The 121,896-nt window shown below is 44.4% G+C and overlaps 3 protein-coding genes across 5 annotated transcripts; 1 reads left to right on the plus strand and 2 right to left on the minus strand.

Moving 5' to 3' along the window:
* Window positions 1-7,131: 7,131 nt before the first annotated feature.
* NKX2-4 (NK2 homeobox 4) lies at window positions 7,132-8,283 on the plus strand. Of its 2 annotated transcripts, XM_076335604.1 has the most exons (3): window positions 7,132-7,510; window positions 7,619-8,073; window positions 8,143-8,283. In XM_076335604.1, exons 1-3 carry the CDS (start codon window positions 7,132-7,134, stop codon window positions 8,281-8,283), a joined length of 975 nt encoding a protein of 324 aa, XP_076191719.1. The 2 variants fall into 2 exon arrangements, with proteins under 2 accessions (XP_076191719.1, XP_076191718.1); XM_076335603.1 differs by having other exon boundaries at window positions 7,619-8,283.
* A 3,167-nt stretch (window positions 8,284-11,450) lies between these two features.
* XRN2 (5'-3' exoribonuclease 2) lies at window positions 11,451-63,260 on the minus strand. The gene is made up of 30 exons (XM_076335256.1): window positions 63,140-63,260; window positions 56,202-56,329; window positions 56,010-56,121; window positions 54,665-54,776; window positions 53,486-53,544; window positions 53,317-53,406; window positions 52,121-52,193; window positions 51,965-52,015; window positions 51,461-51,618; window positions 50,952-51,026; window positions 50,716-50,849; window positions 50,565-50,622; window positions 50,367-50,474; window positions 49,530-49,574; window positions 48,186-48,317; window positions 46,300-46,418; window positions 42,809-42,944; window positions 39,096-39,203; window positions 38,927-39,016; window positions 38,330-38,402; window positions 35,405-35,488; window positions 34,483-34,580; window positions 34,319-34,398; window positions 32,411-32,467; window positions 30,247-30,315; window positions 30,014-30,148; window positions 28,509-28,636; window positions 22,854-22,914; window positions 17,139-17,280; window positions 11,451-12,330 (listed from the first exon to the last, which is right to left on the minus strand). The coding sequence occupies exons 1-30, from the start codon at window positions 63,212-63,214 to the stop codon at window positions 12,268-12,270; spliced, it is 2,853 nt and encodes a 950-aa protein (XP_076191371.1). The 5' UTR covers window positions 63,215-63,260; the 3' UTR covers window positions 11,451-12,267.
* A 5,372-nt stretch (window positions 63,261-68,632) lies between these two features.
* Window positions 68,633-121,556, minus strand: KIZ (kizuna centrosomal protein). Of its 2 annotated transcripts, XM_076335257.1 has the most exons (14): window positions 121,433-121,556; window positions 115,769-115,831; window positions 114,116-114,272; window positions 108,623-108,715; window positions 103,183-103,558; window positions 100,314-100,563; window positions 95,773-95,907; window positions 94,442-94,606; window positions 92,959-93,109; window positions 89,252-89,411; window positions 88,183-88,248; window positions 78,699-78,798; window positions 70,684-70,727; window positions 68,633-68,873 (listed from the first exon to the last, which is right to left on the minus strand). In XM_076335257.1, the coding sequence occupies exons 1-14, from the start codon at window positions 121,519-121,521 to the stop codon at window positions 68,770-68,772; spliced, it is 1,953 nt and encodes a 650-aa protein (XP_076191372.1). In that variant the 5' UTR covers window positions 121,522-121,556; the 3' UTR covers window positions 68,633-68,769. The 2 variants fall into 2 exon arrangements, with proteins under 2 accessions (XP_076191372.1, XP_076191374.1); XM_076335259.1 differs by lacking the exons at window positions 68,633-68,873; window positions 70,684-70,727; window positions 78,699-78,798 and adding an exon at window positions 84,759-84,908.
* Window positions 121,557-121,896: the final 340 nt, after the last annotated feature.

Consider the following 121,896-nt stretch of genomic DNA (forward strand, 5'->3'; position numbering starts at 1 on the left):
TCACCCCAATGCCACAGAAGTATAACAGAGCCCCCAGCATCCTGTGCACGCATCCAACCAAGCTGCCAAGGAGCACGGAGACGTTTGATAATCCCTCGGCCAGCACTAAGCGCAGCCCAGGCCAGGAACAACACGTGGACAGACAAACAGGCGTGTCTCGTGTGAAAGGGCTCCTCTTCCAAAGCCAGAAGCAGTTATGAGCAACGTGCATCAGGGGGAAATTTTAAACAGCGACAGAAAATAAGCTGAGCAGTAACTCAGGAGCCCAGATTTTACTGGCGTTCTCTCGCAGAGAAATCATCGAGCCCCATACAGTGCAGTGATGAGGAAAGCCAGCCTCGTTATTCAACCCTACTAATTAAAAAGGAAGGGAAAACAATATGGAATAAAAGAACACTATATCAACAAAGAGAGAAGGGGAAGTTGGCCAGGAGGCTGCCGCACACACGGCACAAAGGAGCCAACAGCAGCACAAGCCCGCTGCTAGCCAGAAGCGGTGCAGGGTTCAGTGAACCTTGCAGAAAAGGCTGGCATGCCAAATAAATATTTACGTTCTGTTATTTGAGGAAAAGCTGGACGAGATGCCACTGTCACACAGCATTGGAATATTTTCTACTGCATCAATAATTAGGAAAACGTTAAAAGCAGCTCTTGGATATTTCACTTAACCGGGAGGACAAGCGTTCCCCGCACCTGAGAGCCCCGCAGGGGACAGCTCTGTTCACAGCACCACGCACCACCACGTTTCTCTTGCCAGAAACTTTTCCCAGCCAGATCTGAGGACACAAGACATTTACCTGGGTTCTCTGTCGCTAGAAACATCCCCTTCCACAGGCAGGAGGACAACTGGCCGGTACTCCCATGGCCGCAGAAGCTGCCACTCAAGCCCTGCACCAGGCAAAGCAGAAGGGGGGGGCAGAGCCCACGGCAGCTCTTGGGGAGCACCTTGTCTGCCCATGGGCCTTAATAAACTTGCGTGTCTCCACGCGGGAGTCAATCAAGGCTTCTAATAACAGCCCGCATCTGTGCGAGCCGCAAGCAGCTGCCTGCCGTGACTCACCCCTGCGGGCTGCCAGCTCAACGGCGCTTCACGGCAGGGCATGAACAACGGGCAAGAAATGCAAGAATCGGGAGCTGGCAGCAGAGTCAGTGCCCGTTAATGCGCAAAGCGCATCGGGATGAACAACCTTGTCATTATTTCACTGAGAGGAAAAAATGCTTAGCGGAGGTAACTGCTGATATCATCTAACCCAGGCCCGAGGGATTCACTGAGTACAGAATCAGTGCCGGATGAAATCAATGTAATCCTTGTTAACAAGGATCAGCAACTGATCTCAGGTGATAGCTGCAACTACTGCCAACCCACAGGGTGTTTCTAGAGGGGTCTTGTGCTGCTCAGCATCTTTTTCAGTGGTTCGGAAGAAAATCTGAAAGGACCACTAGTATTTTCAGCCACCCTCCAAATTAACAGCATGGTAAATGGCTACAGGAAGAGTTTACTTCCAAAAGGGGATCGTAGCCGTGCAACACCCAGCTGTGGTTGCACACCGTGGGTTTAACGCAGCCAAATGCAGCGTCCGTGTGCCTGGGCGCCAAGGGCAGAGGAGGGATGAACCCTTGCGGGCTCTCTCGAGGGCTCAGCCAGCACCCACCCAGATGAATGGATAGGCACTGCCCCAAGCCGTCAGAGGGGACGGGACAGGCACAGACAGCCAGATAAACATGCCCTCGCTCTGCAAGGCCGTGCCTCCCGGGAGCAGCAGGTGATGGGATGGATAGTCCAGGGCTCGGGAGGCAATTTCAGCCCAACGCGCAGCATCTGTGAGGCACTGCAGACACCCTGCCCGCTGCAGGTGCTGGGAAAAGGGAGAGAAAGGTTCCTCAGGAAAAAAGACCCAAGGAAAACAATCCATCTAGCAGGCAGGACTTTCAGGGAAGGATTTGAGAAGTCCGATATGTTTAGTGGTGGTGTTGCCCGAAAAGTGACGTAAGGAAAACCTACAGTCACAAGGAAAAATATTGTAAACGGTAACTGTCTGATGGTAACCATCATGCTGTGAAGAAAGGCAGCATGAAGGGAACCCTACGGGTGGATAGATGTCAGGTGCAGTGAGAATAACACGCCCTCCTTCCCCCCCCCCCCAATTCTGCCATTGACTTTAGTATAAGCAAAACCCCCAAATCTGCGACGTCTCCTGCAGTGGCCGTGCCCCCTGCGGTGGCACCACCAGGCATTCCTGCCGGCAAGCACCGCTCCCCCTGAGCAAACACCCCGGCCATTAATTCCTGCCCACAATCACTTTTTAAGTGCTTGATTTCCTCTGGAAAGGGAGATGCACACCCACCCAGGCACAGGCAGCGAGTCCAACATCTGCATCAGGAGCAGAGATCTCTTTATGCGGCATAAATATCTTTCTTTCCCTGTGAACAGGCCATTTAGTGACACTTAAAACTACTAAATCTGGGGTTTATGTGGAAATGATTTTAGAGTGCACTGGAAACCCCAGGTTCCTTTTTCAATCTAACAACGTCTTTAGAAAGCAATTCTTTAAGCCTCCATTTCCAAGACCCTTTTAATCTCTGCAAATTATTGGTAAGAGCTGAATCAAGGCAAACTGCCATCAACTGTGATCACAACACTGTAACCGGGCAATGAGCGACTATCGCTGATTATTTAGAAGAAACTATTGCTTTTAGGCAAGCTGCCACAGAAATAAATTAGCATTTATACTGGATTATTGAAAAACGCCAAAAAAAAAAATCAGCCTCTATCTATATGTCAATTGTGTCTTGCCAAGGTCAATATCTTTACTGTAATAGGCACGGTCTCAAATAGCAAGAACAACTTACGTGTGGAAATGAGCACCGTACGGCCAAAATATGTCATTACTATCAGAAAGACAAACTGAGCTCTGAAATGACATCTGCACTCCCACAGCTTTAAATAAAGGTGACCTTCTGTGGAAGGTGTGTAATCAAGAAGCTAGGAAAATAATTCAAAAAAATTAAAACCTAATAGTTTGGCTTCTCGGTAGGTTCTTTCCTATCACTGTCAGCCTTATTGCATTTGTTGCGTCTTTTTTGAAAAATCTTCTTTTGAAACTACTTTGCTTGAAATCTGCAGCTTGATCTTCCCAGGCTATGGAAGGACACGGTCCGTTTTTTGCATGGCGCTTCCAGGTAATGACTGATTAAGCTAGAAAAATACACATTCGGTAAATGAGGATCATTTTAAGGGTTTTTTTTTTTGTGAAATGTTTGCCATATCAATAGGATTTTTCTTTACCACCAGTCCAGCACATTCTAACGAAATGGAACACCTTCTCCCCGTCAGAAAATCCACTCACTGAAGTTGAACTGGAACAAAGGAGTGCGTTGGGTTTCTGCTGGAGTAAAACAGCAAAGGGAAAAATCACCTCGATACTTCATTTCAACGGGGACCGAATATTTGATACGGACCCTGCCAAAAGGCTCCGTTTCGGGAAAGTGACAATGCTCGGTTTAAGAAATTACGGAAGCCTTTGTTACAATGTTATGCTTTTTATTAAAAAAAAATCACGCTACTGATGTGGGAAAAATTCTGGGGTGTTTTCAGTGTAAAACAAACATGAGGAATTTTGTTGGCTGCGTTTCTTTCAGCTCCCGCCGGGCTGTGCTTCCCCTTTGGCTTTGTAAGGGGATGCAGGGAGGAGCGGCCTCTGCCCCCAGGGAACCGGGGCGAGGGGTGTCCCCGGGGTCTCTGGAGGAGCCAGCGGGCAGGAGACTGAGTCAGTCCCTGCTGCGCCCCCAGGGACCCGCCACAGACCTCGAGAGCCCGTCCCAGCCCCGTCACTGGTGAAACACCCCCGCATCGCCCCTCGTCCCAGCCACTCTAACAGGAGTTTGGCCGTGGCTGTTGTGTTCAGGGCCGTTTTTCTACCAGCTCACCCTTCCTGGGCCGCCCTGCTGCTGGGCAGACCCGTTGGATTTCGCTCCTTGCGCACAAGGTCCCCAGTTAAATGTCTCGGTGCGTAAGCGGAGGCCACAGGTGCTTGAGCCGTGCCCATTGCTCGAGTCCTTACGGACCACCTCGTTTGTGCCGGACCCTGAAGACCCAGGTCACACCTGCCAGGCTCACGTGCACGGGGCCAGTCTGCTCACCCCTTCACCTTATTTCTCTCTGGTTTGTTACCAAAGCAGCACCGAGGCCTCAGTGAGATCCCAAACCTCCTCCCTGCCCCAGCGGCTTGCACGGAGTCGTCCCCGGGGGGCACCAGGAGCAGCCTGTCCCCTCCCCGGAGAGGGGCAGGGACAGGAGCTCTCCGCCTCTCCCGGCCATTCTCCATCCATCCACTTCCCGGGGGTCTCACCTGCACGGAGCTGGGGCTGCTGCGGGGTCCGTGGTTTGCCAAGCTGCAGGTTAACCCCAGGGCTGTTTCCCCGCAGGGCTGACCGGGGTCGCCCTCCCTCCTCCCGCCTGGCTGGGGGGGCCGGGGGAGGCTCAGGCCCTGATCCCCATCCATCGGGGTGATGCCAGCTGCCCCGACAACAAAAGGGCACCTCTAAGTCCGGGGAGGACGGAGTTTCCAGCAGCTCCAAAAGGGACAGAAAACTCTCTTCAGGGAAAAAAACAAATAAAATAAAATAAAAGTATAACTGTCAACCTTTTGAGGAAGACTCTGGCGAAGTAAGAGCTGAGCTCAGACAATGCTCAGCAGCGCAGAGCACAGCACAGCCGTACCCTCGGCACCTGGAAATGCCTGGGTTGGTGGGCACAGGCAGCGGGGGCTCTGCTGCGGGGCCCCGTCCCTCAGGGAGAGCGGGCAGAGCTGTCGTCCCCCCCCCGGGGGTGTTGCGATGGGCAGGCAGGTCTCACTGGTGTGTCACCTCCAGCCGCAGGGGCAGAGCGCTGCGAGAGGGGTGGCAGCAGGCCCTCTGCGCTGCTCCCAACGGCGGGCAGCGATGCAGGGAGGTTTTAAACGGGTTTTTTTTGCAGCAGGGAGGGGGAAAACAGGCGCAGGAAAAAATAATGCAGGCACCAGGAATCCTGCCTGAACTGTGGGAAAATTGCAACTGAATAAAGTGTCGCAGGTAAAATTGGTGGGGAGTGGGAGTTTCGGACAGACAAGCAGCCAGAGCAGTAGCGCATGCAGAGGTCTGGACGTGTTTAACTGCTGCCCTGCACTGGGGGTCTTCAGAGTTTAAGGGGGTTTGTGCGCCACAAACTTTAAGCAGCGGAACTGTCCTCTCTCTGATATTTTATCTTTTATTTTTCTTTGATAATCACCCCAGTGCTGGAGGTGCTTTGCCCAGCAGTTCTCACCAAAGGGGTCGGGGAAAGGATGGGGTTTGGAGAGGGGATGGGAGGGGAAGGGAAGGGTCCGGCCCCGAGGTGCGGGACATCCCTGGCTCCCCAAAATGAGGCTCAGACCCTCCCGGAGCGGGGCACGGGGAGGGCGGCCAGTGCCTCCCAGGCCGGCCCCGGGGCAAACACCGGGAGCGGACGGACGCACGCCCGGGGGGTGCAGTGCGGGTGCTGCTCACCGCAGGCGCCAAGTTTTATCTGTTTGCATGGAAAGCGCAGCTCTGCTGGTCCCCACTCGCGAGGGCTGCGGGCGGACGGGTGCACCAGCCTGTGCGGGTGGGCTGGCACCCCGCCCCGGGGCAGGCGGCGCCGGGGAGAGCACCCAGCGGGTGCGAGCAGGTCGAGAGCAGCGTGCGGCCGTTTAAGAGGGCGCATTTACCAGCGAGGCAAAGCCGCGGGCTCCTGCGGCGTTTGTGCGGGATCTGCTCGCTGCTGCGGAGCTCGCCGCCCGCCCGGGTGCGCACACGTACAGCGGTGCGTAGGCGGAGCGCGGGTATCCGCGCAGAGATGCGCGGAGCTCTGGCCGCCGCCCGCGGGTCGGCACCGCCCGGCCGCCCCGTCGCGTCGCGTCGCCCCGGGGCAGAGAGAGCGGAGACCGCCTGCAGCACCCCACGGCCCGCCGGAGCCGGCAAGCGCCCGGCCCGCCCCCGCCCCGCACGGTCCCGCGGCGCGGAGCCCCGTTGCCCCGGCCCGGCCCGGGGGGCAGCAGGGAAGTTCGTCCGCGGGATGGGGCCGGGGGGTCGGGCCGCGCCCCGTACTCTCGGCCTGCAAAGGGCCGCCAAAGCGCCCCCTCGGCTCCCTCCTGCCCGCCGGGAGCGGCAGGGGACGGGCAGGAGGCGGCCCCGGCCGCTGCCCCCCGACGGGCGCCGGGTCCCGCCGCAGGAGTCTCCGCGGCCGGGGCGGCGGGAGCGCGTCCCGCGTCCACCCCGCCCCCCAGCCGGGGGCACGGGCAGCCCCGAGGGGGCATTTCGTTGTCGCAAAACCAACGAACAAACGAACAACGACCGGGAAAAAAAAACAAACCAAACCAAACCGCAAACGAAGCATCACCCCTGAGAGGGCACCCGGCGCTGCGCGGGTCCCCGCCCGAGCCCGCACCCCGGCGGGAGCGGCTCCGGGGAGCGGCGGCCCCGGGGCTCCGTCCCGCCGCCCCGAGGGGCCGGGGCCAGCCCGCTGCCTTGCCCCGGCTCGGGGCCGCCCGCCCCCGGGGAACCGGGCCGGGAGAGGGGCCTCCCCGGCTCCCGCCGTCGGGTCCGCGCCGTCGGGTTTGGGACCGCGCCGCAGCCGTCCCGCTGCCCCGGGGACGGTTTATTTTGGGAGGGGTACACACGCACACGCGCCCACGCACACACACACGCGCAGAGAGGTGCGGTCCGCGCCCCCCGCCCGTGCCGAGCAGCGCACCGCGGGGGGGGGGAGGGGGGGGGGGCGGGCAGGTACTTACGGGCGAGGGCCGCGGAGCTCGGCCCGGGCCGGGGCCGCTCCGGCGCTGCCCCGGGGCGGCCGGGCTTAAGAGCCGTCCGGCGGGCGCAGGACAATGGCCGGGAGGAGGGGGCCGGGGAGGGCGGCGGGAGGCGGGGAGGGGACGGGGCCGCCCGCCGCCGCTCTCCCCCGCCGGGCGCGCTCGCTCCGCCCCCCCGCGTCTGGCGTAAACCCGGCGCCGGGCTAAAAGAAACGGCGAGCTACCGGCGCCCGGGGCTGGTGGCCGCCGCGCCGCGCCTCGCCCGCGCACGGCTCGCCGGTGCCGGCGGCAGCGCCCGGCCCGTCCCGGCCCGTCCCGCCGCGCCATGTCGCTGAGCCCCAAGCACACGACGCCCTTCTCGGTCACCGACATCCTCAGCCCGATGGAGGAGAGCTACAAGAAGTTCGGCGGCATGGACGGGGCGGGCGGGCTGGGCGCGCCCCTCGGGCCCTACCGCCAGCCGCCGGTGCCCGCCGCCGCCGCCGCCGCCGTTCCGCAGCACGTCGTGGCGGGGCCCACCGGGGCGGCCGCCTACCACATGCCCCACGGCGTCTCCCAGTTCCCGCACGGCGCCGTCGGGGGCTACTGCAACGGCGGGCTGGGCAACATGGGCGAGCTGCCCGCCTACCCCGAGGGGATGCGGAGCGGCGCGGCGGCGGGCGGCGGCTGGTACGGGGCCGGCGGCGACCCCCGCTACTCCAGCAGTAAGTGCGGGCGCGGGGCGGCGGGCGCGGGGCGGCGGGCGGGCGGGCGGGGGGAGCCGCTGCCCCCGACGGGGCGGCCGCCGGCGCTGAGCCGCCTGTCCCGCTCAGTCTCCAGGTTCATGGGCCCGTCGGCGGGGATGAACGTGGCCGGGATGGGCGGCCTGAGCGGCATCGCCGAGGGCGCCAAGGCGATCGTGCCGCTCCACGCGGCCCCGCGGAGGAAGAGGAGGGTGCTCTTCTCCCAGGCGCAGGTCTACGAGCTGGAGCGGCGCTTCAAGCAGCAGAAGTACCTGTCGGCGCCCGAGCGGGAGCACCTGGCCAGCCTGATCCACCTCACCCCCACCCAGGTGAAGATCTGGTTCCAGAACCACCGCTACAAGATGAAGCGCCAGGCCAAGGACAAGGCGGCCGCCCAGCAGCTGCACCCCGACGGCGGCGGCGGCCTCTGCCAGCAGCACTCGCCGCGCCGCGTCGCCGTGCCCGTGCTGGTGAAGGACGGCAAGCCCTGCCCGCCGCCGGGCAGCGGCGCCCCGGCCCCCGGGCAGCCCGCCCCCCCGACCCCCGCCGCCTCCGCCGGGGCGCTGCCCGCCGCCGCCCCCGCCGCCCACCCGCACCCCGGCTCGCTGGGGCAGGCGGCCGACCTGGAGGAGCTCTCGCCCAGCCCGCCGGCGCTGCACGGCCAGGTGCCCCCCCTGGCCCCCATGGACTCGGCCGGCGTCGACTACAACGGCGGCATGGTCAGCCCCAACCTGCTCTACGGCAGGACGTGGTAATCCGTGTGTGTCCCCCCCCGCCCCGCCCCGCCTCGCCCCGGCGTCGCCCCCGCCCTCCGGGACCGGACCCTCCCGGCCCCGACGGCCGCCCCGGCCCGGCGAGGCGCCTGCGGGGAGCCCCGACGGCCGCCCGTGGGCCCCCGCCTCGTCCGCGCCCCCCCGGCCCTCCGGCCTCGCGCCGGTTTTTTTTAGACTTTCCGGGGTTTTGGAAACTTGGACCCGAAGGCAGAGCCGCGGCGGGACGGGCGGCCGAGTGCGCGCACACGCGTGGGCGCAGGGCTGCGGGCGTGTGTCTGCGCCGCCACTTGCGTGTGTCCGTGTGTGCGTGTGCGCGTGTGTGTGTGTGTCCGCGCGTGTGTGTGTGTGTGTGCACGCGTGTTCGCGGCTCCGCGTCCCGTCCGCCTTCGTGCCGGTGTGCGCGGCCGCCGGGGGCCCGCCCGGGAGAGCCGCCCCGACGGGGCGCCCGGCCGGCGGGGGGGCGGTCGGGGGGGGGCGCGGGGCTCCGCTCCCGGCCCGGCCCCGCTCTCCTGCGGCCGCGCACCGGCAGCCAAACCCGACCGCACCCGGGAGCCCGCGCCGGTGCGCGTATACCTTACAGACCCATTGAACGCGAACAATAAATCTTCTGAAGTGCAACTTATCTCAGCAGAATTAATTTTATAAGGGTGCCCCTGAAGTGCAATTTCATTATTATTTGATTGAAGGTAAATTGAATTGTAACTCAAGGTCGAGGAGGCGGCGAGCGGCGGGCAGCCGCTGCCTTTTGGAGGACGGGGAGCGCCGGGGAGCGGCTGGAGCGCGGAGACAAAACAAATCCAAGCCTGGCAGCGGCGGAGGGTGTGTTGGCAGAAGAGCTCTGAAGCGCCGGTGCTCACATTTCAGGGGGGAAAACGTTTTTATCGTTATTATTAATTATTGCTTAGTAAGCGAATGTACGGGCGTGGACACGGTGCGCGGTCCGTGCAACCGCCGCGAAGACGGCGCCGCGAACCCCGGCGCTTCGCTAAGCTTCCGACGAGCTGCAGAGATCACGGAGACACCCCCCCACCTCACCCCCACCCCCCGGCAATTCCCGGGACCCCGCCCGGGGCCGGACACCGCTTCCCCGCCGGGAGAGGGGGAATCGGGCCCCGCAGCGGCCGGGGCCGCCGGGCTGGAGGAGGAACGACGGAGAGCGGTGGGACGGATCGGGGCCGCGGGGTTTGTCCCCTCGCCTCTTCCCCGAGGAAAGCCAGCACACCGGGAAACGCTTCTCGGAAGTTTCCGGCAATTTTTCTTTATTTTTAATTTAATTTTTTTTTTTTTTTTTTTTTTTTTAACAATAAAAGGAAACGTTCTCAAGAGTTGGCTGCTTCGTTCTCGGTGTACGTACAGATGCGGTTTGACCGCCCCCGGACAACCCCAAAATCCTCGTTTTTCAGCCTCCTTCTCAATCGCCAAGGGGATTTCGTTCCACGCACCCCCGCCTCTGCCCCGTCTCCGCCGTCCTCGGGGGGTCCGCTGAACCCCCAGCCCCTCCGGGGACTCCCCGGCCTCAGGGACCGCCGGGGCTCCGCGGCGCTCCCGGCTGCGCCGTGAAGGAGCGATTCTGGGGCGGAAAAAAACCGATTTCGGCTGCTGTGAGCCCGGGGACTGGCTCCCGGACCCCGTCCCAAGGGCCGGGAGGGGAAGGGGGGGATCCCCGCCGTTCCCCACCCGGCGGCCGCCGCAGGGGGTCTGCTCCCTCGGTGGACGGGGCGATGCGCAGGGACCCCCGCGGTTCTCCCCCCTTCCACGGCCGGGCTCGCACAGAGCGTTTCTCTCCGCCGGCTCCCGCGGGATGCGGCTCCCAGGGCCCGGGACGGCCCTTGGGAAGGGGATGGGTCTGAGCCCGGTGGGGTGAGTGAGCCCCCCGCTCCAACCCTGCTAAAGCAAAGGGGAAGGCATCAAGCTCAGCTCCGGCTTGGAAAACGCGCGTACGTAGAGCAGCTCTAGGACTGCCACGGGGATCCTGTCCCCAAGGGCTGGCCCCGCACAACCCAGCGGCTCCGGGTGCTGGAGAGCGCTGGGATGCAGCAGGGCCACGCGCCTGGGCAGGGGGATGCACAGGCAGCCGAAGCAAACAGCCAGCGGAGGGGTGACGCTCTATGGTCAGGCCCTGCGTCCCATCCCTGCGCGATGGTGCAGAGGAACCGAAGCCCCCGGTCAAGCGCGTTGCTCCAAGCACCGCTCCGAGGGTCCGGGTGGGCTCCGCATCTCCCAGGGCCGAGGACAGGCTCTGCTCGGGAACGCCAGCCAGCTTGGAGACTCGCAGCCGTCAGCCAAGGGGGTGAAGAGCTGGGCAAGGGGAAACCTGCAGGGACAAGCCCTTCCCAAAGCGGCCCCCCAGAATGTTTATCCAGCCCCATTTTTGTACCCCCCACCCCCAAACACAGGGAGCGAGGGACAAAAGCCCACTCGCACCCCAGGTTCCTCCTCGGGAGCAGGGGGCACCTTCGGCGGCGCAAGGATGAGCTACCCAGCTCGTTCCTCCAGCCTCGCACTCAACCACCGCATTTGCATGAAAATTCACGTTCGCTGCCGGTTTTGTTCTGCTCGGAACGCAAAATTACTTTTTTAAGACCCAAATATTTTCCGGGGAGAGGGAGAAGGCCATTGGCGAGGGCTGATGGCGTTTCCCAGCTCCGGGCAGGATGGCAACTCTTTGCATTACAATGAAGGATTCTGCTCCACCCTCAATCACTTGAAAATAATGAATCCAGTTTCACGATTTCTTCCTCCCAAGGTTACATTGGTCTGGTCTTTTTCCTCGCCGCTGGTGATTAACATCTGGGCCCTCGAAGGAAGGGCCTGAAAAACTACTCACGGGAGCGCCGTGCCTTGCAACCGTGCGTAGGGGCGACAGCAAAGCTTTGAAGTTTAGTGATGTATATGATACATGTGTTTAATGGAAGCGTCCGAGCGTGGCACAAGGGGAAGATGTTATGTTAGCATTAACGCTGCTCGCTTAACTGGATGCTCTCGTCATTTTTTTTTTCTTTTTGATTAAACAAAGATTTTAAACGCTACTGTAGAGGCTGCGTGGAATTATTTGCCAATGAATTAATATAAATGTGTGCGCACAGGTATAGATAGAAGATACAAACACGTTCTGGAGGGGGTTGGAAAGAAGCCACTTGATACTGCTCAGAATTTCAAAAGCCACTTTATAAAGCAAATAAAAATATTTACTGATTTGGTACACTCACATGGAAAATCCCTAGAAAGAGTGCTAAAAATGAATGGAAACTCTGTACTTTGCAGCTATTTTAAATTATATATCAAAACAGACAAATACACCTTCCGTGCTTGTTTATGTTACAATAACAAAGTCAAAAACAGGCACAAGTTGTAAAAGTTGAAATGTTTTACTTCAAAGTCCAAAAAAATCTCCTCTCTTTGTGAGAAATTCAAGGAAGCATCTGACAAGGAATACCGACAGACGTGTCTTTAAACACCGTGCTCCGCAGGCTGCCTGCTGTGTCTTCCCCGAGAGTTAATAAAATCCGATTTCTATGCATTCTTTAAAACTCCGTGTCCGTTTTCAGGCTCTTATGTGTGAAGTAAATGACGTTTGGAGTTCAGATTGACAGGCACAGCTAAGCACAGCTTGTATATGTAGTAAAGACAAAACAGCACTCCTACCTCATCAAATGTCTCACAGGCAAATTAGCAAGTCTAGTTTACTCGTGTTTTAGCAATACGCTATTTCCAAGCGACATAGCCCCCCACAAAAAAAAAAAAAAATCAGTTTGGTAAGAAATGTGCACATTTAAAACAAGTATCATAGTTTAAAAACTACAGGGGAGTTTCTTAAGGATTCCATTTCCCCCCCCCCAATTAATTAATAAGAACAAGAACAAAAACCCCAGACATTTTCTATACTTAAAAAAAAAACCAAACAAAACCAAAAACAAACCAACAAAAAAAACCCCCAACACACACACAAAAAAAACCAGTCAAGAGCTAATTCCAGCTGTATCTTCCTGAGGGAGGTGGTAGCGGGTAGGGCCTCCCGGGGCCATATGCCTACAAACAAACAGAAGCAAGCATTTATTTTTTGGATTAACATCACAGTAAACAAGTCAGCCGAGCTTCAGGCGCCACACAAAAATGAAACAATACATCCTTTGCACAGAAAGGTACCACAGGCAGAGCTGAACGTCCCTCAACAGCGTTTACAGATGCTCTCCTGGAAACACAAGCTTTAACTTCCACCAACGGAGAGCGGTTCTGTACAGCACCGGCCTCCGCTTCCAGCTGTACCGAGGGAGGAGCAACGCTTCTACATCAGAAACACATTCGCCAAAAGACAGCGCTGAGGACAAGTTATTTCCGAGCTGTAACACCTCTGCGTGTTCTTTGCTTTCAGCAGTGCTGGAAGCAAAGAGGTACAAAAACGTTAAAGCCACACACACACACACACACGTTCACACACACCTGGAGGGCAGATTTGAAATGCAGATTTTTAATTCCTACAGAAACGTGGGCTTTGCAGTATGTTTCCTTTGCCTGCTTTACACAGAGTAATGATGTAAATGTCATTTTTGTGGACTAAAGTATCAATTTGAGACGTGCGATGCCTGTATGCTGTTAGCAGGATTAGTCAGGCTTACTTTTTTAGAGGAAAAAAAAATAAATTTCCCTCAACTACCAGCTTTCTGCTGTAGCTGTAAGCAATCTTATGCTAAAGCAAGGCAGACATTTTTACAGATAAGTATTTTAAGGAAAAAAAATAAATTGTATTTGTTACAGAAGCAGCATTTTCCAGCACTCATTCGCTTTAAATAATAGGTGAAAGATGCCCAAATCCCACCTTGGAAATCATTCCAAATCAGATACGTTTTTGTATTTAAATTTAGATGAGGCATTCTGTACATCAACCATCCAGTGAAAAAGTCTGTCGGAAAAATTTCATAAAAAGTCCCCTTGAAACATGTAAAATTATTTCAAAACCTGACGTACTGCAGAGACCAGAAAGTTAATTAAATGTGATGCGCTAACGACAGCTATAGGGCTTGCTTTGTTTGTTTCGAACTTGGAGGGTTTTTTTGGTGGGTAGGGGAAGAGGGGCTTCCTTTTATTTCTTTGAGAGAGAAATCCATCTTTACCCTGTCCTACGGGGGCTCAGAGCGCGCCACGGAAACTGAAGAGGCAGCGAGCAAACCTGTGACAGGGGAGGTTGGCTTCAGCCTGCTCGTGTCAGGCGATCAAAAACGACTTTCTGAACAGAAACCGACTTGTTACACCCTGTTTTTAAAGGGGTCTGAAAGAGACGTGCAGACTACACTGTTTCCACTATCAGGAAGGTTTTATGTTTGTTTTCGGGTTTGACTGTAATCAATTAAAAAAGGAAACAAGTTGACTATATCCCTTAAAAAAAATCCTTCCAGTGACATAAATAGCAGCAGTCCCTGTACAGAACTACAGTTGAGAGGCCTTGTAAGAGCTGCACAAGACATTTATCCGGACATCCAGTTGTGTATTACTACAGACTAAAATAAAAATGTCAGACACCTGCACAACACGATCAGGTTTATTCTTTAGTTTTCTGGAACAGCTGGAAGACATCAAACAAATACCCACTACCGCAGAGCAACCCATATCCATGGCAGTTGCATTAATTTTGTAAGCACTTTGTAGCAGCGCGTTTATTAACCTCTTCAGACCATGTTCTGTATGCTGTAAAAAAAGAATGCAGAGGTGAAAGGGACCAAAGATAATTATTTATGCTGCTATGTGTCACCACTTCCACTTGAATCCCTTTTCAAGGCTTTAAAGCTTTGAAATTTACAGGCAGCAATGCTAGATTCAATTATTGGTATTGCACCCTAAACCCTTTAAGGTAGCTTCTAATTTTACTCCAGTGCTGTCAGCCCCGAGGAAATAATGACAGCTGAAAGTTCATTTAAAAATGACCAAAAAAAAAAAAAAAAAAAGAAAAAGAAGAAAAGAGGCAACAAAAATTTAAAAGGAGATAAGACACAGTTGGAAAGCAACACAACTGCAAAGGAAATTTTTTAAGGAAGCAAGTTTACTTGAGCTGAAAGATTTGTCCTTAATAACGATCACGTATGTGAATACAAATAAACCTGTCGTCACCACCCAGTTTTAACTTCGTTTCATGATCCAGCAGACAGGCGAAATACGTTTTGGGCAAGACTGCAATATCACCAAACAGCAGTACGCCTCCTATTTAATCATTCAGGTGGCAAACAGCTGGAGAGCTGGGAGGGCAGAGGTTTTCTGTCACCGCCAGGCTGTAGATGTCCACGATGCTCTGAGACCCCAGAGTTATGAGACACCTTTCCGACTGTGAACTAACAGGGGACGCCCTCCCTGAGCCCACGCTGCAACCATTTCTGGAAGACAGTTCCTGTTCACCTTTGTGATTCCAGCTGTAGCTGTTACGCATGAAGATTTAAGGTCGCGAATGAACTAGTTTAAGCACTGATTCCTTTTGCAAATATATCCACCTACGTTACCCAGGATAAAGGGTAGAGCAGAGTATGGTGTAGCAGACAGACTTTTTTCAAGTATCGATTTTCCAGCCCTAGTTAAATACCACCCAAACTCCACCAGCATCAAAATCCTCCACTGATTTTTCTACGTTATTACAGCGGCCCCTGTTATGGATTAGTGCAATTATGCATTTATTCCTTTGTCTCCAGTGTTTTGGGTAAACCTGTGTAACACAAAATGAAAGATTTTTGAAAACTGATCCTATCGATACACCTCATCCAAATTTGAAACATACTTAAAAAAAACAACCAACCATTGGGGACTAGTTGGGCAGCACAGCCAGGATTCAAGCCCCACTGTTTCCCCATTAAGCCTAATGCGATCATAACCCAGGCTGTCTAATTTTGCTTATAGCCAAAACCAGCCCTGGAAGGATTTGTACTGGTAATGCCTCCCCACTATACTTGGAGCAAGAGTACACGGTGGCATACTTGCCTCTCTTTTTCCCCCGTTTCTTGCTGCAACACCAATACGACAACTGAACGAGCTAAAGACAATTCTTACTCCAGTCTTAAAAGCCTCCTCTGCACCAAAAATGCTTCAGGGTAGGAGTCGGGGGGGGGGGGGAGAAGGGAGTCTCACTGCTGCTAACAAGGGTTCAGTCGAACAAGAGTTTAAGAGCTGGGAGGGCTGGGGCAGGCTGCTTGCTGGCTATAGATCTTTTCAGCAGCACCATGTAATCCTGCTGTCGGCAGACAATGCTGAGAACAGTATTAGCAGCTCACAGGCTGTTTCTGCTGGGCTTCGGTCCTGACAAGCTGAACCAGACAGAGAAGCACACGGCACTCTGCAAAAAGCTTCCCCAGCAAAGGCCAAAGGCTCTTCTCTTAGAAACTTGGTTTGACAGTACATGTTTTTATTGTATTAGCTGCCTCAAAACCCCCACACCATAACGACGACATGGTGCAAAAGCGGTCGTGATAGATAGCGCTACCCGAGTCTCCCAACCAGAACAGAAAAGAAAAACATAAAGCAGATAAAGAATCAGAGAAGTGGTAAAAATGCTGTAAGACGGCTTTCACATAGGCTCTATGACATTACAATTTAAATAGGTTGTACTTGCAGTCCCTGCTGTATAAGCAAAAAAGACTGGGATATTATCCAATACACACACTGCAGGACAGAGTTTATACCTACGTGAAAATGGCTATATGCTGCCAATAACATGGAGAAACAGTCCCAGAAATCAAACACCAAATTTGACTGTGTTTGTGCTGTACCGTGTAACACAAATGCTTGCGTACTAGGGAGATGGGCAGGCTGGGAAGAAGAAAAGAAAAACTAAGAGCGTACACTAAAAAGTGACTTGTCTTGAGCACGCTTGTGAGAGGTAGCTGAACCAGGTCCCAACAGAAGGCAAATTTCAAACAGTTTGTGCCTTAGTTTCCATGTAAAGGATTGGGAAATAGTGCTGTTACCAAGCAGCTGAGTGCTCTTCCTCCTCTTTCCCCATTACTGGTCAGTAACCTTCCCACAGCTGAGTAATAGTTCTGACTTACCAAAACAGCAACGGAACTTAAAGTTTAATAGAGATATCTGAAATTTGTTTTAAACTAGTATATAGCATTGTAAATACTCAAATTTCTAGTACAAGAGTATATGCAGATTATGTTTTTACTGGGAACACACACACAAAAAAAATCACATAAGCAAAAATCACCTGCTGTTTTCAAGAAGCATTTTCATTCCGTGGCATTTTCATAAACTGATGACAAAGTCACCTATAATTTTGGATGAGGTTCTCCTATCACATTCACTTGTTTTTATTTAACCACACAAAGCTATTTTCACGTGTACTTTCAGACATGTTTATTTCTCTGGCTACTAGAATCTAACATTTGCATTTAAGTAGTTTTTCAGCTAAGAGAAAGCCAATAAACATTCAAGGGGAAAAAGTAATGAAGTCTTAAGAATCTACATTTTAAACATACTGGGGAGAAACCCTTCTATCTCCAAAACGTGTAGCTGATAGATTTCCTTACAGAAGAGGAAGACACTGTTTGAAATACTTGCCTTCAGATTATGTTTTCTCAGGCTGCAAGAAGCGTGTGACTGGGTAGCATGTTTGATCTACTTTTAATGAAAAGCGGCGGCGGCACAGTCATGGCGTGGGCCCTGTGCCAGGGGTGCGCACGGAGGGGCTGGACAAGGCTGGGAAGCTTACCTGTCAGTGCTTTCACTGGTGACACGGTTACCGGGCTAAAACCGGCTCAGGAATGCCTACCTATGCTGCATTCACTCTCCACAGCCACACACGAAGGAAGCCTCACTCAGGAGGAGAACAAAACGCGCAAAATGGGGCAGCGTTTTCATACCTGCCTTCCCCTGTCCATCCGATCTTCAGGTCTCTGTGGGTAACTCATTGGTCCGCCCAGCCCCTGGTACTGACTTGGCTGGTACTGATTTTGGGATTGCAGCATGCGGTTCCAGGCAAGAAGAGGAGCAGCCCCAGCAGTTCTGTGTAAAGAAGAAACGCACTGCAGCATGAACTTCGCTCCTAGAGAGAGTTTCACACCACTAAATCCAAGTTTCTATAGTCTCGTATGATAAGTGATTCGATTTGTCGCAGAGTTAAACACTGTCACATCCAGCTATGCCTGCAGCGGTACTGCAGATGGCCAAGTCATTAGAGAGAAACTGGGGAGGGGGCAACATCTTCCAAGATTCTCCTACCAAAAGGCCACATTTGCTTACTGCTTCCTTCATCACAGCTTGAAAGCTACAGAACTTTCTGTAGTATTTTTATATATATGCACACACCCCCTGAACTTTCTGGTACTACCACAAGCAGCAAATTCAATTTTACAAATCAGAGATTTTTCAAATTCCTTGGAAGGATTCTGTCCACCTTTTATTTTAGGGGCAAATTTGCCAATTCATCCGCACTGATCTTGAACGTAGATTAAAACCCAGATATCACCAAGTTAGCTAAACGTAACACACCATCCAAAGAGTAAACATGTGCGATACAGGAGAATGAGGCTTTCTTTTCTAAATGTCCAGACTCTTTCTGGGAGTCCATTCTTTCTAGTTAATTGCAGGTTGCAAATGAATTCTTACTGCGAGTATTCTGAATCTAGGGTAGGGGCCTTGGCTGCTTTTTCCCATCCATTATTCTGCTCAATATGTCAGAAGGTCTGATCGGGAAGAAACCTTTTCAAGTTCTATTGATGCCGTTTTCAATTGACCATGGTGACCTAGCAACATAAGCACTAATTGGCATGGACTGACTGACATTTGGTGTACAGTTTATATGGGAACGCAAATTCAACATCCATTATAACCTAGTTTGCCATCCTAGATTACTAACAGCAAGAAATGTTTTAATTGCCTTCAAGTACCTATTCTAACATTACAATTATAAAGCAACAGGTATAATACATCAAATCACTGTTTGATTAAAAATATTTAGAAAAATGATATAGCCATGATATAGTCTTTAAAGCTGAGCACGTGTAAGGGTACAATTCCTTACAGAATTCATAGCAGTTAAGTTTTGCAGTACAATATATCGTTGTAAAGGAAAAACAATGGATAGTCGAGACAGTTAATCTTTTCTGACCCCCGTTTAAGAGCGAGTCAGTCGGCCAGCCTGCCGAGAGACAGGAATAGCAGCGAGCATGAGCACTGCGTTTCACATTTACCTGCTGCACTGCTGAACTGAGTCACTTTGTATGTCTTCAGAGAGCCTCTGCCTAGATTTGCTGGATTAAATTGGCGGGACTTCAGCCTTGGAGGAGTAACCCTACCCAGAGGCCGATATATTCTTTCAAACACACGTGGAGTTCAGGGAGGAGGTATGACTTTCGTGACCAAGGGAGGATTCACAGCCAGCTGTACGGTGTTGGGCAAACTGAGCTTTGAGCAACTGAGGAAGCGATGCTGGGAGAGGAAGGACTTTTAAACACACGTTCCACCAGCAGGAACAGAGGCAAAGTTGCAATCAAGACAGGTAAACATAAGATTAAGATGAATGAAAACCGTCGTTTTGGACCTGAAGGCTTTCTGGTTTTGGATGCAAATTGCTTTTGGTTTCACACTAAAGCCTGCAAGACAGCTGCTCTACCTGGTCAGATTAAGACCTGCCTGAATTTTAGAAAGGCCAAAGAAAATCCTACCATCTCTACAAATGAAATAACTTGATTCCTGTTTATAAAAGTATGAGTCTTACCTGATAAATATGCAACTGGTAAATACAATGTGCAATACATGTACTAAAAATGAACATGCACAAAAGCTAAGTGGTGATACTGAACTGTGTGGTTTTATTTTTAAGCTTCAGAGGTATGTCTAGAAATGCACAATGTTATCCAAATCATTCATTAGGAGGAGCAGTACTGTATTTCATGTCAATAGCACATTACAGTTTCAGGGACTAAACACTCAAAATCAATATTCTAAGTATGATATTCCTTTTGATTAAGTATTTTAAGTACTAACTTCCCCCCCCTATTCCTGGAAAACAGCAGACTCTCCAGGAAGAATACACTGATCAGCCTTAAGGAAACCTACAGGGAATTACCTATATAGCCCCAGCTCTAGGGCTTCCATCAACAGTCACTCTGTCTCTACAATTCTGCTAATGTGCTGGTGATAAATACCCTCAGCGACTGATGACCACAGGCCAACACTTGCTACGTGCCTGGACCGGGAAAGTTTGAGACAAATTTCATTTGATATTAATATGCATTTGGCACAGAGTTTAAACTTTTTATTTTAATAAAGTGCTGCTTAGTGAAAAGGTGGGATATTTAACAAACAAAACACACTAATATCACTACTATGTTGGGGCATTTTTACTTTCAGGCCATCTGAAAGAGTGAAATTAGTGATTTTCAGTTAGAACCACTACATATTCTAGAGGATAAACCTAGCAGGAAAAGAAAAAAAAAAGCTGCAATGCATTTTCTGATCTTAAAGCCAGAAAAGCAGCTTACACCTTTTTGTTGCTCTTGATTCACAGAACTATGTACTATTTTTAAAAACCAAAATTTTAGATTTTCATCTGGTAAACAGAAATCAAAAAATTATAGTCCTCACAGCACTTGACTTCATGTTCGTCTAGTGGAAGTATTAACTGGTGATTCAAATTACCTAGGGTGGAGATTTGTACAGAGCAAAGCTGTGCCTCGCGGGTAACAAAAAAGAATTGTGCCACTTGGAATATCACATGAGTTCACATTGGCAGAGTTACTCAAATGTACTATCCAGAGTTATGTCAACTTATGATTAAACTAAAGCATATACATACAGGATAGCTAAAATACAACTTCAGGAAACTTTATAAAGTAAAACATTTCTGTGTTCCAACCTCAGCCTCTTTGGAAATCTCTTCTGTGAGCAGGTTAAGCAAAAGGATTTGCTTAACTGGATTACAAATTTACATCAGCCAGGAAACCAGGTAGCAAATATATATAACACCTCTGAAACATATCAGATCACCAGCACTGAAGGCAAGAGCATGAAATCTCCAGTAACACAGCCCAGTCGGACCAGGGCCCGAACAGGACATGCTGAAAGGTGTCCTGTTCAACGGCAACTCACCGATTTTATTTTACTTGCTGCACACTGAATTGCATCGCTAAATTTAAAAGAAATAGATCTTATGCAGGAGACAAGATCATCTGGGTTATGAAGAAGCAGCTTTACGCTATTGGGCTTTTTCCACCCAGGCCTGTGAACCAAGCTAGTTTCGCCCCCGCTGCAATACTCTATCCCTGAAATAGCACAAAAGGCTCAAAGCTTTCCTGGCAGGGACAGGGCTCCTTGCTTATCCCTTGCTTGATGTCGCAAATCAAGGATATCGTAGCCTCCTGCCAACCCACTTCATTTGAAAAGGCTGGAGCCGGGGCTGGCCTCTCCCTCAATTACTTTCTCCCTGGGAGCAGAGGTGACAGAGAACAGAAATTCCTCGCTGCTCTCCCCGGCGGCACCTTGTTGCTCCTGGAGCACCTGAAGCCGCAGCAGCAAGCGGGGACAGCCTTGGGGGTAGCGGTATGGGAAACTGGCAGCTCCCAGGGAATTAACTGGGAAACTGAAAACCTCTTGGGGGAGGCGGTGGTGGTGTTCAGTTCAACAGGTTCAGCCATTTTTTCTTGCACTAAGCCTATCTATGCTTCTGTTTAAACTTTTGCTTAGGTCTCCGTGCTTATCTCTGTATGGCAACTAGCTCAACATCAGCCCTAAGCATCGGTTCGATTTGTTTCCCAAATCAAACGGCTTCCAAGAACGTGGCAAAGCTACTTATCCTCAGCACTGAAACTGGCAAATTAGTGATTTTCATAAGCCATCAGAGGTATAACAAAGCACCATCGGGGAGGGAAAGCATTGTAAATATACTGTTGTCACTCGAAAGCTAGAACAGCATTCTCCAAGCTTCTCTAAAGCCTATTTTCTAGGTGAAGATGATACATCTTCAACTTAAAGTCACCTCAGGTGACACCAGTTTCCTCAAGTTTGGGAACTGAATAGCGAGGTCAATAACGCAACACTAGAAGCACGCTGGACAGGTTAGCAGATCGAATCACAGACACCATCTATCTGCAAAAATGCTTTGAAGCACTTGGGCAGTGTGCGGTCACTTCTAAAAATATTAGCACAAACCAAGCACAGTAACCTTATGATAGGATTCTGATTAGAGACAGTTGATTATCACAATTTGTAATAAAAATGTGTATTTAAAGTGAGAAACAAACAACTTCTGGCTGAAAGAAGTTATTTATACGTGAATTGAGAAACTAGTCCACTTTGCAAAAATAAACAGCCTGGTAAAATGATAAAAGTATAGCATTGTAAAAACAATGACAAGTTACAGACCTGTAGCAATATTTCACAAAATGGTACTATGTAAATTGGATTTAATTAAGGTTTGGGAATAGCTTTGTCCCAGGGACAAAGTAATATTAAAGTTTGTAACGCAAGATTCATTTATAATGCAATATTCCACATTGATGTGGCACAGGACAAGGGAGCTGGACTTATTTCAATAGGGATCAAAATGGTTGCCATGGAAAGCGTGATTGCGGAGAGCTCAATAAATTCTCCCAAAGCTGATATTTTCAATGGTTAACATTTGCAAATAAAACCATGAAAAAAGAAAGAGTTGTGCCTCAGAGCAGAAACTTCAAAGATCTCGCATACGCTCTCATTCCTCCATAAATATAAATAAATATCATTATTCATAGCTTTCACAGGTATGCTGGAGTTTATAAAGTCCATCTGACTTAAGGACATACAACCTATCAATGAAGGAACGCATGTAAAACATCCCTTATTATCAAACCATGTCACATTCCTTCTATTCGATGGCACTTATTGGGCTGCAGATTCCATAATCCTTCCCTGAGTCCCTTCTGCATTTAATTCAGTTCAGTCTTAAGTAGTTAAAGAAACTGTTTTCAGTGGCAACTAATAACTACTGACCTACAGTGACACTGCCCTACAATAGGCTTGTCAGGCCTGAAAAACTTGTACCAAAGAAGCTGATTAGGACTTCAAGAGGTTTGTAGCAAGAATCAATGGCTAGTCTGTACTAATGCTGCGGTTGCGGCACAGAAATGATAAAAGTGGAACACCATTAGTTATGCCTCATTAAGCTCCACAGCCCTCCTAAAAAGAAATTTGTTTAGCCTGTCCAAAATCTAATGCAGTTTTAAGCTCTCTGTGTTCAATTTCATAGTATCTCAAAAGCTTCAATAAGATAAAGGCCAAAGAACCAAGAACGGTACCAAAGCACCAACAGTAAAGTTAATTTTGAAGTCTGAGTTTTAATGGAAAGTGGTTTTGCCTTTTTTTAAAAATACAAAGTACTCAAAGCCTTTTAAAGGATGAACACCACATCGTGCGCTCACAAAATATAAATAAATCATGGACATTAATTAACTTAAAAAAACCCTGCTGTACAGCATGATTTCAACAAATTTAAACAACAAAGTCCAAAACAAAGAGGGAAAAAAAAGTTGGGAAGCCTGGCAGAACCAAGTACACCCTCCCGGCCACATTTTACAAAACTTCAATCCCTCCTGCCTTACCTTTGTGGCGTCTGTTGAAACAAGGGTGTAGGACCTCGCCAAGACTCCTGGGGTCTAAGATCTAGAGGGTAAAACAAAACGTTAAAATAAAAAAAGAGCAAGTATACTTAAAGAACTGTGCTCTTCCACATGCCTGAGAACTACTTGTTTTAAGAAGTCAAACAGAAAAGCTCAAACTGGATGTACTACCAAATACATTTCACCAAGTCGCTGGTTACTATTGCTGATTTTGATAGAGCCCTTATGTCCATCGGTGGCAAGCTTAGTATTAACTAATAAAAGGCAACTTTTTTTTTTTTATTAGGTCCAATAAGCTTCAAGTTATAAGAAGAATAAATTTTAATCGCTAGAACTAGCATTGGTTAGTGCTTGGACACCTCACAGGTATCTTCTCTTGAATTTTTAAAAATGCAAAACCATGTCTGTTACCATAACGACTGAAGACTTCATTTAATGTTTACATTTCTTACAAGTACATTCATCACTACACTATATGAAAAAATAGATACATACACACACACACACCGCTGTGTCATCATCATAACACACCATGTCTGTGAGCAACAAGTATTGAATACTCAAAATATGTGTAAGTATCCCTCTGATTAGGCTAAGTTATTCTATAAAGCAAACTAAAAGAACGGCCAAGAGCACGTAATAAAGTGAACAGTTCCACTTTATTCACGTTTAAATATATATATAGTTATATTTAGGATATATTTAAAGATTGTAAAAATATATTTAGAAGTTAACCTAGACAATATAATAATCTATAATATAATAAAAAAAAATCTCTTAATGATCTCTCCGATAATGTAATGAGACTGAATTAAACCTTTTCGGGTAAAAACCTGGCCAGAGACCTAGCACTGCAGTTATAAGAAACTGCAGTGAAAAAGACCACCCACTTCTCAATTGTTTCTTCTACCCAAACTAACTCTTTACAAAGACGTAGCAGTAACAACATTGCTTTAACAGGCCATGCAATTAAACAGTTGTTGTTCTTCTAAATAAACTGGTCAGTAAACAGGATAAAAGAAGCAGCTAATCAATAGCTCCCCAGTCAGTCCACAACACTCGAATTGTGCATCAATCAAAAGCTTCAGTTTCAGTGACACCTTTGATTATTTTCAATGGTGTTTAAGTGTGACCTAATTTCAACAGCTGGTTCCAGAAGTTGTCTAATGGATGTACTGCGATGGGACAGTAACGCCCTGTTAAACTGCCAATATTCAAGTACACTAAAGCTTTGCAATAATTTGAAAGAAAAGGGGGGAAAAAAAAAAACCTAGAGGGGAAAGAAAAAAAAAAAAATCTGTGCCTCTCTCCTAACTCTGGCTGGATTGTCTGCAGGCTGTAATGGTCTGACCCGGACAGAAACCTTTCACGGCAGCACTCGAGCGCGCAGGGGAGGGTGCGGGCAGCCCCATTGAAGATAACACCGTTTCATCAGGGGAGATAAATTCTGATCCCCAGCAGCTCCGCTGTTCCCGCCTGGGCCTCCTCTGGGCAGAGCTAATCCAGCCCACCCAGCCCAGCAATGGCCTGAGCTGCAGAGGGGTACACGCTGTATTTTATTTATTTAGACCTGCAGGTGTCCTAGGCCTGGCTCAGTTCTCCTTTTGCTTGCTGGGAGACACAAACTTCCAGAAAAAAAACCTATATTCCAGGAAGAATAACGGCCATGTTTCCCCCACCCTTCTCCTCTGTGCAGGCTGAGCTAGGCAAGACCCCCAAGTGTCCGGACAATTATACAGACTAACACAGTCTCTCCCTCCCTGGTCAGAACGTCACATTTTAATTGAAGTTTATTAACACGTTTTCCATTCCACTGCCAGGGTCAAATGGTGCCCTAGTGAGAAACCCAGGGAGATGATGCTGGTCTCGCCCTGGTACAGTGTTTCCCATTCATACAGACCCCTGCTTAAGGGCTAGTTAAAAACATGTGTCCTATTTAATCACTCTCTCTCCATCTGAAAAAGAAAGGACCCAGCTCTCCTGCTGTAACCACACCTTTTTGCAGCTGTAGGGAACAGTTTAAGAAAGAGTTTAATAAAATCATCGTAAAAATGTTTAAAGCCACCTTATTACTATTCATTTGAATGGCTCCGACAGAGAACAATCTTTGAGGGAAAAAGCTTGAAGCAGTGAATTGCACTTCAAAAAGGTACGAAATCGGAGAAGAAATGACAATTAATATTTTCTTCAGTCTTCAAAACTTAGGCATTTCCTAGAGCTATAAGGCCAAATAAACTGCCTTCTCTAGCAGCTCCTCAAGTAACAATTTATCTAATCAGTGTGGCAATCAAAGACGAGATTTTGTGTTTACTGATTGCGCTAATCAAAATCACTTTTCAAATGCAGCTAATTGACAAGTTTACTGACTGAAATGAAAGTCATAAATCAGATACCCTGTGCTGCAGAAACCAAATATGCCATTCAGAGAGTACTGCCATACTGCACTTGACTCCCCAAGTTATCAGCACAGACAATTATTCATCAACTGAAAATTGGCACATCAAAGTCAAATCAGAGAACAACACTAAGGAACACCCACAGCAGGTTCTTGAGGAAGAGATGGCACTTTGGTCGACCGCATTGCCCTTCTGGAGTCTAATTTTACTTCATCGTACATATAAAAACATAATACATAAACCGAAAAGTTGCTCTGCATCAATCTCACAAAACGTGGGAATTTTAACCACATCAGCTCTAGTTTTTCAGGAACGTGTGTGTTCCGGATGCTTCCCAATCCAATTATGCCACAACATACAGCTGTTCTCTCACAATTATACAGCTGACGAACGTGACTTTGACACAAGTGATAACCCGCCCCCATTAAGAAAACTCAGCATATGCCTTCCCATTCCTTCTAATTTGATTTTCTAGTCCAAGATATCTGTGCTTTGACAGAGACATTTGTGCTTGAACTGAAGGGGGTAACTGCAAAAGGCAAGAAGATAGCTGTGCTGCCAGATCCAGGAACACCTTTTGGTACTCCTCGACAGAACGCTGTCTGGGTGAAATTGGCCCAGGTGCTCAATTCTGACCACAAACTTCCATTGGAGCAAACGCACTGTCCATGCAGACTGTTCCTGTTCAATAAGGTGACCACCACCAACTGCAGTGGGGTTCAGAGAGTTGCTGACACACTCCCATCTTGACAGGTTTGCTTCACACTCAAGCTGCACAATCCATAATCCAGGATGTGTTACAGTGTCCGGATGTGGTCCCATTTGCAAAAGCATCCTTCAGCATGAATGTCACAAAGACTGATTTCAGCAGAAATTTGGGGCTACGACACTTGGAGGTATTCTTCTAACAAGGGTTTAAGCAAGGGTTTAACCCTTTTACCAGGGTCTCTGCCTGGTAAAAGAGGAGTTAAGACACAGACGGCCACTTGGCATTGATTAAGTCAACCGCCACTGTAGTTAGTTGTAAAGACTTCACATTGCAGTCAGTTTAAATCACAAGTTAATTAGAGTTTAAGACTAATCTCCTAGGACAGCTTGGTATCGTTAGTAGAAGAGGAGGAGAAACACAACAAAATTAACTGACAAAGAATACATTCGCAGCATGTTGCACTGCGGTGTCCCATGAAAACAGAGAGTGCCAGGAACCAGCTTCTCGACTCTGGGATGAAGAGCCCTGGAGAGCAACAGCAGGCACACAACCCCTGCTTTGTGAAAAAGCCTTTGTACGACGACTGCCAGCAGCGCACGAAGCAGCACGCCACAACGGCGGCTGGAGGGACCAGGACCAGCAGGTTGACCTGGCACCTCTTTCTGTTGGACGAACAGGAAAGCACAAGATCAACCTTTGCCTAATGGAAAAACCAACATTAAGGAAAGTGGCACAACAAGAGAAAGAAAAAGAAAAAAAAAAAGAGCACCTTGCTTTCAGATTTGCCAGGCACACCTGCAGAACAGCAACTGGGGATGCCCGAGGCAATTTGAGGGTGAGGAAGGAGCAGGCAATGAGGGGAGGAAGGGATGTGTGAAAGAAAGCCACCAGACAGTTTTTCTGAGGCCAACAGATGGACTGGGATTTCATATCGATCAGTGGATTCAAGCCTCCTCAATTTGAAAGAATGATGGCATTGGGGCATATTTGCATGTGGAGTGCTTCCTATACAACACAAGGTGCTCAGATGCCATGAGCACGAGAGCTTTCTAAGTACCTAATTGGCAAGATCAGCTCCATGTACGTAAGGCAGAGAAAACTGCTTTGAAATAATTTCCCACAAAGTGCCAAGACTCGAGCTTCAGAAGACTTGAACAGCGGTATAGGGACTGATGAGCTCACGAATACTTTCTCTCTCCCCAAAACCATGCAGACTCTCTTTTTGGAGATTAATACAAAAATGTGATGCCTGTCTGGTAGTTCTGCCTTCCCATTCCCCACACTCTTCTTTTTAGATCATATTTCCTGTTTGTTAAAAAAAAAACCCAAACAAAACAACCAAACACTTGTTTTCCTCTAATCAAAGTTAATAGCTCCAGGCTCTCATATTCAATCCGTCTCTCCACTTAAACCAATCTGATTCCTCACACAAGAAAGCTTCTGCACCCACTACTCAACTACACTTTTGGGGTCGGACATTAAGTTTAATTCAGAATGGCCATCGATATTATTTATTCGCTGTTTCATATGCGGCAAAAATGCAAGTAAAGTATAAAAAGGCTGACAGCTTCACTATGCAGTAATCTGGTCTTCTATATGCGACAAAATGTTGGAGTTCAAACTTTATCTGTGTCAGCTGTTTAAACTTCAAACACTTGCATAATTCAATATTGCAAGAATCCAGCTGAACAGTGAGAACTTCTTACTTTAAAGCACCTTATTAGGCAGTTTAGCCATGTTTCCCCCGTCTCAATCCCACCATTACAGAAATGCAGCTCGTGATCACAGGCGAAGAGACAGGACTCTTAACTAGCATCCTTTTTGGGAGCCCTTCGCACAAGCACTTCCTTCCCAGGATGAAGAACTCCACTTCAGGTCACACAGGATTTATCTCACCCCTTCCAGTGACCCACTTGTTCACCAAGCCAACAGCAGCGGCATCCCTGACCTACTGACCATCTCCTACCACCTCTTTGCCAGAAGTTGCAACACCTACCGCAGGCAGGAGAAGCCAATACAGGACTGTGAATTAGCAATTTTGGTTCAGTCTGGCATCTCAGCACGAACCACAGGCTCTTCTGTCAGTCCTACAATCTCTCCTGATCTGCCACCATGCCTTGTGCATTAATTATTTTCTGTGGCCGGCATCCTCCTCTTGTTGTTCTCTTCAGACACAAAGCACCAAGCTTCTACTAAGTCTGCTGATGCTGGTGATGTTGAGATTCAGCCACACACTGAATATGTTCCAGATAACAGACACTAGGAACCCTTAGTAGACAAAGTGCTATTTTTCCTATTGCATTTGAATACTGGATGCAGTATTCAAGATGGGATCCCACTTACAGGCACATAATTACATTTTAGTACATTTCACTGCAGCAATTCCATAAAGGAAGAGCAATAGAGAAGAGAGACACAAGGTTAATGAAGACGGATGCCTGAATCCACTTTTTATTTTTAATAGTGCAACAGACCAAAATGAAACCGTAATATTTTTCAAACTCTGAAATGTAGAAAGCAGAACCCACTTACTTGACAACAATTTAGGAATCTGCTGCTGCCCAGTCAGAAGCGGCCTGGTGTACGGGCTCCCGTAAGTTCCAAGGGGTACTGCATTGGCATACATTCCTGGCATCCCTCTTTCCCTTGGCATCGTATGGCTGTTATGTGTAAGAAATGGAAAGGAAAAAGAATAGGATGTTTTTATGAATGCCACGTTACAGCACAGCTGCTACCCAGCCCATCAAACACCCCAGCTCTCCCCAGTGCGTCAGTGGAGGTGTGCACAAGCACAACGCGGTGACTCGCTTACAGATCAGGGTCCCAGGCACACCACGCACAAAGCACACGCTTTGTGAGCTGGTCCCAGCAAAAATTCGGAAGTTTCTATAGCAAGCCACAATAAGCAGAAAAACATGTATTTCCTGCAAACTGTGTAAGAGTTCAGTAAAACTGAACTGCTGTCACATTTCCTGATGAGACAGATGTGGGATCTGCAAATATCGATGTGTCAATGTTTGCCAGGCCTTTGCTGTTTTTCCTGTGCAGAACTACATTCGCATTAAGACTTTGATGCTTGTGGTGTCTGCCACCCTGGACAGCAATTTAATGAGACATCATGTGTGATCAATAATGCAGCTATACTTTTTTTTTTTTTTAATAACCATGACATGGAAGAACAGAAGATAGTTCACAAGCATAGCACTGGAATTATGCTTTCCAACATACGAATGGAGGGAAGGGTGTTACTTTTTCTTCTTCCAGCTCCTCCAGAGCCATAAGATGAAGAAGAAAGTATTTTCTCTTCCTAAAGAGACACTCGTGTTCAGTTGCTCACAGAGTTTACTTTTATTTGCTAGTAATACAATCTCCTTTAAAACATTCTCTTTTCTGGCTCTGATAAACATATGTCTCCTTGCCCTCCCCAGTAAGGAAAAACATTTCATTTTATCTGTAATACATAACCCCAGCTCATTCTCTCACCCTGTGCTCAGAAGCATTCTCGTATGCAGCACCTGAGAAAGTTACTTGGACTTTTGGAGAACTAATAAAAACTGACTGTGGCAATGCCTTGAAAAGTGACAATGAAACAGATTGTATGGTGTAACACGTGCTTCATACAAGGGTTTTTAAAACTTCTTCATTTTTAAAAGCATAAAAGACATTCTGGTCTGCATAAAAGACATTCTGGTCTTCATAATAGTCTTAATTATCACTTGTGTGCAATATTCTTACTGTACCTTCTGTAATTCAAGCAAGTAACCACCCAACAAGTTGAAAAAAAAAACAGTGGGAAAGCTAGTTAGAAATATTTAGTAGAATCTCCCCCCAATCAAGAAGAATGCAAGGCATTACTGCAAAATTATCATCATCAATACTGAATTTAAATATCACATGCCAAAGTTTCCATCATGGAACACCAGCACCTAATCTCCTGACAGTCCACCCCCACCCCCTTTTTTTTTTTTAATTAAAAAAGCAATAAACAAGTATAGCCATCTCAGCAAGGTAGTCAGTAACAATGCCACCAGTCTTACCCTAAAGTTCTAAACGCTGACTGGTCCAAATGGACTGGTTTTCTGTCTCGGTTAAAATTAAGCTGCGGTCTCCAAGGCCTGCCATCGTTGTTGGTTTTTTCCCAGTCTCCTGGCTTCAGAACTGGAGCAGGTTTCCTTAATATTAAAAATAGTTCCATAAACACTTATCAGAGCAAATACTCAGAACAATGAAAGAACATGTAATTATTTGAAAACTGACAACTGATACTTACTTTGCACCAGGTAGCACTATAGCCTTGAAAACAAAGTCCTCATCAAATTGTGGATCTTTGAAAGAGATACTAGGAGAAAGTATTTGAGGATTAGGTTTACTTGATAATTAAGACAAGCAAGATTAAAAAGTAATTGCTGCTTTATTAACAGTGATGTACACAACAGAAAAGATAAGATTCAAGAACCCACGACTTAAACTGCAAAGTGCATTTCTTGCACATGGATATACTGACTATATTGGACTTGGATGTCTCAATTATTTCCACAGGGTGACCTTTTTCCTCCCCTGTATCAATAGCCAGTCCAAAAGAAAGTTTAATGTCTAGAAAGCAGTTAGTCCTATGTACGGTAATGAAAGTATCTTCTGCAGACCCTTGAGTACAAATCCTCTAGTCGAAGCACTGATTGTACTTCATCAAGTTCAAAGGCTGCCACAGCATAGACAGGAAGGATACCAGCTTGCTATGCAGTCTAGTCAAAAGTGTACAAAACTTAGAAGTGGGGTTTCCTCGGCCAGGGAGTTTTTATGCTGAAAGGCGGCTTTGCAGTTGCATGCAGTTCCCGTGGAGGGATACACACCTATTTTCAGCGACATCTCGCAGACCCTGCATTTTGAGCTGTCTAGTATTAGACAAACTAAATAGCAATAGAGCAAGAAGTGCCTGAAAGCATAATTTCTGCTGGTACAATGCATTATATAGCAGTTTGGGTTTGCTCTAGGAAAATTCATCCACACTCCTAGCAATTCCAATCTCCTGGTGTAAGTATCCAGGTGTCAGGTAGGTCCCACCGGGGATATGTTTGAAGTACACAGTACCAACCTGCTTCCTGTCCTCTCACTACCTACCATTTGATATAGAAGAATGCTTGGGATGCCAAGAAAGATAAAAGCAAACAGCTAAGCAGAATAATCTCACTCTTCCAGCTGAAATACATCTGTTTTTCAGCACAGAGAATGAATGAGACTCGAAGGAAAGAGAATAACGGTCCCCTGGAAAATTCAGCCAAAGCCACAAGAACTGAAGAGCAGAATCATGACTGCTCATACTATCTCAAAAGACAGGAAGAAAAATCCTTGCAATAGAGAAATGGACAGAAGCGTAAAACAATTCAAACCTCCTGACAGTGGCAGATGGAAAGCCAAAAACTACCTTTAACTCATCACTCAAAGTAACCAAATCCCCATTTCAGAACATCCTTTCTACAATATCCTGACAAGCCACAACTTAGCATTTCTTACTGCCTATAGATAGTTGTTCTAGTTGAACCAAGTTATGCCTCCTTGGATGAAAAAATTATGCAGACAGATCACAAGTGATTTTCAGTGTCTCAAGTATCTTATGTGGCTCAAGAAGTGAAAGGTTATAGGCTCAAGCATTACATACCTATTATACTGTGCCAAATTAAGTGAGAATGACATACAACACACCAGATCTACCGAAATTTGCTGTAAAGTGCAAGAGTAATTAAAATCTTCCGTGGCCACAAGATTTACTCTTGGAAACCCTGCATTGTTTTTTATTCATTATGAAGTTTCTTTTTATTCTCCCAAACATCACATTCAGGCAAAGTTAGTATTACTCCTTTATTTCTTAAAGACATGAAGCTTATATTCTCAGGCATCCTCTGGGAATTGCTAGTAATAAAATTGGATAAAAATCCAAGAGGCAAAAATCAAAAGCTGGAGGGCTTTCAATCAATACCCAATTCTGTCTTGGAGGCTGCTCTCATGAACGTTTGGTTTTCTTTAATTTAAAAGGCTTGATACAGACTATCAAGTTCTGTAGGTGTTGCTCTTTTCTTGCCAAAGACCCAGAAGTCCCAACAGAGAGCAAGCAGAAAAGCAATGGCAGGAAAGATGAGGTATTTCTGAAGGGATGAAACACACTGGGTTTGGTGCACTGAGAAACGACCATTTCGGACATCTCTGCAAGGCACGCCACTACACACTCTGCTTAACCACCCTAACCCAAGCCCGCTGTGTTACAACATAGTATCTTGGATTCAATTCTCACAGAAAACCAGAAACGTTTAAAGTAAAAGCTTCAATTTTATTAAGAGATGGATTCTGTTGCAAATTCAACAACACAAAACACCAGAATAAACTGAGTCTTGATTGCTGTATTTTGTATGCCATTGCATTAAACCCCAGAGTTTACTTACCTGACTGCAGAATTTTGTGCAAGATCACGCAGCACTGGAACAGGAGACTCCACCGTCCTGGTAAAGAGAAAAACCTCTGTCAAAACGTCACGTAACATATCTCTCAACATTTGCTCCACTTTCTCTGTTGATACCACTCCCGTTCCTCTGTCAACTAAGCCTGCGACACATAAAAGTGATTTCAAAATTAACTTGCCTTCCCCCTAAATCAAATACTTCTATAAGCAATGGAATTACTGAATCCTTATTTCTGAATGTCATTACTTTTGCAGCTGATCTGTGTGGATTCTCTAGTGTCTAACAGTGGGTTCACACGCTTCCCACTACCCAGCGGCCTGTTTACAAACCTTAGTACTATTCTGCACCTCGGGAGCCCCCCCGTACTGCTAGGGTTTGACTATAACAAGCCAACAGGTTCTAAGAGGGCAGGAGAAGACCAGAGAGACAGACACACATGCAGACACCATGAAGACGCAAACCTGCTTCACTAGGAAGAAAAAGAAAAAGGCTTTGAAGTAAAAAATAAATAAATAAATAAAATTTAGCAGCTGTTTTACACAGCACTTAAAGAGTCTCCTTTCTAACTGAGATTTAATAGGCTGACATGCAGTTGCATCTTAACCCTTTCCTTCTTTCCTCCAGAAAACTTTACCCCTCCAATTCAAGCAGACAAACACCACGCTTGAGAAAATTACTCTTATCAATCAGAAACCAGATTCCTCCGTTCACCCTACTGCGCACAACTGTCACAGACCCATGTGACACACAGAGGTCACAAACTGTACACATGCTGGCTGAATTTGATCCAAATCTTTTTAGCAAAGTAAGACTTATTTTGAAGTGGCAATATAAATGCCTGCTCATCTTCACAGAATTCCTAGCAAACTACTTCTCTAGGTTAAAAAAAAAAAATATCCATTTCTCACGTCCTATCTAGGGAAGACAATGCCAGAAGAGTTTTCTTTTTCCTGCATTGCTATTCCCTCCAAGAACAGCTCTGAGTTGCTCATATTCTTCACAAGCCATGACAAGAATAGAGAAATGTATATTAGCGAGTGTGACCTAGGATACATTATCTGTCCAACAAAATCGGAGTCCTTGTGCATTTAATGCAAATGAGTTACTGAACACCTGCTTATGCCTCTAAGCAAAGTTAGATAAATGAATGCATATCCTACAATGCGAAGATTACACTGATAATTTCTCAAACTAAATGCATTATCTAGAAAACAAAAGATATTAGCATTTTTTGTACATGTAGCTGGTAACAGTCCTGAATTTAGTGCTATAGCCTAAATGGAAAATAGCAAAAATATATCTCTATCTGGATTTTTCTTTAATGCAATTAAGATTAGCATATAGAAAGCAAAGTTGTTTTGTTTTTTTTTAAACAGCATGCACTATTGGAAGTTACATCAGACTGCATTAAATTAACATTCATACAAAAGCAAAGAGGCCAAAACAACATGATCTTACTGAATAAGGCCAGTGATCACAACTACTTTTATTATATAGGCCCTGTTTACCTATTAAAGTTCAAACATTACTAAATACATAAAAATCAGTCTTCCATAGATGAAACGACAAACAAATAAAAAGATTCATCAGCAATTAAACACACAGAGCATTTTAAAGATTTCTCATGCTGCTTTAAAAGCCTAATTCTGGAAAAAAAAAGATCGTAGAATGAAAGTTTTACTTGCTTGGTTTTTTACATATACTGATGATAATACACACCTACTATGAAACCTAGCGGAAAGCATGTTTAGCCCCAGAACTAAATGCATTGCCTTGTCAGGAGTTTTAGGTTTCTCATTGTGGGCACAAAGAGATTTTTATTTAAATGCAGACATAACTGAAGGAAACGTCCTTTAGCATCAAACAACCCACACCAAAAGCCATACTCACTGATCTGGAAGAACAGCATTTTCATTCAATGTAAGCTTTCCCTGGATTCCATGGCACAGCTCTGGGGGTATATCCACTGGCTATGGAAAAAATAATTTTTCAGCTGAAGCACTTTATTGGACCTGAACCATTTACACAATCCCTTAAGAACAAGTACAACCTACCTCTGTATTTTTGGTCTTGTACTGTTCCACAATAAAGTCACAGAGAGGATGGTGTTTTCCAACAAAGAGAACATCACCACCAAGGCTATTTCTTCTGCCTAGAAAAGACGAAGGGAACAGGATGAGTTCAGAGCAAAGAGGGAAGGAAGGAATACAGCAGACCAACACACCACCCTGTCCACGTCTCCACAGAAGGAACGCTTCATTGTGATTTAGCAGGAAGCTTTGAACATTTCTTGAGAGTGTTGGAAAGACAGTGTCTCTGCCCAGAACAGGATGCCTCTGGTCACGAGGGTAGTGGCAGACAGCAAAACAACGGGAATCTTGTGCTCAATGGGAGGAATCTCGAATTTAGAACAGAGTAATGCTGAAGACACAGATAGGCTGAAAAAACCCTATACCTCCCCCACAGCTTTACCTACAAGAACCAGCTATTATTTTTGTACAATGGAGAAAGTAACACGTACATTTGCCTATATAAGCTGAACATGAAGTTTCACATATCGTAACTGGGCACAGCCAGCCTACTGGTCAGAGAACAGCCAATACACCTATCAAGTTTTACCATCAACTCTAACCTTGGAAACAGAGTTTAGTCTTTTGATTGCAACATATTCATCTAACAAGTACTTTGACAGTGTATACTGGTAGAAGCTTTTCATACGATTAAGCTGCCATCTAATTTTCAGGTTAAGTCTTATGCAGGTCTACTTCAGTAAAATAAAAGTAAGTGAAAGCTACAAAAACAAACCCATTGAGGATCATTCTAATTACCAGCACCATCCATGGAGAAGAGGCTACAGCCTGCCGTAATTCAATCCAAGAAAACATCTATTATACCTTGCTCATTTAGGGTGAAACACAGTATACAACAAGTCATAGCGAATACATCACAATCGCAACAAAATATCACAATTCTTACTTTCTTCAGGAGTGAGGTCAGGGTAGACTTCTTCCAGGGCAGCTCTAAGGCGTCGCTCATCAACGAACGGCAATAACGCAACACCTAGTAAAACCAAAACATTATTTTTTCACTCTTGTTGGAAAAAAAAAAAACCAAAACCAAACAAAAACCCCAGACACCAGGATGGAAAGCTCCAAAGCTCCAATAGATTCTTTACCCGAGAAGCAACTGTTGCATCAGTCACAGAAAAGAAAACCCTACATTTTCAGAGGCTGTGACCCTGCAGGCTGTTTAGAGAGAAATAGTTCAGCAGCAGTGCAGGTTGAAAAGGTAAGCTCATCTCCATGCACCCCTCCATCCTCCTCCTCCCCAGTCCTGGGTAGGCACTGGGAAGCAGTAACCGCTACCCACACCTGCCTCATTTAGGGACAACATGAGCTCAGCAAGACAGTCATTATTTGTCTCATTTGCTCCCCTGACAGAGCTCAATGCTACTTCATTCAAATTAATTTATGAAGAGACAACAATGGAAGAAATCACCCCAAGTTCAGCGATGAGGTGATACAGATATTATCCATCAGGGACTATTCATACCAGCTATTAATTTTAGTCCGAGATAACACGGAGGCTCCTCTCAGGATCAAAATCCCTCACTAAGTAGCATGTCTCACAGCCCACTCTTAATCATATTGAGTGATATGAAGCTGGAGAATAGCCTTCCCTGGTATGCTCCAGTATATGTTTTCTTCTATTATAAAATCTGAAAAAGCACTAAGAAATTTACCATGAAAATTCGAAGATTTACTTCTGTCACCCTTATTATCAGTTGGAATCTGGAGTTATTATTTTAGTTTTTATTTTATTTCCTTTACCATGAACACTAGAGCTTTTTCTGACAAAGATGACAGCAAAGGCTTTCTACTAAACCGATATTCATAGTTTCCTATTTGTGCCTGTACCAGGTCTACTGGCAGGCAGATCTCAGACACATTTGTCATCACTCTAAGGTACAACGTTCACAGAGACTTTGGACTTCCACAGACTTAGATTCCTGATCTAAAACTTGATCTGCCTGAAACACTTTTGCTTCAGAAGTTAGATCTTTACATGGCTTTATTAAAACAAATACTATTGTCCTGGAGCTGAAGGAAAGGGGACAACCTAAAAATTTACCTTAAGTGTAATTACACCAGAAGCTCATACTTTCTCCTAACAAAACCAGTTTGGAACAAGCCACAAATAAAATGTTAAATATGTCAGAAGTTTAACTGAATCAGACTATTATTTAGCCTACTGTAAAATAATGAGGAGCAGAGCTGTACAGCCTGCTGTTGCCAACCTCACCAAACAAGAAATCTGCACTGTCCCTGCTTATGAAGCATGAGGATAATCTTCACGCAGACTGACTACTGCTTTATCAAGGACAGCACCAGACCCCAGCCATGTTCAAATTTCAGCTGGAACATAACTACTTGTGAAGGGAAACAGCGATAAGCCTACCCTGGAAAACAAACAATTTCTTTTCACCTTCACAACACACTGGAATGGTGGAATGACAACAAAACAGGAAATGTTCATAACCCAGGAGACTGCAAAAAGGATCAATGCTGAGCTTTCAGAAACATAATCACATCTCTAAAAGGAAAACTCTTCAAACATTTCATTAAGAGGATAAGGTATACTAGATGCTTTTTAACAGAGATAGTCTGTACTTCCAGCTTGGAAAAATATTTCTTGTTTCACAACTGCATTTTAAGCATGAGAATTCCAGATGTTATTCCAAAACAAAGAGCTTATAATGCAATTAAGCATTAAACGAATCAAAAGTAACGTTACAGGCTATTGAAAGCATGCGGGAGCTACTTAAAACATTACCGCTTTAGACTGTAGATTTTATAACTGGACAAAAGGACTAAGGGAAGTTGCCAGAATTACACTAGGGGTAAGAAAGGGCTTCAAGTTACAGAGGGAAAACCTGCTACGCAACACGTCTCATAATACCTAGGAATATTCTCTTTGAAATTGGAACACTGTCCCGAGTAACGTACTCGTGTGTCTAACTGGCTATTTCAAAACATGGGTGCGCTGACGTGGGGGAAGAATCACAGAATCGTTGATGCCCACAGGAATCTCTGGAGATCATCTAGTATCCCCCTCTGCTCCAGCACGGTCATGGGCTGCTCAGGTCGCCCCGAGCAGGTTGCCCAGGACCATGTCCAGCTGGGTTTGGAGTATCTCCAAGGACAGAGACTCCACAACCTCTCTGGGCAACGTGTTCCAGTGCCTGACCACCCTCACAGTAAAAATGTGCTTTCTTATGCTCAGATGGAATTTCATGTGTTTCATTTTGTGCCCAAATAATTATTTATACCTATAATTGAGATGTTACACTCTTGGCTGAATACCAGATACAAAATTTGGCAGACCTTTAAAATTAATATTCTCTAGAGAAAGAAGAAGCTGCATTAAATACTGTATCTGTTTGTTCATTCTTTGTATGCATCCAAATATTTCTATATTCCCCAAAGCATTTTTCACAAGGTACTAATGAGCCACTGATTGAACAGAACAAGATCCATTAATTAAATGCAAAGGAGACAAAAGACAATTACACAGCAAGGTTGATAAAAATAGAAAAATGATTAATCTAGTTCAGGACAAATTAACAAATCTAGAATGACTGCTGAAATTACTACTAATCATTGCCAATCCTAAATCAGTTACTGAACCATAATTTGTTCTTCATACAAATTTCTTTTCAAAAATATACCTGCTGCAAAATACTTCTCCCCCACACCAAGTAACACAAGTTACCTGTGTGACTTGGTGCGTCATTATCTCACTAAGATAATTTTCCATTTTCTTCCTATTTTTACATAGATTATTAAGACTAAGGTCAGTATACTATAGCTCAAAAAAAAAAAAAACCAGTTGAAATTTCACCTTGCCAAGCGTATTTCTTCCCATTTAAATCAATAGCGAAATCTTCAGGGTAGAAGTCAATTATGCTTGATTCCTGTAATTGAGAAAATTTTTAAAAAATCATTAAAGCCAATTACGAAGTTGATTCAGAATGCCATGTAGTACTGTACTTCGCGGAGGGCGAGCAAACACAAAGCTAAGGAGGATGCAAAGAACTTTGACTAATAGAAACATCTTTTATTAAATGCCATTTAAACACGAAGTGTGGTAGGGCACTTCCACTTTACTAGAGTATCAAAACAAGAAATTAAGCAGGATAGAATAATTCCAGATAACTGGGTTAAGGTATCAGCTCCCCAATTAAGTTTTACAACGTTTCTGTAAGAAAGTAAACAATCTTACTAAAGTGTAAAAGAGTCAGGAAATTATTTTTCTCATTAGAATATCTGAATTCAAAGAATCACTTTTAAGGATCTTCGAAGAATCTCTGCAATCTACCAAAAATGTTCCCTCCTGGTGCCCACTATTTTTCTGCCTGAAGTAAGCAGCAGCAAGTCGTGCTCACACAATTGCAAGATGACATAACCTTACAGAGAGGAATGAAACAAGGATTCTTACCGGATCTGTCATGAGCTTCCTCCACGTCGGTGGCAGAAAATTTCCACTTGCAGCTGGAAATACTCCCATAAGTTGTTCAAGAGGCTTAAACTGTTGAAATTAAACAAGCAGATGTAGGACACTTCTAATGAGCTGTTAAATCATAAATAAATAGATGAAGATGCCCTACCGGTTTTGAGCCTTTCTCAAAATCTGAAGGCATGTCTGCAATACCCTCAAAGTCAGAAGCAAACGGAGCATAGTGAAAAGGGTAATACCAGTTCCAGGATGCACAGCCCTAGGATAAAGAAACAAGAGAAACAAGATCAGACAAATCAGAAAAGTAAAAGAAAAAAAAATAAAAATCATGTAGCCCGGTCACTAAAGATGACAAAATTTAGCCCAGCATCAACCGGGAGAAAGAGGAGTCCCCATGATTAGAAAAGAAAGAGCTCTTGCCTCTAAAGGTACTCTGGACTTCAGGGTGGGACTTAACTTTTCATAGCCAGACTAGAGCGAGTGAGTTCACTGGACAGTGAATGGAGACCTCGGGCATTTCCTCAGCAGCACAGAACAGCAGATAGACTTCTATGCCAAAGTACTCTTGCTATGTGCTAGGTTTGAGTCACTAAGGGAGACAGCCAAAGAGACAGGACCTAGCACCATAACGACACAAAAGACCTTACAGCAGAATCTTAACCTTAGCTTCAGGACACTGTAACGTACCTCATGCCTTTTTCCTCCCCCTCGAGAAAAAACACACGAGCATGTGCACAACGTCCAATAAAACCAAGCACAAACATTTCTTGCAAAGAGTAGGAAATCAGTCTATCCATACAGTTAACCAGTCCCTGGGGCTAAGCTGAGGAGCCTGTAACAACTGGACACATTTTCAACTTGTGTAGAGTTGCTACCACATCTCGAACAGGGAAATACACGCACGTGACACAGAGGAGGAATTTCCACGTTCTCCGTAATTGTATAAACGGCAGAATCGTGCCAGTCAGAAAGCCATTACAGAGGTCTCAATAGGAACAGAAGTAGTATTTTTATGGCAGCACACAGTTTGCACTACTGTTTTTCAATGCAAAATCCCACCGCTAACTTGGGCATATGGGGGACAGTGAACTCTGATATGATACACTCTACAAGGTGTGAAAATGTGAACAATGTTTGTTGCAGGTTGAAAAGTATTCTGGTTTTAACTGTTACTTTTCTGTTCAGTATAAGCACTAACACACACTTTGAGTAACGTTTTGCTTTCCCCCCCCCTAATTCTTCTGTCTCGAATATTGGGAAATATAAAATGCATTCACCTGAAAGAGGCAAAATAATCCTCAAAAGGGAGAAAATAAAGTAAACTCAAACACATCAGAACACAATGCACTTTGTAGAGGAAACGTGGCTCTAAAAGGTCTAAGTCAAGTTTTCACCTCCTCAGCTATTTTTCTTTCTTTCTTGAAACAAAAGCGTACTATTTTGACTTCCAAATCTGAGTAAGTAAATGTCAATGAGGCTCCTCCAGCGACATTTTTGGTATAAAATTACAGAGACTATAATTATTAGATGCAATTCTTCAGATGGTTTCAGTGTGTTTCAAAAGCCAGGTAGATTGGTTTCTTTAATTTCTTTTTTTTTTTTTCTCTCCAAACAGATGTTCCCACTAGTGGAACATGCTCTGCGTTACCAGCTTTTTATAAGAGTAGAAAAGCACATAATATATTCTGTCAGAAGTTTTATGGACAATGAGCAGTAGTTATTGGAAGCAATCCTTATTATGGTAAAAAGAAAACAAACAAAAACCCTCAAGCAAACCTATTTTGAAATTCCCCCAGTCCAACAGCTTCGTAATCTAACTTCCACATGGGCAGAAAGCATTGGTGTGGAGCAGCAGTCAAATCACAACACACTGCCCATGTATAGCAGATTACAGTACCTTGCCTACACATAGTTCTGTTATGCAAGTACGAACAGCAGCACGTGCAAGTATTTCACTGCTCCACTATTTTAAGTCTGCAATGTAATTTTTATAAGGCCTAGATAGAGGGAGAGTTGCCTTCTTTTAGAGTAATCTGAATATGAAGCAAAACGGCAAAAACAAAGCCCTGAACATTTGTGTACTTTCATCAAGTTTTCCTTTGGAACATTTCTAAACCAGAAAATATTTTCCGCACAGTCACTTCTCCTTGAGGTCTTACTGGCATTCCTTCTCAATTTTCTTGAGAGCACTATGGTCCTGCCTGAAGTTGTTGTCAACCTCACCGATTTGTTTTCTTTGCAACTGTAATCATCTATCACTTCTGTATGCATCAGTCACTTCAGCCAGAACGTCTACAAACTCAGGACAAGGAGTCACCTACATACACCTCAGTAACTAAATTGGTTTTACAAGCTAAACTGGTGAGTGTTGCATAGGGACTTGCCCATACTGTTTTAAGTTTGGTATATGCCGGTCTTCCGGCTCCTATACGTTTAAAGCCACAAATCTCTCAACATGCAAATGCAACCCCGGTTTGAACAGTTATAAAAGCACACGATGATGTCTGCACAAGGCCACGGCCACCGATCACAAAGCAGTGAACGCACACCCCGTGCACACTTCTTTGAATAAAACAAACTTAATTTTACAATCTTCAAATGAGTATAAATATTTTGGTCACTCGTAAATATTATCTCAGTTTTGCCATATACTCCTTTCCTCTAAGCCCGTCAGTTTCCCTTAAAATCCAGACTGCCTTTTGCAGTGGTTTTGTACTACTGAAGGTCACACTGACAGTTTTCCAGCAAGTAGACATCTACAGCTAATCTGAGGATTCGTTTACACACTTTGGAGACATATGGGCACATATAGAGTTCTAGGAATATATCTTGCCACGGTTAACAGGAACATGGTTTGCTTTCAGCAGACCTTAAACGTCCACAGGATCAGGGGAATTTCCACCTATAAAGGTGTCCAGGTGACATTCGTCCTTTGCAAAAGGAGCTACTCAAGGATGTGGAGAGCTCAGCTCTCCTGCAGATCAACTGCAACAGACGTGCAAACCTTAAGCTCTATGATTTTCATCCACCATAATATGCAAGTTTGAGCCCAGACTCAACCAGTTAATACAGTAGAAGGGAAGGGAACACACTCCCTTTTTGTTCCAAGCTGGGGGGGGGGGAAAGAGTACACGTTAAAATAAACTAACTTTAAGACTGCATAGTTTTTTGCAGGCATGCGAGGTATTTGCCCTGCCTGTGCCAAGTTGGACAGGTGTGAGCCACCTATGAAAAATGTGCGGTTTTATCAACATGGCACTGCGTTCAAGCTACAAAGCCCTGCTGAGACAGATAAACTTCATCGGCTCAAGCACATTCTGTTCCCAGGTCACACACAAAATATAGCTTACTTTGTCTTCAGGGCACGAAGCTAGTTATTAACCATCGGTGCAACAAACCCCAATATGTCTAACTAATCTCTTGCCAATCTGACATCTCAATTATCAAAAGATTTAAATCAGATACAGATTACTTCAATCACAATACACTTCATAGAACATCATTACAATCTATGGAGGAGACTGACAACTCTGTTCCTTTCAAATTCTTACTAGCATTTCACAGGCTTTGTCCTTTGTTCACTCATTTAGTCATCTGCAGTTTCACTATGCATGGCTATGTATTGCAAAGGAAAAATATGCATCAGTCCTTAATAAACTAACAAGCGCCGTTACTGTATGTGAGAAACAAAAACTGCATTCAAATCCTGAGTGTCAAATAGAACGGGCACCCACTTATTTTATATCGTTAAAAAAAAAGCACTGCTTTTCAAAAATGAGCAATGGATAATTATTATTTCCTGAAAAGAAATAGGGTGCAGACACAAAAGAAAACTGAAGTTTCAGAGAAGAAATTTATAAGTACCTGATAATAATATCTGAGAACCCAGCAAAGCCCTTCCACATAGGACTGTACAACTTTACGACGGAATTTCTCATCAGATGCGTCAACATCAAATTTGTTTTTATAGTAGCGCTGTTTCCAACCAGTTTCCCATAACCTGCATAACAAACACAAACAGATGTCAATACACGTTAATATATGCACACTTACATATCTGAATTAAAATATAAGCCAAAGTCACTTGCTACTTCAGTTCCCATTTTTATACAATTTAAATGAAAGTATAAAAAACGATACTCAACAGCAAGAGAATAAAATTTGATGGTTGGCATCATAGAAAATCCAGATGAAATTCTGAAGCTACCATCCTGACAAACAAGTCTTCAAAGCACTTGTTCGAAGCAGGGTAGATTTTCAAACATGCGCTTGCTGCTGTCAGGACTTTTCAAAACAGTATTGTTCCTAGTTGGCAATTTCATCTTTCCTATCAGGAATCTACTACCAAAACTGCCATTTGAACTTTGTTCTTTAACTCTTCCAACCATTAGAAAGAGAACAAACTCTCCCCCTTCCTTACTTTGTTTAATCTACCCTAGGCCAAAAAATCTTTATCTTACTGGAATACCTTCTCACATCAAGTTCATCCCTCTATTCTTAATACCCCTCCCAAGCAGAAAAGTTATATAGTTTCTCTGCTACTCAAAATAAAAAGTAAGCAAATAAATAATAAGCAGCAGCAGCTTGATTTCTATATTCTATTGCTGTTCAGACAAGCTATGATTACCAGCAGAATTATCTGCAACTCAGGAATCCCATGCTTGCTGACTCACATCAGATGAGTTCCCTTTTACACAGGGATTTTCAGTCTTTCATGACAGAGATGGATACTGGAGTCAAAAGAGCAATCTCAGACACCGTTTATCCTTACTTCACACAGCTCCCCCTTATGTCTGTCTATGGATGGGTCAGGGGAAAACCACCACTTGCTCATCTTTGACAGACAAGCATCTGAATCCCTCAGTTCTGATGTATAAGGTTAGGAAAAAAGTGGATAGCGTGCTACTTTGTGCCACGTTTCAAGCAAGAATATTCTGTGAAGATTCACAGTAAACACAGACCATAGGCTCCTCCGAAAACGGAGGAGGCAGGGGGAATGCAGCTGTGACGGGCACGGGCAGCCACAGGAGTCACTGCCTACGGACTCCACAGCTTTTCTTCCTTGGACATTTTATCCCCTCACCACTACATCTGCTGGTTCCCCGTCATTCAATAGGTGATGTGTCAGTTTTGAGAGAACAGTTGTGCCACAAGCAAGGAGCTGTTAATATGCACATAAAACTTCAAGTTGTTAGTCCTAACAGACATGATGTAATCTTAGGGGAAATTCCAGTTCAATTTAGAGACTGCCATCTAAAAAAGTAGTTTAAGTAATAGAAAGATTAAGCTCTACCTAACATTTGGTTATGTTATCATGCTTCAGAACTGGCTTCCCTTTTTGGGGTGTTTTGGTTTGTTTTGTGGTTTGGGGGTAATTTTTTTTTAAATTTAAACCTATTATTCACCATAGTGCACGCATTTTGCACACACATCTCAAAGTTGACATGAATTTTGGTATTCAAGCGAACTAGAGTAAAGCAAATTATAAATCTGATTTAGAAACTGGTTAAATCAGATAAATCATTATTAAGGATTTTTTTTTTTTTAATAGAATTTTATTCTCAACAATTCAAAACTTGGCATTGTCACATCTGAAAATCATCACGCAAGATCCCTTTCCACAAAGGCTGTGACCACTTTAAATTACATACGGAATCTGAAGCACACAAGTAATCTGCGAGGTCAATTCAAACTTACACTCGTCAGAATCTCATAGAGCGATAAATATAGTGTATGAAGCCTTTAAGACACAGCAAAGATCAATTTATGCCTTTTTACAGGATGCATATCCTTTTGGTTTTGCAAAAAGAATCTTCCCTTGCTTCTGTTTCAAGTTGGTTGCCCAGTACAGGGATACTTTTTAAAATCTGACCTGAGCTAGTTCAAGGATGATTCAAACTGATGAGGAGGTGGAGAAACCAAGAGATGTTTTTAAGACTTTTTAAGAAAGCCAGGTGAGCAAGGATAGAGCTACGTGTGCCAAAGTCTTGAAGGACAGTCAAGAACATCTGCAGTCTATGAGCATCTGACCCTAGGAGCTCCCTGGCAGCTAGACACTTGCATAAATTTCAAAAACCTTTTCTGTAAGATAACAAAAACCAATCTGCTAGCTGACTAGAACTATTTGTCCTAGGTTTAAAGTCATTCTAAATACAAAATATATTTTTGCAAACAACTTTGTTGCATCTAGTACATTTATGCATTTGTTTTTACTTACGAGAAGCATAAAATTATTTTCCGCTCAGAAAAGGATCTGAATAAATATTCAGAGCTACAAAAGAGCTTAAATAACTGCAGACGAACGTAGCATATCCTTTTGCTTGACAATACCAACCCTGTCAAAACTATTGCTACTCATAAATCACCATGGTTCATTCACACTAGTTGCTATAAAACTGTTAAAGCTTCTTTTAGAACCTCTGCTAAAATGCAAAATGGAAAGCTACATTAAAATTTATCCTGATTTTAGATAAGAATTCTACCTGCTTGATTAAGAAAAAAAATAAAAATCAATCCATTCAGATCTGCACATACAGGAAAGAAATTAAGAATGAGAGCTAGAATATCTGATATTGGACGACCTGATGGGCTAGATGTCACAAATGTCACAACAACGGTGCTGGACACAAGTGATCAGTATTTCACAACGAAGTAACCCTTATTGTTTTCCCATGCCCACCTACCTCGCCTGACTCTACAGAAAACAAAAACCTACCGGTTGCATTTATCGGGGCAGAACCTTATACAAAAAATTATAAGGGCCTTCACCCTCAACTTAAAGGGCGATAGCTTGATTTAAACCTTTGATAAATGCAGACTCACTGGTAATTCACTGTCGGTTAATTCTTATAAAATTCCTAATTAATCATCTAGTGATCAGCCGTCCTAAGACATTTAAAGAACTCATCATAGACAAAACAGGGCCTGCTACAAATCAAAGACAGAGGAAAACATATTGTGATAGTCAAGATAAAGAATGCCGCACACGTGAATGTAACTGAATGTTATGGGTTAAATAGCTCAAAAATTCAACTGCAGAACAGCGGCATTCAGCTCACATAATCAAAGCTGAACAGTGAATGTCTAGCCAATCTAGTGCTTGGTCTCAAAGGGAGTAGTGGCTTGGAGGATGAAAACCTGCACGCATACTAATCTAGATACTTAGATTTAACAGCTATAGCTTACACATCTCACTGGAATTTACTGAATATTCTAAGCCTCCACATTAATTACCGGTGGATAAAAAGATCATAGAAAAGCATCTGAAGGCACTGCTGCTCTAAGCTAAATGGCATTAATTAGACTGCATCTATTTCAGCAATTTGCTAACAAAGTGCTACAAAAAATGGCTTCACCTGATATTATCCTCTGGCTCAGGTTCACTGTCACTGTCTTCAGCTTTTCGCTTAATTCCTCCTGCCAGGGATGGGCTGCCATCAGAAGTGAGGCTGGTATTTGGAGATGATGAAGTTGTCTAGGGTCAGAATTATTACAGATAAATAGAGAGGGGAAAAGGATTTATTAGGCATTTTAAGTTCAAGTTAAAATTAACAGCTTTGTGATAAAGAAAATCACATGCATTATTTTTAGTTCCCAAAAAACTCACGGCAAAAGCTATACAATCCTTAAACTATTAAGTCAAGTAGCAAAAGAAAAGAAGAACACATCTTTGTATTAAAAGGCAGGCATTGATACATACAGGCAAAACGTTTATTGTATTTAAGAAAGAGAAAGATGCAATAAACAAGACAGTATAGATTGATAAAACAGGCAATTTTGGAATACAACTGCTGTCTCTAGTCCTACAGCTTATGTTACAACTTCATTTTACAGCAACAGTGAAAAAATGCATAAGCAGACTACCGTAAAAATGCTGCTTGTAATTCAGAACTGGCAGAAATACTAAGTTTCTTCACAACTGATCTTTTAAACTCCTTTCAAATTTATCTATTTTAATATTACAGAATCTAAAAGAAACTTCTCCCATTCCATAAAAGAACTGATTTGTTTAACCCATGTGCAAAAATTTCAAGATTAAAAACTTAAAAAAACCCCCAACATATTGTATTTACTCAGACTTAAAAGACAAAAAACGTCTTTATGATGAAAAGAACCTTTACTTAAAAATTTGTTCACTGTTTGGATGAAGATTTATGCCCAGGAAGAAAGTATTTGTCATAATACTTAAAGTTAACAATCAAGACTTGTAAGAGAGCACTTAACTTATTTCCAGTTTTCTGTCACTTTCTAATACCTTTCCAAAAATTTCATCTAAGTTTCTCCTCTTCCCAGTGAAAGGCAATGCTTTGGAAAGCAGTTTGACGAACACATAGATATGCAAATCACAAGTTTCCAAAATACAGATATCTAAATCTGTGTGTGCGCGTATATATTTGTCTCTGTGTGTGTGTGTATATCTATCTATATATCTGTGTATTTTTTTTTTGTGAGAACTGACTGAAATATAAGAGACATAAGGCTTGGGGGAAAAGCAGTGTGTGTGGGAATGGTGTCTTATTTTGCAGACACACTCATTAATGGCAGCTTGCATTATTTTTTATATATACTGGCCTTTCAGCTTACTGCTTAGAACTAACTCTTTATATATACGGAGATCAGAAAAACAAGTAAACAAAATGCACGCACTTCATGTGTATTTCACATACACCCTCTCAAGCACAGAAGCCTGGACCTAGAAGCACAGTTTCAGCATAATCAAGCTATGCCTCAACAATTCTCAGGTTATTTTAGCAGTTCTCAATGGTACTGCGAGATAGGAAGTCCCCACAGAAAATTAATAACCAAACGGGTCTACAAAGCAGAGAGATGTCACAAATATTCAAAAAGAGTATGAAAAGATGTCCAGCTCAGGGATTCAGTTCATGTCTCTCTCAAACCTACTGAGTAAGTTCCTAAACCTGTACTCACAGGAGGTTCGACTCAACAATGCCAAACAGATTTGAGAAGAGCCACCGTATTTGACTCAGATGCATTCACCTCACACTTGCTCTCCCAGAACTATTTAACAAGTAGTATCATACCAAACATCAAAATAAAGAACACTATTTTATTGAAGTAGTCTCACAAAAATTGGTTATTAAAAGCCACTTCTTTGAAAAATAAATATTTTTTGGTCTGCTTTTCAAGAAAGCTTGACAGGATAGAGAAAAAGGTGTCCAGAGTAAGACAGGATGCGATTATTTCCCCTTCTATGTGTAAATACCTTTGAACATCTACTTACAGAGTTCTGTCTGTCATGCATTCTCATCTCAAAGGCAGCTTGTCTAGGGTTACTGATTGCCTGAGGACTAGATCGATTTCCCAGAGCTTGAGGGGAAAACTGTCCACCGGGAATAAAAGAAGGCTGATCCCTCTAAAAGATAAATATATACACATATACTGAAAAAGCTGTGTAATCTCCACAGCAGTGTGATGACGTGCTCTCACAATTTTCAGATTAACATGTTATATAAACCAAGCATAATTTACTCATTCACTCAGTTCAGCTTAAATTAGTTCTGTTTAACCATCTCAACCAGACATAAGATGACACTTACAAGTGAGACCCTTATATTCCTATAATTTATTAAGCTCCTTCAAAAAAAAACCCAAACAAACCCTGCATTTTGTGCCTATGTTCTTTCTACATGGGCTGAAAGGCAGGTTTTTTGGGAAGTGAGACTTCATCTAACTTACTGGGAAGAACTTACTCTTTGTAAGCAAAGTGAATAACCTCTTCCACTTTAATAGGGATAGTCAAAAAATATGTAATTTGAAAAAAACCCAAAAGACCTAGACAGTACTCAGGGATATCATATGCCTTGAAAGTTTTGGAAGCTACACTTACCTGAATGTCCTAACCAAGAACAAAGCTATCTTGAAATGAACATACAAGAGCCCATTTTTAAAATATCAGAACATTTTGTGAACAGAAGAAAAATCAGCATCCTTCCAACAACAATTTTAAAGAATTCAGCTTACAGGGGTCAGAAAGGGCAAACACGTTCCCACAACAGATAATGCTTCTCTATTACATTTGAGGGATACTCCGCAACACTGACTTGCTTACAGGCAGAATGTGTGATAACTACGGTTTGGGGTAAGCCTTCTTTGCTCTTTTAGAAACATGCCTCCAATCAAGCAAATACACGTATCAGTTTGCATTAAATGGATTTAAACCTAAACTCTTATGCTAAACTCCATTGCCCTCAGTAATACAATTGCCGAGAAGACTTGCGTCAAAGCATGGAAAAGCAATTCCTGTACAGTGACCATGCTGAAACATCACTAAATAATCACGAAAGTGCAGATTTGTGTAGGTCTGAAGGACACAACACACAGCTATCATCCAGCGCATTCAACTCTCTCCCTCCTTCCCCTTTTACGAAGCCTTTAATACACAAAATTCCTTCTTTCAAAGCTCCAGTCTACAAAAAGCCATGAAAAAAACCTCTTTAAAATAGTTTACACATGGGCCAGAAAATGCCATGATTATGACTGCAGCTTCAACCAACACATCTGCTGAAAGCTATAGTATACGTTTTAATTCTTGCTAGTTTTTGCATTGTGAAAGGAATGAATTTACCTTCATTCTTTTTCTTTTTTCTTTTTGCCGTCTTTTAAAGTTATCCTAAATAGAGAATAAAGAGAAATAAAGTCAGTCAAACATACAGATTTCTTGGAAAAATATTTCATTATAATCCTCTACTGACCAGAAGGCCATAAGGTTTTTACATAATGTTCTGAATAAGACATAGGTTAATTCTTGTGTCTGTAAATCCAACAGAAATGGGATAGAAATTTCTACACTACCCTGAAAACCTATGGGGGGAAAAAAAATGTTTTGCCAGCGCTGGCACAGTATTTTTTTGACTGGATAGTGAATACAATTCTCTTCTTTCATTCACAAGGTGTTTTATCCCCTGCACTTAATGAATAAACTGGAATATGTCTGCAAAAAACCGCACAGACAAACTGCAGAGAGAGACTAAAACAACAACAATCTCTGGACACATTTCCAATGGCAGGAGGCACTGCAAGGCAAGAATGCACTTTGAATTCATACTTAGTATGCCACCTCTGCTCATGGCTTGCACTTCCACAGGTCGCAGCAAATTACAAAACAATTCCTTCTTCAGATGTCATAACGGCTATTCAAAAAGCTGCAGGCAGTAACAGAATTCACATAGTTTTCATTTTGCTGTGACTTGGGATAACAATCAGAAAAGCAAGCCTTGCAGTGCAGGAAAAGAAAATCAACTGGAAGCACTCAATTCCTTTTCGAATACAGAGGAATTCACCAGAGATTACAAAAAAAATACAAAGTTCTTTTTTTTTTTCTTATTCTACTAAAGAAGCGTCACAGTCTAACAGTAACGCAAGTGACTAAAACCAAACTCCAAGAATGTAACAAAAAAATTACATCGTCGTCTTTTCTCTTTTTGAAAATACTATCTTCAACTTCTCCAACAGCTAACATGATCATCTGGACTCGCTGTAGGTTGACAAAACCACTTTCTGTGAGGTACCCCTGCAAATTAGAAAATAATATATTTGAAAAACAAGCCTATTTTTGTAGCAAACACCCAGATATTTTCAAAGAAAAAGCAAAAAAATTTACCCCAGTTTTGTGCACCACATTTTTATATATATTAACCAAGCGATCAATTGCTCCCTCCCTAAAAAACAAACAAACAAAAGCATGAGATTCTTACTATTTAAAGCCACAGTAGATATACTTGCAGGAAAAGAAAACATATATTCTCATCTACCTGATCTCCAAAGATGGTAGATGAGGAAGAAAGTCATTTCCCACAAAGAAGCACATAAAGACCCAGTCATCAACACTTCTTTCAAAATCAAAAGTGAAAGGCAAACTGGCCATAGTGAGTTCTCTTTCCAAATACTGCAACACACACACAAAAGAAAAAGGACATTAGAAAACACTGTGTATAGAGTTTAAAAATATTATTTATATAAAGCAGATATAGTAAGTGCTTCAACATACCTCTCGCAAAACACATAATCGGATGAAGATAAATTCTTGTTCAGCGATAGGAAGACTGTCTGCAAACTGATCGTGCTAAAATAAAAGGAAAGAGCTGCATTACATCCAAGCTCACCTGAAAGTTTCTCCAACTCAGTTTTTAAAGGCTTACTTCGGGAGGAGTTAATTGGTATACAAGCACAGTTTCTCAAGTTCTTATGCCAAGCGTGCATTTTGCTGCTTTGCAAGTCTGTTAAGTTACTGATCATTTTCTCTCGCCAGTTAAAAAAAACCAAACAAAACCAAACAACAAAAAACCACAAGTGAGGATATTAGGTTTGGCATAATATTTTTGTGCTACAGAAGTACAATTTTTACTTATCAATATAAGAGGAAAGCTAGGTAATTCCAGTAACATAATTTGCATTATGTTTCAGCCAAAACCAACAGCAAGAACAGTTTGGGGATCTCGTCAAAACATAAATTAGCTTATAGATAAAAAAAAATTCTAGAAATAGCAAAATTCTTACCTTGCCTTGTTTTTCTCTGGGCAAACCTTGGCAATCCTTAACCTCATGACCCATCTGGTTACAAAGACCACATGGCTTGGGTTTATTTGGTTTAAACTCTTCCCTAATTATAGTGAAGTTTGGTTCATGTGTAGCTAACCCAAGCATAATCAGATCAGCTACCAATCAAAAGAGAAGAATAAAATATAATGAAGGATAAACATTATTAAGCTTTTTTAAAAAAAAGTTTAAAAGCAAAGTACATTGTACCCCTACGCAAGCGTGAACACACAGACGTGCTTACCCCCGAAATACCCAGATAGTACAACTAGGTGAAAGCTAGCCCTTCAGCTATGGACAGTGCTAGATCCTTCCCCACATATTACACAGAGCTTTCAAGAACTAACAAATACACTGGATTATTTACACAAATACAAGTGAAAGCCCCAAAACTACAGCCCAACTCAATCACAAAACAGCACAAGAAAGCTTAATAGGACATATTGCTAGCAAAAGAGAACTCACCATCAGCCCCACACAGACAATGATGAGTGTTTGGGTCATGGTTTGGTTGAGCTACACAAAAGAAAATTGCATTTAGTCAACCAAAGTCACGTAAATAAATCATTACTGACCATACCGTAATTTAAAACAAAATGTTCACATTTATTTGAATTTTACCTCTTTGTCTTCTAATGTAATCCATGATTTTATGTTCACCTTCACCAGGAGCACTAGCATCAGACAAAATAACCTGCGACACATTTAAATTACGTAAACAATTTATGCCATCAAAGTAAAAAAAAAAACCAAACAACTTACGTAGTTCATATACTGAATACTGAATTTGACTTATGAATATCTGAAATCCTAATTTGTAGTTTCAACTAAAATATTATAATTCAAAATGAAATTATTTAAGAGTTTGGAACCAACGAATAGACCTTCATTTTTCTCTACTAATTCTAGGATGAAGCTGACACATTCATTCAAATACCACTGAAATTATCCCGTCATTAACTAACGTATTTGAAGTTCCCTGATAAATTATCAGGGCAATCGAAATACGCACTAGAGAACTAACAGACAAAGCAGACATATGCCCGCTTCCCTTTAGATCTTCTAAACTCGTAGATACACTGATACATTATCACATTATACACTTCCTTACACTGATGTCCAGATGAGCATTAGCGTTTATAAAACTCATGTCTGATGGAGGGAATTAAGCAGGGTCGACTGCCCTCTAATTAGACCACTTTAACAGTCAACTTATGGAAAATAAAACCAACAGCTGCATCTGAGAAGACTGACTGTTCTGCCCTCTTGCACAGAGCAAACACAGGGCTGTCAGAAACAAAACTCAGTGGGGGTGGAGTGGTTGAGGAACAGGAGGAGAGAATTTCAAAGTCCAGAAAAGCAAGAAGCTGATATGTATTATTTTCGTTGCCTGTCATCTATTGTCATCCATCATTAGAATAACGGAGAAAATGCAGCCTACCTGAGGTAGCAAACAAGTTAAAAAAGAAGTAGTGAGAAGAATACATATAAAATGTATCTTGACAGTTTTCCCCAAAAGAAGGAAAAGTATTCCTAAAACCCTGTCTCCCGTTGTATCAAATTGTGGCTTCTTTTCATTCTTTTCAATCTTTTCATTGCTCTTAAGTGAAATTAAAACAAATGGTGCTGTTAGATTGTGTTATTAGGATGAAACGTATCTCTGAAGTCCCAGCAGAATGTGCAAGTTGGTCCATTATTAATAACAGCACAGTGTCAGCAGATGAGACGATCTGTTAAATTCATACTCTTCAATCATATCCTAACCCAGCCTAATAGATCACCTTAATTTTCCTCAAGTATGAAACCGTGAAACTTACTGTCAAATTTTTCCACCCTGGGTCACTGTTCAAACGGTCAGCAATGTAATAGCGGAGACATTTAGCAAGATTGTCCATAAACTCAGTTCCCTAAAAAGTGACGGAAGAAAATAAATTAAACCTTCATTCAGACACTGGCAATTGCTGGTTAAAGTGCAAGAATACTTACCGGGGTAATACAGTTGCTGTCAAATCTCTCTTTCACTTCTTCTGGAGGAAGAAGGCCACCTAGAGCAATAAAAACATTTAACAGAGGTAAATCGATATGGAACATTAAAAACATTTTTGCATGATAAAAACCCAGATGGCTCCCTGATAACGATTAACACTTATTGAAAGTTAGTTTGTTTAAAAAAACAAACAACAACAAAACTAAAACAGCTCTTACCATTATATTATCTCCATCTTAAAATAAGGTATTAGTACATTTACAAACATTGTTGTTACTTCAGAAAAATTATTTCACTACCTATTCTGTCAAAAGACTGTGAAAGAAATCTCAAAGAAACTAAGCTTGCTAAATGAGATAAAACATTAGGAAATAATTATTTTCTTACATATTTTCCCCTATGTTTCCACTATCTATTCACTTGGGCTCACAAACAGGGTTACACCAACTTCTCTCATCTCTGAGCTTCATAAAAGGGTCTTCATAGTCTAGAAATGCTACAGGAAGAAACGTTAAAAAAGTCTTTGTCCTCCCTTTTTAATCTCTACCTAGGTTACACTTGGCCCTCTCACTTGGGCTACAGCATTCATTCCTCCTACACAGTCACCTGAATTAATTGCTCCAGCCCAGACAGCATGCTTCAGCTACACACACTCCTTTCACTCGAGTCATGTCACTGTCACTCTTAGAAAGTTGCACTGACACTGTTTCCTCACCGAGTTTAGAGTTTCCACTGTCAAGTAACTACCCTTGCTCGCAGTTCATTATTCCTGTGCAGCAGCGTTTTCATTTGATCCCCGCTTTTAAGCCTCAGCTCTCCTTTCATCAAGTCCTACAGATTTGTACTTCCTTCCATAAGGGTTTTGGTTAGTTTCCCACTACTACATTTATCCCTGCTCTTCTGTTCAATTTTTTTTCTAAAGGAATTAAGAGTACTCAACACAAATCCATTTCAGGCAGGAGACAGAAGAAGAAAAAAGTGACATTTTGTTTTATCTTAGTTCTTAACTTTGGAAAACAGATCCATCCTTCTGCAGGCTTGCTATTCCCTCTTTCTCCTAGTAATGCACAGACAAATACCCACTGAACAAGACATCCCTTTTCTAACCCTTACTGAAGCACTCAAAACAAACAAGGTGACTCTCATTTGAAAAACCTCAGATATGGCCACAGTTCTACCTTTTGCCAGAATTTCTTGTCTTATTTTTTGCTTCTCTTCAGCAGCTTCCATGCCCTCCTTTGATGCTCTGAATCTTCTTGACCGCTGTTGATTCATTTTTGCACGTGGAGCCTAAAAAAGTATCATAACGCTTGGTTCAGTTATTGCATCTGGACAATTGTTTCCTTCCTGGGCAAGTCTTTTGAAATTGGCCAGTCTGTGATTATACAACCATTTAACGAGACATCAGTCTACACTGTAACTGAAACAGGGATTTCTGTTGTCCCTCCCTCGCGTCACCATTAGCTCTCATATGGCAGCACAGGGAACTGAACCCGTTTCTGAATAGGTCTCTTAAGCTTCTCCACGAGGTAAGCCAGCAGCATGCACAGCTGTACCCCCATCTCAGACATGCACAATGCTCAAGGATTCCAAGTTTCCCTCGCACAATGAATGAAACTCACAGCGACACGTATCTGAAACCATTATTTATTGCATACCCTTTCTCCAACAAGAAACTCCTACAATTGTATTCATAACTCTTGAAAATAAAAAGACTACGGCAGACAGTAGTTAGCTATTACAGTTAGCAGGTATGTTGGGGTTTTTAAAAGGCTACATCAACATTTAGTTGGGATTACTTCTATATACACACATACATTAGGAATTCCTGAACTTGTATTCAGGTTAAAAATCTTTTTACTTAATGATACTCACTGTACCTTTGAGAAACTGAAAAGCCTAGAAAAACAACCAAAGCTTAAGAAGCCTACCAGCAGTCTGCCAGGCCATTTTGGCATCTCTCAGTGAGACTATGCAATTTGGATAGAAAAATACTCAGTAAAGCAAAGTTATTAAGAAAAGGTGGTATCTTTCATTAGACCAACTGATGTACTGAGCAGAGATGAGGATCAGGTATGGAGAAAGACAAGCTTTCACCTTCAAATGTGCCTTAAGGCTAGCCTGTGAAATATTCCACAGCACAATTCAGTCACTGCCCATTTTAAGTGCATCTGCTTAAACAGTTTTCTGGTCTTTCCCAGCCTGCAGCATAAATTAGTACTAAAGCCACAGAACGGAGGAACATAAGTAGTTTCAGGATGTTACTGTCTTAGGGAAGTTTCCTGCTTTTCAGAAGCAAAGTTCAGATTGCAGTAGACTACATTAGCCAGCTCATATAAGCCTGTGGACAACAAAACCCATGAATACTTTTAATTACCCTCACCAAAATTAAATTAACAGTATATTTGCCCCGTAGTTTTTCATTTTAGAAAACTATTTCCCAAAGGATCTTATGAGAGTGGATGGCACCTACCCTAATTTTACAAACAGCCATTAGCAGTAACTAAATATATCGATACTTACTACTCCGTCTATAGCCATGTAAAGAAGTCGCCTTGGTCTTACAATGTTGAAGATCCTGTCAATATACTCAAAAATCGCAACCATCATTTCATCTTCATTTTTGGGTGCTGGCCTAAAACATAGAGCATTCAATTTAACATCTGAAATGCTATCAATAAATCCTATTTGTAAAGAGACAAAAAATTGCCTTACTTGTCCTCTGGATGTGTACAAGGGTGAATTATACCATTCATATCCAAATACAGGTTATCAAACTCCACCTCATTAGGGTTAGGTTTGCTTGTATCAATTGGAGCCTTGACGCCATTGCACTCTTTAGCCTGTGAACGCAGTCAAAACAAGTATTTCAGTACTTGATTAGAGAAGTATCACAAATAACCAACAGAGGTATTAATGTACAGACTCATAAAAGTTTATTTTCTTCAAGGGCGGTAGAAAAAAAGATAGCAACAAGCTACCCACATAATTACCTGAAGATGCATGCTTACACTATTAAAATAGTGCCTTTTTTTTTTAAAAAAAAAAGATGTTTATAAACTAGCACAACTAGAAGATATTATGATGAGTTACAGCAGAGTTGGTTCATTTCTGTTGATCAGCATGTATTATAAACAAGAACTTTCCATACCTCGTATTATTCCAGAAAGCAATCCCTTCTACTGCCAGGACCATACTGATGCTCTCAAAATTTAGCAAAGGGACTTCAAAGTTTATAATATGATGCTATAACTTTAACATGATAACCAAGAAGCATCAAAACCTTTCTACTTTAAGCACTTAGTTCCCCAGACTGACACATCCAAACAAACTTGCACCTCTGCCCTTTCTCACAGCGATACGTTATTTAAGTCACACACACAACTGGGGGAGGGAGGCAGTAAAAGTGATTCACCTATGGCTGACGACATATATTGGAGCCCAGCTGATGACATGACAAGCTTCCCAAAGTATATGAGCACATCCTGGTGAGCAAAGGACAACGAGATTTAACTGGAAAGAGGACTTTTCCCAGATTCCTCTACGCAAAGAGAGGAGATCCTTTCAGATCCCGCCAGCCAAATCTCCAGTTTGGGTATATATGTATTAGTTTTCTTGCTGACTATCAAATGCACTGAGATGCTCAAACTCCTGGACTCTTCAGCTCCTGCCTCTGAGTTTGTCTGTGGGTATATCTGAGATGCTAAATAAAATCCAGTCCTTACCTTCCACTTCTGCAAATAAGTAAAACTCTTGACTTTAATGCTTCACTCCCTCTATGTCAGTGCTTTTTCTACTGCCAGCCTGATGCCTAATGACCATGAAACCCAGGCCACAGTGCAGATGGTAAACTCGATGCTAAATTATAGTCAACTTAACCGCCTATAGCCACCTATGTTCCTGTATTTCTTTCGACATTCTCGAACACTTACAACAAGCTATACAAGGTAAACCCAGAAGTACAAAGAAAACAAATCTCAGCTGAACTGGAAGTGATAAATAATGCCACGTTATTTTGCGTATGCTGTCATGTCAATGACAAGTAACTATCTAGGTGAAGAGAACAGTCTCGATAATCAGCCCCAGAGCAGAGATCAGACTTGGTACCATAATACTTACGTAAAAAAAAAACCCCTCATCCCCTTCTCTCAAGCTGTCAAAGCAAGCAGTTTTGAAACACTGGTGAGTGTTTCAAAGAGCGGCTCCTCTACAAAGTGGATTAGCAACCATGTTCGATTTTGTTTCCTCACCATACGCTCTTTTTTAACATATAAACCACTGAATTAAACACCAACAACATCAGCGATGGAAGAGACGTGAGCTGATCAAGAAAAAGTCAAATGTATTTTCAGAGCTATTACAACTGGAAAGGGTTTTAACATATCACAAAGTTGGAATGAAGAGCACTCTTGAATAACTTGGCATAAAGCAAAGGAAAAAAGTGCATGTCATGTTATTACGTAAAGGCTATGATCACAGGATTACGTGAGAGAGGAGGGAAAAATGTGGTACTACTGGTCCTCCAGTTCACGTGAAACTTATCAGTAGCTGATCAACAAGCATCAAGCACTTCCTCTGAGCTTGTATTTGCAGACTTGCTGCTTGCTCCTCTTTTAACGAGTTTCCCCACATCTCTCATACAGAGCTCAATCAATCAGATTTAAAAGGAAAAACTTAGAGATTGTACCATCGACTTTCATACAATTTTCCTGCTTAGAGTACCAGCAGAACTAGCTGAACTTACCCCAGTCTTAAACGGCAAAAATTAAAACCTCTAAAGCAAAATAAGTCTTTATTCAGTATTTGCATTTTTCACAGTTATAGGTGTATGGAATTCTTTCAGGGCAATTTTGTGAAGTCATTTTTAAATAACTGAATGCTAAGTCCCTCTATTTCACTTCTTTAAAACAGGTGAAATTTCTGCTAATTCACATCTTTCCTATACTATTCATCCAAAACAGTCAAATCCTGACAGATGAAATCCTGACCGTTTGCTTCCTTTACTGAACTTTCTAGAACACACACACACACAAAAATCACATGGTTTTAGCAGAAAATAATTGTCAGGTGCAAACACTGGACTGTAGCTTGCAGTTCTAATAAAGTTACTCTGGGCAACCAAGACCGACAATTTTAAAAGAAGAGTATTCATTCTGGTTTACATCAGATAACGGGACGAGAAGCTTGCCTTGTGTTCTACTTGATCTTTCATCAAACCTCTTGCCAGAGCTAACTGTGACTCAGAAGATATCAAAGGCTTACAACTGTGTGATATGGAAAATAAAACTGCCCCCATCACAGATCTTATTTTCAGTCTTGAAGGTAAAGCAAAATAAGCATGATCTCTTTCAGATGGCTTCGAAAGCCATTCAGTTTTCATCTGCATACTGCTATGTCAGCAACTTTACCATTACATCCTCATAAACCTATCAGATTTTTAATGTAACAGCCTTGTAAAAGGTTTAAGTATCTGGGAGTGATATCTCTTGTGATATAACTAAACTGTTCACTTTTAATCTACAGCCTCTTTTGAAACCATTGAAAATAGATCTTCAAATATGATACTTTAGTTGCAGCTTTATTAATCCGTATGAATTTGATTAAGAATATTCTCTCCTGGATTTTATATTATCTTCAAGATCTTCCTCTTATTCTTCCTGCTCAGCTTAAGAAGAAGATTAATCAGATTTAAGAAAAAGAAATAATCTAGCAAGGTAAGAGAACAAGGATCAACTTTTTAATATTTCAAAGAGACAAGCTACCGGGAGATACAAAATTCCTGATTAGAGAGATTTATAAGCAATCCTAAAATACACATAGAGCTGATTACATCGTGAAAGTAGTTTAAATTCATCTACAGTAAGACAAACTACAGCTTCCCACTACTGTCCTAGTCCGCTCCCAAATTTATGACCAGATTTGAATATAAAAAATTGTAATGAATATGATTTATCCATGTGCTGTCCTTACTGTAATTGCAATGTGCTCTTAAGTTGGAACAAAGCAACATGGATGAGGACATCAGGATCTGATACTTCAGTTATTTTATATGTCATAGTTTTCCTTTTCTTTTAATAAAGAATATTTGCTATTACAAGCTCAGTTATTAAAAAAAACAAAAGGACATACAATCACAAACTCAGTAAAACCAACACTATATAAGCCTTTATTTTACCTAAACACTAGAGCAGTTTTGATTAAATAAAGATTAATCTAAATGTTTACAAATGTGATGAAAAAGGTAAGTGTTCTGCTCTTAGAGAAAACTGTTCTTAATTGTTACAGATTGTAGATATATTTGCTGTTTAAATTGTGACTGCTTTTAAATAGACAGATCTTAAAGCATTATCCAGAAACAGCTGGACAAGCTTGTAAGACAAAAATGTAAACCACCCATTTACAGTAAAGACAAGGCTGTAAAAGAATCTGCTTTATATTGTCAAAACTCTATTCGCAGCCTTTTGATCAGAACACTGCTTCAAAACGTCACAACTAAACTTCACCTCGTGGGCTCTTTGCTATTACCGAGCGCCGAGGCTATCTTGCCAGCATGGTCATAAATTGTGACAGATGACCGATGGAGCTGCTGTCTCCACGGTCTAACTTTACTGCTGGAATGGATGTTCATCCACGTAAGTCAACCCTGGACGTAATGAAGGAAAGGGCGATTTGGTGAATGAAAGGCTTGGGCCATACAGCCGGTTGTGACACTGACTACAAGCAAAAGACCAAACTGTTCATCTTTGCGAGCTCCCCGCTTTGGTGAAAAGGGGATAAAGCAAATCAACTGGCGTGAGTTGAAGACAACAGGTAGGATATGTGCACACACCTTCAGATGTTCTCTGAAGATCCACAGCCCCAGCTGGGAGAAGGCGAATGCCATGTCAACAGTCATACGCTCAATAGGTGTAGCCGGTAGAGACACATCATTCTCCAATTCCCCCCAGTACCCTTGCCAACCACTTTTTCCTGGCAGACGTGATCATGACACAGCATCCCTGAAAGCCCTCTAAACTGAGGGTTACCCAGCTCCTCAGAACAGATCACATCAGAGACACAAAAAAACGAGAGTTTGGTAAAGCGACCAGAACAATCACTGCTAGCTGCCAACAGCTTATTCCAGAGTAAGCATTTATATGAGCGACTAATGAGCTATACTTGTAAACCCACAAACCGCCTTTTTCTATAATAGCTCCCCCAGGCAGACAAATCCTCAAATCTTATCTATCCACTGGAGTAAAAAATTCACTTCTTGCAGCTACAAGTGAAATAAACTTCACACATCATGCTGAAAGAGGCTAACTGAAACCACAATTGTAATAAAAACAAAAGAGTAACTCACAGTTTTAGAGCTGTGCAACATTTGATTAATCCAAATCTATGATTCTGTTTCACTGCCTGAATCTGAAACGCAAAAACACCCTGACTGTAACAAGAACTGAATACTAAAACTGATCTGCCTGCCGTTCACATACACTGCAATCTTGCTGAAGGCAGGCAGGGTAATACATGCAGTCAAAAAACCAGTGTCAATACACAATTCGATCACTTTACTCTCTTTTCCCTTATCTTCTCTACCTTGCCCACACGTTTCTATCTCTTCACGGTACAGTGTTTCCCAAACGTGAGGCACGTCTCTCCCAGGGAAGGACAGGAGGTAGCAAAAAGGCAGAAGCCACAGCACATGCTCAGCAGCAGGGACGTGAACTTCCAGAAACAGTATTACGAAGAAGAGCAGAACCCAGCTAGTACAACCTGACAAAAGACGATACAAATTATTTGGAAAAGCATACAGGAAAAACAGTTTGGGAAGCATGAACTCAAGAGTCCGTCTTCTCAGGAAAACTTTGGCTAAGCTAGCCCTGAAGAGAATAACTTGCCGTGTTCGCTGCACTGTAGAGCTACCACAGTGCAGCTATTCAGATCCAATGGAAGTCTGTGCTGTCGCTGAAGGGAGACACCCCCGTCCTCCCCATCACCTTCCACCTCCTACCGTGTCCCTCAGGATGACACAAGCATTCATGCGGCTGCAGCGATGCGCACAAAGGAACCACCCTGTCTGAGAACCTGCCTAGCAAACACATATAAGCAAACATTATTTCAGCTGCGCTACTTCCTAGAAAGGGCTCCCCCGATAACCATACAGACCTCAGTGCTGGTGCACGGGAGAGGACAAATACAAGCCATCAGCTGACAGCACTGACCAGCCAGCTTAAAGCAATCATCAAACCGTATCTACTAGGAGTTGTGGCTTAGTGAAGACCACCTGTGGAGCCCAGCAGCTAGGCTGGGACTAAGTCTTCACCAAACAGCATCTTCTGTTGCTATCAAAAGGCAGATTTTAGAGGATGTCTTTGGAAAAATCAGCTCTCTGTTTGGGCAGGAGGTATTTCTCCTATACTAGAAAATACCAGCAACGAGACATAAAAAGCTGAAGCCGCTCAAGGTTAAAGAGTACAACCACAGACTTGTTTTAAGTCTTGGATGCAAGCATGATATCCTGTGTTGGTGGACGCACACACACACACACACAAAAATCAGAGTGAAGTATGAAGCTGCAGAAAGACTAATATGTGAAAGAAAAGACTGCAAAAATAATTAATAAGATCTGAAAGTGATACAACTGAGAAGTATTCAAATGCTACAAATGAGAGCCCACGGAAGCGTGTGACCATACGTACGCCAAGATACCATTTTAATCTTACACAAAACCGTGCAGCTATCAAGGCCGGTAGAGCTCCTTCTCAAACATCTCATTCCTGCCCTCACTCTTGCACCGGCACCGGCTTTCCTGAGCCCACATCACGAGCAGGATCGTGGAACCGACCCGCTTGCAAACAGGGCGGTCTCACGGAGACAGATTTGTTTCCAGACCCGCATGTTGTTTTTAACCATTCACACTTGCATTTCCTTACTCTTTTCAAGACAGGCAGCTCCACTTTTATTTTCAACGAGTCCTAAAGCTTGCTGCAGCTTGCAGTTTACAAAAAAGCTGTTGAAAAGCAGGGACTATGAAGAACGTACACAGAAACAAAACAAGCAACAGCAAAAAGCATCGCCACCGCTCCCCATTCATCGTAGGTTTTGCCAAACGCTGCCATAAAACCTACTTTTTGCCCGAAGCAACAGAAAGGCGGGGGGCCACCGCGCCGGGAAGGGCTCGCATTTCAAGGGAGAGGCCGAAGACCAGAAAGCTGGGGGGGGGACAGCCGGCTCCCTGCTCCAGACCCCCAGACCCCCAGACCTCCCAAGCCGCTCGCCCGCTCACGCACGCGAGTCAAAACCAAGCGGGCGCGTTGACTCCTCCTCGACACCGGCCGCTTTCACACAGATTAAAAGCACCCGGTCCGGAAGAAAAAAAAAACAAACAAACCCCCAAACCAAAAAACACACCCCCCCCCCCAAAAAAAAAAAAAACAAAAACCGCCCCAACCCCCCCCAGAACAGTCGCCCGAGAGAGCAAAGAGGGGGCTGGAGGCGGCACAGCACGGGCAGGCACTAAGCGCCAGCAGGTAACGCTTCCCAAACCGGCCTGCCCCCCCCCCCCCCCGGCCTCCCGCCCCCGACCCACAGCGCTCCTTTAGCCCCGGGGCGGCCGTCAGAGGGCCCGTCCCGCCCCGGGACGGGAGGCCCGGGGGGGCGGCCCGCCTCACCCTCTCCTCCACGCAGTTGACGATGATGGAGGGGTACTTGCGGCTGAGCCAGCGGAAGAAGGCCGGGACTCCCATGGCGGGCCGGGGGCGCGGGGAGCGGGGGCGGCCGGACCGCGGCTATCGGCAGCGGCGGCGCCGGGCGAGGCGGCGAACAGCGCTTCCGGGGGCAGAGGGCAGCGCGGGGCACCATGGGGGGAGCGCGCGCGCGCGCGCCCGCCCGCGGCGGCGGCGGCGGCGGCGGCGGCGGGGTCACGTGAGGCGCACGCGGCGGGGGCCCGCCATCTTAGAGGCGGGCGCGCCAGAGTGCGCAGGCGCGGGGGGGGGGGGGGGGGGGGGGGGCGGCGAGGGCGGCATGGCGGCGTGAGGGGAGAGGCGGCGGGGCCGCGGCCTGGGCTCGCCCCCGCCCTGCCGCGAGGGGCCCGCGGCGTCCCCTCGCCCCTAAATCGGTAGGGGAGCTCCTGAGGTACAAGGATGGCAGTCTAAGGCAGGCTAGAAGGGGAAAAGCCTGAGGCCAGGCTGACGCCCGAGGCAGCGCCGCACGCCGTCCTTCCTCTCAGACAGGGCTTCCTTGTGAAATCTTCGATTAACAAAAAGCCTGGCTAAAAAAAAGAGTGGCTTGCCGACGTGGGATGGTTTCCCACTTCTGTGGGATGGTTTAGGCAGAAGACGGATGACAAAAGTGGTTCAGGGCATGGCTGCTCTGCCAAAGCTAATGCTGTGGGGCGGCGTTTAGTTCCAGTAGGCCTGCCTCCACAGCAAGGAAATCGGGCTGAAGGGCGAGGCTCTGGAAGAGGCCTTTTCCCCTTCGGAAGGAGGCGGGGGCTGTTGGCAGCGGCTTCCAAGGAGCGTCGGGGGGCTGGCAGGCGGGCGGAGGGGCCGCAGAAGCTGAGGGGACGGTGCCAGAAGCGGCGAGCGTGAAATGGCTTGGTGCGGTTCGTGACAGTCGCAAGAGGCAGCGTAAAGAAGCCCCGTCCCATCGCTTTGCCCGTTGCATAAGCAAATACTATTAAGTTAGCCGTCTGACGGCGTTGAAATGGAATTAAACCTTCAGGTATTAAACAGGATTAACAGGAGGAAGATTTTGTGCTCTGCTGTGTCCTGTCACTATACACCAACTTCATTAGGAGGGCAGTGGCGGGGGCGAGGACATGAAAAAGCAGCCTGGGAATCATTAACAAAAATAACAAAATCTCAGCAGTGCTTATTGAGTCAACACCACTGATTTGGGGAGGGGAGAGGAACCTTGCTACCTTGCTAATTTGCTGTAGAACAAATTAACCCAATATTGTATTTCTCATTATTCTTAGCCTCACTTAGCTGTTGTTAAGCCATTTGCTGTTGTCACTCCTCTTAATAAAATCTGTGACTTGAATAAATTTCCCCAGCAACTTTGTATTGACACCACACCTGTGGTATCAGCTAAAGATTGTCCTTTATCTGTTCCTTACAAAACGTACCCTGATTGAAGTTTCCTATTGTAGTGCTTCTCCTCCTGGAATTTAGTATAGAGTAAGACAGCTTAGTATTAACATTTTGTTTGTATTGATGGGCAATCAGTTGTTTTTCTGATAATGCTAAAGAAAACAGAAGGCAGCGGCACTAGCAAATGCAAATGAAATATGATCATCTTATCTTATAATTACTTGCGTAAACAAGCGCTGGAAAAATTAATACTGCAACAAACATTTCCTTGAAAAGTCAATCTACGTCTTGCTAAAAAAAAAAAAACCCCAACCCAAAACAAAAACCAAGCCCTTACAAATATCCTAAAGCAAAAACGCATGCTGCAGAAGCTTATGAGCTGGCATCCTCAGTGAAGGAGCATAGCGGGTACGGGCGAGGTGAAAGCACAGCCTTTTCAGAACAAGAGAGGCAAGGCAGAGGCCGCTGGGCAGGAGGGCTGCTGCTGTGCCAGGTGTGCACCAGCGAACTGAAAACCACAGAGTCTTCTCTTGTGCAAGAAGCAGTAGCAGAAACCTGCCACTAGAGAAGAACAATCTCGTTGACAAACAGCAGTGACAGTTTCTGCCTAGCGTCCGATTTGGAGTGGGGATGAGCGCCTTCCTCAGTGCGACCTTCTCTCCTGGGAAGCGACTGCCAGCTCCATCGGCTTCCCCGTCAGCGGCCGAAGGCAGCAGCGGTTCTCCGCTCCCCGAGCTTTCCTGAGTGCAGCCACTGCCTGCGTGCCGCGCTTCTCTCTGCAGGGTCTCGGAGTCAGGGCTGCGTGCCCACGCAGACTCCATTTCGGCTCACCAGATAACGGCGCTCAGCCGGCGTTTTTTTGTCAGCCCCTATGTGCTGACTTGTTTTTGTCAGCAGAGGTACAGGGGCATGAGTCGAAGTTTCGCCTCGCAACTGTGTGCATATGACAGCGAAAAAAAGAACGTAGCACCAAGTCGTCGCACGTACACAGCAGGAATACGGAAAGACTTTTCGTTATTTTCCGTAGATGAGTGGCATGCTGGTTGAAATCTGTTAAGGCTGTATTGATTACAGCCCCCTGTCCATCACCATCATCTGTCAACATCTTCCGGCTGCCAGTATGACAGCTGTGAAGGAGCAGAATAAAGTTGACTGGCAGAATGTTTTGCATCTAATGAGTCTGTGCACAATAAGAGTATAATAAATAATGCTCTGGAGGAACTCGGCTATCACTTAAACACCAAAAGAGAGAGATTGCCTTAGCAGAAGCTCCCAAAGCCATCTGTCATCTGTCAAGAGTTGCATGTCTGTGGCTGAGCTGGACTGAGGGAATGGAAAGCACCGAAGAGTGGTGATGGGTGCCTTGTATCATGCAAGGAGACATAAAGCGGGCTGACATCAGGAACCCGGAATCACTCAGGAAGAGCTTAAAACTACAAAGGCACCGCAGATTTGACGCAATGTTACTTAGCAGCGCAGGCTGCTAGAGAGACTTTTTCCAGATGAACCTTGGTCTGACATTCACTGAAAAATCACGTAGCAATAGTCTGTCTCTGGAGTGACGTACTGGTGAGCTTACATTTAGCAGATGGCTAGGAGCATCAGGAATGAGTTACCGCGGCTTAGGGATGATCAGAAAAAAGCAGCAAGGAGCGATGACCCAGGCACCAGCCCTCGGGTGGTGGGTTCAGACATGGGTTCTGATACAGGTCTCGGGGGTGCCATTGAGCCTGCCAGTACACAAAGGAAAATAAGCCTCCAGCACGTTGCTAGAAGACTACTGAGAAGCTCCTAAACCTGCCTGGTGGTCCACTGTTGTGGTTTAACCTCAGCCGGCAACTGAGCACCACCCAGACGCTCGCTCACTCCCCCCCCAGTGGGATGGGGGAGAGAATTGGAAGGGTAAAAGTGAGAAAACTCGTGGGTTGGGATAAAGACAGTTTAATAGGTAAAGCAAAAGCCGCGCACGCAAGCAAAGCAACACAAGGAATTCATTCACTGCTTCCCATCGGCAGGCAGGTGTTCAGCCATCTCCAGGAAAGCAGGGCTCCATCACGCCTAACGGTGACTTGGGAAGACAAACGCCGTCACTCCGAACATCCCCCCCTTCCTCCTCCTTCCCCCAGCTTTACATGCTGAGCATGACATCCCATGGTATGGAATGTCCCTCTGGCCAGTTTGGGTCAGCTGTCCTGGCTGTGCCCCCTCCCAGCTCCTTGTGCACCTCCAGCCTGCTCAGTCGGTAGAGCATGGGGAGCTGAAAAGTCCTTGACTAGTGTAAGCACTGCTCAGCAACAACTAAAACATCGGTGTGTTATCAGCATTGTTCTCACCCTAAATCCAAAACACAGCGCTGTACCAGCTACTAGGAAGGAAATTAACTCTATCCCTGCCGAAACCAGGACATCCACCAAGAGCAGCAGCATGACGGGGTGCTAGCCCTTCTGGTCCTATTGCCATCACATTCCAGAATTTGTTTTCAAGTGTCACAATTTGCAGGACAGTCCTGCAAAAAATGGGGAAGGGCCAGAGGGGTCTTTGCTGTTTTTCTGGCCGAGGCTGTATCAGCTCGCCAGCCTCTGAAGGGAGGGATCACAGGAGCCTTAATCCAAAATAGCCTGCGGTCGAACGGGCACGGAAGCCCCGGCCCAGTGGGGGAGGACATTAAAGCCTTCGGTAAAGTCCAGCTTTAGTCCTTCAGCGGAGCCCAGCTGTCTCAGGTGACATCAGCCCTGGTCATACACTCGCCCAGCTCCGTCCTTCGTGCAGCTGATTTCCCAAGCATTGGAACATTCAACGCTGCACCATTGCCGACGTCAGACTGAAAACCACGAGATGAAGCGAGCCAGCAGACACCTGTACTAAGGGTTTCTTCTTCTTTTCAAGCCTTCTGCGAGCCTTTATTTCATATTCTCAAGCTTGTCTTAGACTACGCACTCTTTTTATTAAATTGAATATTGTTAGCATTTTAAAATTGTTTTTGGTGGACTGGGCCCAAAGATTGGTGCCTGTATTCAAAGATGCAGTACCGAGTTTAATTGGGGTGCTGTTTTTTGCTTTTGAACTTACCGTAATTATGAACAGATTTTTTTTTTAAATATGTCCCCTGGTTTCTCCCTTCGAAAGAAAATCTCATGTTTAATGAACTTAATTTTAGATAAAAGGAATTAAAAGAAGAAAATTAAAAATGCATGAAGCTCCTAGAGTCATCCAATTACTGTGATGTCCATACAGCAATGCCAGCATGGATTTTACAAAGCAAGTAAAAGCAGAAAAATCACTGGGGCTCGCCACATGTAAATGCTGCTCTATTCCAAAATGTGCCAAATTAGAAATGTACGTTTTATGCATTTCTTCTTCTTGATCTGTTGCAGAAGAAGATAAAGATCAAACATGCCAGCCCGCCCCGAGTAGCATATGTACGCATACCCAGAATGCTTGCTTTCTTTTTTCAAAACCACATCTAGCTCTGTAGTCAAAATACTAGAATACATAGAAGCATCAGCAGAGGACGGTCTTTGCGTTCAGTGCGACAAAAGCAGCGGCCGGGCTGGTGGGAGGAAGTGGCACTACTGAGCAGTCTCCAGCAAAACGGAGACGAGGCTGATCTGGCCGTTAAATGCCGCTCTCAATTCCAGATCGCTGCTGAGGGACTCCTCGCCTCTGCCAGCCTCTTCGGTCTCTGCCACGCAGAAGGGTTACCTGTCACGCGGCCGCGGCCTGCACCTTTCCTGCCGGCACCGGGCGGGAGATGCTCGCTGCGAGCAGGGGACTGCGGACAAGCAGCTCCCAGCCCCAGCAACAATGAAACGGGACGCTGTACGGAGGGACCCAGCTCCCTCCCTGAGGAGGGGGTTGTTTTGCAGACAGCCCCCACCCTCTGAGGTGATAATGCTCAGAGACGAGCACTGTGCAAGCGTCTCGGAGCAAGTGGACATCTCGGGACATACCTTCATTTATTCCCCAGAAACAAAGAGACCACAAAAAGGCTCAGTCTCACGGGGCAGGATTGCCGTCAGATACGGAAAACACTTAGTAGCTGAGAGAAAGCACACATACGAGGAGGCCGTGTATAGTACCGAGTAATATTTATTTTTTATTTAAATTTTCTTTGACTATAAAGTGATGAGCTGCGCTTTAGACAGCAGCACTCTCAATATGTACGAGATGATATTGTTCATTTCTTCCCAAAAGCGTTCAGGGGAATCTTAATCATAGAAGTCATCAAATTCGTCTGCTTCTGTGCCCCGAGTCTGTGGGCGCAGAGCAGCCTCAATCTCGGAGCTGCTGTCGTCAGATTCGCCCCAGAAAGCTGAGGATGAGGAGAAAAGAAGAATAAACTATAAAATCTTGTCCATGTTTATGTCATTTATGTCACAGACGTGATCATTTTACAGCTCTCCGGAGGCGGACAGTCACCATGGCTTATGGAGAAGGTCAGAGTTTTAAAGACGGCAAGACCTAGGTGTGCGTTTCCGACACAGCGTGCTGTCAACACGTCGCGGTCTCCGGTAACGGAGCTGCTGTGGCCAAACAGTGGGCTCATTCAGAGGTCCCACTTCATTGTTCCTCAAGGTAGCTTGAGAGAACATTTCCACTCCAAGCAATTTACTTGACCAGCTGCTGCCTGAATTACAGCTTTGTCTATTATGTTCCACTTTTCTCCCTCTACTTGACCCTGTGGTGAAGTCACCATCGGACCATGACATCACAGAGTTGGCATCAAAACGGCAGTGACGTCACAAATGAAAAATCACCACTTTGAGACAGGCTCCGATACAGGCAAGATTGACTTCCAAGAACTGCATGGCTTTAACAAACAGCTCTGGGAATTAGCAAACAATTTCACTGAAATAAACAGGACCACATTTAAATTTGGAGTGCCTGAGAGATTCCTCAGTACGTAAATTCACTTGACCCGCAGAAAAAAAAAAAGTGAAAAGCGTGGCACATGGGGAAGCGCAAGTCAAGCCCACGGTCACTTACAGAGCTGTGCTGTCTGCCTGTTCCTAACCATTTTCAGAGGGCTGCTGTTTGCCCAAAGTCAGCGCAGTAGCCGCGATGCCCCAAATGAGGCGTAAGACTCAGAAACAGGGATTCGGGTGGCAGGAGAGAGGAAGGCTGTCATACCTCACACAGAAATTTCAGCTCATGTTTGACTGAGGCACTGTTAACGTGTTCAGTGCTCTTGATGGCACAAGCTATACAAACATCTTATCTACAAATGCAGCAGCTGCATCTTTCATCCTCTATCCCCGGCCCCCTGGACTGCTGGTCTGCGCTCGGCTGGGAACGTCAGAGCTGTGCCAGCTGCACCCTGCGCTCGCTCCCACGCTGAACACGTGGGAGGAGGCTGAACACACCGAAAGGCTCCACGGAAACGGGCTGGGGACGTGAGAGAGCCTCTCAAATGGCACCAGAGCAGCCATCGTTCATGGCATCCCTAAATGGGCTCAGATGCCACATCTCTAAAACGTTCTGTACCGTTCGGGACTGCATAGCACCTAAAGCTGAGCTCCAGGCGAAGAGCTCCCTGCTCCCAGCGCTGACTTCACTTACGGGAGGCTCCATTAGAGGCGACTTCAGACACCAGTGGTCCTTACGGCGGTTAAAAGAGAAAAATGAAACGCAGGGAAGAATGAAAACATGCAGGGCCCAAACACCAATTTAAAAGAAAGCCTGCTTGCTCATGGAAGAAAAAAAAATTGTTGCAGATGCACACACGCGGGTGCGCAGGCACCTTTGTGCACCTACCTATTGTAACTGTGCAAACACACCCGCTTCTGCAACCCGTATTTCAAAGGGAAGATCAAGAAAACGTCAGGTTTTTCCTTCTCTAGGTCTTCTACCTGCTATTTGCTACCGTTTGATTTAAACCCTGTAGCAAGGATCACTACTCCTTCCACACCGTACGCGCTATGAAACGCGTCCTCTCTGGCCCAGAATTTGTCATCGTCAGCTATTTGCTGGCTCCTGGGTTGAGACAGGGGAATTCCACGCTTTCCCATCTCCTTATGCTCATATTTTATACAGTTCCATAATGTTGTTCTTGGAGGTTTTCTACAATATAAGTGACACTTAGAAAGACATCCATTTTAAGTAGCATAACATTTGTTTCTTACCTTTGGATTTTATAGCAGTTACCATTCCCTTCCTGGTTTCAGTCCTGTAAAAGAGAAAGATTTCAAATAATGAGCACAACGTCACGAAATTAAAAGAATGTATGCAACTTATTTTTAAAAAAACTGTGAGATGGGTTAAAAAAAAATCAGTAACTTCTGTAACTACTTTTTTTTTTTTAAATAACTTTTATCAAGGGTTTCTTCACCTTTATGTCTTTCAAAAGGTGGAGAAATTAACATGCAGCAGGGACATTGGTCCAGATGTTCGGGCAGCACGAACTGGAGTCATTCCTTGGTAACAGCGCCGATTTACACCAGCAGTGAATTAAGGGTACGAAGGATCAGAGCTCCGTCTCTCTTTTGCAGCCCTTCAGATAACGCAAAGAAACCAAAGAAAAAAATCCAAACAAAAATAAAAGCACCCCCCACCGATGCTCACTGAACCTCCTCATTCCCCTTCCTGCCAGTGTTCTCCTCCAGCCCAGCTACCGGGTTCCCATAGCATCACCCACGTCCCTATGTAAATGTGCGATCTCCCAGCTGCCTTTGATCTACCTTGATGTATATGCAGTTGCGACTCTGCTCCGTTAAATGACTGCTCTTGTGTCTGGAGCATCACAGGCCCTTTTGAATCTCTCAAACAAGCTGGAATCATTTTGATCTTTTGTGTGTAGCGTGTGTATTGTGTTGGTGCTGTGGAATAATCACATAGGGGCAATGATGTAGGAGAATTAACTGTTATAGTAACAATCCTGCAATAAGCTCCAAAAATAAAGCTTCAGCTGATTTTAATAAGGAAGTTCAAATAGGAGATATTTGTGACATTACTGTGCGAACTAGTAAAATACAAGCACATGTCAAGCTGCAGTTTGAAGCTGTTGCCACAGTCAAAACAGGACTCAATCAGCTGTCAAAAATTTCATATAATTTGCTGCATTTCATTTAAAGACATGGCAGCTAATACGCAATTGCTTAAAGCAGGGAGTTAAAAATATTCTAACTGCTATTGTGGAGGCATTTGTGAAGGAGATACAAAAAAAAAGCAGAGATGATTCATTGCTTGTCTTATTCCACTGTATTCAGTAAGGATTTGGGATTGCAGCTGGAAAGCTAAACTTAAAGCAGGGGGAATTTTCATTACGTTACAGCTACCTACGTTACAGAAGCTTTTCCTTTTAAATAAGAGAAAGCTTACACTGTTTAAATCATATTCCTTTTCTACAAGCTGCGAATGCCATTAGCACACAGCCTCCCTCTTTGCAGATATACAAAAATTCCCAGAAATAGAATATTAAGCATAGCCAAAGTTCAACCAAGATACCGAAACTGAGGCTTAAGTACTAGTGGAGTATTAACAGTGACATAACTAATTATTAACTTATTATTTAAGTAAAAAAAAAAAATCTTTAAAATGTTTATCTGACGTTTTGTTAGCATGCCATCCAACCGCCTTCCCGTTTTATTCAGAGTCAAACCCTACACTGCATTACACTTCAACTTCTTGTTCAAATACATTGACTCGACAGTATTTTCAGCAAGTATTTTAAGTCAGAGCCTCTGGGTTGAGTCCTGCAATATGCTGAACGCCCTTAACTCTTGCTCACTTTGGAGAGATTTCGTGACCCTCAGCATTTCCCAGGAGGTGCTCCACGTATCCCAGGCTTAGCCTATAAAAATGTGCTCAAGAGGCTGCAGCTCTGGCGGCTGCGTCGTTTTTCCCCTGGGTGTAGAGCAAGAAACCACTTGTTGCCGAGCTACAAATTGAGAGGTGACTTCTGTGGCAGACTGCACAAGAACCATTTTATCTTCAAGTAGTTCAGTAAAACAAGATCAGGCAGCTGGCAGCTACCGCTTCCACTGCCTGCTGCTTCGTCTCCCACTGTCAAGAGGGGAGGCGCATGGGGCTTCGTTACTCAGCCATGCTAGGAGGTCCCTCGAAGTGGTTTTTTGCTCCACTCCTCTCCGCGGTTCAAGCCCAGATCAAACACAAGAGGGTTGGTCATCTGGGCCCAGAGCCTCTGCCGTGCCGAGGACCACCACGCACATCATGGAGCGCGGGACCACCGGTGGAGGACTTGCCCAGGTCTCGGGCGGCTTGGTCCTCTTGCACAACTCGAAGGACTGTGAGGTGCTCCAGGTCTGGCTGAAGGCCAGTGGTCTCACGGAGAAGCTGCAGTGGACAAGGACCACCATGGCTGTAGGAAGGTCTGGAAACCTTCCCTCTTCTGCCCCAGCTTCCCATGAAGAAAAAGGTCAATGCCGACAGGAGAGGGGAGGAAGACAGATGTTTGCATTCTACCAAAACCCATCCATTTGCTGGGGTTCATCCCCTCCCGGGGCTAATCCGCCGCCTGTAGAATGGGATTCACTCCCAGAAGAGCACAGAGCTGCAGCGCTGCACCCCAGGAGCTGGGCGTTAGTTAGTGTGGCACAGCAGTCACTAAAGAGAGAGACGGGGGACAGGGTGTCAGCAAAGGCTTGGCATGAAAGCTGTCGGCACACAGAGAAACGCCTGGGGAGATAGGGAAAATGGAGCTAGGACATCAGAAAGGTCAGATCAGAAATCGCAGCTCCGCCAAACCAAGCCTGGGAAATGCTGTAAGATAGCTTTGTAACAGGGAATAAAATTCCTGAATTGTGTCTGAAGTGTTAGTCAAGGCTGATAAGATGCAAGAAGACCTCTACATTGCAAAACATTCGTATTCAGAAATCGGCAAATTCAATCATGAAAGTTATCATCCGGTATACTGAGCACACAATAACCACACAGACCTCCGCGGAGAAATTTTAGAGGAGTATAAATGAAGTAAGGCCAGTTTCACTGCCTCGACTAATCCCCCGTCGTGACCCTTCGATATCCATTTACACATTTGCTTCTTCCCTAAAATAATTCCAAACTGAACCCAGGCTCTAACAAAGAAAAAACCCAAACCAGTTTAACTTCAAAGGGCCTTTTAATCTCTCCTTTACTCTGATGAAACAGGCTTTTTGTATGGAAGATGCTGCAACAATAAGAAATGAAAAAGCGCCAAGACAATATTTTTCCCTCCATGAAGAAAATTAATATTAAGAGGAAAAACACCAGACCAACAAGAGCCAAGTTAATAGAAGTGGCTCACTGAAAAACAGCAGAAAGTGTTTGCTTTAGCCTGAGTATCTTTTTGCTAAAGCACCTGTTGAACCTCTGTGTTTTAGTGTCAAGTGGAAAAAAAAGACACCCAAACACCAACAGGAAAAAAAAAAAAGATGCCCAATTGCCAAAAAATAAAAAAGACAAAGAAAACTACCCAAACATCCAGGGGAAAAAACAACAAACCAACAAAAAACTCCCAAGCACCAAGAGAAAAACACCACCACCCAAATGTCAAGTTTTATCAGAAAAACAAACAAAACGCAGAGTGCAGCGGCCTCGGGAACACTGATGCTCCGGCTAATCTTGTCAGAGGCTCGAAGCCTGTGCGCCTCCGTCCTGCACACGCGTTGCTGAGGCAGCACGCCACGGAAGACAAATGGAGCGCTGCTTCTTCGCAGGGTGGTGCTTATTAGCCCTCAGTGAGAGAAGCGATGGAGCTTCTCCCCAGCGATACGTGAGGATGCGGAGTCGGAGAGCCATCTTTAAAAATCGTTTTTCGAAAACATCCAAAAGCCTCGTGGCGGCAAGCGAGCCAGGCTGCTGAGTGGCAGTGCCTCCGACGTGACACTCGCAGCTGGGTATCCCCCCGTGATCATACGCTTTCCTGCCCGTTCCTGCAGAAGCCCGACGGCTCTGTCATTTTCTGCTGATCGTTTACTAGAAATTGAGCATCACAGAAGTATTCCCCGCCCTGGAATGTCAGTATAAACTAAAAAAATCCATTCATCACGCCAGAATTAGAGTAATAATATCGGATTTAAGTAATTACACTGCAAACAGGATGACCTTTATTTTAGGATACAAAGATCTATATCAAACTACATTTAAGACCATTCTCTGTTTAGATATACCAAGCTGAAGAAAAAAAATACTCTTGCCTAGAGAAACCGCTAACACAAAGGCTGCGTCACAGCGCTGTGATGAAACTGTGTCGGAAGAGCACAGGGCATCGCTGCAAAAACAAACTATTTCCTCCGTACTACGAAGGCAATGTATTTAGGTAGATGTTGTTGCCTCTCCTCCTCTCCTCTCACCATTCCTCACCAATATTCGTAGAGCATCGCCACTACAACATTACTACTTCTGCAACAGCTGGACATTAAGATTTCGGAAACAAAGCTCACAGAAATACCTGTAACGTCAGAAAAGCGTGCTTGAATTTACAGTCAGCTTCTTACAGAAGTGATTTGACAACTGAAAGCGCAGCAGAAGTATAAAACGATGGGATACGGGCTGCTTTCTGGGTGCGCCTCGGGAGTCTGGCAACAGGCTACGCCGCTTGCCCTGGATCTCCTGGTAAACGCACCCCCTGACCACCCCCCCCCAGCCCCGAGCCTTGGGAGCCTCTCCCCAGAGCCCCGGCCAAAGCGGGCGGTCAGTTGAGCGACCCCAGGGCCGGTTTTGAGGGGGGGGGGGGGGGGTGCGGGGGGCACTGGGTTGCGCGGAGCCGGAGTGCCCCCCGATGGCCAGCCCGCCTCGGCACGGAGAGCGGCGGCCACGGCCCGCTGGGACACGTCGCCCCCGAGAACCGTTCGGAGGATGAAGCGTAACCTGCCAACTTTTATTTGCGTGTTGTTACATCTGCGTTTGGTAAAGGCGTCTCTCGACTAACAAACAGCCTTCAGAGACCAGACCGGGTTACTTCGGGAGACAGATTAATCCAAGTTCAAAATACTTTACACCCTGTTTACGTCCTGACAAATTAAAATTGTTCCTCGGTTCTCGGTCGATAATGCATCTTTAGTCTGCAGATTATTTTGCAACAGGACAGCGCAAACGAGTCAAAGAAAACCAAACTGCTTGCATCAAAAATTCGGAATTACCCAGAAAGCTAGTGACCTCCACTGGCTGCATCCATCGCTACAGGACCACGAAATGCCACACACATCGCCTGCCGCCTGCTCTCGCAGAGAGACTCAGTCCTGACTTCTGATACCTTTTCCCCCAAGTAATTGTATAATTTAACACGCTCTTTTCCCCTGCAAAACGCTAACTCTTCAAGACGAAAGTTGCATCTCCGTGCCTGTAAATATTCCCTCGGTAAAGCAAATGAAGCCAGGAAAAAGTAGCGTTATAGCTAGACGTAGAGCAGGACAATATTTGCGGGAGAAGAGGAAGCTCTGGCATGCACCTCCGAACAAAAGGGAACAAGTGGTCTTTACTCGGGGAGCAGCTTCCTATTAAGACTCACTCCTTCGTACATTATGCCTTTCATCCCCACTCAACCACAAAATGATTTTGCTGTAGGAAATACAATGGCAGAAAAAGATTTACATTGAAAGAATCTTTAATAATAAACTGTTGCAGATCTGCCTACTTCCCCGTGATTTATAATACAATAAACATCGGATTCTATTAAGTCTCATGCACTGAAGACATGCACTGAAAAACCGAATATGAAAGCCCTCAATTCTTCCCGTCTCCAGCACCATAATAGTGAAATGAGCATGTATAAATGTGCTAAGAGTATCTCTTTGCATCTTTTATAGCTTGTGTGTATTAATCTGTAAAGCTTATTAAGAAAGTCATTGCTATGCAAAGCAGCACCCAATCTCTTTCTCTTGCTTTTCAACAGAGCGCAGTGTTTAGCCAATAGGACCGGTCCCCTGCCCCTCATTCGGCATTCATAACATGCAACATTTGCACAATGTATCTCTCAAAGGCTGCTGAATAGAAAGCCTTAATACTCATGTAAACAACTGCAAACCAATTACTTAATGAATCAGGCCCACACATAATGAGGTGCCAGACAAAGAGCTATAAATGCATTTTTGCGCCCGAGCCTCTGCTTTAAAGTAAAATCCCTCAGCTGTAGTTTGGGCTTAACTGGCATAATTATTGTCTGGAGGACATCAGAGGAAGCCATTTTTTTTATTTAGGTCCAGCAGGGTCTTCTGCGAGGTCACTCATCAGCTCAGTGACAAAACGGAGCAAAGAAGAATTTATAAAAAGTACCACAGCAGTGCTACACAGTGACGTTTATTCTGAAGTAGTGGGTTTCGAGACCACTTGTGAAAGCAATAAAGCCCGAGAAGTGACTGCAGTAAGTGGAGCGCTTAAATGCGAGCGGCGAAGAAACTGCACTGCGTCCTGGCCGTAAACAAGCCGCCGGCCGCCCTTTCCATTTCTCCGTCTTTCTCACTATTTTTGCCGCTCTCCGTCTTCGTGGAGCGGATGCCAAGTGTCCCAAAGCAAGGGCTGTTAATAAACTTCGCGTTTAGAAGGCTGCGTTATTTTTGACTCGTTTAGAAAAACTAACTTTAAGCTGTTGTAAGAGATTGATTTTTTTTTTTTTAAAAAGCAGCATCATCATGTATCAGCGCATGAAGCGCGCCTGCTCCTCAGCACTGAAAGGCATGAAATTATAGGGCAGAGTGAATTATTTTAAAAATCCATCTCAAATAAGAATTTGAAAAAAACAGCAAAAAAAAATGCACGCCGTATGAACAGCATCTGAAAAACGCAGAAGTTGCCACACATTATTAGCAAGCAGTGCAACATCCAAGGGTGAAAAAGCTTGGAGACTTTTTTTTTAAATAAAAAAATAGTTCATTTTAAATTACACATATTTTATTCAGATGCTTAGCAGTGATCCTGTAAGCAAGTTCTTCAGGGCCCGATCCTTCTCTTCCTGCTGTCCTGGGCTTCAGTGAACAACTAAAATTTAACATTTAAAAATTAATCTACAGGAGCACCCTTGCATTTCGTAGCATCAGGTAGTATCATTTGGAACATCGTTCCCAAAGAAAGTTTCAGATAATTTAAAAAGAAAAGAAAAAAGAAAAAAGGAGTTTGAACTTAAGACTAAGAATTAATCCTAAACAAAAGCATGAATGCCATTCATCAATATTGTATTACGGCTTGTATTTACTGTACTTGACGAATTACAGAAATACTGGGATTTTAACACAAGATGCAGAACACTTGCAAAATTGGAACCAACCTCATCAGTAACAGCATAGAAAAGCTGCAGAAAGATAGCGATGCTGTATAAACAGGAGGAGTTAAAAATTCATCAAAATTCTTTAAAGTCTCTTCCTGAGTGCTATTGATGGCAGTTTTCAGACCAGGAGCCGCGTAGCAGCAGCACCCACTTGCTGGGCTGTTCTAATAAGAGCAGATAAAGATCTAAAGCCCAGCCAATATTTCATGAGATGGCTGTGTTATATCCTATTTTCTGCTGCTTCTTGACCACTAATTTGATTGCTGCTGTTTGATTACCATTACATGCCAATGAAGAATACAAGGAACATCCAACAGAACTGCTCAGGGACCCAAAGGGAACTGCTGCAGTTTAAAAAAAACACAAACCAAAACCACACAAACCAACTTTTTTTTTTAAAAAAAAAAGAACAAACTGCACCCTTTAGGTACATGGAAGGCCATTAATTAAACATACTGGGTTTGAAAGCAAGAAAGGCATGTTGTAAATACCCCAGTATCAACTGTAAAAAAACCCCAAACCCATGAAAAGCGTTATCCAGTTACAGCTAGTTTACATCTCGGCTACACGGAGAAGAAACCCACCACTTTATTTCTTGAAGACTTTCTGTTTTATGTCTGCCCCTCTCCTGACAACTCCCATTGTCTGGCGCCTGAGTAGCCCTACTGAGAGCAGCTGTACACACTAATTTGTGGTTCACTGAGATGTCAATTGAGTCTTAAAATGAGAAAACAACAGCTGCAAAACAATGCTTGGCTTTGGCACAAATATTTTCTAAGGTGTACCAAAGTTTAAGATGTTTTATTAGATAAACATAAACACGAACCTTAACCCTAGACCAAGTGAAAAAATAAAATAATCAGAGCTTCAGTCATTTTCTGTCGGTGTTTCTCATTCTACAGGAGCAATTTCAAATGTTAAAGGGTTTAACAACTTTACCTTGAGAAGGGAGGACTTCTTTCATTCGATGACGAACTAGTTTCCGAATGCATTTCTTGGCTTGCTTTTGCTTTGGAACGATTATCGCCACTGTCCCAACCTGTTAAGTAAAAATACGAAATACAAATTTTCAAAAGAATAATGGCTGGACCTCACAGCAGCGTGCAGTCCCTAGCAGCAACACACTTATTTTCAAATAGATGCACGTAACGGCCACGCTCTTGGTTTGATGACAAAGTCTAGAGAGGAGCATGCACCACACAGGGTACCTGCCTCAAGATTGTTTGCTCACGGTTAGGTGGAAATTAGTTAAAAACACAAGAAAACAAGACTCCCTCGCTATCAATTAAGTTATCTGATGATGATTTCTTGTGAATAGTGAAATTTTTGCCTGTTTTACCTCATTTTACAAAAAAAGAGAATCTCAGTGTTTGCTCTAAGAGCTGTATTGCATCATGGCAACTTTAAGCAAAACTTAAAGGATTTCTGGGGTCTTTTTACTCTTTTTTTTTTTATCCCCGAGTTCTCATTTACCTTAGTTAATCAGGAAGTAAGGTTATTTTTATTCTCCTTCCCCTTAAATGCAGATTATTTTGCACAGTTACAATTCTCTTATCTGACACATCAGTATTTTCAACCCTTCTCTTGAAAGAGCTGTGTTTGGGAGACACAAATCTTGAGGATTTTTACGACTTAAACAGCCAAACACTCAACTATTTCAAAATCTTTTATCCATGCTTTCCTTTCTTTCCTTTCTCCCCGCTCTGTGTATCTCACTTCCATTCTGTAGAGATTGACTTAAAAAAAAAAAAAGAAGAGGTAAATGAATTCATTCACTGGAATTGTACAATCGCTCATCTTTGTACTCATTCCCAAAGAACACGATGCTCAAGTACAAATCCCACTTTAAAAGGCTACTTTGCATATATATATTTATATAGAGTACTGAAATGATAAACAAGCCCTAATTGTTACCAACTTCATTCCAACCCGGGACAATTTAGTATTTCTGTACATCTCAGACACTCCTACTTTCTAACTGGCCGTGCACGTTACCAGCCCGCTCCGGCGGATCACACCACTCTGCTCTTGGATTTCAGCGGCAGAAATCCTGCTCAGTCTCGGGGCACTTCCAACAGAGAGGTGCAAGACGTCTGACCGGCACAGGAGATGGCAGAGCTCGGGCGCAGGAGCTGCGCTGGCGGCAGCACACCGCTTTGCAGAACAAAGTCTGACCGCTTCCCAGAGAACGCATGAAGGAAGAAAGAAAAGTGAAGAATGGAAGGGAAAAAAAAGAAAAGAAGGAAAAAGGGGAACTCCCCCCCCTCTTTTCCTGCGATGTACACATGCAGAGGAGCAGAGACCTGCAGAGATCATGGAGGACGTCCTGGATGCAAGACTGACGGCAGCTCAGAGCTGCAGACTGAGCGATGTGGGCATGCACTGAGAAACCACTGACCACAAAGGAACAAATATTCACGCTTGTTTGTACATTACTTTGGGAAAGCAAAAAAAACCCCAACCCTAATTTAATCTAATCAAGTCAGAACTCCCAGTAGTAAAGCAATTAACATAGGTGTGTTTTTCAGGGCTCCTCATGCACGGGTTCAAACTACAACACACAACGGGGCTGAGATTGCGTGCTCACTTCTTGCCCGGGGATACAGCAGGCTTTGCTTCAGGAGGGCATCCCTCTGCCTCGAGAAAGCCTTGCACAGAGCGAGTTGTGCCCAGCTAACAGAACACCACAGGCCACAGACTCTGCAAATGTTCAAAATCCAGTTACGTGTGCCCTCAGACATGCCTCCAGCATGTCCGTGGCTCGCTCCTTGTGTGAAGGAGAACGTGAAGCAAACGGCCTCTGCACAAATCATCAGCTCTAACCACCCCCTCCCATTTCAGCCCTGCACGTGCAGGGGGACACATCCACCTCGTTACAGTCTGTTAATGGACTGAACGCTTTTCCTCCTTCCCAACCACAACAGGCAGAGAGTTTCCAGAGCGGATGGTAGCTTTAGAGGGTGTTAGCACACCGGTTAAGCAGCTGCATCTGATGTGTGCCTCGCAAAGCCTTCCCCTTTGTTTCAGGCTAAGCCTGGGAACCCCACCCTGACCAGGGACCTGACACCCAGCTTGCTGTCGATGGGAGTCCCCTGCAGCAGGAACATATCTGCAAACTCAGGGAATTGCTTCTACCTGCGCACGAGTGACTTTCTCTGTTGCTATTGAATGCTCTTCCCGTCCCTCAGGGCAGTGACACGGAGCCCGTCTTTGATTCAGGTGTACCCGCCATACCTTTCCAGTTGGCACTTCAAAGTCCAGGCCTTTGCCAGCTCTACCAAAACTCGCGCTGGGCCACTGTTGTGCAGCTCTCCTTATGGCTTCTGCATGCATACCAGCCTCAAAAGACCATTCCCCCATGCTTTCCATGCCTGCAGCGGCTCCCCTTCCTTCACTACATCAAACAGTAAAGCAAACTACTTGTTCTTCACCTTTAAGACCCTTCAGAGCCCAGCTTTGCCCTACCTGTCAATTACAATACAATGCTGGGCTATCAGTCCTCACTTCTGCCTTAGTTACACCAGACTGCCTTGCCAATTAGTCCAATCGTTCCCCTCGAGCATCTCTGTGCTGACTTACATCCTACGTACCCTACAGAAATGGGAGATCCTTCTACGAACTCCTAAGCCCGCCAGCTCACCTCCCTGGAAAGCCTGCCGTGGTGATTCATCTGGGCTGCGGCACCCACGAAGCGTTTGACAATGCGTAAGCAGTCAGTGTGCAGCGGCTGCTGCTTTGTGTGCTGAGCAACCACCTGGCTCTTACCTCCTCTTACCCCACTCATCCGCTTAATCCCCGCGCCTTCAACAACATGTCCGCACCGTAAGTTGGCGGAAAGGAAGAGTCTCTGTTACAGACAGGCAGCGCCGACAACAAAGCCAGCCCAACCTGGGCGCACGGCAATACTTGCTTCACTGTTGTGAGAAAGCACAAGCGGTTGGTGCAACGTACAGGGCAGAGAAGGTACAAGAAATACGCTGCTAAGAGAGAAAACCCTTAAGCACTTCGCTCCCGATAGAACTGCATCATGCCATAAAAGCCTTATGCAGATCAGTGTATTTCCTTCATAAAATTAATCGTCGTGTTTAAAGTTAAATGCAACTTAGTTCAAAAAGACACTTTTATTCTGGGGGGTGTGTTTCTGTTTGTTTTGCTAGAAGCATCTACCTTGCCATGCTGTAACAGCCAAGCACACCCTCCCTGTCGCAGGCTGGGGACAGTGAGAGGCACGCTGTGCTGAAACACAGATACACGTTTTTCCCTGAGCACGCAGCAGAACATGATAGCCCTGGCAAGAAAGATGCACTGAGTGGAGAAGAGGAGAAAAAAAAAAGAAAAAAGATGGGTTTAGAGCACATCAGCAGCGTGCAGACTGAAACCCTTGGATAAAAGAGTTGCCAGCGCCATAGAAATCATTCAGTGGGGAGCAGCGGCACTGGGAAGCAGAAGCAGAGGCGAGAGGAGGGCTGTGACAGTGCTGCTGGAGAGCAGCAGCTCCTGACGACCGTCTCATAACGCCTCCTGGGCCGCACGCAGGCTTGCTAAAAAGCACCCCTCCCTTCCCATCCCAATTCGGTAAATTCTTGCTACACCGGGTAAAAGACAGATGCCATCTGCTTGGTGTTCTCTTCCTAAGCGGTTTTTGGAAGGAGTGGCCTCACCACGTCACCAGCTTGCGTGTTCCAGAGACACCCCAGAAGCAATGTAGGCACGCAGGGGTGAAGCTGTCCGGATGGGGTACTTCGAGCATTTACTCAGTCTGAATGGCCAGCCCGTACTGTACAGACACAACTGAACAAGCTTGATAAAACTCAGTCTTTAAACTCAAAGTGGGACGTTAATAATGCAAAGTTCTTAATCCAGTCGTTCCGGCAATACTGCAGCAGAATGGGAGCTGGTGTGTCCCAGATGACACAGCTCTCCTCGCGCCTTTTTCCCCTACGCATTGTTCCTTCCACTCAGAACTAGCAGAGGATCTGCGATACCGCTATTAATTAAAAACACTCCACACTTTTCAACTTTGAATTAATCGTGCAGTCAGCACATGGGTCAAAGCAGCTTTCATGTCAGCTTTTACAATTTTGTTCCGAACAAAATGGGTGTAGTTTTCTTCATTAGCCAACAATTCCAGGAAAAAAACGCCGTCATTGCATAATGAACCACTATTATTTTGTTCTGCCGAACAGTTAAAGTGATCTTTAACCCAGAACTTACTGTACCAGCACAGAACTGAAAAGATGGTATTTTCTCCACGCGTTCCCCCTATGGCCTAGGTTGCAGCATCTATCAATTTATAGGCAAACATCTCAGCAGCTACAAGAGGGATGTGATGTAATTTTCTGCAAACGAAGAGGTAAGAAAGCTCTTGGCCTCGTACTTGCAACATTGATATCTTGCTAACTGTATTGCCTCTCTCACAGAGGAAGAAGCCCACACTTTTCAAACGTCAAAACCAGCATTAAAGCACTTCATGCAGCTAGAGTCCCAGCACAGAAAAGTCATCTGCAGACACCAAATCGTCTTTCTACGAACCATCTCCAAGTGCTTGACTCTGCCTGTCTGGGAAGGGCAAAGGTAATTCACAGGTTGCTGGTTTTTACAATGCAGACTGGGAAAACAGAAATACCACGGTGTTCATGCGCAGCCCGTACAGTTTGTGAGCAAAACTGAAATCTTCGACCTAAGTGACAAAGCACGTAAGCAAGCCGTAGAAGTAGTATAGTAGGTGCTGCTCTAGTGGGAGAGGAACAAGAGCACTTTGTATGCCACTCAAAAGCTATAAAGAGCTATCATCCATTATTTCCAATAACAATCAATAATCCCGTATGCAAACGGAGGTAGCTGGAGGGCAAAAGACCCCAGTGCTTTCACAGACTCAACCCAGACACCTATCTGCATCTTCCTCCCGTACGCAAGTGAGAGCCTACACCAAAAGGAACTTTGCTTTTTCTGCGTCCTTTTGTCAACAATAATAGTTAGCAGCTTGGGTATTTCAGCTGTCACTAGACTTCAAAGTCAATAATGCCTTGAAAGGAATATTATCAGGATCAGCTGAGCCTGCAAGCTGTGTAGTTTTACAGTTACCCTGGCAGCAGTTACTGCATCCACATTCAGAAGTCCTGGTAGGTCTGGGCTGCCATACTGCTAGGTCCTGTACCAAAATAGAAAACTAACAACAGTTCCTGCCCAGAGGAACTGTAAATCTGAACAAGTTCCTCCACCACATTAACACTAATTACCGTGCTTGCTGATAATCTACAAAGAGCTACGCCGGATTAAAGGTGGGCTGTCAGCTGCCGTGCCACTGCCAGCACACAAACAGCCACTGCGCACACCTCTGCCTTGGGACCAGAGGCGTGAGTGCCGGCTGTGTACGGGCTATTATACGCACTGATTTCCCTTGCAATAAAGCAAAAGCCTTGCATACAGAGAGAAGATAAAGGCTACCTGCAAATCTGATAGAAGGACGTGCTCTTTGGAGAGCAAATAGATGGAAAAAAAACTCCAAATTAAAACCGGAGCAGAACACTGCAGTAACCAGTATCCAGAAGTAGGTCAAATACCAACAAATACCTCCCCCCTTCCTTTAAATGGAAAAAAAAAAGGATACTCTTATCTTAATAATATACCAACATACGATGCAATCCTCTCAAGAGGAGACACCTGGATGACCAGTGGACTCGGGAAATCCCAGTGGAGCAAGCCATCCAGTGAGAATACTTCTAGAAGCTGCTGCCTCTGTTTAAAGATCAAAGAATAATTTTCACCCAGAATTCATAACTATAAAAAGTCTCTGAGGTCTTTCAGGAACTTAAGTCGAGCAGCGTAAGATATCACCTACCGGAGTACATAATCCAAACTAATCTAAGCAAAACGTACGGTCTTTCGCTGTCCCAAGGTAGTTCTGTGAGACCGCAGCAGCGGCAGCGATTAATCATGTACAGATGAACTTTTTTCGTAACAGCAGTTGTGAATGGGTTGGTATCAAATGAAGTGAAAAGTTGGGTAGACTTATTAATGCCTTTATTAGTGCACTCCAAGTGGAACCTCCGGAACCTTTTAACTTCAAGCTCAAAGGAGGACCTCACCGGAAAGGACGCGTGGGCGTGGGAAAAGTGTTGGCAGGGTTATTGGCTCATTAAAGGTGACCTAAAAAGGAAAGCAGAATTGGATTTGCGCTCTTTCATGTTCCCTTATGATATATAAAGAAGGGCTATTTTTTTTTTCTTCTTAAGAGGGTTTTTCCTCCTTATTTCTACATGAGAGACTTTATACCTGGAGAGTAGCTGGAAGGTGACATTCAAGATGTTGCAGAAGTGAAGCCTGATGAGTGGAGAAGTAACATCATTTTTATTCAAATGCTTTATAGCTTTAACATCTATTTAAATCAAAGACATAAATGAAGGGTAGGGAGAGAATCTGGTTTTGTTAAAGATTTAACAAACCTGTCCCTTCAATAAAATCAGCAGTTTCCTACTGATAAATGAGACTCTTAAACAGTCATCCAGCAAAACAAAAAATAATGGATTTTATCCATTCTTTTTAATCTCGCATTATTCGCCTACCTCAGGAACAGCAAAAAAGCTGAACAATTCCTTTTACATGTCTTCCCAAGGTAAAAAAACAGAGCATCCATGAGGAAAATGAGAACGAGTCCACATATCCTCCCCTATCCTCATATGACCTGGTATAAAATGAGATTGCTATTAATAGCTAACTCCTCTCTGGGTGAGACCATACACAAAACGTAATCCTTTTAAAGTCAATTATCACAACGTGGCCTTCCACAAGCTTAGGACAAGGCTCTAGGAAAGAAACCATCTTTATGCTACGAGCTACGTTGGCCCCGCGCCCCCGTAGTTGACCACGGGTTTGAAAAGCTCACATGTCCTGCCACGGATGGGAACGGCTCAGCAGATGTTTCAGTCCAAGGCCCTGTTTAGAAGAGCTCCGGGCGAAGTCAGTCCTTGCACGAGCAGTTTCAGGTACCAACACAGGCTGTCTCTAAGGGACACCCAACACCACGCCAGCTACGACTCTAAAGCCCTTTTCCCCAAAGCCACACAGCTATCTCCTTCCTCCCCTATAGGCATTAAAGAAAAGATACAAATATTTCTGGAATATTTACAGAATATTAAAATAAATATTTTGGTTCTTTTTTTCTGTAACATAAGTAAAAGAAAAATAAACCAAAACTACAGAAGCATTCGTAAAGTGCCATCACAGAAGACTGCTTGGAAGCACGTCCATCCAGCTCTCGCAATGAAGTCCATCAAAACCCAAAAGCCTCAAGGCTTCCAGTGTTTCAAACCAACACTTAAAGCCCTTAAAGAATGCAGCAAGCACTGAAAAAACCACAAAATTTGTATCCCTTAAAAACTTAGAAAAAGTTGTACAGCAAAATGATCACGTATAGAATGGACATTAAATATCAGTTCATCTAAAAAGACAAAGCCAAACCCTCAAACAAGTTATTTGAGCCCAAAAGACAACGCACAGAGATGCTGCCTCTATTTTAGACACAGAACAACTTCAGAGCTCCAGGGCCACAGTCTACAGCAAATAATGATGAGCAAAAAGGAAGAAAGCGACAGGCTGGAAGGGCGAGGAGCCAGAAGAGAACAAGAAGCCTGGAGAAGATCACGGGCTGAAGATGAATTGCATCTGAAAGGAGCAACTTTGCTTTCAAGTGAGATATGAAAAGCCTCACTCCTAGAGACAACGCGACCACTGGAGACACGCTGCAACAGAACAGTAAATAAAGCAGACTCAGAAAGAACAGATTTTAAACCAAAGTTACTGGTTTCAGTGTTCAGGTTAGGGAGAGTTTCTCAGCATTTTTACAAATGGGAAGTATCAGTATTTGCATGCCCGTTCAGTGAGAAGTAGGGAAGGGGGATGTCCATCGTGGCTCGGCTGTTGACTAACTGACATCTAACACAGCAACCAGCCGCACAGACCGTCGGGGTCCCCAGCAGGAAAAACTGCCATAGAGAATTTCCTGGCAAATTTGTATGCAAAAATCATAGCTAAAACCAGTACTGATAAGTCATAAAATTCAGGGTGTGGAAAAGCAAACCAAAAGCATTGGCAGCTACGGAGATCCAAACTCAATAGCCAGTATTCTCCTTAAAAAAAAAAAAAAAAAAAATAGTATCGGTGATGGCATTAGTTGGAAGGAGTCACCATTCCTGACATTGTCCTTGCTGGCACTCTCTGCAGCTTAGGGAACTTAAACCCCATTCCTCAAATTTGAATCCTCTTAAATTACAAAGAAGATTGAACCAATCCCAAGATTTGCAAAATTTTAGATTAATTTTCAAATGAGAAGTGTGTTTTGTTTCATGAAAAACATTTAAGTGCTTTTAATTCCTTTGAAAAATCAATGCAATTCATGTTTTAAAATATGTTGCCATGTGTGACTGAAGGACATTTTAAGAAGCAGGAAAATGGAAAGCATTCTACTCTCTAAAAAAAAATAAAATCTAAGTTTTATTGGGCTAACATAGGAATATTATTGCTGCAGTATAATTCAGGAATACAAGAAGCACATTTTTATATTTCAGCTGCAAATTAGGCTCAAAAAGCAGCAGAGGAAAACCTCTACAGAGAAATGAATTGCTCTCCGAAAGACAGGTTATTTTGAAGCCGTAGAAGACCAGAAAAAGCAACAGCAAGCGTTGCATAAGCAGATGCCCTCGCACCTTTCTGTCGGAGTACACACCTGCATAAATAAGTATTTAGCCAAACATAAAAATTTATAAGGAAGCAGCCCACCACTTTACAAAATCAGGCAAAAGCAAATTGAGACTCATCGCAATGAGCCCTGCCCTGAATACTAATGCGTTATTGATACCCCAGGACCGAAAAGCGGCGACGTCTCGGGATCCTAAGCAAGCCTCGTACATCTGCTGCGGGAGGATCTGAACGCGTCTTGATAAAACCTTATTGCTAAAAATTTTATGTTATCAGGCAGCTTTTGTAACAGAGGCAAAGGCACAGCTTCCCGGCTAGCAGGGTTTTTCCCTGCGCTTATTCTAATGATACACATTCAATTACTCGAGAAAAGAAAAGAATCAAATCAGAAACATCTGTAGTTTGCCATATAATTACTGGATCTTCCCCATGGAGACTGACCTTTGTAACACTGATACCGGGACCTGAAAGGCTAAATGACAGGATATTCACATGGTTTAAACGTATAACATGATTACAAGGAATTAAATAGATGCTGTTATTTTCCATCTTGGTTTATGTTAATATAAGCGTGGACTTTATGATCTCACATTTAATCTTTGCGCTCAGTACGTAGTAGCTGAATTTACTCGCTATTAGTGGACCCAAACCACTGAAAGGCCATGTTTTCATTATATGATAAAGTTGAACACTGGATTCGAGGTTAATATGCAGCCATTACTTTTACCTGTAATAGGAATCTTTTCGACCGCGCTTTCTTCCTTGCTCTCATCTTCACACCAGCTTGTGACTTCTGGATGTGAACAGACCATAATGAAACACATTTCAAAGTCGCAGTGATCAGACTGGTTTGTTTGCTTTTAAGCCCTACTCCCTTTAATTTCTCACTTTTGTTATCTCTTGTTTATTGATCTAAACTATCCATTACCGTTCTTAAAAGAGGCGCCTACTGTGAACTTTCCTCGCATGCGAGGCTACCCTGCCTCTCTGTAGCTTCCAGAGAAAAGGACAAGCTAACCAAATGTCTTAAATTATTTAAGACCCAATGGGATTTAGGAAACAAACAACCCACAGTAACTCTGCGATCTCGTCCGGCAGCCCGACAGCAGCCGCGTATATCATACCGACCGCGGAAAATTAGTTTAAATCAAAGTCTCCGTCTCCTCCGCGGATAAAAGTCGCATGAATTTAGGAGGCCTAAAGCAGTTTGTTTACATTTGCTGTGTAAAGAGCATTGCAACCTAATTGCCTGTCTCTTCTGGACTTTGATGTAAGGGATGCTCTGAGAGCAGACGGAGCAAGTTGCCGTCGCCGGTTATTACGCCGGACTAATATATTACCTCCTTATCTAAAGAAATTAACTGGGTTTTCAAAAACGCGTTCACCTTCTAAGCTCTGAAACGGCACCACACACCTTTCTCAGCATGAACCCTTTTATTTTTGAAAATTTATTCTGTGGTCTGGCTTTATAATAAAAGGCAACGAATGTATCCCACAATTTCTAAGCAGTAGACGTTTTTTAAATACATGCACACCTATAGATCCGTTTTTAATAACTGCTTTCCTACTCCTGCAGAAAAAAAAACAGTCAGAGTAGGCATCGCTCATTTTAAGAGGTAACAAGAATGACAAACGATACTGAGATATTTAGGAAAATCCCCCAAAGTTCACTACAAATATACATCAATTCGCCAGTCGCTATAATACAGTCCCCTGCAGATTTGAATAGAAAATACATATATACAGAGAAGGACAATAACTTCGAGCGCACAGCCGGACCTTTTAACACTTGTTACCTTGTTCTCCCGCGCCGGCGAGCCGGGGAGCGTGTTTCGCCTGCTTTATTTCCCCGCCGTCGTTTGGGATCGATGGCAAGCTGTAAGATGATTCATTACTCCGAATAGATGACCTATCCCCACACTCTTCTGGAAGGACCTCTCTCAACACCGGTAGAGCCTGCAGCATTAAAAAAAATAAAAATAGCCGCAGCCCTATTATCCTTCGTCTCGAGCGTTTTCCAACATACATTTAGGCTAATCTATACTTCACGGTGTAATCTGTTTCCAGGGTGGTTTTGTTAGATGTTAAATTACCTCTGAGTTAAATTGGCGCTAGCTCAGAAATTGCATTCTGCCTTGAAGTAACACAAACTTCGAATTATTCTTTTTATCACTAGGTTTTCTGGAAGTTTTCAGTATTCCCTGCCTCACGCATTCAGGGTAAGCAGAACAGAAGGGTGTATCAAATATGCTGCAAACACAGCCTGAAAAGAAATCTCTCCATTTCAGGCATGCAGCAATAAGGCAAGTTAACCCACGGCGTTAGCAATAGCTGCAGCTTGAAACAACACCGAGACCGATGAGCCTGAAGGCAGAGAACCCGATGCACAGCTTGCCCAAGCTAGCCTCAGCTGGGCGCAGTTCCGATTTTAATCCGTGTTATTCCTGCACGTTCGTGAAGTTTGTTCTCTCCTGCCTTGTGCACGCAGCCCTCTGCGGCAGCACTATTCAGACCTCTGTAGTTAAACGTATTTTTGATGCAAAAATTGAGTTGGAAGCCAGTACCTTTATAGGGAGCTGAACGTACCGTAAATAGGGCTGAGTTAAAAGCAGGCTTAAAATAAAGCAAGCGCTTCTTAGGTTATCATCGACCTGTGTGGAAAGTGCTGTGTGTGGCTTTGTAAAGCTCCTTCTGAGAGCAGGAGAAATCATCCTTCCTGGCGTTTATTATTTCACAGAGAGCAGCAAAGGCTTTTTAGGCATCCTTCCTATCTCTTCTTTACTTGTAGGGTGTTCCTCTTGGTTTTATTTTGTAACACAAAATATGGACTTCAGTCTTTAAAATCTGCTAGATTTTCTGTTCTAATTATCTAATTGTTCAATAAAGCAATAAGCCTTCAGCCATTGAGGACCAACTTCTCGGAGAACTCCAGGGTTTGCAACTTATTTTATATGTACTGACCTGAGAGCATGCAACAGCTTCAAGCCAAAATATTTTGGACTCATGAGAAAATTTTACTCTCCTGCATCTGCCCCCTCCTCATTAATTCATATTTATTTAGGAGCCCAGAATGGCAACTTTTCAGTCTTAAGCAAATAGCTCACTGAATTTTTTTTCTATTAAACTCACATGGGAAGTCTCCATATAAAACCAATGCGAGCAAGCTGCTACTTCATCCAAAAAACGGGGATTTTAAGTCTCATTTTCTTAATGTAAAGAATGCCTTAAATTACAGGCAGGATTGGGAAATCTCTACTATTGAAAGAAATTAATTCCCATGTAGCAGTTTATCTCAGTGGGGATTTCTCACACCAGAAGTACTTCGTTTACCTGTTTGCAGTATCATTTAACATCCAAATAGGCATGAACCACCACCACCAAATACAAGTAATCAATGTGAACTCTAATACCATAATTAAGCCGGGCAGAAGGAAGGTTCCCACCAAGAGGACCAAGGCTCAGCGTTCAGAGTCACGGGGACCAAGGCGACTCCAGGGTGGCCGACATATCTATCGGGGCGTGAAGACACCTGACATGCTGCATGAGCCACGCGGGTCTTATTCTTACAGGAGCGTAACTTGGCTGAAAAGGGCACTGGATTCCACAGCTGCGACAGCCAAGAGACTATCCCACTGCCCAGAAGAGGTGTTCCTGCCACGCTAGCTCCCTATGGCTGTCCCACGTCCACAGGAACAATATCCAGTTTTCTTAACAGGGGTAACGGGAGAGATCCGTGAGAGAAGAGAAACCGATAGCAAGATGTAAGAGAATAGAAGACAGACATAATTTAGCGATAAGAGACAAGGAGAAGACAGGCAGGTGGACAGACAGACTCTGTGAACCACTGGAATGGGTGAGATGCTGAAGGCACTAGAGGAGGAGGTGGACCTGCTGCTGGTCATCACCAAACCTCTGTGGACCACAAGTGCTGATGGAGATGGAGCTGGCAGACTTGACAGGTCTATTTGTACGGTCAGGAGCACAAAGCTCCCTCCTGCACCTCCACCCTGCTGCCTGGCTGTACAGTACCATCATCCAGTGGGGTTCTTGGCCAATCTTTAAGCCCTCAGAGAAAGAAGTCATCCATATGGGCCAAAAATTCAAACTTTGGAGTTGTAAATAACTAAGATTCTTAGGTGCAGATCACTTATGAGTTCACTACCACATTATATACATCTTTATAGTAAAGCAACTGTTCCTGTACATGCACGTTGTGTAATTTATATTGATCCCGTGCAACCTGCTTGGAAATAATGTGTTTCGAAGTAGGGGATGCATCCTGGCATTACATTTAATTGACTGGATCCACTTAATAGGTAATATAAATGTTAAATGCGTAAGTGTGGGCCACAGTAACGTGCAGCAATAAACAGATTATTACTGCATATATTCACCCATAAAGCTTGTGTTATTGAGCTTTGACTTTGTAAAAGTTTTTACACGCAATTATAAGTTTATGTACGGTATTTGTTTATCTGTCACCAGCGCAATGATACATTCCTTGCTCATCTCTTCTACTTGCCTGAACACTTTAAGGACAGAATACAAATTACTTACCCACATACAGAAAAAGAAGTTATCCTGGCTATTACTGAAAGTGTACAACTGACTAAAATATTACAGCCTCATTATTTGTTTCAAATGCTATTAAAACTAGAATATAGCAAAGCAGTTCAAACTGCTTTTTAATTTCTCATTAAAAATTAGAGGAAAGATATTTTTTGCAAATATTTTTTGGAGCAGAGCACGGGACCAGCTCGTTACCGGCGGGCTGCCTGGCAGACCTCCGGGTTCCCACCGCAGGGGGGGTGCAGAAACAGCTGGGACATCACCCCGGTGCCAGAGTCCCAGCTCTCCCAGCATGGCTGCAGCTGGAGCCAGCGGGGATGGGAGCCCTGCCCTCCCCACGCGGCTGGCTGCTCTGGGTTTGCAGCAAAAGAGGTCAGGGCACTCGCGGGTCTACCAAATGCCAACTTTTTTTTTTTTTAAAGAGTTCGTTTATAACCTTTTGCATTAACATTTAAAAAATGAGCATGCTACTATTTCTAAAATGCTCTGCGTATTCAGTGTACCAAACATAACTCTGTTTAAAAAAAGAATTAAGATACATCATTCATGATAAAAAGCTACTAAGCCACAGAGAAAGACAGATGATATAAGCCTTGTGATAAATTCACACCACAGCAAACGTGAGCTTGTTTAAATAAATAACTGGTTTGAAGGGTGGAAAACAGACACCCTCCTGGAGACCTTAAAGAGACTGTTTTCTTCGTGGGATGAAGTGCTGTATGTGTTTGCCCCGAGACAACTGAAGAACTCGTATTCTCTCCTTACCCACCTTGTAACCGTCTCCAAGGCTGATTAACGAACACAGACTGCTTGTTGTTGCCCTTAAAGCCCACACACCGGATCACGTTAGCAGCCCAGGGCCCCTCTCGCCTTAACAGTGCAGATTAGTCTCTGGGTGTCATTGATTTAGATACTATTAGATGCAAGTGCCAACCTGGCCATCCTGCGCCTTCGTGCTGGAAACCAGCAGGCTTTCAAACATCTCCGCCACTTCTTCCGTGAGCTGAACCTGGTGCTTTTTCAAGAACAAGGCATGGTTGCTCAAGCAAGTCTGCAGCATGTCCACGTCCCACTGCTGGTCTGCCCTGAGAAACAAACCCAAGCACCATTAGTGAGACACCCCAGGTACACAAGACTCACACAGGTGCCACGCAACTCATTTATCTGGACAAGCGGGTCAACATGCAGTGGAAAAGCCATCACACATTTTGTCCTTAATTCCCACTTTTTCTTTTAAAAACATCCGAAGTGGAAAATGTAAGAAGTCACTCGTGACTTCTGCAAATGTGGGGAGGACAGGCAGGGGCAATCATCATCATGTCTGTCCCCTAGGTCCATGTCCCAAGACTCAGGATCAGGAGACATTAAACCTTTCCTGCAGCCCCTAGTCTCAGCCTTGGGCAGACCTCACTTACTCCCATCAGGCACTCTGCTGGGCACCCATTTCTCCAGGCTTGTCTTCTTTTTTTTTCCCCCCTCAGAATTCTTTTTATTATTTTTGAGCAAAAGTGCCTTTTCTTTTAACACAGAAAATATAAATACTGCAATCTTGTTTGCCAAAGTTGTTTGTTTTTCCAGTTGCTCCGATGAAGTTTCACAAACAGAGGAGTGAATTCCAATTAACGCCACAAGTGTTTGTCCCTAAGAAACCATTCAGGAAATACAACAACGTATTAGTGCTCGCAGGCATATCAGCCTCGAAAGGAGAACCAGGTATAGTTAAATAGACCATTCTTCAGCGCTCACAAGTGCCCCGATCCTGCTAACACTTGAGCATTGCTGAGCCTGTAACAGGGAGGAAGGTCTAGACAGAAGCCAAGTAAGAAAGGAAATTGTTTTCATTACTGTATTAGAGACCTTAAAAAAAAAAAGATATCAATTCTTGCTTGTCCTTGTGGCATACACACAGGGAAGAAAAAAAAAACATTTTGAATAACTGCAGTTTATTGTTTTTAAAGGCTATATGCATCTTCTGCTTCACAGAAAAATAATTTGCTTCTCAAAATTACATTCCCCATCCTTACATGCCTGAGACTTGCTTTGAAGATGACAGAAATTACTGGCTAAGAGGTCTCTGAAGTTAATACGTTTCCTTCCCTGCCAGAGCAGCCAGGGGTGGGAGATGCTGTGGACTGGGCAAGACAGGGAGACCTGGCCTGTGTGCTGCCCAGAGGCATAAGATTCACCATCGGTGAATGAAAAGGAAAATAAATGAATTTGCTTAACGTTCTCATTTCAAGTCGCATGGCTGCTGCCAAGATGCGTAAAGATCAGCACTCAGACGTCTTTATTTTCCAGTGCGATCGGAGGTCTGGCCCCGGGTCTGCTTTCTCTGCACCAGAGAGGCAGAGCAGACTTGGGGAGGAAAGAAAAGAATGTTAATCACACCCACAACGCAAGTTTTGTCTCTGCGATACCTGGTTTGCTTTTCATCCGCTGCTCTACCTTTAGCATTGAGTGTTTTCTCAGGTAGGAGGCATCCATTCAGCATGCTCTGTAATAAAGCCCGAAGCTGATGAAGGACGACTGCTTCGCATGCTTCAAGGTCGTCTTCTTTCAGACTGCCGGCCCGATTACAAAAGCTACAAAATAAAGCAGGTATTACATGCAATGTTTATTTAAAGCCCAGCCAGCCAGCATGGGTTTGGAGGCAGAATCTGTAACACTTCTCCTGGCTAATGGGATAACCGGTGGGACAGCCCAGAGGGACAAACATCCATGATGCTCTCTGCGAAAGATGCAGAACAGAACAGAGAGGTCAAACCCAGCGCTTAGAAAACGCCAGGTTTAATCTCACACCTTTGCTTTTTGGCAGGGAGAGAGGAACCTGCGCACGTCCCCTCAGTGAAACCGCTCCTTGGCCAGGCAGCCCCGGCCATACCGTGGCCAAAGCAGTTATGTCACAGGAGCCCATCTCCAACAGTAGGCTGGAGGGGCCAGGTCAGTTTGGCAAGTCTTCCTCCTAATTCCCTAGAAATCCTCTAACCATCAAGTGCTTACGAGAATCCTAGTTTATGGAGGCTGACACATAATTTTAAATAAAATCACAAAGCCATTCCCAGTTCTCATAATTAAGAGCCCGTGCTGCAGAGGGACAGTGAGGGCACTCTGACCCCGGTTTTGTAACACATGGGTTTTGGCAATTCTCTTTGCTCTTTTACCCCAAAGAAGAAATTATTTTTCTGGTTATTGCTGTCTACCTCAGTAAATCATATTAGCGTTACTAGCTAAGGGGATGCTCTCATTCTTGGAAATAAGTATTTACTTCACCTAAGGGATCTGCGGAGCAAGGCTGCAAAAAGTGCTACATTTAGGAAAGAGTATGTGTTGGAGTAATTTGCGTATGCGCTTCTAAGTGCCATATTTCAGCTCTCTGATGACATTAAAACAGTGGAAGGGGAAGGAGGCCTCTTAGCAACTGGCAATATTTGTTTGCAGGAGCCCGCTTGCTCTTTGCACCGGCCATTTGTCACCGCAAGAGCGAGGACCCCCGGCTCAAACCTCAACAGGCTCCTGCAAAGCTGCTCAGTAACAGCCTCTCACCATTGCTCACCTGAACTCAATTAGAAGCGTCTAAGCAATCAACAACAAAATTATTACAAGCATTACATTGGATGTACGGCAGCTAGCAAACAAGAATAAAGGGGATGGGGTTAAGGCACAGGCAGCACTGCCCTCCTCCCCGGTTCCTGCCCGCTCTGTGAGGGCAGAGGAGAGGAGAGGCAGCTCGCAGGGAAGCGGCATTAACCTGAGCAGCTCCGCCGTCCCCATCGTCCCCACGTGCTCGCCCTGGTACGGCGCCCAGTGCTGGGGGCTCATCCTCACCACCACGTCTTCTATCAACTGCAGCGCACGGGAGAGTCCGGCCAGCATCCCACGGTGCCTGTGGACAGACAGCAAACAGGGCTTGAAGTGACTTGAGCTGCGACAGGTTATTTTAAACGCGCTCCCATCACACCAGCTGGAAAAACAAAACACCCTCATTTTAGCTTTTCAAAGCAAACAACAGCAAAAACCACATTCCTTGAGCTCTGTAGAAAGAAAAAAAGCACATGAGCAAACCATCCAAAAATCAGCCAGGGCCTGAGATGCTGCATTAAAATTACCCTGCCCTGAGTAGTTTAATTCCTTCACCTCCACAATCAGAATAAATCTGGTGACCACCTACAGGTACCGGGACACAACTGGGACCTCAGAGGGGTTTTGATGAAGCTGCACCTCTATAATGATGCAAATTAGGACTTAAACATTGAAACAATACAGCAGGCTAATCCTCGAACAGAGGTGTAAATGGCTATTCAGGTCCAGGCCGGCTGCCTGCTTTGTTGGGGACTTCCCAGGCCAGGTCTCCACCAGCAATGCCCCACAGCTGGGCCTGTGCCTGCAGAGCCCCACAGGCAAAATAAAGATTTTTTTTTTTTTTTGCCATATGTAGAAGCTGACATATTTATACAGTTAACCTTGGTTTACACTCCCTCAAGTGAAAAGCTCTGTGCACAAAAACTTGCATCATTTTTGCAATCGTGTTAAGCTATACTGAAAGTTGTGTTTTCCATCGGACTGTTGGGCAACAGTGAACAATTAAGTGGGAGCTGCCGTGCATTTAGCCGAGTTTCCTAGACATTTAATAAGCAAAACAATGCCAGGGAGATCACATATGCAGTTAAACAGTGCTTTTTCTTTTCCCCCAGTCTTACAAACCCTGTATTTTAGCGGCCGGCTCGTTTCCCATTGTTTTCCTCCCGCTGGGTGGTCCTTCCAGGGTGCCACTCGAGAGGGATACAATAATAAAAAGGGAAGGGGAAGGAAGGGACACCAACATAAAGAAAAACAAAATGTATGACAATCTGCAGCAGGCTACGGATCAGAGGTCAGCAAACAAGAGGTCCTTCTCTTTTACAGGTTGCTTCCTGGAAACAGTCTGATTAAGCTGACAGCTTGAATTATGTGTTACATTTTGTAATGCACAATCCATCTGTGCTAAGTCCTCTTCAATGCAGCTGAAGCAGCACAGGCATAAGCTCTGCCTTTTTCCACCCCCTCAGCACAGGCCTTAAAATAGTCATCATCTTTCTCTGCGCTAATTCTCTGAGACCCTCTCCCCCCCTCCCGCTCCCCGGGTCTAAGCCCTTAAAGAAAGGGCCGGGTGCTGTAAGGAATGGTAAGAGGATACGGAGCCTTTCACCTCCGGTTCAGCAGCGCAGACCGGCAACAAGCAGCCAAGGACCAGAGCTATCGGGTGGCTTCACCTGGCGGGAGGGGAAATCGGGTGCCTCTACGGTGCCACTCGAACAAGCCAGGCAAGCCCCCCGCTCACCGGTGGGCTCCTGGGCTGCAGACCCGAACGGAAGGTACACGGATCAGGCTCTCGCACGGGTTTGAGCTGGCGGGACGAGCCTGAAGAGGTGCGTGTACAACCTCTGATCAACGCACCCACCCAGCAGTGCTCCGTAACACGGAATTTGGTTATTAAAAATGATGATTTTAGAAAATAAGGTAGCAAAATCGCAGCACCCCACTGTGAACTGTGACCAAGGCGCAAAGCTTATACTAAATAACCTTTCATAGCAACATCACCTTTCTTTGGTTAATAACCTGATGTTGTTATCAAGAAAGCTGGAAAGCTAGAAAAGGCAGTTTGAAATTAGGCTGAACTCACCCAGAGGTAAAATATGACCTGCAAACACTTACTGCGGGGAAAAAAAAACCCCAAAACTTTAAAAAAAGACAATGGTATTTCTGCAGTAAGGTAGGAAAGGCATATTCTCCAAAAATATAAACTTGTGACTTACATAAACTTGTGACTTCCTGACATGGAACAAGGATTTTGTTTTGCCGTTCGAGTGAGCTATGATCCCTGCACACAAGAGCTCCTTTCCCCTCCATCACTTGTACTAATTTCAAATAAGACACCAAAAGCATACAGATGGCCCAAAGACGACAGGTGAGGAATGGTACTTCGTTCGGATGCCACAGGAGCGACGCCGCTGCATTGGGAAAGTCCAAGCTACAGCTATTTTAATTTAGGACAACAAATATAAATAGTTTTGCAAAATTTTGCAAAATTTCTGCATATTTCTTCAGCCAGCGTAGGAATTTCGTAAGAGAAAAACACATGGACTGAAGGGACATCGCAAGACCTGTGATATTTTTCATTCTGTGAATCTGTGGCATGATATATTCAGACCAAAAAAAGTTGCACTCTCATAGTTGTGTAATTTACATGATTGAAATTCATGTACTAATTACTTGGAAACTTTTCCCCAAGATTTTCAGCTCATTAATTATTTTGCAAGACTCGAGTGTGCACGCTGCATTTCACATGCATTGGAAAGATGGATTTGGAAAGCCCACCTGGTTGTAAGCGCAACAACGGAAAAGGCTGCTTAAACCTCCACGGGACCTTTCGTGCCTGCCATTTTTGAGATTTTATCTGCATTTTAATTTTCAGGTGAAACAAATTAAAATTTGTATCTTTTCTGCAGAAACAGCTAACAGCGGCGATCCCATTTCCATGGCCTTGAGAAACGGAGGTATTCAGCTTGGCATAATGCGAGAGGAAACCTCCATGTTCTGGTTTCAGTCGTGCTCCGGAGATAATGCGAGCAGTGAAACCTTTCGTATAATTTAGCTGGGCTTCAAGAGCATTGCACAATATTTTCATCAGTTTATGAACAGCGAGGCATCACTAGCATTGACAGGGAGAGAACAAAAGGTTAAATTACCACCGCTCGGCTGTGACTTCTCTAGCAAAGGCAGGCACTCTATGCAACTTCCCTACAAAGTGTTATGATTAACAGGTGTTATACAAAAGAAAAGCTGGGTAAAAGCTATTTAGATGTAAATTAGATGATGTTTCCATAGCAAGCAACAGTCTGATGCAAATGTGAAATGATAAAGTTACAGAAGTGTATATTGATGGCCACTAGTTTCTGCTCAACTGTCATCTGTTAAAATACAAACCAATACTGAAATCAGTACCTAAGACGACATGACCATGAATGTAGGAAGAATAGATGCGTTAAGCAGATTAAAAAGCTGCAAACAACCAAAAAGGAAAGAAAAACAACAACCAGCAAAAGAGTACTCCTCATTCTCCAAGAGTAAAAATGCTGGTTTCTTTCATACGTGGCCTCCTCCCGACATACAGCCACCACCAAACCACCCCGTATCTAGTATCTAGTTAACGGCTCCAGCTAGGAGCGTTTTGCATGTGAATAGTGCCCGCACAAGGTAGGGACACCCAAGGGGAGCAGCACCTGCTGGAATAAAGCACGCACCTGCAGAAAAGGCTTTCTTCAATATTTCTGTTGTGACTGGGGGCAGGAAAATGCTGGTGAGGAGGGAGGAGGGTGTTGAGGATACAGGGGACAAGGAAACAGAAGCGTGCCACTAAGGGAGAGCGGGCAGGAGAAAGGCAGCAGTCGTAGGTCACAACATTGTGGGGTCAGGCAGTGGTAGGATGGCCAGGGTGAAGGGGGACGTGGACACGAAGCACTGCAGAGGCAACTGGCAGCAAACAGACTTTCAGAAGAACTAAGAGACAGGAGATAAAAGCGGGAGGGATGCTCCCGCAGCAACGCAGCACGACAAGGTGGGGACCTAGGAAGGGATGGCGGCAGTTGGCATGGGGCTGTTGGAACACAGCGAGGGAGCAAAGCCAGCCCTCCCGTGCGACCTGGGCAAACCCCATGGACCATCTCATAGTGGGTATGCCCCGCCAGGATGGGGATGCACTTCCCTGTCTTACGAGGGCACCGCGAGGCCAAAAATCCAGCTGTGACTGATATTACAGCTGATACTCTGGTATTGCAGTTGTTGGCAATAAAACCCCACCACTTTCACACAGTAGCAGAGGACAAGCCGTGCATCTGTGTCGCACTTTCCTCATTCTTCCTCATTCTCTCTGCTATTTCCAAACGAAATGCTCAAGAAATTTAACCAACTGGAAATTTTAATCCACACAGAATATGCTGTTTAGTAAATGATAAGTACTATTATATAAACTTGCTGAAATAAGTTTGTGTACATTTACAGAACACCTATTGCATTTTAACAACAAACATATTTAACTTATCTAAGTCTAAGGTCAGTTCTAAGACCTGAATGAGTTACCTGAAGCCATTTAACCACTAGCACAGAGGTAGCGAGATCCTAAATAAATAGGTAAGAAGTTTGCCCACCTGTATGCGAGCTTTAGTGCCACGCATCAGCCAAGCTGTGAAAACAGCCTCCAGGGCACATGCTAACGAATGAGTACCAGCAGAGGGAAAATACGTAAGGACGTACCCGTCTGGTGCTGAGCTGACTGAAGGCTCCTCCTGCACCATGGGAGGGTTTGGTGGTTGCAGTGGGGAGCCCTCCGCAGTGTGGGCTTCCCTGCCCTGCTCCCGGCCGTCTGCTGGTGAGGCTGTTCCCCGCGGCACACCGGGAGTGCTTGGCATCACCTCATCGGCACTCGCGGGGACTGGCAGCTCAACGCTGCTCTCCCAGCTCGCCTCCTTACAAGTCCACCAGTTACTCAGGCAAGGCTTTGGTCCTGTAAAAAAAAAAATTATTCCCAAACATTAGCAGGACCAAGGAGTACATCATAGCATAGGGAATTAAACTAAGATTACCTATGCTGTTTGTTCACCTCTTTCACTTAATGCGCGTGAGGGAACATCCCTCTGCTCTCCCTTCACTTTGGGTTTCCCTGCCCACAGCCCCGTGTCCTTCTGTGCTCCTCTCGCAAGGGGGAGTCCGGGGAGGCTCCAGGCCTCCACGCTCACGCCTTTTGGGTTTGCAGCTCCCGGCGCGTGGGAGACAAACCCGGCACTCCTCAAAAACCATCACTGGCATGAAGACCAGCTACTTCACTAAGTCGTCTCTGGAGGAATGATGAAACAGAAAAGCTGGAAAAAGCTTTTCTTAGGGGAAAGAAGTGCACCTGAAGAGGCTACTGTCGTACGCATTTTTTAAACCTTGCAGAAGAAATACATGCCTGGAGGCTTTTAAACTCTGCACGTTAATTGCCTTCTCTCAAAGAGGTGAGTACAGAGCTGAATCATGCTTCTAAGACAACAGATACATGCTACTTATCTTTTTATAGAATGCCAAAAGTTAATGGACCAGCTAGTGCTGTAACAAATTAGTATTGCTACAGAAATTCCCAGTTTTCCATACAATTCACCATGGGTTTAAATTAACCACCATTCGCACACCTGTTAATGCTACAGCACCAGCGTTTCTGCTTGTCTTGGTCACCGAGTTTCACTGGAACCAAATCACTTAAGGTTTATGCCAAACAGTAGCTGGTGCCAGGATGGGCTCTCTTAGCCTCGTTTCCAAATTTGTGAAGCGAGTATGTGCAACAGAAATGTCACTACTGCACTTGCTGGGAAATGAGGATGGAGAGGAACAGAGGGGTTTTTTTGTTCAGTTTGGGGGGTGGGGAGAAAGGGGACGTTTTCTTGCTTCGTTAACCTGGGGGAAACAGGATTTGTTCCTTCCTACATTTTGTGCTGCCACTGCTGAGCAGCGGCCAGGGAGCAGCAGGAGAGGCTGGTGAGCACCGCTCTGCACCGAGCAGGCAGCAGATCAGGCAGCGCCACACCGAGCCCAGCGCATGCTCGCTCCAGGTGCGGCACAGCCAAGCGTCTTCATCAGCTGCTACCATTTGAAGCGCAGAAGGTCAAGCTTAGGAGAGCTGGAACAAGCCAGTCCCCTCCACACATTCAAACCTGGACCGCATTAGCCTGCTCACATTGCAACATGCATTTGGCAGCACACAGGCATAAAAAGCCCCCCGGGCGGTCTGAGGTGATTACCGTGCCATTTGACAAAAAGCTCATTTTTATTTTGAACCCAACTGTACAGTTTCTCTGAAGGCAGAGATACCGCATTCCAGAAATTAAATGGGTATTTCTTTCCCAGACACGATGCTGGCCACCTCAGCCTTCCCCACGGGGAGGAACCGGCGCTCTGCAGAGCTGCAGGCAGAGCCTGGGGCTAACGTAAACCAGGCTGGACTGGTCTCCTTCCAGTGCCAGTAAGGACAGGCTTTCATTAAAACAGAAAAGTGGCAAGTGCATCATATGAAAGAAAATGAGAGGCAAATAAATTCCTTAGAGAAAGAAAAAGGAATGGAAAAAACCCTCAAGAAAGAGGATGCCAGAAAAAACCCAAGTAGCGGCACAGAAGATCATCTGATGGGGATGCCAGCTTTCCTCTGTAAAGAAAACCACAATCATTACAGGAAAGCAGGAGTCCCTGCATCATTAGGGTTGCCACCAGTTTCCATTATAAATAGCTCCATTTTAGCAATTGTTATGGGGCTTGGAAAACTAGCTTAAGTTGAAAATTGCTATGTTAACTGGCAAGGCAGGGGAGAGTATTTCTGCAAGGTCTTAAAAAAGGAATAAACTGTTACTTAGTGACAAATCTTTGTCACTGCTACATCAAAAACACGTCCATTAGCTTACTTCAAAGTAAGTAACCAAGCCAGTAAAACGGGAGGGAACACATTTTGCCAAGATGGCAGAAAAAAGGGAAAAGGAAAAAAAAAAAAAAGGCTGGGAAGTTGGCACGCAGCCTTCGAGGGAAGGCTCTTCCCAGGGCAAGAGCATCTCGGCTGGGAGGCCTGCACCACCTTTCTCAGGAAAGCTGGGAACAAGGCAGAGAACCACCACCAAGCAGGAGTTAATCCAGCCACGTACGGGGACATACCGATCCTCGGTCTACATTGCCAAATCCTGCTTTCAGAAATGGATGAACTATTGTGCACGAGCGTTTGAGGGAGAAGGAAATCAATCTGAAACAGAAGCGATGTACTCTGCCAGTGAAGTAGGTTCGCATTAAACCTCTTAAAAATGAGGCTCAGACTACTTCAAGACAACTGCGGGCACAGCAGTGAAGAAATCTTCACTTTCTAATAGCGAACCTGAACAGGCTCAGCTCCCAGCAAGCCCTTGCCTGTCCAGATGAGTGGCCCGGGAGGAAATGGAGTCAAAAGAAAAACAAAGAAAAAAAGAAAAAAAAAGGCGAAAAGAGGCTGCTGCCGTGCTTCAACCAGAGTGCAACATGCATAGGGGAAAACCAGCAGCCGTGGGCATGACTCTGGTTGGGATGAGCATGCCTCACACCGGGCAGAGGCAGACCGGCATGTGCGCTGCCCTACCTGGGATGCTCCCCCACGTCCGTTCCTCCTCGGGGTCGGCTGGTTCAGGATCAGATGCTGAGGAGATGAGCTGCTCGGAGCCTTCCTCACTGGCTGCCAGGTCCCCGCATGGCGCTGCTCCCTCCACTGATGCATCACTCTCTAAATCAGCGCTTCTGCTCTCTGGACCAAGTCCTTCAAGTGATGGAGAGCACAAAGGCAGGCCAGGCACCAAGCGGCTCTCTGCAGGCTGGGTGGGTTTCTGCCACACGCCCAAACCTCCGGCGGCCGAGATGGCTGATGTGCGGTAGCCCATAGAGACTGTTGCTGGATGATACAGTCCTCTTGGCACGGCTGCCCCAGTGCTAATTCCTGCCTGTCTTCCAGCCCACGGCATCTGAAAAACACAGGTGGGAGATGGCTTAAGGAAACAAACAGGCAGCGTGGTGCAAATGGAGCTTCTAGAGGATCACATGTTGGTTTCTGGAAAGAAAAGCATCACAGAATTAAAGTATTTTGTATAGTATTATTATTACACAAACACTTGGCACGCATTTTTTGCATTCTAGCGTGAAAACAAGGGCCTGGACCTCAACTGAAGTTCCGTGAGCCAAAACAACTGGTGGCAAAAGCGCACTGCACCCTCAACCCGACTAAAAGGGACTGAAATACACAGAGCACTCAAACTAATCTAAACAGTAACTGGTTTTTACAAACAGGCAAACTTTTGAGATTAGATTCCTGCAAAGGCTTTTAAGACCCTGGACCAAAGCACGACATTTAGATCTACCCACCGAAGTCACTGAAAATACCTTGAAATTACTGACTCAGGTGGAACCCTTGTGCTCTACTCGTGCATGACTTTGCACAGCCGCTGGTAGCCTGTGGTTTAGGTACCTGTCATGGTTTAACCCCAGCCGGCAACTAAGCCCCACCCAGCCGCTCGCTCGCTCCCCCCCAGTGGGATGGGGGAAAGAATCGGAGGAAGAGTAAAAGTGAGAAAACTCATGGGTTGAGATAAAGACAATTTAATAGGTAAAGCAAAAGCCGCACACACAAGCAAAGCAAAACAAGGAATTCATTCACTGCTTCCCATCGGCAGGCAGGTGTTCAGCCATCTCCAGGAAAGCAGGGCTCCATCACGCATAACGGTGACTTGGGAAGGCAAACGCCATCACTCTGAACATCCCCCCTTCCTCCTCCTTCCTCCAGCTTTACATGCTGAGCATGACGCCATATGGTGTGGGATATCCCTTTGGCCAGTTTGGGTCAGCTGTCCCGGCCGTGTCCCCTCCCAATTTCTTGTGCACCCCCAGCCTGCTCGCTGGTGGGGTGAGAAGCAGAAAAGGCCTTGACTCTGTGTCAGCACTGCTCAGCAGTAACTAAAGCATCCCTGCGTTATCAACACTGTTTCCAGCACAAATCCAAAACATAGCCCCACACTAGCTACTCTGAAGAAAATTAACTCTACCCCAGCCAAAACCAGCACAGTACCGCAGCATCCTGAAGCCAAGACATGATCATTAGGACCCCGTTGCAGTGTCCATGGCACAGCTGGCCTTTCTGGAGCCACCCGCAGCCAGCTGCTCTGAGCAACCTCCTCCTGCCGCTCTTCTCATGGTCTTCTCTAGAAGGCAACAGGATGAGGAAGGTCCCCAGAGAGTTTGAAACATACATCTGCCATCACTTACTTGTCCATATATCCAGCTTTGCTCACAGCATGTCAACAAAGCAAATAAGAATGAGGCAAAAATCACTGTATTCATTGTCTTCCTTCTGCTCTTTCCTGTCTGTTAAATCACACCAAAGAAGAATGACTACTCATCTAACACCACGTAGATGAAATTGCATTTTCCGCAAGGCAACTTTGGGCATCAAGCAGAAACATTTTAAATGGCACTTTCCTCCAAGAACTGTTGAACTTGCATAAAAATAGTTCCAACAGTATAACCACTCTGCTTCTAAATCCCAGTGTTTTAATACTTGCCTTTTTTTCTTTGTAAACCTACTCAATCAGAACAATTTAGGAGGAGTGGCTACTGCCACCAGTACTACTAAAAGGTCACTGCCAGTTTATGCAAAGCCAAAATTAGCTATCGTAATACCATTGTTCATACTAAGCAGAGCTTACTTTTCAGTCCCAAATCACAGCAGGACAATTTACAGTCACCTCCACACCTCTCCTCTCTTTCATTGCCTGACCTCTTCCTACCATACAAAGTCAGCTGCCAAGCCCAGCTTAAAGGAAACAAAGGCATCTTGTCTAGTCTGTGACCAAGTTTCATTAAAAAAGCTCAAATTCCACATAACAAGAAGCAGAACAAAAAGCCATGAAGTTATTTTAAGAAGGAGTAAAGGTTTGCTACTCAGATTAAGTTCACAGCTTATTCCATCACCACTGCTCTCGGCTTCTTCCTAATTACTTTTCGGTCTTGGATTTGCTGCTTTAAAATGCATCTAGCAAGTACTTTATGGATTTAGCAGCTCCTGGATGTAGTGTTCCAAAACAAATGCAATTCAAACAGGTACAAGTGCTTGGCAGAGTCAAAGCAGACACACATCTTTAACAAGCTCCTCTTTGATTGCAAAAAAAAAAATAAATCTCTTCACTGCCTTTGCATTCTCAAAGCAAAAGTATGACAGATAACGCTGGTCTACGTACCGTTTTTACCACCAAAACAGTAAAAACGTGTAGATGACTTACCTAAAACAGTCAACAAAATTACTGAACTTCATATCACTCCAGCTGGGAGTTAAATGAAGTCTCTGCACAAAGCACACTTACAATCCTCTTTTTGGTTGTGGAGTGCAGGCTCCCCACTTCTTCCTTCAGTAACAAATACAATCTTTTTTTATTATCATTAAAGTGTTTTGAAGAGAACAAAGATAAGAAAAAAATCCCTTCCATTAGGACTTACAAAAGGGCCCAGTCTCCCCCAGCAGTAGACCACCACGTGAAAGCTAGGGAGGTGAAGCTGAGCCCGAGGCTTGTCTCTTCCAGGCGCCAGGCGTTAGTCTCACCTGGTGACACCCCCTTTCTTGGGGAAGAATGCTCTGCCACCCACAGGTGTTCCTGGGAGGTGCCCTATGCCCTACGTCCGACAGACATGGCAGTGCCAAGATGCACAAGTCCAAAAATCTTCAAAAAACTTCAAGAAAGTGCTTCAAAGTTGAAGAAGCCAGACCTCACTGCACAAAGATTTCAGGAGCCCAGGTTATACAGCTCTGCCAGCTGAGAAGGACCTCTTCAGTACGGGACCTCTCCTCCAACCTGTAACACCGGATTGCCATTACACTGGGCTTCAAAAGACTGGTGTTCAAGTCCTTTCCACGGAGAATCATGGTTTTCTAGACAAATACTGTTTGGGCATATGATTTCTGAGCTTAAGGACTCCCATAAAAATTGAGAGTCCAAAAGTGTGCATGTCCCGTGGCTCAGAGAAGTACCAGATATTCACACTGGTGTTTTAGGGGCATTGGGACCATCTCTAGAAGATTGCTTCTGTGATTGTCCTTCTTGGTCTCCAAGATGCATCACTGACGACGTTATCACGCGATCACTGGCATCCTGACTAGCCTGAAGGAAAACATTACGATACCAGTGCTGGTAAATAAAACCAGTTCCAAGCTGTAATGATTTGCATCCTGGATATACCACCTTCTAACCGCACGTGCTCGCTATGACTGACTCAGTGCCACATCGCTGAGAACAAACTCTCATATTTTGAATGTAAGAATAAGCAGATTTTAAGTGAGGTGAAGGTGGTGGGAAATGGGCACAATCAGTCAAAAAAAAAATGGAGTTACAGAATAAGACTTGAGACACAGCACATAGACAAGGCAAAAGGATGCACAATTTAGCTGAAGTTAAGGAGGGAGATGAGGAGAAAGAAGGGGACAGGTGAGGAGAAAGAAGGGGACAGGTGATGAAAGAGTCCACAATCAAGCTATTAACTGTAATTCAACATAAAGTGATATATTTGAGTACGCACCAAGTTCTTGTACTGTCCAAAACCTGCTAACAGTTTTTGAAAGTCTAAGTCACACCGTGAGCCTTTGATGTTCTAATATTTGTGTAAACTTTTCCATAGGTTAGAAATCACACCTCCTACACCGACTGCTTTTAATTGAAGAATCTAGCATTAAAAAATAAACTCACCTTTTCACACACATCTGAATTAAAAACGTAATTCGCAAACTGCTGGAGGCCTGCTTATATAGGTCAAGGTTGCTCGGGTTCATTGCTTTGTATATTACAGTTTAAAGAATGCTCTAAATTCAAGGTTTTTAACTTTTTAATCTATGGGGAAAACTTCCTATAAACTCAGATTAACGACTGCTAATGCACTGAAGAAAGAAAACCGAAAACCTTCCTCCTACTATAAAAACAAAATAGTGTGGCCTCTGTTTCTTTTCTGATAAGAGTCTTAAATACCAAACATTTAACTGCATAATAACATTTACTGGCAGCCAGGCAGCCTGCTTAGCAGATATATAAAGCAGGTAAAAGGAGAAAAAGTTAATTTCTTGGCTGAATGATTCCATCGGTAGCTATAGGGCAAACTAGAAAGTCTTTTAGTAAAGTAGCAGTTGATTCTTCTATCAATCTGCAGCACACATACTCTTCCAAGGAATGCATTAAATATGAAAATCATATCCCGTTATCATCTGTTTCCAGCTTTCAGCCCAGTAAGCTTTTCTTAATGAATGCTGTAGCCTAAGGGACAAGCATGCTGTTGGCTTTTCTCAATAATGGAGTGATGCTACCATTTTTGCTTATTACAATATCGACTAGCTGAGGGGGTTTCACACATAGTCACAAGTGACTACTCTTGCCAGCATGCTCCAAGTTATTACAAGATGTTTTTAGACATTTCATCTAAAAGAGCTTTACTGCTTTTAGTGAAGAAAACAGCTATGGTCTTGAACTGTATCATTTATATGGAGATAGGAGGAGGGATTAGAAGCCTGCATTACTGCAGATATATAGCAGAATATATTTAAGTATTCCTTGTCGGTCTTTGTCTGTTACTTAGATATGCAATCTCTTTTTGCTTCTTCTGAGAAAAGGTCAAAACGCACAAAATTATAAATACACCGTATGAATCGACTGCTGCATTTTTAAAAACATCATTCATTAAGAATATTTCCTCCTCGGTCAAGACCATTTTCACACTATTCAGCATAGGAATTATAAAAACCAACACAAAGATGAATATAAACAGTTAAGAGTTTTTTCTCCCCCCTGTTTAATTCTAGTTCTTTGGTTGAAATAATTGCACTTTTTACCCAGGTTATTCTACTTCACTCAGGCACTAAACAATATTTCACACTACAAATGCCACAACAAAAATCCCCACGCAAAGACTGCTTAGCAATGCCTGCCTCTTCACGCAGCAGCTCAGAGGAAAGCACATCAGTGTAATAAAACACATTTCCCCCCCCACTTCTTTCACATTACCTGCTCGTTGTATTCTTCTTCCTTGTCACCTTCTGCTGACAAGTTACCCTCTTGAAGTGATAACACGCTTTTAATTTCTCTTCCATACCATGCCTAAACGTGAAGAAATCCATTACATAAAATTGAAGGCCAAAAAAAAACCCCACCACAAATCAACAAATATTACTTTGCAAATTGTGCACTTTTAAACGTAATGTCCTAGCAGCATTTTTTACTTGGACTATATTTTAAAAGCCAGAAATCCCATTTTCTCCTAATTTTTCCACTCCCCTGAACAAATGACGTGGCCTGTACACAATCTCCTGCAGGTTTTTAATACACATTTATTCATTCACATAATTTAGAATCCTACAAAATAGTAATAACTTGGGAAGAAATAAATTTGAGTCAACAACTAGTATTTGTAACGCCAAATTATTTCTGCTGTATCTAGACAATGACTCCACTGCTTTGGGATGAAATGAGCTTTAGAATTTGTATTTGTTTTACATACATCATCTTACAACTCATTGAGCTATTATAAGGAAAAAATATATGGCAGATGTTATAAAGAGCAACCAGCATGAAAGGCAACTTGCTGTAGTGTTACTAAAACAACTGCATAAACCGCCTTCACCTACACTACATTGTTTAATTGACCAAATGTAATGCATTCATAGTAGGACTACTGCTTAAAAGCCAAGCAGATGCAGCACCTATAATTAATCCTGTTTGTTAGTAATTGTAAACCCCAATAACAAGTTACATCGGCCCTGAATGAAAGCACTTCAATACCTATTCTGCATCAGGTAATATGCATGAAAATAAATCTTTAAAACAATTAACTTAACCAGCTCTGCACTTCACTCCAATGGTGCATTCAGCAAGTCTGCTATCTCCCAGGTAATAGAAGCTGTTCGTAAAACTGTAAACGTGAAATTTTAAGAAACAAAAGCTAACCACATGAGAATTAAAGATGCTCAAAATAAACTTAAATGTAACTACTGGATTTTCCTGAAAGCTTAAGTGAATTTACTTATACTCCCAAAAATTTCTGAGCAAGTTGCAGATACACAAACACAGGGGAAAAAAAAAGTTAATCTTTCAGAAACAAAAGAAGTTTCATCAGTTACAGCCACATAATAAACTATGCACATAGTTATGATAAAGCACTCCTAAAGGGCATTCTCTCTCTATGAAAAAAAAGAAAATAGTAATAATTTCTTTCTGTGTACTTCCATGATAGATTAAATGATTACATGCTCCATAATTCTTACGCAATCCACAACAAGGGGGCTTTTCATAACTGCAACATAGAGGATATGTAATCTGTGCTTTGTTCAACAGCTCAGAAAAATAAGCCTAACCTGGCAAAAATAAAATGGATGGCATAGAAACATCACAATGGAAGCAATGAACGAAAACCCTGCGTGCAGATAAACCCATGGCACAACTGTGACTCACACCAGTATGTTGTAACAACCTACCACTAGTCCAACTGGTGTGTATTAGGATTGCTCAGAAAAAAAAAAATCCTTAAAAACAACAGGGGAAACCTAGCATCACAACATACCCCCTGGTCCTGCTCTGCTTTAAATAAAATTAAAAAAAAAAAAAAAAGAGGGTAGGAACACACACACACCCCCAGGGACAGTCTGTAAACTATATGTTACTAAGCTGAAGCAAGGAAAAGATGCTCTGTGAACGTCACCAGACCCAACAGGCTTAAAAGAATTACCAGGCACTAGCTGGGCTACAGTTGTGCGAGGAATTTATTAATGTGGGTATGCAACCACGGGACGTTAGCCAGCCCATTGGTTTATTGGAGTGGAAATTGATTGCCACCATAAGAGATAGCTGCATCTTTTCCAGAGACCCTCCTTACTTCCAAAGGCAGGGAGATCAGCTAACCACCCCCCCAGAATCACCTGCTCTGTACCCTGAAGTCAAGGACAGCACCTCCCAAATAGGAAACGTACATGCAAGCCTACTGGCATTTCAGAGGGAGTGTTAATCAACACGAACGGGTCTCATCACCCCATCTCAAATACCATGCATAAAAATCTTCCACATGAGCAGAGAAAAGCAAAGATTGGGGCTATTTATTTTAATATGAACAACAGAAGGCAGGGTTAATACATTGCAAGTTACAGCTAATATGGGGAGAGTTGTCTGGAGCCAGCTAGTTGTTGTTGTTAATTAAAAAAAAAGGCAAGGAGATTTTCAATGAAATCAAAGACAACTAATTTAAAACCAATAAAGTTTGGGGGTGGTTTTTTTGGTTGGTTGGTTTTTTAGCCACAGTACAAAATTACTGTATAGGGCTTGTTGTCACGTTATACTGATTTGACAAAAAGCTTATGAGGATCCAAAAAGGACTAGACACTGCATTAACATCCATAGTTAAAAGGACCAAAGATTTTTAGAAAGGACAAAGGCTCACACTTCAGGTCATACATTTATCTACCGAAAGGAATTTTTCTAACGTAAAACTGCATACAAATGGTTTCTCGCCCTTTACTGTGATGCAGCTAGTGAAAGCCAAACCAGACAGTAGGAAAAAAAAAAAAAAAGAGTACATTACTGCTTCTACATCCCTACTTCAGGCTCAGCTCTAATAACGCTTCCTAGTGCAGTGTTTCCAGAGCATATTAAGAGAAAAGTTTAAAAAAATATTTTAAAGTAAGGTTTGTTCGTTTGTTTTTGAACTTCTACATAATTTTATATTTTTTCCCCTTCCGCTCCCCCTGTTTTATGTTGCAGTCTGATTCTCTCCTCCCCTCAGCTTTTTTCAGAAGTGCTTATGTATTTCTTCTCACATACTTGCTGTGTCTGAGGACCTCAGCCACCCCACACTTTCCTTTCAGTCCCGTACCACTGTCATCCAAGGGTGCTGCTACACCTCCACATTTTCTGGACCCAGGCTTTTTAGACACCTCCTTTTAAGAGGATCAGAGTCTAAGTTTTACTGTCTCAGATCAAGCTGTGTGCGCCCCTGAACAGAAGAAAGAGGGAGGAAAACACTACACTGAGAACACTGTTCCTGTTTTAATTCAAACTGCATTTCAGAGGAATAAAAAACAATCACAGCTGAGTTTAGACAGCCACACAAAAATAAGCATTGTGTGAGGACCACATCACAGGGCTTAAAATGCCTCAACTAATTTATTTCCTTCCCTCCTTTCTTCCAGCAAGTTAAAAAAGGGGAGTGGCAGAGGGACAGAAATAGCCCCTACCAAATACTTCTGAAGAATGCTACTGCTCTTAGAAAGCAGATATAAACACATTTCCCTCCCAGTTTTTACCTCCTCAAAAATCTAACTCCATATATTAGTGGCATGAGCACGTCACAATTTTATTTTTTTAAATCTGAGATCATTACCAATCTATATCACTTTGCAACATCCCAAATTGTCTTCAGGGAATAGCACGACAACATATTAATAACGGATTCAAAAACCCTCAAAGCTTGGCTGTTTCTTATAGTAGCCTATTAAATTGAAAGTACTTCAGTCATGAGTTACGATTAAAAAAAATCCTGTCTGTTATATAACCTTAAATATGGATCCTGATCAAGTTTGTTTCAAACATTCAGGTAAGACATGCGGAAATCTCTTTACTAGTATAGAAGAGTTTCATCTTACTTCTGCACTAATTATAAAAAAAGCAACACTAATATAACTATTCAACCTACAAATGGCATTACTGATACATAACCGTAAGAAAGACTGAAGCCATTTACCCCAATAGGGCTAAAAAGGAAAAGCAAAAAGTCTGTTCACATTTGCAAACGAGGGTCTGAAAGACTGGAAAATTAAGATAATCATCAAATTTTACTTCAGCATGAGAAAAAAATCATAGCAATTCAGGCCTAGTGGTAACTGATCTTTTTATCTCAACACAAATGAAACGACTATAAATGCTTTTTTTACTTCCACAACTTTTTTTTTTCTCCCATACTGTTTTAAGATATTAAGGTAGATTGACTACATACTGGAGGCACAGAAATCCCCATTTCATTATCAGTCCTTGTCATCACAGGGAGTAGGGGCTTGCCAGAAGGCAAATACTTTTCTCCAAAAAGAAAACACTGCAGAGTCAAGCTGACTTTTGACAACTGTTTCCACAACCAGAATTAGAGACCAAAACAATTGAAACAGGCAAAACAAATGGCAGAGGGTGGCTAATATAGTTGTTGAATGGTCACTTTCATTTGTCCTCATGAGAGCTTTTATTCTTCCATTTAAAATGTAATGGCCATGCATATTTTCTACCTGTTGCGGTAATTTTTAAGAAATTAGTCATTTAAAAACAGAACGGGCATGTATTAGTTCGACAGCCTCTTTCATAAGGCTAATTCATCCCAGCACGAGTTCTCAAACTGATGACATCCAGTGAAGTCAGCAATAAGACCCCTTTTGCAAGAGCGGACCCTTGAGCTGACAGCAGTCAAGGCTATGAGTGGAGAAAGGAAAAGCAGCACGTTTGCGGTCGTCTTTGATAACAAAGATGCTACAAAGAAGACAGCAAGAAGTATATTCTATTGGGTATTGGCTCTCTTAAAGTAGTCATTTGGTACTACCACACTCCTACCACGTCAGTTATGACGCGCCGTTCAAGTATACAAGGGGATGAAATACTCCTTGGGCTTTACTTTATTTACTTAAATAGCCCAGAAGGAAAGTTCAAAATTTCCAACTCTGAAGGCACGTGAGTCAAATCTCTGAGTACGTGCAAAAATGTTACCAAAAGCAAAGATCTGAGTGATGCAACAGGATGCTGGAGGAACTAGTTTTTTCTCTTACCACTGTTCAAGTATTGCTAGTTGACTGTTCAGTAATAGAACTAAGTGTGACCTCATTTTAGCTCAGCTTTAGTCCAGATAGTTCAAACACAGTGATTTGTTATAACAGAAGTTATTTACTCTTACACTTTCTCCGCTGATGAAGTGGAGCAATAAGCATAGGCAAGACTAACTATGGCTATTTAGGGTGTTCACACCAGCAAAATTAAAAATACGTCCTGAAATGATTTCCACAAATTGTATTTGGGTGTTTAAGTAATAAAAGCCTTACTAAAATACAGTTTTATAACAAAGTCTTTATGAAAATACTACAATTCAAGTCGCCTTTTTCTCCTAACCTAGATACTGCTGGTTTATTATCTTACCACTAACACTCCAAACACATGATCCATTTCCACATTTTTTTTAATCTCAGTTCTCCCTCACTTCCAAGAGACTCAGAAGCACACGGCACTTCACAGAACTCTACATTTAGTCTACAGTAAAGTGTTGCTGACTACTTCTGCAGCTACAGTAGGGTCTATTACATCATATATTAGCAGAGTTTGGGTTTATTTCAAATTCCCAAACATTACCACTTTAAGCACTCCAAAACATATGAGGTTTCACCAACATCTGAAGTCTTGATGTGCGTAATACTCAGACAAAACCAATTTAGCAACCCTGTAATAACAGTAAACACTAACATATTAAGTCTTATAGAAAGTTACTTCCATCTTCTGAATCATCTCTGAGCTTGAAGTTCTCATATGAGCTTCAAATTGGTCAAATTCCTTTAAAAAGGTCTGGTTTCGCAGAATAGCTCCTTTTTGTCGTTCATCTATTTCTTTCAAGTATTTTTTCAGCTTCATGTATTTTAGTTTCATTCTATAGGGGAAAAAGAAACTGTACTTAAAGAGCATGAAAACACACACATCTATTACAATCACTTTTCTTCAGACACATACATACTAACACTTATGTAGAAGCTGCTCCCCCAGCCCCCCAAAAGGGAGTAGACATTCTTCTGCACAACTGTCCAAAGCTACGTTACACAACTGACAGGATGTCTCCTATATAACTTCAGATTTAAACAGGGGGTTTGGTGTTCAAAAGGATAAGTATATTAAAAAAACACTTGTAAAATTGTTTTAAATGGATTATGGTTTAGTCATCTCACATTAAATCAAAATGAAAATCATATTTAGACAAACGTGCTCTGAAAGTCATACAAATTCTAACATTAAAGCTGCGGTTTCACAACTGCTTTAAGCCAACCTAAATCCATGCTGCCACCAAAAGGGGCATCTCACTCCAAGCCTTTCTTTTTTGTGCCAGTACTATCTGCTATGTAGCCACATGGCAGATTAGGCCAAGAGTAATCCAGCTGAAAATCCATCTAAACCAGTTCTCACCCACCCAAAAACCAGATTCATTTTCAGCCAGACCTATTTTCTTATCTGATGACAAGGCAGCCACGCAAGCATTAGTGCCAACAAAGGGAAAATGTGAACCAAGGGCAGTCAGGAGCATCTTTTGGTCTCGATCTGCCTAGAGGTCTGCTTAAATCAGTAGTGAAATTGCAACCTAAATCCCCCAAGCTGCCAATATTTTCAGAGAAACTTCAGTTCAAAAACTGTTAGATTAAAATAAATCAAATAAAAACAGAAAACAAAGTACATGCGATGTTTCCCCACCCGTTCAGGCTTTTTTTTCTTAAATTTACATATTCATTTTCTAATCTAAAGGCCCTCTTTCAGAAGAGGATTTCCTAAGGGATTGGCCATTATTGCACCTAGCCCTCAGTCCCTTTAGCCAAGACAGAAAAGTCAACTCTATGAGCTCGAAACACATTTTAGGAAAGGAACACTGGATGAGACACTTCAGCCCTCTGTTGTTGTTGGTTGGGGGTTTTTTTGCTTTGATTTTGTTGTTTAGGGTTTGGGTGGTTTGGTTTTTTTTTGTACAGACTGTATATCCAATTTACATTAAATAGATAACACAGAAACAATCCAAGGAGCAGGACCAGAACGTAGAATATCCTCTAGGACTTCCTAAAACTTTCAGACTTTATCTAAGACCCTAGGACTTTCTAGCACGAACCATGCTACAGTGATTTTGCAAAATTTGCATAAAACCAACTTGCATGTTAGCTATTACTAAGATAATAACATTTCAGTATTAATAGAATAAGGTAGTTATGTTATTGCTGAAGGTATTTCATCAATAACTTAGAGACACAAATCTTACATTATACTTAACATATGAATATAAATGTATTGTTATAAAAAACCTTCAAGATAACATTCTAAAAGCATTCCATGATACTGAAGTCTTTGTAACTAAAATAAAATAACCTATAAGAAGCTTTTAAATAGGCTTACAGGTATGCGTCAGACTTTCTGTATTCCATCAGTTTTCTTTCCAATTCCAGCCTTTTGGCTTCACTGAAAGAAAAACAAACAACACAGTAAGATAAAACTATCTCACAATTTAAATTCTCAAAATGCAAGAAATAAAGCATTTCACAGAGCATAAACTTTTCAGAGCAAAGAGCACATTTTCACTAGATTGGTAGCCTTACAGATTGATCTGCCAGCCAAACTCATCACAAAAAAAAAAGCCTCAAAGCTTTTACTTCTCTCTTTGTTCCTCATTGGAACAAGAGCTAGGTTGTTTTAAAGGGAAAAGATGCCTAAACATGTATATATCCACACAACACCCACCAAAATAGCCAGAGACTTCTGCCCAGCTTAAGCTGCTGTTTCAAGTCCCTTCTCCAGCAGCCCCAGGAAGGGCTCTAAGCCCTGAGACCGGCAGTTCACGAGCTCGTATCTCCCTTTCTTCCCCACTCCAAGTCCCAGAGCACGCCACTGTCAATGCAGGAAATACTTATCTGAACTCGCTCAAATGGACAGCTCCCCAGAACTTCCCATAGGAATGTATCAACACGTTAAAATAGATTTCCAGAAAATCCCAACTCTTTCCCGGCTTACAGACCCAACGTGCTATCCAAGTATTTTATTTAACGATTTGAACTTAAAATCAAGTACATATTTCACACTTATGCATTAAAGCCAAGTACATCTAGAGATACGCTAGCGCTACCTGCCAGAACTTAAAGGGTAACAGATGTAAGTAACCACCAAAAATATTTATGGTTGTGAAAATGCTGTGAGGCCATCTGTACCTGCCAAAAGCAATGCAAGGGTATAGGCCCACGGGGATGATCAGACTGCTTAAGAACAAACTCCATACCTCACCTACAATCTATTTCAAAGAGAATCTATTGTCAGGAAGAGAAAAGAGTAAAGCTGATATTATTTAATAATTACAAATTGCATCTGAAGATGAGCAACCATCCCATGAGTGGAAAAAAAAAAATCAATTGATAAGACAGAGGTTTCCAGTAGATTCACATTACAAACCCTGCAACAATCAAAGCAAGTACCCCAAGTTGCTTATTAAAAAATAGTATCAAATTCTTATTAGCCAGGAAGGCTGTACATATGCAAGTGATACGGGCAGATACCTGAGATTGCATGCACCCATATCGCTAGGCATGCTTATCTGTGGATTTGTGCACTACCCTACAAACGCGTCCATGTCATAGCCACACACATTTGCCTCCTCCCAGTTGCCCTGCACAGAGGAAAGCAAGGAAAAAAACCCTTTCTGCTTCTCAGTCAGAGATCAAGGCATCCATTTTACCCATCTGATCCTGCCACTGCCTGAAACAAGATTAGGTTTTCATGTCATGTATGCAATTTAAAAGCCACGCTTCATCTGGGATCTCATCCTTTCAATTTCCTTTTACATGATGGACAGCTACGCAAAAGCAGATTTCAAGATCTTGTTTTTACACTTCTAGAAGTAATTTTCATGACTCAATGAAGAACACTGATATCCTGATGGATGTAAAAGCCGATGGATGCGGACAGCCATTGGCTCCAATCCTATTTCTCATTCTCTGATACCACAGGTAGCACATCACATTCCTTAGCTCCTGAAAGATCGTTTCCTTTCTACCAGCGTGGTTCCCCAGTTTCCCCTTAATTAGTCTGTTACAGCTATTTAGACAGCACATTAAGTAAGGTCTTCTCAAGCCAAGACAAAGTGGTATAAGAAACATCAGGTAAGAGCATCTCAGCGTTTGAGTATCATCATTATGGATGCCTAAAATGGTCACCGCGCAGCTCGTGGCGTTTTGCAACGCAGCTCTGTCCAAGCACTGAATTAGAGGCAATCAAGACTTTACTTGTAGATTTGCTTGCCCAGGTTCTGGCAAGGTTCTAGCACAGTTTCTTTGTGTCAGTGACAGAAGTGAAGCTCGAAGCAGCACAGGGATCATTCTGGCCCCTCCGTTGCACCACCACCTCCTTTTTTTACATGAAAAACAAAGCTCTCGGCCTGAAACTTTTATTTGTTCACGCAGTTTTGCATTAGGTTAAAATGGTGCAAATAGTCAGCTATCAACTTTTTTCTTAAACGGGCAAAAATAGCACACTTCAGAACTTTTTAAAGGATCCAGGTGGCTCATTTTCAAACAACCCTGAATCTTCAGTCTACAGAGAAAGAGGGTTAGTTTGGGATTTGAGAGCAGAATTAAATTCCCTGGTCAGCCACAAGCTCTCTCTAATCTCCGGCATTTCACCAGGCATCGATCTGTAGTGATATTTGATCCCTCACCTCCCATTTAAACCAGCAGGACTAAGATGCCTCAATATTTTTTTGAGATACCAGGCCTTAGTCTCTTTGTGCTCCAGTTCTGCATCCGTAATGTAGGAACAACAGTACTCCTGTCATGATACCCTGTTGAGATAAGTACATAGAAAATTGCGCAACACTTGGGCACGATGCAGTCTTCCCATAAAAGTAAGAAATGTTATTTTTACAGTTGTTTTTCTACACCAGTCTGACATTAGATCAACTGTTGAGCACCAAGCTGCATCCACCTTACTAGCCTGGAGCCTGGCCAGAGCCTGCTCAAGCCCTTAGCCAACTGTGCCGGTCCCCTGGGTGGCTTAGAGGGGGCCTGTTTAGCACCATCTTCGACATACAACTGATACCAGCAGATATTTCTGAAACTAATAATCCTACCTGGTTCACATCTGTTCAGGACATCTCAGTATTTGTACACGTTTACTGCAAATCACCCTTAGTGCGAAGCATCTGGCCTCACTGTCTGAAAAGCAACGCTAACTGCAAAGTTAGTCACAGTGTTAAGTACAGCACTTTACGATATAATTCATTTACTTCATCGCCCACACCACTCAAACACTGCCTTTCTCACCAGCAACCACTGAAGACTAAGTGCTGATTAATCAGAACATGGTCAGGTCTGGATAAAACACAGAAGGTAAACTCTCTGCCCCATTTCACTTATTATCTTAGACACCTCAAACCTAACTCTTTATAATTTTGCACGCAACACAGATACCACTGACCTGCGTACAGAGACCTACGCATGCAGTAATCTTTATATTTAGATTGGACAAAGTACCAGCATTAGGAAATAAAATATGGCCAATAAAGTCTAACACGTAACTTAAGGTACAGTTATGGGGTTTTTTGCACAAGTCTCAAGGCAGTCCATGCTGACTATTTATCAGAAGCTTAATATCTGGTGGCTAATTTCTCAAGCACCTCAGCACTTAGAGATCTAAAGAAAAAAGATATTTATGAGAACAGGTGGAAAAGAAATATTCATGACAACTCCCTTTTAGTTCACCAAGTCAGATGGGGGACATAACCAAGCAGCAGCTTCCTCGCCATATTCAAGCTCTTGCACATACGGCTTAATAGTAGTGGCTCGTTGTTTGCCTAAGCACAACTGCGAACTGAAAGCAGGACTGCAGTCAGGAATGAAACAGCCGTCGGGTACTTCAGGTCTTAGAACAGGCGACTTGAAATTAGATCAGTGCAAAATTCCAAAGTGGGACTTAAAAAGCTGAAATGCTCCAGTGATTTAACAAAAGTTTTTATATTTTACACTTTAAAAAGTTGTTTAGATAAAAGGTATCACTTCGAGAAATTCTGAAGAGGCAACTGCCTCTGCAGCACCACTCCCGGAAGCAACAGCAGCATACAACTTGCAGTCTGGCATAAAAACTACTCCTTGTTTGTCAACACCACCAAGTGCAAATACATCTTTTATTTTATATTTTAAAGTACATACAACAGAAGAGCGCCAGGCAGAAAAGGTCTATTTACTACCACAGACCTGTTAAGCTGGGTCTCCAAAGGAAGCACAACCTTATGCAATCATGCTGTCTGCCCGCCTGTAACTCCCCTTCCCCAAATAACTCTTGAATCTTTTGGTGCAACTGAATTAGACAGAGGAGCTGACGTCTGAGACGTACTACGTTCCCAGAGGTTTCAGAGGAGCTGAAGAGGGGTAGTCCATTTGTGCAGTGTGAGCTCAGCCCTAGCTCAGACAACAGAGAAGCTACAAAAGAGGTGACCCAACTTCATGCAGATCAGGCTCTTGGGAAGCACAAGACAACTCTACTCCTAACACGAGGGATATCTGCACACAAAGACATAGTTTAAAGCAGCATGCAGTCTAGAACGCTCAGATTTTAATCTGCCCTCTCCCTTCATTTTCTAAGGCCGCAATTTAGATAAAGTGTCTTCCCTATCTAGGGCCCACATCTTTAATAATTTCTATACAATAGAAGTATACTTTGTATACTCTTACCCAGTCTTTTAAACAGCAAGTTATTCCTGTTTTGTTTGCCAGGGGTCTTCCAGGCCAGAACAGGATATTAGTGAAGATATACACGGCATTTTTGTAAAAGCACTATCTATGTGCAAGTTTAGATTCTCACAGCCATGGTGTTACTATTTCTGCTAATACTGTATGTTTGAGATGCTAGCATGAGACCCAGAAATCAAAGTCTTCTGTATTAGAAGAGCAGGTACTGCTTAAAAAGCAACTTCATGACAGTATACCATAAATGATCTCAAGAGACTTCCTCTGGCCAGAAAAAGAAAAGTGCTAATTGACACCAGTTACTGTGGTTACTGCAGTGAGTAACAGGCCGGGAGCATCACTAATTGCGCACAGCTTCAGAGGAACGCGCCGGTGATTGAGATCCCTCAGGCCAAAGCCCCTTCAGAAAGCTGGCATCACCACGTACACTTGCCTTTTTCCTGAAAGTCAGACCCGCCCCGAAGCGCCCACAAACTGAAACGCCTAAAATAACTTTTTTTAAAGATTAAAGAGGTGCCTGCAGGAGAAACACCTGTACCTGTCCATTCATCAACCGGCCAGCTCCGAAACGTCAGCATCTATATCATTTGCTTGCTCGCTTAAAGTAACAAGTAATTTCGTACGCATTGCCAGAAGCGCTTCGGGAGAACTTCTCAGACAAGCAGTGCCAGGTCTACAGCGCCTTCGGAGCTCACCCAGCACGCTAATACAGAAGCCACACAGCGGAATGACTGAAAACACGGGAGCCGGCTGTTACCGACGCGCTAGCTTTAGGTATCCTCCCCCCACCCCGGCACACGATCAGCCGAAAGAAGACGATAAAGCAGAAGGAGGTGACAGAAGCGCCCTGTCCCAGACGCTGCTGGGGACCCTGGACTATCCCCCCCCCCGCCCCGGGGAAAGCCCCCAGGCGTTAACACCCCAAAAGCACCCCGCGAACCCCGTTTCGTTCTCCCCGCACCGCCGCGTTCCCGGGAAGGCGGGAATCCGCCTCCCCCGCCGCGGCTGCCGGCGCCCGCCTCCCCCTCGGGGCGGAGACCCGGGAGCCGCCCTCCGGGGCACACGGCGGCTTGCCCCCGCGGGAGAGCGGCGTGCGGACCGGCCGCACCGCCGGCGCCTGCGGGCGCACCGGGCCGCCAGCCGCGCCGAGGGGGAGAAGCTGGCGGGACGCGGCGGGGACGCCGCCCCTCCCGGCGGCAGAGCCCGGCCGGGGCGGGGGGGGGGGGGAGGACGAGGCCCGCCTGAGGCGCGCAGAGGCCCGGCGGGCGGGCCGGGCGCGGCGCGGCCGCTCCCGGGGAGCGGTGCCCGGCGGAGGGGCGTGCGGTCTCCTCACCTGTCGCGGAGGCGCCGCAGGAGGCTGCCGAGCCCCTCGCGGCCGGGGCGGGGGGAGCCGGGAGCCGCCGCCGGGCCGGGCCCGCTCATGCCGCCCTGTTTACGCCGGTGGCCAGAGCGACGGCTCCCGCCGAGCACCGCGCCGGCCCCACCCCGGAAGCCCCTCCGCCCCGCGCGCGCGCGCGTTGCCATGGGGACGGGGCGGGGCGGGGCGCGGGCGTCTCCCTCCGTCCTGAGGCGGGGGCCGGGGCCGAGCCGTCCCGGCTTCCCGCCCCGCGGGACAGCAGCGCTCTGTACGTGTGCCCGTATAGACACATACACGCGTATACGTGCGCACACCTATAGCGGGGGGGCATCTGTGGGACCGCAGCCCACCGAGCCGTGCCCGCCCTCCTCCCCGCCGCCCTGACCGGGCCCCGCCGGCCTTGCGGGGTCCTGGGCCCGCGGTGGCAGGCGCGGCGTTGA

This window comes from Aptenodytes patagonicus, chromosome 3, assembly GCF_965638725.1.
Source record: "Aptenodytes patagonicus chromosome 3, bAptPat1.pri.cur, whole genome shotgun sequence".
Taxonomy (NCBI): Eukaryota; Metazoa; Chordata; class Aves; order Sphenisciformes; family Spheniscidae; genus Aptenodytes; species Aptenodytes patagonicus.

Coding starts and splice junctions, on each gene's coding strand:
- NKX2-4 (XM_076335603.1), top strand. CDS start 7,132: ATGTCGCTGAGCCCCAAGCACACGACGCCCTTCTCGGTCACCGACATC. Junction 7,511..7,618: donor CGACCCCCGCTACTCCAGCA/GTAAGTGCGGGC, acceptor TGTCCCGCTCAG/TCTCCAGGTTCATGGGCCCG.
- XRN2 (XM_076335256.1), bottom strand. CDS start 63,214: ATGGGAGTCCCGGCCTTCTTCCGCTGGCTCAGCCGCAAGTACCCCTCC. Junction 38,403..38,926: donor GGAAGCTCATGACAGATCCG/GTAAGAATCCTT, acceptor TCTCAATTACAG/GAATCAAGCATAATTGACTT. Junction 17,281..22,853: donor TTTCAACAGACGCCACAAAG/GTAAGGCAGGAG, acceptor TTCTTTACACAG/AACTGCTGGGGCTGCTCCTC.
- KIZ (XM_076335257.1), bottom strand. CDS start 121,521: ATGAGCGGGCCCGGCCCGGCGGCGGCTCCCGGCTCCCCCCGCCCCGGC. Junction 100,564..103,182: donor GACGTGGGGGAGCATCCCAG/GTAGGGCAGCGC, acceptor TTTTTTTTACAG/GACCAAAGCCTTGCCTGAGT. Junction 70,728..78,698: donor AGAAGTCCTCCCTTCTCAAG/GTAAAGTTGTTA, acceptor TCTCTTTTACAG/GACTGAAACCAGGAAGGGAA.